General features: G+C 45.2%; 1 protein-coding gene across 1 annotated transcript; it reads right to left on the bottom strand.

Annotated features, from left to right (window-relative positions):
• Positions 1–5,924: 5,924 nt before the first annotated feature.
• LOC115088575 (keratin, type II cytoskeletal 5-like) lies at positions 5,925–120,470 on the bottom strand. The gene is given in 20 exon segments (XM_029596832.1): positions 5,925–7,291; positions 7,399–7,433; positions 11,748–11,836; positions 11,838–11,969; positions 13,116–13,241; positions 17,019–17,183; positions 18,476–18,571; positions 19,199–19,259; positions 20,422–20,642; positions 22,793–23,007; positions 23,158–23,488; positions 104,946–105,367; positions 105,475–105,509; positions 108,943–109,163; positions 110,307–110,432; positions 113,836–114,000; positions 115,921–116,016; positions 116,834–116,894; positions 117,824–118,044; positions 120,214–120,470. Coding segments are annotated over 20 exon segments (3,351 nt in total). The 5' UTR covers positions 120,400–120,470; the 3' UTR covers positions 5,925–6,944.
• Between the last annotated feature and the right edge of the window lie 23,709 nt (positions 120,471–144,179).

Below are 144,179 nucleotides of genomic sequence, written 5' to 3' on the forward strand. Positions count from 1 at the left end.
ACCAGCACTCACAGTACCAAGGACTGTAGGAGAGCATGGACTGGGCCTTTAGGCATTCAGTCAGCCTCCACAGCATATAGAAAGGCCCTCACTGCCAACAACCTCTGGTACTGAGGCGAGAGCATAGGCCTTTACTTGGGCCACGGGAAACCCTAGCTGCTGGGACAAAAACAGTAGAAGATAACTACTCCCTGGCCCTGCAATCTGCATAACCAAGTTGCACCACTAGAAAGACCCCAATCTCTGCATCACACGCCACTGCCCACACTTATAGGCCTCCCCACTGTGAGCATTCCAGAGCCCAAGTCAGGCACTTGTGTAGGCGCAGCCTGAATCCCCAAAGTCTGCAACATGCGCATGGTGCAGAGAAGCACAAACAAGACCATCCTGGGAACACCAAAAACATGGGGGATGTGGGTGGGCTTGAATTCTAGAAGTCAGGGCTGCAAGAAAAGACCCAGCCTGCTCTTCAACATCTCAAACCCCTAGCTCTGCATCAACAATGTCCCCGATCGGGAAGCCCTCGCTGATGTAGCAAAAAAAATTAGCACCAGCCTGGAAGCCCTGGTGAGCAGCAGACTCACCCAACTCAAGTTGACTTCAGCCCCGTTCATCCCAGCCTGGGCCGTACAGGCCCCCAGCAGAAGAGCTCCACTAGAAATAAGAACCATGAGCATTAACAAGGAAGGGGGCCGATGGACCAGAGATCAACAGAGAGGTAAGCTCTGTAACAACATAGGATGAAGCCAACACCCAGGGAGGTGAGGTAGTAGCCAAGCACTCGAGATCTTATCCAGGAAAAAAGAGACTGATAGGTGCCCAGGCTCAAATTGAGCCCATCGGCCTTCCTGCCAGCCTCTGCCCTCTACTGAGATTGTAGCCTCCTCCTTTATCTGGATTTAGGAACTGGCTCCTAAATATGCAGGTATGTATAATTTCCTGGAGTGCCTTGTTCATCAGAAATTATCAACTGGTTAAGAAATAAAATAGTTTAGTTTGGGGTTCCCACAATTAGATATTTGCATGAGGACATTTGTGACTCCTTACAATCCCAACCAGGATGCAATGCTTGATCTGTGTAGACTCTCCCACTGTCAGCAAGTCCTTCAATGGCTAGTCAGCATGGAAAACTTCTGGCAGGCTTTAGGTTAAGTTCAGCCTGTGTGATTCAGCAAATCTTATCCTTGGACAACAAAAAAGATGATAAATAAAACAAGTGGATGAAGGTTATGATGATCTGAGTTCCAAGGTAGAAACCTCAAATTCTTTGCTACTTCTCCCCTTATGTGCCACCCAAAAACCATCACCAAAGGGATATCCCCTTAAAAATGTTTACATTCAGGCTCTGCTTTTCAGGAGTGATATGGAAGTAGCACTCATCATCCCCAGGAAGATTAGCTAAACCAAATATTGAAAGTATGAAGGGAACCAGACGGCAGCCATAAAAAAGCAACGGAATAACTAGTATATGATTCTGATGCATTGCATGCTATCTCATTCACAGGTCTACCTGTCCGACAGGAATCTGAAGGTGGAGGAAAATGAGAAAATATGATCACACTATGACTGATGAGAGCTGGTTGGGATGGACTAAGGAAGGAGACTTTCTAATGAGACAAACTCATTGTAATTGTCCTGTATCTTCTTCACTGCCCTGATAATGGAAAGGCTAGTCAAAGATGTATTGAGTTAGTCCAATGAAAGGGTCCCCTCATCCCCTTATGACTTGTTTATTGATGCTTACCTCTACAGTGAGAGATCAAAATAAACCCTTAACGCTATCGGATTTAAACAAATTGTATCAGGTACAACACACAAGGCTGGTCATACTCTGGATGTGATATTTACTAACTCTCTCATACAACCTGACCACCCCCAATGCACACCTATACCATGGTCAGACCACTACCGAGTAGACACGCACTGCTCCATTAACTGCAACCCCCAAGCAACACACGCAAAGAAAAGAACCATTGAATACAGAAAAAAATGCCAAATAGACGATATTATCGAAGCCATTACAGAAGATATCCATAAATTAGACCTCTCTGATGCCAATACTGCGTGCACCTCTTGGCATCAACTCACCAGCAGCATTTCTGATCGACTCTGTCCACTACTAACGAAAGAAATCAGCACAGATAAAAAAGATAAAAAACCATGGTACAACACAGACCTTAAAATGATGAAACGCGAACTACGTAAACTGGAAAAGAAATGGCGTAGAAATCAAGATCAAACACATCTACAGAAATTTAAATCCCTTCTCCATAAATATCATAAAACAACAGATGAAGCTAAGAAAAATTACTACACAACAAAAATTCATCAGTATCAGTTCAACCCGCGTGCTTTATTCCAATATGTTGCTAACATTATTACCCCACCTTCAAACAGCAATCCAGAAAATGACGATAAAAACAAATGTGAGAAGCTAGCTACCTACTTTTATGAAAAGGTCTCTAATATCATGGCACGCTTTACTGCACATGCCCCACCGGTATCCCTTCTACCCAGAAGCACCATTATCACCTCACCATCACTCACGAATTTTGAAATCACAACCACTTCAGAAATTGAAACCTTTCTAAAAAAGATAAAACCTGCATTGCACCCTATAGATATTATGCCTACTAAAACACTCCTCTCCATCCCCACGAGGATTGCCCCTCCCATCTCCAACATCATCAACAAATCTATTTCGACTGGTATTTTTCCTATGCAACTTAAGCATGCAATTATAAAGCCGACTCTCAAAAAACCAGACCTGGATCCATCTGAACCGGCCAATTATCGTCCTGTCTCGAACCTCCCTTTCTTGTCAAAAATCATGGAAAAAGTGATAAACAAACAACTCACGGACTATCTAGACGATAACCGATTATTATTTCTGTCACAATACGGTTTTCGTAAGTTCCATAGTACTGAAACGCTGCTAGTATCCCTCTCAGACTCTATTCTAAAAACACTAGATTCTGGTCATTCATACATTCTTGCCCTACTCGATATTTCTTCAGCATTTGACACGGTCAATCATAATATCCTTCTTGCCCTCCTCTCTCAAATCGGCATCACTGGCACTGCACTAAACTGGATCCAATCTTTTCTGACAGACAGGACATACAGTGTCAAGTTGGGATCCCAAATATCTAAACCAAGAAATCTGCTACAAGGTGTACCTCAAGGCTCCTCGCTATCATCAACTCTGTTTAACATTTACTTAGCACCTCTCTGTCGACTCCTAGCAAAACTAAAACTCCACCACTTCATATATGCCGATGACGTACAGATTCTTATCCCTATTAATGATTCCCTCACTAATGCTCTGAAAACCTGGGAATCAGCCCTGGCTGAAATAAAAAAGCTTCTCACAGAAAACTTCTTAGCTATAAACACTACCAAAACTGAACTCATCATCATCACGCCACACAATAACTTCCCCTCCAACACATCCCATCACTCTACTTCAGTTCTTCCCCTACTACAGCAAGTCCGCAGTCTTGGCGTCATTATTGACAACCATTTCACTTTAAAGAAATTCATCTCAGCTACAATAAAAAATGGATTTTTCAAACTTCACACACTAAAAAGAATTAAACCTCTTCTACATCCACAAGATTTCCGGACGGTATTGCAAGCTACCATACTACCAAAAATTGACTACTGTAACGCAATACTCTTGGGTATCCCTAAAAGCTCAATTCAACCTTTACAGATGTTACAGAATGCAGCAGCTCGATTAATCACCAATACCCATCTCCATGATCACATAACACCTGCTCTCATGTTCTTGCATTGGCTCCCAGTAGCTTCTAGAATTACCTTTAAAGTTCTCTCCCTCATACATAAGTCGATCTATAACCAAGAGATGCAATGGTTCTCAGAGCAGTTTGTGTTCCATACCTCCAAGAGACCCATAAGACATATCCATCAAGCTAAATTGGCAGCCCCCCCAACAAAAAACATCAAACACGTGACCACAAGAAACCGTTCTATCTCCATAGCGGGAATCAACTTATGGAACAAGATGCCCACTGACCTACGCCTGGAGCCCTGCCATAAGAAATTCAAACAAGGACTCAAAACGTGGTTATTTGAACTAGCATTCACACAATGATATCCATTTAACTGAAATGCCATTCTATTTTCTACCCTCTCTCCCTTGCTCCGTTTCCCACCCTAACTTCATCCCCTCCTCAATCTCCTTCTTCACCTTACCTGCCCACCCTTACCCTTCATGATATTAATTAGTTTTAAATAACAGAAATGTCTTCGGTGCAATATAGAAATTGTATCCACTCTCAGAACCGGTATTGTTTTAGATACTATTTAGTTTTTGTGTTGGTTTGTTAAGGTTTAATAGTTACATCAATATTTTAATTGTATGTTATACTTTATTGGATGGTCCACAGTCTGTTCAGCCTGTTTTCCATCAAAACTGTTATATGGAATTTAGTTTTATTTAATACCTATTAATAATGTCAATGTAAAGCCTGTTGCTAAGTTATTGTTAAATGTAAACCACGGTGATGTATATCTTTACGTACTGCGGTATATAAAAACCCTTAAATAAATAAATAAATAAATAAATAAATAAATAAATAAATACATTGAGGACTGGTGCTTATTATATTGTTACTAGTATTATAATGCAGATGTTGTCTCACATAAGAAACTTTAGCTTCTCATTAAACAGAAATGTGGATTAGTTCATCTTTGCTCAGCAGGTGGTAAAGTTCCAGTATCTGGATGGATTTTACCTTTGTATTGACTGAAGATGTTTTGTTCCTACTGAAGAGCAATGAACTGTTCCTTCTGCAGTCTGAGAAGCAGAGGATACCAAAATATGGATTCAATGTTTTTCTCCTCTCAGCTATCTTATCTATTTCTTGGTTATTTGGTGCCAGTCAAAATATTCTAGACATAAGGAGCCTGATATTCAAATGCTACTTAGCCTGGTAAATAGCACTCATCCGGCTAAGTGATGGCTGCTGAATATCTGGCTACGTTCAGCAGCCGCAAAATAGCTGGATAAGTGACCTATCTGACTACATAGACAGCTGTATAAATTGTGGATTAACATAGCCAGATAAGTAACAATATCCGTACTTTGCCGGTTATGTTAACTGGATAAGTTAGGCCTGCCTTAGTGCAAGTCTAACTTAGCTGGATATCACTTATCCAGCTAAGTGGCAGCAAACATGAGGATATTCAGCAACTTAGCCCTGAATATCCCATGTAAGTAAGGTGGATTAATCTTATCCGGCTAACTTACATAGACATTTTCTTTTTAATATTTGGTTCAAGATGAAGAGGCACAGAGACAAACAAAGGGAGTGAGTAGGACATTGGATAGAATTTTGTCTTTGCACCAGTTTCAAATGTGTATAGGGTCTTAATTTGTAAGACACTGCAATGTTTTCTTAAAAGCAGTGGGATACCACTATGTTTCCTACAGCAAAGTTCCCAGTAATTATATTATTGAGTAGAAGGTGCAAAATTAATTCATTTAAGGGTCTCTTTACTAAAGATTTAGTCCCATTTTATGAATAGAGAAAATGTTTAGTAAATAAGGTTATAACGTCCATCAGCTCAACACTTCTGTTCAGCCTGATTGTTCAACAGCTCATCAGCTCAACACTTCTGTTCAAAAGATTGAAATAAATTAGATACATGTAGGAATGATTCATCAATCAAAAGTTAATGAACACAGCAAACAGAGATGTCACCCCTCAGTTTACTGCATCCCTAAGCCATGACTGCTGGCAATTGGAAGGGTCTGACAGTAGATGGAGAACTCTACACATGCAATTTTTCTTACAGGGTGCTGAGAAAAGATGGATTTCTGACCTGAGCCCCTTAAGACTGTTATTATATTACACTGTACATCATCATGAAACATCTTAGTCAAAAATAACAGCATGTAAATTTTTTAAATTGCTGTTTATTAGAAATACCCCATAAAATCAAGATTTGTCAACCACAAGAACAAAGAACGAGCAACAGAATAGAGGTTCTATTCATCACATCTGAACAGCAGTGAACCCCTGCCCTCAGTACATTAGGAAAAAATACATGGCATACAGACCAATTCATGATCAGCATATGTTGTGCATACTTAGAGCAAAGACTTCACATTTTGTATTGTACAAACATGAATGTTTTTCAACACACAACTGAATATCTAGGGAAAAATGTGATTGTCAGCATTGAAGAGACAGAAATGCTTCTTCTAGAAGCTTTTCCCCTCATGGAAGTACTCAGCTCAATCTTTCTTGATGCTGTATACCTTTAAACTTCTTGGAGGTCAAAGAAAAAGCTTTTGATAAAAACACATCAATAGCGAAATTATATGATCACTTGTGAGGCCTACACAATGGAGTCAAGAGGGAAAAGAATGATACTTGGAGTCAGACTTGCTAAGGAGTTTGAGTCTGTGGGTAAAAACCCTTAGCAAATCAACCTCTTAAAGACTTCAGTAGCCTAGCTACTCCCTAGGATAGGATAAAAGTATAAATGGAAAAGCATAATGCTAAGGTCTGGATTTATCAAAGCGATTGCTCCCCTGTTGTGTTTGCAAGGTGCTAATAAAAACTTCAATAGTGTCGCTAATACTCATTGTAAAACTGCAGAAAAATGAAGGTACAACTATTTGGGTTTGAATGGGATGATTCAAAGCTTTAACAGAAAGGAACGTAGGTGAGATGTTTCACTGTTGTTCAGAAATTCATGAAATGCCCTAATTATCATTACCGATTAATGAAAAGGCTATCAAAACTCAAATTAAAAAGAGAAATCTGTCTAATAAGGGTTTTCATACAAAGAGCTAGCAATTAAGTGATTGTAAGAAATGAGGTTTAGGGAGGGAGAAGAGAATTGTTACTCCTGTCAATAGATAGCCAAACATTTCATGAAAACAAGACGTGAGGACTAAAACATTTAGTTTAATACATCTGCCGCTTGCTTGAAGAACTTGATGAGGTCGTTGATACGATTGCCACCCCAGAACTTCTACCTCCTCCCCCTCCTCTAGCTCCTCCACTTGAGGAACTGAAACTGCTTCCTCCAGAAACGAATCCACCTCCGCTTCTAGATCCGGCACCAAATCCACCACCACCACCGAATTGAGAACCGGCGCCATATCCACCGCCACCACCGGCACCGAATCCACCGCCACCACCGGCACCGAATCCACCTCCGCCACCACCGGCACCGAATCCACCTCCGCCACCACCGGCACCAAATCCACCTCCGCCACCAGCACCAAATGTAGTGCTGCCACTGACCACAGCTGAAAGACAAGATACATAGTAGGATTGACTCCAACACAAATACTCAGATTGACTCCAAAAGACTTCATCGTTTAAAGGGAACTGGTGAAATAATCAAAATACTTACAGATACTAACAGGATTGACAATCGCCCCAGACATTCTGTAAAGGAAAAGAAACAGTCTAAGTAAATCAGATCATGGGAATAGTTAGTGAGACATGAGATGTGGGGACTCAGGAATCTTTTCAACAGGAAGTAGCTGATTTTTAAAAATTGCCTTCTTGAAAAATTATCAAAGGGATAAATACATTTTTTAATTTGATTTTGCTATTTCTAATTTATTACATCAAGACAAAAGTTTGAAAAAAAGCAGTATGGATATTAAACATTTAAAAGGTAAATTAAAAAGCCATTTCTTTGGTAAAATAATGCTTTAACCCAAGGATTTTATTTTTTTTCAGTTGCTCTCCCAATTTGAAGATAAAAGTATGCACATAGGGCCTGATTTTGAAAAGCATTTAAATGCTTAAAATTGGGTTTTACATGTGTAAATGCACTTTCCTCGAGTAAGTAGGCTTTTGAAAATTGCTATGACAGTATGTTACATTTACACTTGTTTGTCATAGGAGCTCCTTCATGTTCTATGTCGCATGTTCCTGGTCTTTCATCAGTGCCTCATCGAAGTCTTCTGAATCTGCACCTCATCCTAGTCTTCAATCAGGTTCTTGATGTCCCTGTCTTCGTTCCAAGGTCAGCCTTCAAGATCATCTCTCATCCTTCCTCCAAGTGTGCCAGCATCCATGGTCCACAACCAGCGCATAGGGGGATGTGTACGACGCTTCCTGGCACAAACCCTGTCTCCAAGTCCATCTTCGCTGGATCAAGTCCTCAGAGTCCATGCTTGTTTTTAGAGTTCCAAGTTCCAAGTCAAGTTTCAAGTTCCAAATCATGTTCCTAGTTCCAGGTCAGTGGATCTCCTTGTGCCTCATTCCAAACCATGTTCCTCATGCCAAGCCATGTTCTTTGGACCAAGGGATATCCTGGCTCCCATCCTCATCTGAGTCTCAGAGCAGAGTCTGTTTCGCTCCCGGCATGGTCCGTGACCAACCTGTGGCAGGTTGTGTAGGGCGTGCAGCAGGACAGCGTGGTCTGCAACTAGCCCACGGTGGGCTGTGCAGGGCGTGCTGAGGTGAAGTGGATGTGGAAACTGAACTCTTACTTGGAACAAGATCCTTCATTCATGTTCCTCTTCTCCAGAGCCTTTGTCCTAGTTCCAAGTCTTTGTCCAAGTTCCAAGCCTTCAGTGTCTTCCTCAGCCTTCGTCTTTCCTGACGCACTTGCCGTTCCAAGTGGTAGATCCAAAAGGGCTATCGAGTGGCCGGAGGGCTAACCCAGAGACCATCATTGCATTGTTGGGTCTCACTCTGAGTGTGCAGGTTCAGCAGAAGCCTGAAAGCTATGTTCCAAGTCCAGTCCATGCCTGTATACGCTCGCCTTCCACAGTGTCTACTTTGGAGCCTTGCCCTGCGGTTGTGCCGTGATCCAAATGACCACACCCCATACTTGCAACACAATGTGGATAGTTTTCCCTTTGAAAATTATCTAGCATGAAGTTTGTGCGCTAAAAGCATCCATGTAGTCTGCACCTATTAGTGGGAGTGGCAGAAGTGGGAACAAATTACCTTGTGTACTTATGAAAATGTTAACTGTGCATCCCTTGAACCTATCAGGTCCAAAGGAACTCAGCTTTCTAATATGGCTAAAAGTGTGGCCACTGTGAACCCTAAGAAAAATCACTCTTGTGGATGAGGGTATAAAATTATGCACATACTTTTACATCTTCAAAAAATACTACTCCTAGACTACAAAAGGGGGATCCAATAAGAAATTCCAGAGCTAGGAAGACAAAAAGAAATGTCATGCTACTACAGTGTTTGGCTTTGGGGGAAACTAGAGAAATCAGAGCAGCCAACAAGATAGGACCAAGTCATGGCAATAATTTCTTTAAAGGGCAATTTACTTACCTCCGTGCATGCAAACTGATGCTCACAGGGAAACTCTCCAAGCAGTTTCTTTTGGAAAAGATGGGCCCGGCAGAGAAACATGGGTGCTTCTGAATCTTTGTCCCTTACACTTGCTTTGAAGTGAGTACAGAGTACGTGTGATGTAGTACATGCAGGGATTTCATAATGAAATTCCACACATGCTTTCACTTCCCCTGATCTAACCCTGTCCAACCTAATCTTGCAAAGATGGGGGCAATAGTCACTGCATTTTTACGTGGACAAATGTGATTGCTTGCATAAAAAAAACTTTTGATTATTGTTCCTTAATTGCTATAACCAAGATTTTTTAGTGGTGGTAAATGCCTTAGAACCAGTTCGGTGGTTCCAGACTCTAGTTCTTATGTCCCCTTTTCCCTCAAACAGTTCTGGTTTTCAGGATAACCAAACTATTAAATTAGCCTGGTTCTTAGACACAATAAGGTACATTTCAAAGGGACGTTTGTGGGTAAAACAGTATTTAATGCACAGAAATGATCTTTTAGGGGCAAAAAAAGGGGTGGGGCAGGAGCGGGGCATCGGGTGGACATGGGTGGTCCATGTCTGTAACATGAAATGTATGCATAATTATTTACATGCACAAGCACGCGCCGGGGGTCCCTTACTGCGTAACTTCTGCTATGGATGGCGAGTAAGGAAACAAAAAAATGAGGCTAGTTAGCGAGGTTTTAAAGGTAAGGGCTGAAAGGGAGGCATATTATCGGGGGGCGGGGGTTAGGAAGTCCTATCTTTTTCCTGGGCAGACTGGGATCGGAGTGGATAAAATGGTAATTGCATCGGCACGCGTATCTAATAAGTTCTCCCCATTTACATGGTAGAGCCGGCATTTACGCACACATGTGCACGTCCATACTAAATTGTGCGCACATATTCACGCATACAGCGGATTTAATATCGTGCGCATATATGTGCATGTTATAAAATGGCCGTGTTCGTTAGCGCATGGCGACATACGCACGTACATATACGCCTGCAAGTCTTTTTAAACGTTACCGTCTATGTGGCTAAGCCTAAGCATTCATCTCATATTCGCACGTAAGTTTACCCAGACTAAGGGGAGGTGTTTCCGGGGGCAGAGATGGGGAGGGGTTTAGACTTAGGCACATAGTTTTGGATATTAAAAATATGTGCAAACATTCTCAGGGAAGATTTAATGTGGAATCGTGGATATTTTAGCAGGTGTAGCTTGTGTGAGTAGATTTAGTGGTATACTTTTCAAAGTGGACTGATGTGTGTGTAAGCCCGATTTGAAAACTGGTGCAACTTATGCCAAAATTTTATGCAATATGTTACAAAATTATCCCTAAATCGTTGGGGACTGCCAGAACAGCTGAGAACCAGTGGTAGGAAGCAGGGGCTCAGAATATGAGGGCACTAAGCTCTGAATTTTCTCTGCCCTTCAGTGTTTAATTTTACTATCTCAGTTTCATCTCATCCACTGTTCCAATAGGAAGATAGAAAGAAATTGCTACTTGTGATGTCTTGTTTCCTAAAAATAGCTGAAGCCCAGTTATTGTGATCACTTGCTTACCTCTAGCAGCAGCAAACTAAGGCCTGGATTTATCAAAATGCAGTAAGTACTGCATGCGATACCAAAGGGGTGTGTTTTATGCCAATATAGTATCTATTGCAATAATTACCTGTGCAAAGAGCTACCATTTCAGATTCTGTGATAAGTGGAGAGAGAGAGAGAGAGAGAGAGAGAGAGAGAGAGAGAGAGAGAGAGAGAGAGAGAGAGAGAGAGAGAGAGAGACTGGCCATAATATCATGGCCCATAGGCAGGTATTTGTATCCCTAGGGTAGACCCACCTAGTAACTCGAGGTGGGGATTAGGTAAGTGTGTAGGGGGTTAGGGGCCACTTTGACATGCTACGTGACAAAGCTAGGTTGAGAGAACATTGCCCAAATCTCATCTTGGAGTGAGTTTCCTCACTCCGAAGGCCAGCTAATCTTCACAAGAGACCACTGTTCTGTTCGTAGGTGTCACGTAGCATGTCAAAGTGGCCCCTAACCCCCTACACACTTACCTAATCCCCACCTTGAGTTACTAGGTGGGCCTACCCTAGGGATACAAATACCTGCCTATGGGCCATGATATTATGGCCAGTGTCTCTCTCTCTCTCTCTCTCTCTCTCTCTCTCTCTCTCTCTCTCTCTCAAATAAGCCTTACAGGACACATCACAAATGGTGATAAAACCTTACATCATGGCTGCTAACGCACAGCTGTGTGATAGCTCGCACCATGCAGTAAACACATTTTTGCATGCAAAAACGCCTTACCGCATTTTAAAAAATGACCCCCTAAGAGATCTTTCTGATCTTGCTGATTTCACAGGACCACTAGAGAAGTTGCAGGAATTTGTTATCAGAATTTTTGGTATTACATATCCCATCATGCACAGTTGTACCAACCTGCATTCCTCCCCTACAAGAATAGTCTGGTAGGTTGCAATCTCAATGTCCAGAGCCAACTTGGCAGTCATCATTTCCTGGAATTCCTTCGACAGGACGTGCCAGTTCCTCCTTGGCTTTGTGCAGGGCATCCTCCATCTCTTTCAGTTTTGCTTTGGCATCCTTCAGTGCAAGCTCACCACGCTCTTCAGCCTCAGCAATAGCTGCCTGTAGTTTCTCAATCTACAAAACAAATATAAAAAATTGATTTTCTAAATGTATAGCTGGAGCACTGAAGAGACTTTCTTTTCTAACTGCTTCTGTTTTCTTCTTGTTTACTTGTTAATATTTATGCTAAATAATCCAGTTTATAGTTAGCGGTTTTCCAAACTCCATCCTTGAGGTCCTAAACCAGGTCTTGTTTTCAAAATAACCAATACAAGGAAATTAACCTGGTTCATAAATTAATGAATGAATTTTCCAGGGGGTTTCATGTGTAAAACTACCATATGCAAGCCTAAGTAGTACGTAAGCATGCATTTTCGGTTTCACTGTAAATTTTACAGAGGAAAAAAGGCACAGTTCAGGGCATTCTGGAGCAGGTTTGGAAGTATGCAGGGTAGTTGCTATTTCTTAGAGATATACACACATTCATTACTGGAATGGTTTGTATACTTTTGTACCTGCTAATGGGCTCATGTAAGTAAAATCAATCTTATCTCTTATCTGCTGTTTTTCAATGGGAGCTCTGGGTGAAATGGTGGGGGGATTCAGGGTGACGTGCTTAAGGGTCTAGTTAAACTAGAAATGGACTGGGTATATTGGTGATTTCAAATATGTGCACAAGTACGTATTTTCAGAATGGCATCAGCCGGCGCTTTGCCCCTATCATGTGAAAGGGGCTGCCCAATGGCACCGGTAGCCCCTGTTACAGGGTAGGGACAAAGGTTGGCCATTGCCATTTTGAATAAGGGCAGTCACTTGGCTAGGAGCAGGAGTTTGGCCTTCAGCCCCTACTACACCACCAGGGCAATTTTGATGAATCCTGTGGTGGTCAGGAGGGTGGGGAAGGGGGTGTCTGTTGGTGTGGGAGGGCTCAATATTTTAATAAATGGGAAGGGATGGGACAGGTTCTTTTTATTAGGTTCTTATTATATTGTTTTTTTGTCTCCCCCCCCCCAAAAAAAAACAAACCAATAGGAAAAACAACATGAAATTTTGCTTTTTCTTCCTATTGGATTTTGTTTTTTCAATTTTGAAATGAAGCAAAATAGGAAATGTCTTCGGTATTTCTTATACAGCTCCCTCTGCACAATTATACTAGTATGAATGCCTGCAGGCCATCTTACAAATAGGCTCTGTGTTCACAGTGCGGCATTGCGTCCATACCTGCTTCTTTATACTGTCAATTTCAGCCTTCTTCCTCTGGATCATGCGGTTCAGGTCTGAAATCTCACTCTTAGTGTTCTTCAAGCTATCCCCATGTTGGCCAGCAGCCTGCTGGAGCTGTTGGTACTGTAACAATCACAAATAATTGGCTAGGATGAAAGAAGACTAAAAGGCCATCAAACAAGATATTGTTAATTACCTAACAGCTCTGTATGTGGTAATCTAGGAGGAGATGAAAAAATATGATTTGGTAACAAAGGTCTGTAAAAATGAAAAATAAATCCTTTCCTGTCCCCAAATATGAGGATCAAATAAATGTCACCTGCTCACCACTTTGCCCTAGCTACATCACCCTACCACCCATATCTTCACTGTCTAAACTTGTTTCCAATTTACTTTGGAAAGTAGCTATTAATAAAAAGGATCACATGTGAACACTTTTAGAAATGATTATCCTTTGTGCAGAACCGAACAACTTAAGGAGACAGTAAGCTGAAATGCCATTTTTCTCGTACATGCTCACATCTTCTAGCTTGCAGCATTCTTTGTTGGAATTACAAGGTTTCTATTCATGTCCCAATGGTATCTTCTACTAAATATCCTTAACCCTTGTTCTGGGATAGGAGCAAGGAGGGCAGAGGCACCCGGGTTGGGGGGGGGGGGGCTTCCAGGGCCATTTTCCAAGTCTCTCTCCCACTCTCACACAGTGCAGCAGCTGGGGGTGAGGGTGGGGAAGGAGTCAATTGTTGGGAATCCCAGCTGCGCCGGGCTTCCTTACCTCAGCCGGCAAGCGTCAGCTTCCGCTTCGCTCCCCAGCGGCGCGGGGCAGGCCGCTCCCAAGCCCTACTGCTGTGCACCTCCCACATGGTTTGAGATGCTACCAACTTCCTCCTCGCGTCTGCCTTCCTAGTTGCGCGCACACGCGGGGCATCTGCCGCTTCTTAAAGGGGCTGCGGCGGGAAATCTCGGCCTGGCCCCCGAAGATGAGGTTATCATTCAGGGCTATTAAAATCTAGCTCCCTGCTCTGTTCCTTACCTTGGCAACAGGTTAGCTCATCCAGAGTAGCTAGTTACTTGTTCCTACGTTCCAGCCTCCTTTTCTGTATTCCTGCATGTTCCAGTTCCGTTCCTGTGATCCTGCTTGTTCCAGTTCCAGTTCCTGTTCCAGTTCCTGTGATCCTGCTCCCGTGGTTCCACTCCTTCTCCTGTTTCCTGCCTTCGGTTGTCTCCTCGGTTCTGACTTCAGCCTGGTATCCTGATTTTTCTGTCTTCTGCCCATCCTGACCTTTAGTGTATTCTCAGGCTCCTGCTTGTCTTCTGCCTGTGCCGACTTCTGGCCTGGTTCATCGTGCTGCACCGCTGCTGCCTGCCTTGACTCCTGGACCGTCTTCATTCTCCTGGACTTCCACCAGCCCCGACTCAGACTGCCTACTGGACTTCCCTCCGCCAGGAGACCTCCGCCTAATCCTGCCAGCCCCGTCACCCAAGGGCTCAACCTGAGGGGAACGAGGGCTGGTATAGGTGAAGCTCCTGATAGATCTTCTGGTCTTGCACCACCTCCCGGCTACTAGAACCACCAGAGAACATCCCTTCAGTGGATTCACCAGCTCTCAAGCTGGCTCAAGGATCCACAGGTCTAACATCAAGGCCCTCATGTTTCTGAGGTGACTCTCAAGCGGTGACTTTCAATTCTTTGCCCTGGGGAGGTATCAGTTCACTTTCAGCTTTCAGGGATATGAATGCCAACAAAATAGTCTGGAGGCTCGAGTTGAGTATCCCAATATCATCTTGGAGGAGGTGGAGCCAAGATGGCGGCAGGCTGTTAGCGGCGGAACAGAGCTGTCCATTTGGTTCTCTTTGGAATTGTTGCTATTGCTTCTCGGCATTTGGAATACCTCCGAAAAGGCAGAGTAAGGGTATATACCTCCATGCCCCAAACACTGCCCGGACAACGTACAATCCCGGAAATGAACGCAATTTACTCTGTAGGAGACGTAAAGGCCCCCGCAGATGGAACGTTGATGGGAGCATCGATTTCATTGGGGGAAACATCTTTAAGCCCCCCCAACTTGAGGAACCCGGTAGCGCCAGGGCTACAGAATGTCCCTATGCTGACGCCAGCGAACACGGAGCCGAAGAGCCCGGTGACCACGGAGGAGGGAGAAGCAATGGAGAGGGAATGCCCTGTTCCAGCAATAGCGTTTGGAAACTCAGACTCCCCAGGAACTGGAACTATAACATCTCAGAACTTTGAATGAGGTGGTGAGTTACCTCCATTGAAAGAAACTGGGAGAGTGAATATGGAGGAAGAACAAGGCGAGTTGCAGAGAGAACTGATGGTAAAAGAGTTTCCTAAACCGGTATCTCTGGTCTCCTTTTGGGAGTTGGTTGCTTCATTTGGCCCTGCTCTTCAGGGGTGTATTATGCAGATGAATTTAATATCAGGAAAATTGGACAAACTAACTCAAGAACATAATTGCCAACTTCAAGAGCATTCAAATAAGATATCAGCTTTAGAAGAGAAAGTGAAATCTACACAGAACGTTTGTTCAACATTAATCCAAGAAAAACAGATAGGGGCAGATTTCGAAAGGTGTGCATGCTGCCCTGCATGCACAAATGTACACCCGATTTTACAACATATGCGCACAGCCGCGCGCATGTTATAAAATCAGGGGTCAGTGTGCACAAAGGGGTGCACAATTGTGCACCTTGCGAGCGCCGAGCTGCGCTGCCTTCCTCCTTTCCCTCCCATGCTGCTCCGTAATCAGAGCGGCCTCGGAGGAAAATTCCCTACCCTCCATCCCACCTTCCCATCCCTTCCCCTAACTCTCCCGCCCCCAGCCCTAAGCTAAACCTCCTTAAAAAAATTAACTTACTCAGTTACGCCTGCCCTGGGCAGGTGCAAGTTGTGCGTGCCGGCCAATGGCCGGCCCGCGATCCCGAGCACAGCAGCAAATGGCCGCTGTGCCTGGAGGCTCTGGCCCCACCTATGCACCGCACCAGGACCACTGCGCCCTGTCCACGCCCATGCCCCACCCTTTTTTTCAAGGCCCGGGACTTACTCGCGTCCCGGGGCTTTACGCGCGCTGCCGGGCCTTTTGAAAAGAAATCCTCCTGGATTTACGCTCGTAGGACTTTGAAACTCTGCCCCATACTGAATAGAAAAGTGGAAATTATTGAAAATAGACTGAGGAGATTAAACCTGAGAATTTTAAATTTCCCAAAAATCATAGGGGAATTACCACGAATAACTTTAAAAAGGTATATGTTAGAAGTGTTAAAAATTCCAAATGATAGTTTTCCATCTTTTCATAAAGCCTATTTCTTACCATTTGATAGAACGAGAGAGGTTAATCAACCACAATTTGATAATCTAACAGATTTCTTGGAGACCTCAGTAGAGATATGTGAGAGGGCGACACTACTCCTTTCCTTAATTATAGAATCTGATGTAAGTTTGATAATGCGATATTGCTTTCAACATATGGGGGAGAATTTCATGGAACAACGCGTCCAAATTTCTCCTGATTTGTCTAGAACACCGGAGAGGAGGAAAGCCTTTCTTTCAATGAGACCAGAATCTATTACAATAGGGCAAAAGTTTCCTTAGATATCCATGGAAATGCATGGTAACTTATAATAAAGATACGTTTATATTTTTTGCTCCTACTTGTGTTGTCTTCCAGTCCCTCACTAAACACACCACCAGTACTGCTTAACTTTGATCCAACTGAAAATACAAGAATTATGGAATCCCACAAGTGCCTTGAGCTGGATTAAGTGAGACAATTTTCAGACAGCAAATATAAGCAGATAAATCACTATTTACCAGCTTAAATGGCTTGGAAGATTGTCCCTGTTGAGCGCTTAGATCTTTCATACTGCTTAATCATTGCTCACCTGGTTTTCATAATGAGTCTGGGCTTCAGCTTGGCTCCTCTTGGCGATGTCGTCATACTGAGCTTTGATTTCACCAATGATACTGCTCAAATCCAGGCTTCGGTTATTGTCCATAGACAGGATGACAGAGGTGTCTGAGAGCTGTCCTTGCATCTGAGTTATCTCCTGCAAATCATGCAATGCATCAGTTGACACTGCTCTATGAACAAGACTCTCTTTGCAGGCTCATAGTTCCACATTCAAATTTTCTGATGCATTTAGTAGAAATGATGTGCTAGTTTTATTAAAATTACTTAGAAATTAAAAAAAATCAAGTAAAAAATAAGAAGTGGTGGCATCTGCATGAAAGATGTTGCTAAGATATATAAAGTTTTCTAAGAGGGCTATATTTAAAAGCTTTCCCCGGCCATTGCATATTTATCCAGGAACGTTATTACATGGATAACACTTACCCAGATAAATCAGAGGCATTCGGGGGTGTTCCAGGTTGGGACTAACTTACAGAGATTATAATACCAATATTCAGCAGTCCTAAAGCAATCTGGATTACTTGGACTTTATCTAAGAATATTCAGCAGAACACATAACTGGCTGAGCTCTGCTGAGTATCCAATTAAGTTTTCATGGCAATTTTCCTTGGATAACTTACCTGCTTGCCAGTTCTCTGAATATGGAACTAAAAATGTCAAACTGAAATACTGTGAGGACCTAATTCATTTGGTACAGATGCTTTTCATTAAACAGAATTTTTACCTGATAAAGACTCATTTGATCTCTGCACATTTTCTCTACATACTGCAATGTTGGTCTTCAGCTTTACCCTCACTTCTCCAATTCTAAGAATCCTCTAGGGTTGTTCCATGTCTTCTTGCCTCCCCATCTCCTCTGAGAGGTTGTTCTATGCACCCACCATCCTTGTGGTGAGGAAATGCATTCTTACGTTACGCTAGATCCTATATGCCTCCAATTTCCTGTCATGATCCCGCGGTCTAAAACTTCCTTTCCACTGAAAAAATGCTTGCCTATTGCACATTATTAATAGCCTTTAGATATTAGAATGTCTTACATCCATGGAAATGTAGATCCAGAAATTAGTTCACTATTAAACCAAATTAAACTAAACCGCTTGGTTTAGTCGGTATTGGATATCTACAGCAGAAATGTACTGCACCCAAGGTTCTCTTTACTAGCTATGTAAGTGCCATAGCAGTTATACCGCTGGTCCAGATTTAGGTGCCTTACAAGCACCATGTGGGAGAATAAACAGATTCTCAGCATGCTCCAACTCATGCCATGACTTTATCTGTATACTCTCAGTTCTAAAATTCAACAAATTTTTAAAAGTTAAAACAGATCAAGCAAATTTTCTGTATTTAGAATTCTTCAAACTTCTATTCCTTCTTTTAAAAGGATAAGGTGAATTCCCAGTGGAATCACACAGTATAAATGACCATTACCTTATCATAAAGGGCTCTCAAGAAGTTGATCTCATCCTCCAAAGTGTCCTTCCTCGCCTCCAGCTTCACTTTATCCATGTAGGCAGCATCCACATCCTAAAAAATGGCAATAGCAGAATGAAAAGTTTAATCTAACTCAGGATACTACACACAACTATAAGAAAAGGGAATAGGCACTGCTATTAATTGCATCAGTAGCCTGGGATCTTCTTGGAGTTTGGGACATTGCCAGGTTCTTGTGGCCTGGTTTGGCCTTTGTTGGAAACAGGATGCTGGGCTTGACGAACCTTTGGTCTGACCCAGCATGGCAATTTCTTATGTTCTTATGCTTATGTACCAAAATATTAAAGGCTCTATTTCTTTATCTTAATAATGTTCATTGGGTTATACCTCAGTCTTATTAAGCAAACAATTCCTGCATTACTATAACCAACAGCCTTCTTCCTGGTATAAATGATGTCTCACTCAAGTACAGAAAAACATATTTTGACAAATTTAGATCTTTACAGGAGTGACTGACTGCAGGAGCCCTCTGCACGTTCAGTGACCCTTCCAAACATTTGGAGTCCGGATGAGGTTATAGATGCCAATCGGTAAGAAAAAATAAGCGGGGGCAGTAGATGCTTCCTAAAGTTTTGAGATTTTAAAAATACACTTATTGTTAGTTGATTTCTGTTCCTTTAATGTTTTCACTTCCGTGATCTTGTGGCCTGTGCTACTCACCTTTTTCAGCATTACAAATTCATTTTCTGCAGCAGTGCGCCTGTTGATTTCTTCTTCATAGCTGATGAGTTAAAGGAAAGAGAATAATTACTGCTTGTCATCCTAAGTTAGTGGTATGTTATTAAGGACTAGGATTTAGATACACTAGGACATTTATTTATTTATTTATTTATTTATTTATTTTTGGCTTTTCTATACCGGAAGTTCCTGTATAATATACATATCACTCCGGTTTACAAGGAACTGACTAACTATCGCCTGGATGGCAGTTTACATAGAACATATAGAACAATTAAAAACCATTAGAAAAAACAAAATAAAACAATTGATAATTACATTATTGCTGTAAACAGAACAACAGCATGAAGTCGCAAAGAGGGCGTTCATCAATATTCTGTGGGTTTGTGCAGGTTAATTTTTGAGTTAGTCAATAAAACCTAAGTTTTGAATATTTGTCTCTGCTGACTGGCTAAATGTGTCTTGATGACTCATTACTGGCCCAAAATGTATCCAAATATAGAGGCAGCAATGAAGGGTCTGGGGATAAATTTTAGCCAGTGAGAGCTGATATTCAGTGCTAAAGTTAGCCAAGGACGTCTGGTTGAAAATGGAGCCATCCTAAAGTTATCCGAGTAACTTAAGAGGGGTGTACTCAGTGAACCACTTATCTAACTATGGGGGTCATTTACTAAGCATTTTTCCCATAGACACATAATGGTATAAAACCTTTAGTAAATACACCCTATGTTCCTTGAAATTCTGGGTAACTTTCCTACCACTGGCCTACTTCTATTCACCTCTGTGTTGCACATTTGTATGCTAACTACTGCTATCATGCTTGCATTGTCAGCTCCATTATATTCAAACTGAATTATTGCAGTACAGTGCAGTAAATATATCTGTAGACTTCCATGAAAATATTTGTCTTTATCTAATCCTTTTCCTTTCCTTCTAGTGTAGATCGAATTAGCTGAACATATAAAGAAAACACTTCATTATGCATGAGTAGATTTCTTGCTACCGCTGTGTGAAATTATAAGCTGCTTTTCCTACACGTGAAATGTTTCCAGGGACCTAAAAGTGTCCAATATGTACAGTAAAACTGAAAATCGCTCTGATTTACTAAATTGTTACCCAAATACCAAACATCTTATGGTTGCACTGGAGTGCAGCTTTCGTTTACTCAGTTGAGTTCTTAGAGGAGGCTTTAGGATTCCGCATACTTTTTCTTAAAATCCTCCACGAGATCTTGCAAGTTCTTCAGTTCTGCATCCATTTTTCCTTTATTGTTCTTTAGGGCTTCCAACTTCTTTTTAAGGAAGTTGATGAAAGACTCAAAGAAAGGTGTAAGGTCGTCCCTTTTGGAACCAGAATGTTGAGTGTGCTCCTGCAAGAAGCTCCACTTTGTCTCCAGTACCTTGTTCTGTTGCTCTAGGAATCGGACCTGATACCCAGGAGGCAAAAATGATGTCATTGTTTACATTTTTTAAATTTTCACTGAAACATCAAATACAGCAATGTAAATGATCTTCACTAAAACACAAAGTTTATAACATAAGATTGTTTATTACATTGGCAACAAAACAACAGAATCTACAGTGTTTATTCTACCAAAGTTATCAAAGCTACTAGTTTTTTCACTTCCTAACGGCCAGATTTTCAAAACCATTTACATGCTTAAAACTGGATTATACATGTGCAATTGCACTTTATCCGTGTAAGTGAGCTTTTGAAAATTGCTACAATTGTCAATAGGTTTTACCTGCATGCGCCTAACAGAATTTAAATTTTTTGTAGTATCTTACATTTAAAGGCATTACCACTGTGAAAATTCTCCTGGTAGTATTTTATTTTAAAAATATATATATGTAAATTAACCCAAACATGTTATGTCCTATAAACAACAGGTGCATCTTTTAGGGAGTTATTCTCTGCGCATACCACGCCAATTATCTGTGAATTTTTAAAATAAACTTATGTGTATCAGTTTGCATTGAAAATTCAGGGTAAAGTCTGTGCAGAAAAGGTATGTGTAGACTTTACCCAAACATGCACAGCTATAAAAAGAGTATTGTTCAAAGGCATTTCCAGGGATAAAATGGTTCTTTACTGACAGAAATGACTTATAAAATTGCCTGCCTGTATGTCCTGTTTGTGCATAAGTTTATCAGACAGCTTGGAGGTATAACTGGGGTGAAAGGAGGAAGTGGTTCAGATTTACACATCTGCTTTTGGATTTTCAAAGGTATGTGCGTAAATTTTCTCACCTGTTTCCTATGTACAAACTAGCTGTGTGCAAGAAGTTTTAATGGGATCATTTTCAAAGCAAATGTTCTTTAATTTGAAAATTGGTGCAACATATGCAAGTATTTGCCCTCTTTTTTATGTGGCCTGCTATAAAATAATCCCTAGTATAATTTATGACAAATGCTTCCAGATGTATTTAGAAATCCACACAGCTTGGTAAAACACGACAATTTCTCACAAATGAAACTAAAATGAGAGCTCCCACAGATCCCCAAATTTGCCATAATGGCTGAAAAATAATTAAATCACCTAAGAAACATGGAAAAGTGAAAACAGGAGGATTTTCCCCCCAGTTTCTCTCATACCTTTGACTCTCTAAGATAGCTACTTAGAAACAATGGTCATCAAACAAGTTGAGGGCAATGCCTTTTTATTAACCTAACTTAGTACACGGGTGACTCCCTTTTGAGAGATATCCTTACTTTATCAGGACAACACAAAATGAGCAAAGAATTATTTTCTCTAAATACATAAGTCAATCTTTGGTTGATTACAGCATCAACCCAATCCAGTCAATGATGCAGTTGCTTATTCAGCCAACAGCTTTTCTTGTTCATTCTCCAGATCCCTGATGAAGGGATCATATAAGTCCTCAAAACTGAATCACCAAGCATGAGGTCAGTCCAATAAAAGATATCAGCAGGCACTTTTTTGCTGACCCATTTTCTATGTATTTAAGTGGACCACCATCATGACTACATTCTTTAAATTAAGAGGATATTTAAGCGATGGTATTTTGGTCATAGAGAGGACAATTTCCAAAGCCATTTAGGCAAGTAAAAATGAAATCAGCCGTTTGTAAATTGTCCTCCCACAAAATGGCTAAACACATGTGAGGAGTCCCACAGCATGCAGCCACCTTACAACGAGGCACTCCCAGGGACATGTTTAAGTCAAGGGAGGAAAATTATGAACTGGGATTGTATTTGCAGATCTACACGTGTTATTTTTTAATCTCCATAAGAAAGCACCTGCCCAAAAAGCAGAAGCCCACAGCCTCTGCCGATTCTTTCCCTTTTGAGAAATGATGTAAAGGTCACAGGTACAAAAGTAGCCATAGACTTTTCCCAGTGCAGGCACTTTGAAAATTGCCACCTTTAGTGAAATAAGATTTTGTCATTCTTGGACACTTGGCTATAAGAGAGTCAAAGCTAAATCTGAACTTACAATCATAAGGATTTACGTGCATGGTCATGAAGTACTTTCACGGAAGCAGAAAGGTCTCTCAGTCTATGTTTTTATTCTGAGTTACTGAACAAGCAACAGCAATTAACACCAAAGACTTACCTTGTCAATGAATGAGGCAAATTTATTGTTGAGGGTCTTGATCTGTTCCCTCTCCTGTGTCCGCACTTTCTGGATTTCTGGATCAATTTCCAAGTGTAATGGTGACAGGAGACTTTGATTGATGCTCACTGGTTGGATTCCACCAGGAGGGCAAACAGGAAATCCAGGGCCACCTGCCATACCCATACCACCTGCTCCACCACCAAATCCTCCACCTCCTGCTCCACCACCAAAACCTCCACCTCCTGCTCCACCACCAAAACCTCCACCACCAAATCCTCCACCTCCTGCTCCACCACCAAATCCTCCACCTCCTACTCCACCACCAAAACCTCCACCACCAAATCCTCCACCTCCTGCTCCACCACCAAATCCTCCACCTCCTGCTCCACCACCATAACTTCCACCCACTCCTCCATGAACACTGCCTGTGCTAATGGAAAGATATTTGGTTCCTCCTAAGTATAAACTTTGGCTACTAAATGATTTATTGGCCCTTCCACGACCTCCCCCACCTCTTCCACCGTGAGATACAGAGGCCGAACTGAAGCTGGTTCTACACCCACCTCCACCGCCCCCTACTGAGGAACTGCTAAAGCCCTTGCTTCCTACCGCCCTTCCCCCAGATACGCTGAACGACTGCTGACTGTGCTGCTGCATCTTGAGGGGCTCAAATAAGAATGGGAATTTTAAATATTGTTAGCAAAGCAGAGGAGAGGATGGACAGGAATGATTCCCCTCTGAGAATTAGAGCCAGGTTTCTCCTTTTATCTGTTTCAAGAGATGGGCTTGGCTGTATGGGAGTAGGGAGACTAATTTAGTTTAATCATTGATTTGGCAACTGTGGCATGCCTGGCAGCAACTATTCCTTTCCAACTTGTTAAATGGAGTGTTAAATGAAACACACCTACTAAACTGAGTACAATTTTTAAAAATGATTTGCTTGCAGGCTTTAGTCTTATGAAACACTTTTATCCAGAGTCTATGTCTACAACAGAGTCTTAAAATATACCAGAAATGAGATTCAGGTATTTGCTTTAAGTAATGTTTCACATAAGCTCCCTGTCTTCCATCTAAAGATGCAAGATGCATATTCTATTCATGTGTTCCTCAATCCACAAATGAAAATATTGCATCTTCTTCACCTGATATATGTTGGGGTTTTTTTTAAAGTTATTTGCAGATCCAGGTTCCGAGGTTGCTGTCTTTGAAATTGGGTCTTACTGCCCAATTTCTCTGCTTAACTTTGAAACAAAGCTATTGGCAAAAATAATGGCTGATAGGCTAGCGAGTTGCATGCCCTGCTTTAGTGAAGATTCTCAAATGGGCTTCGTACAAGGGAGGACTTCGGTGCACAACATAAGATGGGTTGTGGCTTCCATAGAATATAGTGCACAGCATCGCTTACCCTCTCTGCTCTTGAGTTTTGACCGTGTCAATTGGCAATTTTGTGGGAAGTCCTTAAGGCTGTGGGTATTGAGGGCCATTTTCAGGCCATATTACAACTACTCCATAGTAGGCTGATGGCCTCCATTTTAGTTAATGGGGTCCCTTCTGAGTGTTTTGAACTTTTTTGGGGCACTCGGCAGGGATGCCCACTTTTACCTTTATTGTTCCTACTTTCCTTGGAACCTTTATTGATTTTCATCAGGAATAACGTGGTCATCACAGGAATATCCCTGAGAAGGGGAGCCACACATAGTTTTAAACTTTTGGCATTTGCCGATGATCTCTTGGTTCACTTCACGGATGTTTCTACTTCTTTACTGACCTTCTTGGAAGAGTTCCCGATCTCTGGGGCCCTATCCGGGTTTAAACTCAATTTAGATAAGACTGAAGCTTTACTGATGCTGAATAAGGTGAAACAACTCTGTGGGTCTCAGTTTCCTTTTAGGTGTGTACCGGATTCTTTTAAATATTTGGAGATCATCTTACATAGGGGCTTGTCTAAGATACAGTGAATTTTCATACTTTGCTTCACCACACTACCTTCCTGCTGACTCTTTGGATGGATTTGCCTATGTCTTTACTTGGGCGAGTAAATCTTTATCAAATGTCAATACGTCCAAAGTGGCTATATCTATTACAAACCTTGCCTTGTTGGCTGACAAAGGGGGAGGTGGCTGGAATAGAGAAGCAAATGCGTTAGTTTGTGTAGTGAGAAATTCCACTGTGGATACATCTGCCCTAGCTATCAAAGGTATGAAAGCAAGGGGGTTTAGGGTTGGCCAATACACAGTATTATAACGCAGTATGTAAATTTGCAGCAAGTAGGGGATTGGTTAATGGGGACATCTTTCTTTACCCCTCTGTCCACTGAACAGTTATTGGTGGCTTCTCAGGAGCTGCTCTTCATTTTGCATAGATAACATTTAGCATTCTCATAGTATCCATAATTAAAATGTGGCACTGGTATTGCAAACTCATTAAAGTTCATTATCGCATAGCCCATTTCCCTCCCTTCCACAGCAACGTGGATTTTGGGCTGGCCTCCTATACTTGACCATTTAGGGAATGGGCACAAAAAGACTTATGTTTAGTCAAACATGTTCTCACAGATGAGTGTTCCATTTTGCCCTTTGCTGAGCTGTGTACCAACTTTGGCAATCCGTCCTGACACGGGTTCGCATATTTTCAATTGTACCATTATCTTAGTTCCTTGGATCTGGCTGCCCTCCAAGGGAATCAGCGGGAAATCCAGTTGGATTTGCTTAATGAAGATGATCCGGAGCAGCATTCCATATCCTTTTGATATAAATTCTTGTGGGGCTATAACAGAGAGCTGGGTTATGAGCCAGTAGTAGGGATGTGCATTCGTTTTCAACGTATTGGCAATCTGCAACGTATATGTCCCTATTCGTTGTATTCATGGGCTCACGAAACATATGGTGAACCCCCACAAATACAAAGTATCATTAACGAATAAACCACCACCCTCCTGACCCCCCCAAGACTTGCCAAATGACCCTGGTGGTCCAGTGGGGGTCATGGAGCGATTTCCTGCACTCAGGCTATCGGCTGCAGTTATTCAAAATGGCGCCGATAGCCTTTGCCATCACTATGTCACAGGGGCTACCATTGGTTGGCCCCTGTCACATGGTAGGAGCACAAGATGGAGCCGGCCGTCCATTGCTCCTACCATGTGACGGGCCGACCAATGGCACCAGTAGCCCCTGTGACATAGTAAGGGCAAAGGCTATTGGCGCCATTTTGAATACCGGCAGCCGACAGCCCGAGTGCAGGAGATCGCTCCAGGACCCCCGCTGAACCACCAGGGACTTTTGGTAAGTCTTGGGGGGGTCAGGAGGGTGCGGGTTTATTCGTTAGTGATACTTTGTATTCGTGGGGGTTCGCCATACATTTCGTGACCCCACGAATACAATGAATAGGGACATATAAGTTGCGGATTGCCAATACGTCGAAAACAAATGCACTCCCCTACTACTGGCTCATAACCCAGTTCTCTGTTATAGCCCCACAAGAATGTTTACAAAAGTATATGGAATACTACTTCGGATCATCTTCATTAAGCAAATCCAACTGGATTTCCAGCTGATTCCGTTGGAGGACAATTCTCTAATTCATTTACGCCAGTAAAAAGTAGTTCCTGCCCATAATTTTGTTCTTTGCCTTTACTTAGAGTGGCCAAATGTCCACACATTACTTTTAGTCATAAGGAGGTGTCCCTGGAGAAATATTTATGTCCAGGGAAGAAACGTCTGCACATAAATTGCTTTTTAAAATCTACATTATTTACAATACAAAATGGCCCATACAAACAGGATACTTTGAACTTGGGGCACGTTTCCAAGTGAAAGGGAGAAGTCCGCTGGTTAAAAGTAGCCTCGGATTTTGTCCCAGTGCAAATGGATTTGAAAATTGCCCCCTAAAAACCTTAAGGACGCCATGCTTTGGGGTAGATTTTAAAAGAAGCGCGTGTGGCCTACAAGTGCGCGCTCTACCCTTCGGATTTACGCACGTAACCTTTTTAAAATCCGGCCCTTTATTTCTGGGCAAGATTTAAATTTCAGGCAACAGCAGGGCCAATAAGTTTCAGAAACTCTGCAAGTCAGGTTTGGTTTGCACAGTATTGAAACAGAGTACTGAATTTCCTGCAGCTGCTAGGAAGGAATAAAATGCTACAGGGGGAAAGAAAAAAAAAAACCTCATGCATGCAAAATGTTGTGTAGAACATTTGTATGATTCATAATAGTCCATAAGGACAAAAGTCCCACAGCATTTTCTACACAAGTTTTCACTTGCACAATTTATTCTGTGATTTTTTTTTACTCTTTCTGAAGTTGCAAGAAATTAAATCCCTGGGCAAAAGATGCCCTGTTTTAATATTGTGCAAACAGCCCAAAGCACTGGCTTTGGCTGTACTTTTTGGCCCCAAATTTTAATTGGTCCACAAGACTCCTTCCATTGGACTAGTAGACAAATAATTCTACTAGTCCAATGAAACTGTAATTGATGTGGCAAGTGAAACATAGAATATATGAAATTGCCTTTATTGTACTTATGATATTTGTAGCTGAATAGTTAGGCAAGTCAAGGCAGGTTTGAGTCAAGCTGAAGCCAAGGGTCCGGTAGCAGCTTGCTTGAGATACTCACAGATGAGTCAAGCAAAAGCTAAGTGGAGGAAAATTGTCCAGCTCTCTGAGAAGACGCCAAACAGGGTTACCGCCTCAACCCAGTTAAGAGGGGAGGCTGATTCAGTCCTGCTGTTTTCCCGCTGCATGCATGAATGTGTCGTTCTGACTTTCTTAAGAGAAAACCATGGGAAAAATCAGAACGACACATCCATGCATGCAGTGTGGCACAATCAGAACTGGGTCAGCCTGTGTTCTGTTGACCTAGGGGGTCAGGTGGCAACTCTAGCTCCATAACAGGTAAAGACAAAACTGTGATCTCTTGTGAAGAAAAGAGACAGCTAGAACTAATAGTGAGTGTAATCCTCAGGTCCTGGTAAGCCCAGCCCTGGCAGACAGATGAGAAGAGTGGAAAAGCAGGAGAGACAGGAAGATGAGAAGGAGCTAGGTAAGGAGAGACAGAATAAGCTTGGGAACAGAAGTAAGCAGTGAGATTGGGAAGGAGTTATAAAAAAGAAAAGACGGAAAGAAACTTGGAGGAATGGCAAAAAGAAAGGAAAGAAAGCTGGAAGGCATGAGAAAATGAAAGTTTGGGAAAGGTTGGAGAGAGAAAGGTGAAGAAATAATACTCAAATCAAAATCTCTCTTCTTTTTCGTCATCTCTAATTTATCCAGTCTTCTCTTCTTGGGCTCTATTCAAAAAGGAGTTCATTTTAAGGGGGTAATTTTCAAACTGTCCATTTTGGGATAAAGTTCATGGGTGCTTTACCTACAGAATTTATCCCAAGTTTCAAAAATAAAGCAAGTGAGTACTTTCACTTTGAAAATTGCCACAGGTACAAAATACCCTTGGACGTTTGCACTTAATTTTTCTATGCATAGATTTGGAAATACAATGTAGATGCATTGTTTTCCTTTCTAGACCAAAACACCCACCCAGGGGCATTGTCTTTGGGGAGAGCAACAGTTAAACCTTGTGGGGGACTGACAGGCAAGTGGATACTTTGCATTAGCATGCTTATAAGCTAATTTTCAAAAGGAAACTCCCTGTGGAGTTTCCTTTTGAAAATTCAGGTTAAGTGCCTGCTGTACATTCAAAGTACTTACGTAATATTTAATTATTTATGATTATTTATATACAGCTGTTGCACCCAGAGGTGATCAAAGCGGATTACGTGCATATTAAAATATTAACAGTAGCAACTACATTGGACAAGGTACAAAGTGTATGCCTGAAAGTATACACCAGGATTTCAATATGAAACCCCCGCATGTGCTTTCCTTTCCTCACTCCCCCTGCCCCACTCCAAGCACCACCCAATTTTGGAGCAACTTAAACTGAGTTTGCTGTCATCTAGCACTTACTTTTAACTGCAATCACAGAGGTAGCCACAATCAAACCCCATTTTATGCAGGCGGATACCCAGCTACACATATAAAAACTTTTGATTATTGCCTCCTTAATCTGCATATTGAGGGCCTCTTAACTGCAGTGAAGGAGGGCATTTTTCAGATGACTGATTTACATGGGTTAATCTTGTTTTACCTGTGCAAATGGCCTTGAAAGTGACGGTATCCATATCTTAACATTAATTTGTAATGCAATTTAGAAAATGTTGGTTTCTTTTATAATCCTATTGCAATCTCTTTATTGCTCCTCTACCCTTTTTTTCTATTAAGATCAATGACCTGTTTTGTCTCGGGCTTGACTGGGTAGAATGATGGAGGAAAGTTAGGACCACAGATCCTACCTGAGTGGAAAACACCTATGGGAGAATGACTCTTATGAGTTCACTTCCCTCAGGCACTTACAGTCTCAGCATATTCTTTGATTCTCTCAACCTATGTTTTCTTCACACATAAATCAGGCTATTGAATCATTCTGTTATCATGTTTCAGACATTGCTAAAACTTGTTATCCATTCTCCTTTGCTGCTGCTGCTACACCTCCTATTAATGCTGTCTTTAGTTCTCTGTTTGATTGCTCACCTTCTTTTCTTACTGGGTTTTCTGTTTCCTTCCTGAAGCATTTATGTGTGTATCATCCACATCTCAGCTGCTCGCAAAAAGGGTCAATTTTCAGTGAGTTGCACATGAGTGGAATGTCAAAAGAGAGTGTGCGTATGCATGTAATGCCCCGTTGACTGCTTACCTTGTGGGGCATTCCTGGGTCAGGGACCGATCTGGTGGGAGACCCCCCCCTAGAGCAGACTCCGTCGGTCCTCATGTTCCTGGTGCCCGGTGCCTCCACCTGGGGAAGAAGGTGTTAGTGGGTGGGATTTCCCTCCCCTCACCCCAGGAAAACAAATGAAAGTATGAACAAGGCTGGCAGTATGTACAAATATATACAGGTTTGTTATACAATATAGATATGTACATTTCTAAATGACTATGTACATCGCTAATAGGATGTCAAACAGCACACTTATCTACTTGTGGTAAAAGTCTCAGGCCACACAAGTACATATATTTCTACACAGTAGTAGGAACATTTAATATTTGGCAATTTGGGGTTGTTGGCCCCCACAGTATACCACCATATGGAATAGAAGGGACCTCTTGAGTTCTGCTTAATCAAGTGTTGTTATTATCCTCCCCCCTGTATCCCAAGTTTCACCCATGTGAAAAGATGCAACTGGGCTGTTGGGCAGTGTTGGCCTGGGGGGGTCCATTGTGTCTAAACTGCAGTCATCTCCTCAGTGCTGCTTCCAGTCTGCTGAAAGGTCCATGACAACACTGGGGTCCACGCCATCTTGGGGACCCAACTACACCTCCTGGAATGCTGCTGGGGTCCCCGCCCTCCTGCAGAGTCCAACTGTGCCTCTTGACCTGCTGTGGGGTCCCCTTCTTCCTGGGGGACTGTTCAATCTGCTGCTGGGGTCCACAACCTCCTGAGGGTCTGCTTGCTCAAGAGTGACCCAGGGTCACCTGCCGATATGCTGTTGGGGCCCCCTCCTCCTCGGGATCACTCAATCTGCCACTGGGGTCCACACCCTCCTGCAGTACCACTCAGCCTCCTGGTTGCAGCTAAGGTGCACAACCTCCTAGGGAACCCAACCGCTTCTCTAGACCTGCTGCTGGGGTCTCCTTCCTGGGGGACTGCTCGATCTGCCGCTGGGGTCCACACCCTCTTTGGGGACCGCTCAATCTGCTGCTGGAGTCTACACCCTCCTGGGGGACCACTTGATCTACCACTGGGGTCCATACATTCCTTTGGGATTGCTCAATTTGCCACTGCAGTCCATGCCCTCCTTGGGGACCCCTCAATCTGCCACTGGGGTCTCCTTGCTCAAGGGGGACCCAGGGTCACCTCCCAATATACCGCTGAGGTCCTCTTCCTCCTGGGGGACCACTCCACTGGGCTCATGGTCTGGTTAGCATTTAGTGATTCAGGCCCTCCGCAGCTCATTTTTCAGTGATTTTAGCTCTGCTAAGCTCAAGGCCAGTCATTCACTGCTACCCAGCGTGGATGGGTCATCTTTCTCTCAGCAAAAAGGCCAAGATCCAGGCAAGATCATGGAAAGAGAATGTGTGCACACCTTTCCATCTTGAATGGCCTTTTTTTCTCTGTTGTCTGAGAATTAGGTACCCAAGGGTCTGATGCCCTTTGTTAATCAGGGTGAGAATCTGTTTTTTTTTTTCAGTACATTTTTCTCATAAATCCCTTTCTCATTCATAATTATCCAATGTAGGTCTTTTCCAGTCATAGGGCCTCATTTTCCAAGCAGTTTACCGCGTGCGATAAATTCGCAAATCACGTTAACAGCTGTTAACGCGAATGCAAATTAGTAATTTGGTATTCAGGGGGCGGAGTATATGTAAAGCAGGAACCAGTTTATCGTGTGCGGCAAAACGGCCGCAGTGTTAGCGCGGCTGCTAACTACAACCCTCAAATTTGCGTTACGGACTAGTAAAGGGTTATCGCAGGCCACGATAGTTCCGGACAGCCTGTTTCGGGGGGAGAGGGAGGGAGAGAGAGAGAGAGAGAGAGAGAGAGAGAGAGAGAGAGAGAGAGAGAGAGAGAGAGAGAGAGAGAGAGAGAGAGAGAGAGAGAGAGAGAGAGTTACTATAGTGCTTATGCCCTAGACAGGTATTTTAATCCCTATGGGAGGGCCACCTACTAACTCGGGGTGGGGATTAGGTATGAGCGTCGGGGGTTGGGGGCCACTTTCGCATTCCACATGAGACCTACGGAAAGAACAGTGGTCTCTAGTGAAGATTTGCTGGCCGTCGGAGTGAGGAAACTCACTCCAAGAGGAGATTTGGGCAACGTTCTCTCCACCTAGCTTGCTGGACACTCTACCTGGGCAACAACAAGCTAGGTGGAGAGAATGTAGCCCAAATCTCCTCTTGGAGTGAGTTTCCTCACTCCGACGGCCAGCAAATCTTCACTAGAGACCACTGTTCTTTCCGTAGGTCTCATGTGGAATGCGAAAGTGGCCCCCAACCCCCGACGCTCATACCTAATCCCCACCCCGAGTTAGTAGGTGGCCCTCCCATAGGGATTAAAATACCTGTCTAGGGCATAGGCACTATAGTAAGTCTCTGTCTGTCTCTCTCTCTCTCTCTCTCTCTCTCTCTCTCTCTCTCTCAAAACAGGCTGTCTGGAACTATCGTGGCCTGTGATGAAACACCCAAAGAATCATTGTACACTGGGACAACATCGTGAATTGCACTAATGTTTTTGCAAATGGCAAAAACATCGCCGCACGCGATGTTTCCCCACTGCACGAAAGAAGCCTCATTTGCATTGGTAACGTCCCCTAATGCGTTACCAATGCGATATTGGAAAATGAGGCCCATAGTTCTGTAATTTAGGATTTTAAAGTGATATTTCACTGAAAGTTACCAACAGTAGTCCAGGCTGCTGTGACATGCAAATCTCCTACCTGAGCCCCTGACTCATTTATTCAATGCTCATTTAAGCACTTTCACAGTAAAGGGTCTGGCAACCTTTTCAATCTCATTCTGGGTTTCCTGGATGGGCGGCTCATGTTACATAGCTGCATTGTCCTCTTTTTTTTCTCTGCTGAAGTTCACTCAAATGGTAGCTTGCTCTTTAAACTCCATTTCCCTTAGGAGATGGGTTTCACTCTCCCCCACTTAAATTTCTTGTTGTCCTCAACAAGACACCACTCTCTTGCAGGTATATCCTCTTTAGACCAAAGCCTCAAGGAATTATTTCATTACTTTTGGGTAATATGCAGTCAACTATTTGTGTGCTACTGTCAGGGGGACATCCACTAGGTTTCCAGGGCTATCATAAGTGAACCTTATTTTAGGCTTCAGAGTCCTACTTGTCCTTCTGGGCTCTCAGGGTAGCAGTGAAACCAATTCCTCAGCCTCTATAGTTAATGATTTTATTGGGGGGTAAATCTCATCTGTGGTACCTCTTTCCCTTTCTTGTTCAATGCTGTCCATCTCTCTTGCCATCTGTACCACACTCGTTCTTGTGGGCTTCTTGGATGTCCCTGTCTTGGGTTTCCATCCCTGGGAATCTTCTTACTATGTCTCCATCTTGAGCCTTTTGGTTTACGGTATGGTCTCTCCAATGTGGCTCCAAGGTGAACCTCATATGTCCCCCACCTAACTCTCCTTCTGAATCTTCACTATCATATCTACTATGTCTGTCTTCCAGTGGACCGATACAACAGGAGGGTAGGCTATCTAAGAAAGCCGTGAGGGCAACAAAATAGGTTAGACGCCAAGGAGTTGTCCATTGAAAACTTTAATTGAATGGAGACGTATTCTTTATATATTGTGCCCGACTCAGGCCGAGTTTCGCCCACACACAGGGCTGCCTCAGGGGCTAAAATATAAATAACAAATATAACTCACAATACAGGACATATAAGAACAGACTATCCAGCTTTGCTGTTGCTGCATCTTGGCTGAACTTTCTACCTTTCTATCGGCGATGACATACGGAGGCCCACCCAAGCTCAGCCGGCCCCGGCACCCCAAGGTTCAACCGGAGGGGATCGAGGGCTGGTATTGGTAAGCGCCAGCCGACCTCCATCCATCAGCCCACTCAGCCTGCTGATGGTGGGGACCCATAGGATCCTTCCTACATGTAGCATCAATCCCACCTCGGCCAAGGGTCCACCTCCAGCGCAACAGGCCCTATGGACTTGGTGTGTATAGACTTCTTGACTTTAGAAATAGACTCCCAGTGTAAAGAGAACATTCTGGTTGTGACAGACCATTTCACCAGGTATGCACAAGCATACCCATCAAGGACCAGAGAGCAAAGACTATTGCCCGAGTATTATGGGAGAAATTAGTTGTGTACTATGGACTCCCAACCCGGATACTCTCTGACCAGGGGAGGGATTTTGAAAGCAGACTCATTAAAGAGATGTTGCAGGTGGTTTGGTTAGGATGTCACACACCTCGTCCTATCATCCCCCAGCCCTAGAGGTTTAACAGGACACTTCTAAACAAGTTAGGGATATTGAAGCCAGCTCAAAAGAGGAACTAGAGCCAGTATGTGAGCTATTTGGTGCATGCTTACAACTGCACATATAATAATGCCTCAGGTTTTTCACTGTATTTTCTAATGTTTGGGTGAGAGGCCTGGTTGCCAATTGATCTGTGTTTTGGGGTTTCAGTAGATGGATCATTGCCTCTGACTTTTCAAAGCTATGTGAAGAGGCTAAGAGAACATTTGGGAGCAGCCTACAGGTTGACTGCGGACTCTGCCTACAAACTGAGCCAGAGAAACAAGCACTGATATGACCAAAAGGTGAGGCAGAATGACTTTGTGGCCGGGAACAGAGTACTCAAAGAACTGGGAGCTGACTGGTAGTCACAAAATTGCAAATAGGTAAAGGTCTACCCCTTATATTGTTGAGGAAAAACTGAACAACCTGCCTGTTTACTGGATAAGATCAAAATGAGGTGAAAGACTTGTAAAAACAATACACAGAAACCGACTCCTGCTCATTAGACAGTTGGTATTTTCCCTAGAAGAACCCCAAGCTATAGCTGAACCCATGCTACCATGACCAAGAAAAAGGAGAACTGTAAGTCCTGAGATCCAACCTCATTGTGACTTTGACAGGAATCCCTATCAGAAACTGGTAGGGACCCCTGAGTATCCACTGGAAGACAAAATAGGTTAGACACCAAGGAGTTGTCCATTTGAAAACTTTAATTGAATGGAGACGTATTCTTTATATATTGTGCCTGACTCAGGCCGAGTTTCGCCAACACACAGGGCTGCCTCAGGGGCTAAAATATAAATAACAAATATAACTCAGAATATAGGACATACAAGAACATAATTTAAAATTGTAATTAATTATATATACATACATATATAATGGTAACATATACAGTGAGACAACTTCTTTGAATCACATACATCTGCAACATGTAGTGGAAAAGCATAAATCAAAGAGCAAAGAGGTGGCATGATGTAGGATTTTACCTGTATGCAGTATAGTTTATAATGTGTATGAGTTTGATCTCATACCAAACTTGTCTGCTGGTCTGTAAAAGTGTGCATGTAAAAAATAGAAAACAGTATGCAAAAATCAAAATATTGCTAATGACAAAATAATAAGTAAAAGCAATTAAAAAGAAAATGAAAAGTAAAGGGTGCATATTGGTGTGGTACCACTTATATTAATACTGCTAAAAAATTGTTTTGGATTTTGAACTTAATGTAATTCACACGGCAATGGCATGGCATAAAATAAGGAAGCACTAACATTGGCACTTAAATCTTAGTGTTACTTGTGCAAAGAAAAAGGAAACCCTTACTCTAGGTGGTATAAAATGTGAATATATGAATATGAATATATCACAATTGTACTAAATCTAAAAGGCACAGACCACAGTGAGCAAAGCAACTGACACGATTAACTGACTGTTCTACTCTATAAAAACTAAAGGATAACACGAAGTAAAACCTAGTTTCAATTAAAAATAGAAAAAACAATGCGCTGTTAACTCATGTTCTACTTACTTTGAATTGCTCAAATTGAGAATGTAGCAGTCTCTACTCTAATCGCAAAAAGAGCTAAAATGGCTACTGAATAACCGCCAAAATTCATGTCAATCAAAGGTGGGGGTGTGGCCATGAAATGCCAGTATGTGACAGCTCCGAAACAGCATAGAACACCGTGGTAGTCAAGTTGAAAGGCCATAGTAAAAATAAATCGGACTGCGATAATGAGTAATGATAAGAAATGAAATAAAAGGTACAAAAGATGGGCCACATACCAAACAATAAAAAATATGTAAAAGTATGAGTAACCAGTGTGGAACACCATGGTAGTCAGCTTAAAAATCCTTATTAAAAATCTTAATAAAAATAAATCAGACTGTGATTAAAAAATGGAACAATGAGTAATAATAATACTAAAACATGGAAAGTAAAAAAGGTAAAAATCCATAATGAGAACATACATACAATGGTAAAATAAATTGGAGCAAAATTAAAAAATTAAGTAAAACCAAAATTAAAAAATGTGCAAAAAAATGAAAGTTATAATAAAATAAATTGATAAAAGTAGTAAAAACCTGAAATGCAATTAAAAAATAAATTGAACCAAAATTAAAAAATGTACAGTAAAATGAATGTCATAACAAATAAATTGGAGATACAATGACCATTAATAAAAGTAGTAGAAATATAAAATATAATAAAACAAGCTCTATTGAACAAATGTGAATGTATCTGTGTTACAGCCCATATTTAATGATAAATATTAAAAATAATACAAGGAAACAGATCAATAAAAGTATAAAACATAAGCAATAAAATAATGTATATTAAAAAATAAACGGAATTAAAATGAAACAAAGCCTTTGACACACCTCATAAAAATAATGATAAATAGTTAAAAATGATAAAAGGATAATAATGAATGAACCAAAACTTTAGAACCATAGTAAAAAAAACCAAAAAAAAAACTGGACTGTGGGTAAAAAATGGAATATTCATTTGAAGATGATCAAATAAATAAATGAAAAAATAGACACTCAATGAATTGATACACTTTTGTAACAAATGTAATTGTAGCTATGTACCAGCTAAAAAAGCAAAATTAGGATTAAAAAGAGAAAATTCAGTAGAAAAATGAAAGAAAAAAAAAAACAGCTGTGGCTTCCCTCGGGGAAAATGTTAAAAAATTAAAATATAAAAAATTAAAATATAAAAAAATTAAAAAAATAACCTTGGATTATGATTTCAAAAAGCAATACAACAAATTGTTGTATGCGTGATTACATGCAGACCACAGGAAAAATGAAACAAGGTAAAATCATAAACCATCATGAGGATTACAAAAAAACAGAGTAATCAATTTCTAAATTAAGACCTTTAGGGGTAGATTTTAAAAGGGTTACGCCCATAACATGCGTGTAACCCTTTAAAACCTCCCCTGTGCGCACCAAGCCTATTTAGCATAGGCTCGGCGGTGCGCGCAAGCCTCGGGACGTGCGTAAGTCCCGGGGCTTTCCGGGGGGCGTGTCGGGGGCATGTCGGGGCCGACGCGACATTCGGGGTATTCCGGGGGCGTGTCAGGGGCGTGGTGCCGGCCCGGGGGTGTTTCGGGGGCATGGCCGAGGCCTCCGAAACGGGTCCCGGGCCGGGGAATCGCGCACAGGTAGGGGGGGTTTAGATAGGGCCGGGGAGGTGGGTTAGGTAGGGGAAGGTGCGGGGGGGGGGGGGGGGGGGTGGAGCGAACGGGCAGCGCGCAGGGCTCGGCACATGCAAGTCGCACAAATGTGCACCCCCTTGCACATGCTGACCCTGGATTTTATAAGATACGCGCGTATCTTATAAAATCCGGTGTACTTTTGTTTGCGCCTGGTGCGCACTTTTAGAAAATCTACCCCTAAAGGTTTTACTTCTATTTTTCTTTTTATACTACTTTTATGTTCTATAATACGTTTATTGAATTGTCTTACAGTTTTACTGACATATATTTTGTTGCAAGGACAAAGTACCAAATAGACTTTTACAGTTGGTAAATGATCTTAATTTAAATTCTTTATTTAAACCTGGAATTTGTAAACTAGTGACCTTCATGTTTACAGAACAGACGGAACAACTCCCGCAAGGGCGGTGTCCTAGAGGTCTTTTAACAATGGGTTTGCTTACTGGTAATGCGGATAGGGAAACCAATTCTTTGATGTTTTTTTCTCTCTTATTGGCTATCATAAGGTCTTTTTCTTTAAAACAAGGTAGTAGCTGTAAAACTGACCAGTGTTTTTTGAGAATATTTGTGATCCAGAAAGACATGTGTGTATATGTGATAGGACACACAATCTGTTCCGTCTGTTCTGTAAACATGAAGGTCACTACTTTACAAATTCCAGGTTTAAATAAAGAATTTAAATTATTTATTTAATTTTTATTTATTTAGAGGCTTTTATATACCGATGAACATTGGGAACATCTCATCAGTTCACATGTAACATAACTTAGCAACTGAGGCTTTACAGTATAATAAGGAACTAAAGAATAAAAGGTATAGGTAAAGGCAGATTATTAGTTGATAAATAACAGATATAAGGATAAACAACAACTAACTGGTTATATGGGGGGGCATGTATAAAAGGAAGCCTGGTTGAGCATAATTTTACAGTGAGCAGAGAAAAGAGGGAGGAAGTACAGTGAGGGACAAATCAAGAACATTATATATAAATAACAAATCAAGAACATTATATACAAATAAGTCGTTTGTTGTCCCGCATTACGCTAGTCGAACTGAGAGGGTTGGGGAGGGGAGGGTGTCATGGAAGAGAGGGATGTTGTTCAGAGAATGCTTGTTTGAATAAGCAAGTTTTCAGGTCATGTTTGAATTTTTTTGGGCATGCTTCTTGTCGCAGCGAGGGGGGAAGTTTGTTCCACAGGATGGGGACAGCTAAAGATAGTTCTCGGGCTTTGGTGGAGGTTAGTTTAAAGTCTTTGGGTGAAGGGATTTGTAGAGTTGCTTGGTGTTGCTGTCTAGTAGGTCTGGTGGCATTGTGGAATGAAAGTTGTTCATTAAACCAGTGCATATCTTGGTTGTGTAGGGCTTTGTGGTCTAGAGTGAGGGTTTTGTAGGTTATCTTTGCAGTGACTGGAAGCCAGTGAAGGTGTTGTAGTACAGGGGTGATGTTGTCGAGCTTGTGGGTGTTGGTTAAGATCCGGGCAGCGGCATTTTGGAGAAGTTGGAGTGGTTGCAGCGCATTCTTGGTTAGTCCTAGAAGGAGGGTGTTGCAGTAGTCAATTTTGGATAGAATGAAGGCCTGTAGAATAGTGCGAAAATCATTGAGGTGTAGTAGGGGTTTCAGTTTTTTAAGTAAATTAAGCTTGAAGTAACAGGCTTTGATCGTATTATTGATGAATTTTTTGAGGGTGAAATGGTTATCAATGGTGATACTGAGGCTGCGTACCTGTTGGTTGGAAGCTGTGGAGAATGAGGGGGTGTTCGATAGGAGGGGTGGGGGAATGTTTTGTGGTACAATGTGGAGAAGCTCTGTTTTGGCAGTGTTGAGAGCAAGGAAATTGTTTGTCAAGAGAGTGTTAATGAAATGGAAAGGTGGAGTTCCAGGTTTCAGTGGCCTTGAGGAGTGTGTCATGCACAGGTATGAGGATCTGCACATCATCGGCATAGATGAAGTGCGGAAGGCCGAGCTTGGATAGGAGGTGACATAGGGGAAGGAGGTAGATGTTGAACAATGTGGAAGAGAAAGAAGAGCCTTGTGGAACACCTTGGGTTAAGGGAATAGGTTTGGATGGGTTAAGGGAATAGGTTTGGATGGGCTGTATTGTCTGTCCTGTAGGTAAGACTGGAACCATTGGAGAGCTGTGTCTGTGATGCCAGTGTCCGTAAGGCGTTCTAATAGTATTTTGTGGTTGACCGTATCAAATGTGGAGGAAATGTCGAGGAGTATAAGGATGTGTGAAAGACCTTTGTCAAGGCTTTAAAGGATGTAGTCAGATAGTGATACAAGTAGGGTCTCCGTGCTGTGATGTCTACGGAAGCCATATTGTGATTGTGATAGTATGTTGTTTTCATCGAGGAATTCGGTAAGTTGCCGATTGACTGACTTTTCTAATATTTTGGTTAGGAGGGGAAGGTTTGAGATGGGACGATAGTTGGCAAGATCTGAGGGATCAAGTGTGGGTTTTTTCAAAGTCGGTTTGATGATGGCATGTTTGAGATTTTTGGGAACGGTGCCAAGTGTGATAGATCTGTTGATGATATTGGAGATCGGTTTGGCAATAATGTCGGGGATAGAGAGGAGGGATTTTGTTGGGAGGGTGTCAAATGGGTGTGAGCATGGTCTCAATTTCTTTATGATTGAGTTAACTTCCAGTGAGGAGGTGGTATCGAGGGAGGGGAGCCTTGCGTTAGTAAAGTTGAGGATGTTATTGGTGGATGCCTGTGTAGTGGGGAAGTAGGACATGATGTTGTCAATCTTCCTGTGGAAGTAGGTGGCCAAGTTATCGCATTTGTCTTGGTTGTCTGTGTCTGAGGGGGAGAAATTGGGGGAGGATTTTATTAGACTGTTTACTAATTCAAAAAGTGCCCGAGGGTTGAATTGGAGGTTGTGGATTCTGCGTGAGTAGAAGTCTCTTTTGGTGTTTTCAACAGCTGTTTTGTATGTGTGGAGGGAGGATCTGAAGGTGTTGAGTTGCGTTGGGGAAGGGGTTTTTTTGTCATTTTCTTTCTAATTTTTTGAGGTTTTGCTTCATAGATTTCAGTTCAGATGTGTACCATGGTTGTTTTTTGGTTTCCACAGGGTCAATCACACAAGATTTGATGGGGCAGAGCTTAGTGGCTATGGTGTCAGTACAGTTGCTCCCGGAGTTGAGAGCAGTTTCAGCATTAGTTAAGTCAATATTGTTAAGTTCGGTGGTGAGGGCTGCTATAAGATCTTCTTGGTTGCAGTTACGCCTAAATTGGATTTTTTTTTTATTATTAGATTGTAAGGGTGAGGAGGTGTTATTAATAGTGCAGGTGATGTCAGTGCAGTAGTAATCGGACCAGGGAATGGGGGAGATTGTAGGTAAGTTGGATTGGATTCTGGTGTTGGTGAAAATGAGGTCAAGGGTGTGACCTGCTCGGTGGGTGGGATTGGATATAAGTTGCTTGAAACCTAGAGCATCTAGGGCAGTTAATATGGCATCACAGGAGGGAGAGATGGGGGTGGCATCAACGTGGATATTGAAGTCTCCTAGGATGATAGCGGGGGAGTGAGAATTTATGTGTTTGGTGATGTATTCGATGAGGAGGGAGGGTTTTTTTTCACGGAGCCCTGGGGGGGCGTATGCTAGGCAGACTTGTAGGTTAGGAGCAGTGAATAAGCTGATTTCTAGCTTGTGAGGTGGGGGGATAGGTTTGTGTGAGAGTTTTATGGTCTTTTTAGCTGCAAGGAGGAGACCACCTCCTTTGTTTTGGGCCTGGGGATGGAAAATATATCATATGTATCAACTGGCATTTGATTGATGAGGGCAGTATCTGTGTCCTTCAGCCATGTTTCGGTGATGGCTAGGATGTCCGGGTTGTCATCTGTAAGTATGTCATAGATTATGGATGTTTTTTTGGAAATAGATTGGGCGTTTAGGAGGATGATTAAGAAGGTGGAGAGGCCGATCATTTGTGTAAGAGGAGAGGTCATAATGGGAAGGAGGTTTCTATGAAGTTTTGCTGGGAATTTGGGGAAGGGGTGTTGGTAAGCCAAAGGATAGTGTTTGATGGTGGGGATGACGAAAGTGCGCATAGTGATTGCATGGGGTGAGTTGGATGGGGTGTAGAGGAGAGGAAAGGGAATGAGGCGAGGGGAGGAGAGAAGGGAGGTAGAGGGGTATTAAGCTGTACTACTTTTAGGGGGGGGAGTAACTCCCGGTGGGAGTTTTGGTGGGACAGGGGAGGGGTAGGAGAGGAACAGGTGCTCAGTGAGTTCGGGATAATGTGTAGGTAGTCCCAAGAGAGGAAATGGGCAGAGGATGGTAGTGGTAGGAGGAGTCAGGAACAGTTGGATGAAGAAGGAGTGTGGGAGGAGATACAGTTACATTGGAGGATTTGCTATCGATGTGCAAGAGTCCAGATAGGGACGCACAAAGGGGCGCACTAAGGGGCAGGCCCCTTAGGTCACGCTCCTTCGTGCGCGTGACGCCCGGCACACGGCGCCACAGAGGTAAGCCCGGATTTAAAGGGCAGTCGGGGCCGGCCTCCCAGGCGTCAGCAGAACGCAGCTCTCAAGCCTGATTGGAGGCTTGGGGGCGCAGGGAGGGTTGGAGAGCAGCCCTGAAGGTGGCGAGGTCCTTACTTGTGAGGTTTTGCTTCTCTCACTTCCTGTTTCTGTGGCTTCGGGGTAAGCTGGTTTTCTGTGGTTCTCTCAGCGGGGTTTTTCTTGTGGTTGTAGTTTCCTTCTCTCTCTTTTGCCGCGATTCACGTTGTGCTCCCTTCCGGTGGAGTCTCATTGTTTACCGGAGTGGCAAAGGTAGGACCGGGTCGGGGCTGGAGCGCGTGGAGAGAGGGGGAGGGCCGCGGGTGGCGGGTCGGTCTGCTTCGGATCCAGCGAGATGGCGGCGCAGAAAGGACGAGGTGAAGAGGTAAGCCCACCTTAATTTACAGTTGGTAAATTAAGATCATTTACCAACTGTAAAAGTAAAGGGGTAGTCTATTTGGTACTTTGTCCTTGCAACAAAGTATATGTCGGTAAAACTATAAGAAAATTCAATAAACGTATTATAGAACATAAAAGTAGTATAAAAAGAAAAATAGAGTCAAAACCTTTAGTCTCACATACAATAGGTGTACCAATTATTATTTACCAATTTCGCATGGTTAACGCATGGGTATCGCATGCGTTAGTAAAAGGGGCATTCCCATGCAAATGTGTCACTTTCCGCATAGCTGCAAATTTTTTGCGCTTTGCGATTTTTTTCGCGAATTGCGAATACGATTTCGCGATTCGCGCTGAAATCGCACTTTGGGGAATGAAAACAGCACGCTGGGCGATCTTTTCGTGGTCAGCGGAAAAAAATTGTTACCGTGTACCTCGATAATGTGACATGTATAAAAGGTCACTTCCTGCCCCTCCTCCTTTGAGGGTTTGGAAGGAGCTTTGTAGGTGGTTGGAGTTGGAGTTGGAGCTATCACTATTTGAAATATTTGTGACTTGACTTTAAATAATGAAATAGGCCTGTATCAAGTTAATTGCTTTTATCTCTCCAGCTTTGTTATTGAATTGGAATATGCATTTGTTCTTTATAGTTAAAGGAGTTATATTAGGCACTCTGGAGTTCTGTTATTTATGTTAAGCCTGTTGCTGTCATCTGTTTACTTCCTGTAAAGCCTGTTGTATGTAAAGCCTGTTGCTAATTTATTGTTTACTGTAAACCGAGGTGATGTATATTTTTACGTGCCGCGGTATATAAGAATCACCAAATAAATAAATAAATAAAATAAATATTGATTACTGAATGCGGTATCTTGTTTTCCTCTGTGTTTTCATCTGTTTCCCTTAACCTGTGTCTTTTGACATATCTGTTGGAGTGAAAGCTGGTCTGTTACTTGTTTGTCATCTGTGAGGAGGAGGAGTGTGGTGGTGGTGAGGAGGAGGAGGAGTGTGGTAGTGGTGGTGGTGGTGGTGAGGAGTGTGGTGGTGAGGAGGAGTGCGGAGGAGGATGGAGCGTGACAGGAGTGGGAGGAGAGGACAGAAGAGGGGAGTTGAGAGTAGAGGGAGGAGGGAGAGGAGGAGGGAGGAAGAGGAACCTAGTGGTAGGGGTATGAGGAGTAGGAGCAGGGACAGGGGTAGTGGGAGAGATAGGCAGGAGGAAAGTGATAGGAGGGTGGGGGTGGGGGAAAGGGTGAGGCAGGAAAGAATGGTGGAAGGAGGTAGGGCTAGGCAGCCAGGCCAGAGGGGAAGGGAGCTGGAAGCACAGGGCCAGGTGAAGGGGGGGGGGGGGAAGGGAGTGGGGAATCAGGTGGGTCGGAGAGTGGCACTCCAATCAGGCAGCCAGGCAAGGGTAAGGCAGCGTGCTATCCGCTTCAGCCAGGAGGACAATGATCGGCTCATTGAAGGTGTCCTCCGCCATTATGCCCATCTGTTTGACAACCTGGCAGTGAAGACCTCCAAGGCAGCCAAGTCACAGCTATGGGCCAGCATAGCAGCGGACATCAGGCGTCAGAGTGGGATACCTCGCACCGGGGAGCAAGTGGCCCACCGTTATAGGGACATCAAGGCCCAGTTGAAGGTCAAGATAGCAGAGAGGAATGAGTACCTGCGTGAGACGGGAGGAAGGGCCCCTTGCCCAATCCGCTTCTCTGACATGGAGAGGCGTCTAATGCAGCGGCTGGGACCAGACGTGTTTGAGGGGTTGGAGCCACGTCTTGATACATCCCACCTCGAAGATGGTAAGTTGGCCTGTACCCCCCACCAAGTTCTTTGCTGTCCTGTTCAAGGTTCATACACAATGCTTAGAACTGTTTTGTGTTTAAGTTCCCCATGTGCTCTCCTGACCAGTCTTGACCTTCCCCCCCATCCCCCAGGCCACAGACAGAGACTAGCAGTGTGAGGTGTTACTGAAATGCTTAGAACTGTTTACTTTTTCACTTCCCCCATGTGCTCTCCTGACCAGTCTTGACCCATCCCCCAGGCCACAGCCAGAGACTAGCAGTCAGGTCTATCCTGTAAAGTGCGGCTGCGTTTACCCTGCTCCTAAGCCGCGTTTTACTCACTTTCCGGCCGCGTTATCCCTTCCTGCGATCCCAAATCCACTTTAACCTACTCCTACCGCGTCCTAAAATCCCCGGCCAACCCCTTCCGCACGCGGCATGGATATTGCATGCAAACGAGCAAATTAGCTATTCCCTAGCATCCCGTAACCCGCGCCCCGACTATCGCTATCTTTCCCTGCCATTTTGTCGCGCGTTTATCCTGCTAACTTACCGCCTACCCTGACCCCTGCGGTAGAGGCAGGGGTAAGGGTAGGTGGCAAGCTTTCCCCCAGCCCCCGCTCACCTGCCCCGGCTGCGATCATGGGTGCCGGTCTCCAGGGCAGCCCCAGTCCTTTCCCTCCTCCCGAAGCAAAAAAAGGCGAAAAAACCAAAAGCAAAAAGTAAGTCGCTTCGCCGCTGTCACTTCTCCCCTCCTCCCGGAGCAGGGCGCGAAAAGCAGCCTTGCTCCGGGAGGAGGGGAGAACTGACAGCGGCGAAGCACAAAAAAAAAAAGCGAAAAAAACCAAAAGCAAAAGCAAAAAGTAAGTCGCTTCGCCGCTGTCACTTCTCCCCTCCTCCCGGAGCAGGGCGCGAAAAGCAGCCTTGCTCCGGGAGGAGGGGAGAATTGACAGCGGCGAAGCACAAAAAAAAAGCGAAAAAAACCAAAAGCAAAAGCAAAAAGTAAGTCGCTTTGCTTCTTCCCTCCTCCCGGAGCAAGGCTGCTTTTCGCGCCCTGCTCCGGGAGGAGGGGAGAAGCGGCGAAGCAACTTACTTTTGCATCTCCGATCGGACTTCTCCTGCCTAAACTTACTTTTTTTGCAGCCGTCCGGTCCATCTGAAGAAGGTATCTTCCCCTCCCCGGGGAAGATGGATGCCAGCACGGGGGAAAGCGGCCCCTGTGCATTCAATTGGCTGCTGAAGACGTGACGTCACGACGTTTGGCGTCACTGCATGTGACGTCACGTCTTGAGCAGCCAATTGAATGCACAGGGGCCGCTTTCCCCCGTGCTGGCATCCATCTTCCCCCGGGAGGCAGGGGAGCCACGATACCTTCTTCAGATGGCCGGACGGCTGCAAAAAAAGTAAGTCCGATCGGGGATGCAAAAGTAAGTTGCTTCGCCGTTTCTCCCCTCCTCCCGTAGCAGGGCGCGAAAAGCAGCCTTGCTCCGGGAGGAGGGAAGAAGCGAAGCGATTTACTTTTTGCTTTTGGTTTTGGTTTTTCGCTTCTTTTTTTTTTTTTTGCTTCGCCGCTGTCAGGTTCTCCCCTCCTCCCGGAGCAAGGCTGCTTTTCGCGCCCTGCTTCGGGAGGAGGGGAGGGGGGATTGGCAGTCCCGACTTCCTGGTATCTGTCATTTCAAATGACATTTGAAATGACAGATACCAGTGTGGCGTGAAGCGTTAGGCCCGCGCACCCAGGATACTGTATAGGCGCTCTATCCAGTAAAATGGGTTGCGCGGGCCTAAGGCTTCACGGGCCCTTCTTAGACGCGGTTTACATTTACATAAAATTAGTGTTCAGGATCGAGCAGTAGGTGAGCTGCACTGTGCGTGCGGCAACCGCGGGTGCCGCAGGCACTAACGCAGCTCTTCCTACCGCTCGGTACTGGATAGACCTGAGTGTGAGGTGTAACTGAAATGCATAGAACTGTTTACTTTTTCACTTCCCCCATGTGCTCTCCAGAGCCCAGTTTTGGGCCTCCCCACCATCCCCCAGCCCACAGGCCATTAGGTACAGAGAAACAACATTACTTTATGAGCAGCCTGACATGTTGGTCAATGAAAATGTGTCCCTGTTTCATGCTACTGTCATGCAACAAAACACTGTGGTACTGATACTGTCTATCCTTTTGTCCCCCATTTTCTACAGAGCACTCTGGCAGCAGAGTACAGATGCCAGCTGGGAAGGCCCAGGCACCAGCCTTGATCCACCTGGGACAATGCGGCCATCAATGATCACCAGGCCCTTCCAGATGGATGCCATGATGCAGTGGTCAGATGAGGAGGAGGAGGAAGAGTTGGGCCCCATAACAGCAGCCGAAGGCAGCCCCCTCAACCTGACAGCTGCCCTTGGCGGTCTGGAGTGGGAGGGCTCCCCCACCGCTCTGCATGCAAGCAGCCCACTCACATTGGAAATGAGTCCTCCCATTCAGCCTACCCCTGTCATGTCACCATACAGCCCTGCACCAATACCACATTCACCAGCACCAGAAGCCCCACCACCAGCACCACAACCAGCTACAACAGCCCCACCCTTCCTACCACCCCAGGACCCTATCACAGGCACATAGGTATAACAATTACGGACGGAAGTGCATGGCCTAAGGAGATCCGTAACACATCTAACCCGCCACTTCCAGCTCCACACGGCAACATCCACCCAGGCATCCACCAGCATGACTGCATCGATTGGCACACTTAACACCATAATGCTACAAATCCTGCAACAGATGCCGGACCAGCAGACGTCATCCTCCACAACATCTACACCCCAAGCCAGTCCCTCGGGGTCCCAAGGCCGCAGGGGATGTCCCCCCAAGAAGATGCCACCTCCCACAGGACCAGCACGATGTGGCAAAGGGCCCTGAGGGGACAACAAGACACCCAAAACTGGATAGGTCAGAATCTTCCAACCACCACTGGGATGGCAATCCCGCAGAGTTGCAGTGCCGTCGAGATGGAAGCAACAGCATCATTGCCTGCTCCACGCAGAGTTGCCGTGCTGTTGAGATGGAAGAGGATGCATCATCCAAAGCAGATGAGGCGCCACTTCCCACCCTCCTGGTCAGCCGGCCCATCTTCATCCACTGCGCCACTCTGCTGCGTGCCATCTTCATCCGCTGCACCACTCTGCTGTGTGCCATCTTCATCCACTGCACCACTCTGCTGCGTGCCATCTTCATCCGCTGCGCCACTCTGCTGTGTGCCATCTTCATCCGCTGCGCCACTCTGCTGTGTGCCATCTGCATCTGCTGCGCCACTCTGCTGCGTGCCATCTTCATCCGCTGCACCACTCTGCTGTGTGCCATCTTCATCCGCTGCGCCACTCTGCTGTGTGCCATCTTCATCCGCTGCACCACTCTGCTGTGTGCCATCTGCTGCGCCACTCTGCTGCGTGCCATCTTCATCCGCTGCGCCACTCTGCTGTGTGCCATCTGCATCCACTGCGCCACTCTGCTGCGTGCCATCTTCATCCGCTGCGCCACTCTGCTGTGTGCCATCTTCATCCGCTGCACCACTCTGCTGTGTGCCATCTTCATCCGCTGCACCACTCTGCTGTGTGCCATCTTCATCCGCTGCGCCACTCTGCTGTGTGCTTTCTGTTCTCAAGGGCTGCACATTCTGCCTGTGTGCTGTGGGATGCCTTGTGTGCTCAAGGGCTGCTAATGCTGGTTGTGGGGTGCGTTCTGTGCCTCATGGCTCCAAATGCCACTTGGATGTCTTGTCCTGGGCCTCCTCCTTCTGCCACGCCGCTGCTGCTTCGTCCTGGGCCTTCACTGCTGTTGCCACACCCTTGATGTGTTCCCCTGCTGCCTACATGCTGAACTGTGAGATACCTTGTCTGCTGCCTGGACTTTCACTCTGCCGGCTGGCCTCTCAGGCACTCCCCTTTCAGTGCACTCTTTCAACATGGACCGCCTGGGCCCTATGCCTGTCTACACATTGTATACTGTCCAGCAATAATCTATGTATTGCAGTATCTGAGCTATTGGGGTGCCAGTTCCTGTTTCTCTGTTCCTAGCTAATCATGCTTTGCCAGTACAGATAACAACCACTACCTGCATATGTGTGTGCAGTATACTCCTTATGTTGGAGTGATGTAGCACGGATTTAGACCATTTGGGAGCAACTAGCTATCTAGTACTTGCAGATAATGACTACCTAGGAACATCTAATGTATGGTTAAACCGCTGATCTAATAATTCACTACACCCTGCACAATGTTGTCAGGAATAAATATCCGGTTTAACCTGCCACCTTTTGTGTCCTCTTTATGTTCCTAATGTGCCCTTGGTTTACACCCACCACACCTAGCGTGCTGCATTACACGTTGGATCAATGCAGAGCTTCCTAAATGCCCCCTGTCTGAGATTCAGTATAGCAACATCTGCACCTGCCGTTGACATACCTCACAGTTAGGATCATGTACTAGGAGGGTGCTAAGGGGGACCCTGCAGAGTAAATATTATGGAAGTACATGACATGTCCCTCACAGTAGAAAAGGTACTGTCCCTCAGTACAATCAATGCACAATAAGGGAGCGTTCTGATGTATGCATGCTCTTATGACCTGTGAGGAAAGGGGAAGGGGTAAGCAGCAGTCTATTCAAATTGCAGTGCTCATTTCAGCCACTGTTGGTGATGATGACTCAAAACACATATTTCTTAGCAGTGTTCAGTATTATAGCTATCTCACCCTGACAAACGCCACGTATGTGAGCCAAACCGATGCTAGGGTACAAACCGAGTTTGCTTCCTATATTGGTCTCTCACATGTGCTGGTAAACGGAAGATGCTTTCCACCAACTCTGGGTGACTGACAGGCAGGTTGCCAATTTCTGATGCCATGCAGGACATCTATTATAGTGGTGGATCATGCATATGCTAAATGTCTACGTGCTATTGGCATACAATAGTGTGTAGCCATTCTCATCTGCACATGCTAAGCATGTACCCTGTGCATACTGATATATCAGTGTACATACACCACATGGCAGCTTGTACATGGATTCCTTGTGTGGCAGGGAAGGATTCCTACAGTTACTGTCTTAGCCTTAAGGTTGTAGGCCACTGAAAGGTGATGCATGGGAAGGGTTATGTAGCTATCTGCATGCCGTGTATTAACACAGTTGCACAGACTGTCAGCGGACAGGTTACTAGGCTGTTGCTAGTCGTAAGGAGAGGTTAATATATTAATGCTAATGTGTCATACCCGTTTACATGGTACAACCTGTGTAAGGAATGTTCAATAGGCCTTAAGTGTGTCTATATGGTGTCCATGTGCACACAGAAGTGGTGACTGCTGGTGTGCAGTCAGTGTTAACTACCAGTATATTAATTGGATGGGCAGAAAAGGCCAAAAGTTGCAAGATGTGGTCACCATCCATTGTGACACGCATCCCTCTGGTGCCGTCTCCCAGCAGTGGTGTGTGCATGCACCCTTTATAATGTTGGCCACGTCCAACATGTGAACACTATCTGACGGGCAACACTGTGTAGTACACAGTCCTACAGTCTCTTCACAAATATTACATCGCCAGACACTGATATACGAGCCACTCTCCAATGTTTACAGACATTGTTGATAGTGCATGTTGTTTGGAAAACCAGTACAGTCCACTGACAAGTATCTGTCAGTGTTGTAAAATATTAGGTATACATTAATGACTATTAACACAACAACAAACAGTTGTGGACTTTCCTCCCTACAGGTGTGCTGTTCAAAAGGTTACAGATAATGAATGTTGCTCACACATCAGTATCAGCAGAATATTAGTGTTTGCACATACTGTATGACCTGTGACACCATCACATAATATACCCACCTCACCCCTGTTCTTCTACATACTCCATCTTGAAGCTCCTGTACCTGCAAGCCTTTCTTGAGGGACATCATGTGAATGGGATGCATACCCTCCCAACGGAGCGATATGGGTGCATCTAGCTCAATTGAAGGGACATGTAGGGTCATATCTGGCCCATATTCCCTCTATTGTTGCACACAGCTCAGTTAGCACTGACTGGGATAACCACTGTCCGGCAGCTCCTGTGGAATGCATAGTTGGGCAGCGAGCTAAAGGGGTCTTGTCCACATATAGGCTGTCATGCATTGCCATAGTCCCAACATGTGAAGCTATATGTATCACCGTGTGGTCCACACTTCTGTACTCCTTTATGAGTAGGTTTGTGCGGCCGTGGAGGACACAATCCTTGACAGATAGTCTGCCACTGTAAGTGGACATCCGGAATCTCAGAGCCTTCTACCTCTTGCCATACATGCTGTAAGGTGTTGCCTAGATATCCAGCCCACTGTGTGGCCTGTGTATGTAGTACTTCACAGTCCAGGTGCAACACTGAACACTGCAATGCTGTTTGTCAGCGCCCTTAGGCACAGCTTGCTTTCCTGACACATTCCACCTCATGAAGGACAGGTTGCCATGTCCAAGAATACAGCATGTATCGTTCTGCCTGTTTTAATGTATGCGCATCCAGCTAATGGAGCTCCTGGACCACGTAACTGTGGCGCTGCATGGAGCACAATTGCTAAGGATGCACATGTGCTTGGCCAAGCGGCAGGTATTACCACACTGTAGCCTAGAATGCCAGAGGCTCATGGCTAGTTTGGCCCTCCTGATGTCCCCTTGTGGAGGACATCTCCGGGTACAGGCATGTGGCCTGCTGCCAGAAGGGTGCACCCTTATATGGTACAGTACATGAAAGCTCTATGTGTAAATCGGCATGGTATCATGGTTGAGGGGCAAACTTGAGAGCTGTTGGTGCAGAGGAAGGGTGTGTTACACAGAGGCTAGGTACCACCTGTACCCGGATATGCCATCTTGGTATTGGCTGGTGCTGTGGCCAGCAACATCGTTGTCATAATGGCAGAGACACACACCGACCTGTGGCATTTACAGAAGCTGGGTGGGATTGCTGTTACGAGTGCGTCCTCCATGCCGCTGGCGACCCGAGGGCTTGGAGGCCTTTCGGATTCTGTTGCGGGCGCGAGGAGCGCGGTCGCCTCTAGAGCAGGTGTAGTGAGCCCTTGGGCTACGACGAGACTCAGGGAGGAGCCCCAAGCCACACCGTGGGAGGTGAGCTGATGCGAGTATGGAGAGCCAGGCAGGTACTGAAGCAAAATAGAGAACAGAGTCTGACCCTCAGCTGGACCTGCACACCCATGGCAACCAACAACGCAATGTTGATTGATGAACGGTCCTCCGACTGTTCCAAGCCCTTTCGGACCTGCTGCTGGGTAACTGCATTGGGCAGCAGGCCGGACAAAGGACGAGGGTAGACAGAGTCCTTAGAACACTGAAGACATCACAGACGAGGGCTGAAGCGAAGACATCACAGATGGGAGCTGGGAAGGAAGACATTGGTACTGTCTCTCAGAGCGCCCTACGCAGCCAGCACGGCTGGACTGGTCACAGACCACCCTGTCCTACAGCCGCAGGAGCGGGACGAGCACAGGGAAGAGGAGGGTTACTGCACTCCTGGCAGTCTAAGGCAGGTTGCTGCACTCCTGGCAGCCTAAAGCAGGTTGCTGCACTCCTGGCAGCCTAAAGCAAGCAGGAACATCAGGAACTGGAACAGGAACAAACATCAGGAATAGAGATGTGAATCGTGTGATCGATCGTCTTAACGATCGATTTCGGCTGGGGGGGGGGGGGAGGGAATCAGATCGTCGCGGTTTTGTTTTTTTAAATATCGTGTAAATCGTAAATCGGGGGAGGGCGGGAAAACCGGCACACTAAAACATCCCTAAAACCCACCCCGACCCTTTAAAATAAATCCTCCACCCTCCCGAACCCCCCCAAAATGCCTTAAATTACCTGGGGTTCAGAGGGGGCCTCCGGTGCGTTGTAGAAATGGTGCCGGCGCTACCTTTGCCCTGTATGGCTGGCGCCATTTTGTACGGCAAAACGATTCGAGTCCAGGAGGTCGTTCCCGGACCCCCGCTGGACTTTTGGCAAGTCTTGTGGGGGTCAGGAGGCCCCCCCAAGCTGGCCAAAAGTCCCTGGGGGTCCAGCGGGGGTCCGGGAGCGATCTCCTACGCTCCTGACGTCGGGGGACAAAAAACAAAATGGCGCCGGCACTACCTTTGCCCTGTCATATGACAGGGCAAAGGTAGCGCCGGCGCCATTTCTACAACGCACCGGAGGCCCGAGAGTAAAAGATCACACCGGGACACCCCCCCCCCCACTGGACCCCAGGTAATTTAAGGCATTTGGGTGGGGGATTTATTTTAAAGGGTCAGGGTGGGTTTTAGGGATGTTTTAGTGTGCAGGTTTTCCCGCCCTCCCCCTGATTTACGATTTTTGACGATAAATCGGGGGAATTCCTATTAAATATCGCCTCTAACAATTTTTGACGATTTAAAATATATCAGACGATATTTTAAATCATCAAAAAACGATTCACATCCCTAATCAGGAACATCCGGAACAAACATCAAGGCAACAGGCAGAGACACAGGACAGGGATCCGTCAAGACAAGCGAGACCACGGAGGGCCTAGACCAAGGAAGAAGCACAGACGACTGTGAAGCTCAATCCAAAGGCAAACAGGAATTGAAGAGAAAGTCCTTTTATACTGCTGCATGCAGGCAACTCCCTGGGAGGAGTTCACATGGACTGCCCCTCACTGGCCCTATAACTGAGGTGGAGAGCTGGGGGCCGGCCCCTAGGGAGAAGGGCGTGGCCGAACCAGGAAGTCCAAACAGAGTCAAGCAAGCCACAGGCAGGCCCCAAGGACAGCGAGGCCTCCCAGGCCCTGGAGCAAGTCCTGGATAGAGCGCAGGCGAGGCCCTGGCCTCGGAGCGGCCTCCGGAAGAGAAGGTAAGATGCCTCCTGTGGCGCAGCACAGGAGGGATCGCAACAATGGCCTTCGATATATTGTGGGCGGACTGGGTGGAGATAGGGGTCTGGTCAGAGTGCAGACCTAACATCATCCCAACTGTTCACCTTCCAGGCCAGCGTACCATTGTACTGTACAGTATGAGGGTGACAGTGCAGTTAATCCAACGTACCTTATCACCCACAAATGGTTCCAATATTGTGATTGTGCAAGACATTAGTTTGGCACCCTGTCTGAACCCCTGTCATCCTCATCACTGCAAGTAGCAAGCATGGAAGCAGCTGTTGCTGTACAGTTATGTGTGTCAGCTAGTGGATTGTCACTGACACCCATCCACGTGCAGGTGTTCCAAAGAGCTCTGGAATATGTTGTCCATATGTTGTGTGCTGAAAGGCTGGTACCCTCTAACCAAACACATTCATTGTTCCCGCTCATTGATCACCTATTCTTCCTATACCACCTCTTGTTTGGTGCCGCACAAGAGTACTACACATTTTAGGAAAGGGGAGTGGGCTGTACACCAATGTATCTCTTCACCTGCATAGCTGTATATCTGGCCCCTTTCATCCATACATTCCACCTGTGCAGGCTCCTCTTGTGTTCTGCCACCTCCATATGGACGACACATGGGTAATGCGGGATCAGTGAAAGGCTTATGCTCCAGGGACACATATGGGTATGAAGTCCTTTATTTGGACGTCAGGACCTGTGCTGGAAGGCTGTGTGATCATCTGTCATTAGTGATGGATTACCCGTGGACATTAGTTTGTCATCATATTCTGCAGTAAGGCAGCTATGATGATGGCGTTGGTAGAGCCAACACGGTTATGATGGGCTCTGTTTGGAGGAGCGTGAATGACTGTGTGTCGGCTCACCAGAAGTGTGCTGTAGGGGTACAAATGCCTGGTCGGAGGTGCTTCCACAGTACACAGCATGCTTTCTGTGCTATTGAGCCAACCGCAGTGGGCAACGAGGCACCAGCCACACCCAGATCTGTGCCTTGTGGCACTCTGACCCATTTGTGAGCGGTTGTGCAGGCCATTTGCTGAGGGCCTGGGTGAAGAGGCACTCTGTTACAGTCCTGACAGCATCATTGGCAATGTGCACAGATCTCCATGTTTGTCTAGATTGCAGGCTGCTACTTTGTGCACCTTATAGACATTTGAAGGGCACCTGACACCACATTGATGGGGACTGCATCACTGTCATATCCACCTGTCAGTCCACTTGTGAGGGCTCACTCCTCAGTAATGGCCATCTATCACTCAATACAGCACTGTACACATGCATGCATCCTCCCTTTGGCAGCCTGGCCGATCAGTTGTGCTGCTGGTGAAAGCCTTTCTGCGAGGTGGCTGCCAACAGCCAGCCCATCACCTTTTGGGCGGAAAAAGTTACATGTGGGTGTGTACTCCCATGAGGCAGCTCCATGCAGACAGCACTGCTGATAGTTTCTACAAGTGACATGTGATGACAGGAGCGTTTAAGGCCTCCATGAAATGGTGGCTGGGTGTCCCAACAGGGGACATCTATATCATGAAGAGTCAGACGGCCTATGTGTGTGCTTGTACCATGAGCATGCATGGCCAGGTGGCTATTTCCTTGCTTCACATGCACACTGTGTTGTTCACTATCTCTATCAGATAATGTGTCCCATATCTGGCATGAAACAGGTGTCTGGTACGCTTTACATGCAAGGTGTGAAGTAGACACCAAGGCTGAGCTCTGCTGCCGTTCCATCAGTAGTTGTACTGTCACTAAACAGTCCGTACTGTTAGTGGGGACATGATGGCCAAGGCGTAACATACTGTACTAATATTCACATACCATAGACATGTACCATATCCCAATGTGCACATGTGCACCTCAGGATTGACATTCATACACAAGATAAATGGTGGCTGCAGCCTTTGAAGCCCCAACTGCCCTGTTGTGACAGCTATGCCAGGCTGCCCATTGACCTCCACATCACTGGTTTCACAGTCACAGCCAACTACATGATGTGAGCAGCGATTATAGTCAAGTGGTAATGCATGGATATGTAGGCCTGAACACATGTACATGCATATTCGGTTAGAGGGAGGTCAGTGAAGGGTGTGTGTGAAACGCAACCACTGACTCATGGGAGCAGGTACTGTACAAACTGTGACCGATGTTTCATGTCTGTACTACATGTGGTTATGGAGGCTGATACACAGTATTATTGTCCCCATGACAGCACAGTGAGCTGCATACTGCCATAGCAGTGTGGGAGAGCTAACTGTACATGCATCTCCTTTCCTTCACAATGATTCCTTTTAGCAGCATACAGCCGGCACGACCATGTGCATGCAACCACATAGATGGCTCTCCTTTCGGCCAGCTGCAATGACCCCAGAGGTGTGTGGATGTGGGATGCTACAGTGATAAGGAACCTTCAGATACGTCTGTGCAGCGCCAGATGCTTTTGTTTCTCATGCACTCATTCATGAGGCATCAGGATGTTGTAGGGCTGATATGTGTTCCCTGCTGTGTATTGAGGCTGTGCTGCCTAGGCCCTCACTGATACCACTTGCAGACTGAAGGGTCGTTAGTGTTGCTGCAAGACGCACATGACAATAATATTGAGGGTTCGCAAATAAGGAAAAAGTGACGTATGTAGGGTTCATTAGTCCTAATGGCCGTAAATGAAGCACCTATATGCATGTCACAGTGATGGCATTAGGGACTGACAGAGGTAAGGGCCATTACAGGTACAATTGTAAGATGTTAGCAAATCTGGTGAGGCCTGTGAGTGTGTTGTGTCTCATGAGGACAAGTGTGTACAGTACTTTCATCCTTGGTGGCACGTCAGTATGTAGCTAGTGCTTAATCCAATGCCACTGAATAAGTAACACACATAGAGCACCTCAGCAGTGCCTCGAGCCAGCCCTTAGGCACCCTGTTATTGGCTATACCCTCAGAAGTAGAGCACCACCCCCAAACAGTTGTTGGGTTGTCAGACTTAGCAAGTCAGGCAAGTAGCAGACTAAAAAATAGGTCTGCACATTAAAATATGTCCTAACCCATCATTGTCCGAACTGCCCTGCTAGGGCATGGTTCGGTCCCATGCCTTCCTTAAAAGTGTGTCTGTATAAGGTGTTGGCAAAGCTGGCTGCCACTGACTGTGTTCTCATGCCGTCGTGCACGCACACATGGGGGATCAGGTCTGAGATCAGGATCTTTAGCCATAGGTATTCCATGCTGAAGAGCCACATTATGGAAAACACAGCAAAGCAGGAGTATCCTGTCAACCTTGGGAGCATACAGTAACGCTCCCCCAGTCTTGTCCAAACATCGGAAGCGGCTCTTCAGAAGGCCAAAGGTACGTTCGATGACTGAGTATGTAGCACGTAAGGCCTCATTATAGGCCATCTGTTGCGCTGTGGCAGGCCGGAGGATTGGGGTCATAAGCCAGGGCCTGCATCCATACCCTGAGTCTCCTGTAGCAATGAAATAGGCAAGCCATTACAAATTATGATGTTTGTGTCACATGGGTGTATGTGCTCAATACATGCAGTAGAACCGGATGGGACGAGGCAGGCCATTCTTGTTTCCTAACACCCTATTTGTGGGGTTCCATGCTTACTTTGTCCCACAGCAGGTGTGCTGCTATTAGGAAGTATAGCATGTGAAGGGCCCCTAAACAGTGACATTTATGTCAGCAGTGTGTATGTGGTAGGTCCGTAACCTCACGGTCCTTAAAGATTATATCCCTGTGTTCGGATCGTATGCATCATGCACTCTAGTCATTGTGTACGGACATATCTGCTCAACCTGAGCTGTTATGTTGGTACGCATTCCCAATAACAGACATGGTGTAATCTGCCTGCCCCTGAATGTGCACAACTGACTAGAAGTGATCATGAGAAGTATCATGAACGTCAGGACCTCAGGAACACATGTGGAAGTGAGTTGCCCTTACATCACAGTTGTAGAATCACCTTTGACAATGCCATTATCCATGGCTATACCTAATGGGGCGGATTTTAAGAGCCCTGCTCGCCTAAATCCGCCCAAATCCGGGCGGATTTAGGCGAGCAGGGCCCTGTGCGCCGCTGAGCCTATTTTACATAGGCCTACCGGCACGCGCAGAGCCCCGGGACTCGCGTAAGTCCCGGGGTTTTCTGAGGGGGCGTGTCGGGGGCGGGCCCGAACCGCGTGGCGTTTTCGGGGCGTGTCGGGAGCGTTCCGGGGGCGGGCCTGGGGGTGTGGCTACGGCCCGGGGCGGTCCGGGGGCGTGGCCGCTCCCTCCGGACCCACCCCCAGGTCGCGTCCCGGCGCGCTTGCGGCCCGCTGGCGCGTGGGGATTTACGTCTCCCTCTGGGAGGCGTAAATCCCCCGACAAAGGTAAGGGGGGGTTTAGACAGGGCCGGGCGGGTGGGTTAGGTAGGGGAAGGGAGGGGAAGGTGAGGGGAGGGCAAAAGAAAGTTCCCTCCGAGGCCGCTCCGATTTCGGAGCGGCCTCGGAGGGAACGGGGGTAGGCTGCGCAGCTCGGCGCGCGCCGGCTATACAGAATTGATAGCCTTGCGCGCGCCGATCCAGGATTTTAGCGGCTACGCGCGTATCTACTAAAATCCCGCGTACTTTTGCTTGCGCCTGATGCGCCAGCAAAAGTACGCCAAATCACGCGGTTTGAAAATCTACCCCAATATGTGTAGGCTGTCCACTAGTGAAGTGAAGTGAGCAAGCCATGCCACATACAGGCCATACTGGGGCTGCTGTATACCTCGTGCTTGGCAGCCCATAGCAACTGGTTGGGTGCATGAGCCATTCCACCACTTAAGCTTACACTATGAGCCACTGAGGCCTGTTGTGAATGGGACATATCACTCCATCCGGACAGGTGTATACATCACATTTGTATGCCATTACAGAGATAAACATTGCAAATATGGGCGATGTATGGAAACGTGTTTCTTACCTACAAGCCACGAGTTTCTTACCTACAGGCCAGCTTTGAATTTGCGACACAGAGATGATTGCCTGAGTATGAAGGAATCGTGCGCTGATCCCGGAAAGCTGGACATTTATTTATTTATTTATTTAAATTTCTTATATACCGGCATTCGCGATGGGAGTCGCATCATGCCGGTTTACAAATAACAAGGTGTGACAACAGAATAAATACTTAATAACTTAAAAACATTAGCATGTGATAGAAGAATAAGGTAGCAGTTACAATAAAACAGGGATAAAATGCAACTTGGAATGAAGAGAAGGCAAAAGAGAGATTAACACTGAGATAACAAAAGAATCACTGAGAGGATCCGCATTCCAGCATCACACACCACTTGCACGTTGAGGGAGTGGAACTGCTCTCTGTTGCGGTATGCTGCCTCCATCTGACGGGGTGGAATGATGGCCACATGAATGCAGTCAATAGCTCCAATGACATTCAGAAAGTGGGCAATGGCATAGAAACCACGCTTGAGGTCCATCAGGTCCTGTCTGTTGCGCGGAAAAGCTATGTATCGAGGCATGTGGGCTATAACTGCTTTAATGACCTGGTCCAGACACCGTGAAAAGGTGCTCTGTGACATCCCACCCACAACAGCTACTGTGGATTGGAAGGAGCCACTTGCTAAGAAGTGCAGGGCGGTCAAGAGTTTGGTGAGGCCGGGGACAGCACGGCTCTTTCGGGTTCGAGGCTCAAGGGCACCTCATATGTCTTCATATATTTGCAGGATGGCACAAGAGCTGAGGCGATACCTGGTGATCATGACATCCTCTGGCATACCCAGCAATGAGGTTCGTGGAAGATAGATCCACTGCCTGTACCTGCAGCGACGTCGACCAATGTCCTAGCATCTGCATTGAGCCTGCCCCATACACTGGGAATGTGTAGATGGTGTTGGGAACATAGACCTACTAAGAACAAGCCTTTTTATTGGGAAGCAATAGCTTTGTAGGTGTGTGGGGATTGGTTTTATTCATTTTCGCTCACCGCGATAACATCGCGGTACGCGATACATGCAGCGATACATTCTATCGCAATTGAAAGAGGTGTAGTTATTGGCCGCGTTAGGAGCCGCGCTAACAGTGCAGCTGTTTTGCGGTTTGCAGTACATCCTCCCTACTTTACATTTGTCCCACCCCAACTCCGCCCCTGAATACTAAATTTAAAATTTGCATTCGCAAACCGCGATAACAGCTCTTAGCGCAGTTTGCGATCTTATCGCGCGTGATACGGCCGTATCGCGTGCGTTAAGTCCTTGGAAAATAAGGCCCTATAAGTTTTGTGTATTGCATCAACTTGTTCCAAATTGGCGAGGTGGAGATTTAGATAACTCACTGTTACAATTAGAACAGAAATATATTTTTGAGTTTAATACCACGGAACCGAAAGATCTTAATTTAGAAATTGATTACTCTGTTTTTTTGTAATCCTCGTGATGGTTTATGATTTTACCTTGTTTCATTTTTCCTGTGGTCTGCATGTAATCACGCATACAACCATTTGTTGTATTGCTTTTTGAAATCATAATCCAAGGTTATTTTTTAATATTTTAATATTTAATATTTTAATTTTTTTAATTTTCCCCGAGGGAAGCCACAGCCGGTTTTTTTTTTTTTCATTTTTATACTGAATTTTTCCTTTTTAATCCTAATTTTGCTTTTTTTAGCTGGTACATAGCTACAATTACATTTGTTACAAAAGTGTATCAATTCATTGAGTGTCTATTTTTTCATTTATTTATTTGATCATCTTCAAATGAATATTCCATTTTTTACCCACAGTCAGTTTTTTTTTTTGTTTTGTTTTTTTTACTATGGTTCTAAAGCTTTGGTTCATTCATTTATTATCCTTTTATCCTTTTTTACTTTTTATCATTATTATTTTTATGAGGTGTGTCACAGCCTTTGTTTCATTTTAATACCATTTATTTTTTCATACACATTATTTTATTGCTTATGTTTTATACTTTTATTGATCTGTTTCCTTGTATTATTTTTAATATTTATCATTAAATATGGGCTGTAACACAGATACATTCACATTTGTTCAATAGAATTTGTGTAATTATATTTTAGATTTCTACTACTTTTATTAATGGTCATCCTATCATCAATTTATTTTGTTATGACATTCATTTTACTATACATTTTTTAATTTTGGTTCAATTTATTTTTTAATTGTGTTATGAACCCTCCTGTAGAGGTGCTACGGGAGGCTCCTTACCTCTTCCTGGAGGCTGCTCCGAAGCCGGGGTCTCGACTACTAACTATCCAGGATTTGCTCCAGGGCCTGGGAGGCCTCAATGTTCATGGGGCCTGCCTTAGGCTTGCTTGTGTCTACATGGACTTCTTGGTTTGAGCCACGCCCTTCTCCCTAGGGGCCGGCCCACAGCACTCCTCCTTAGTTATAGAGCCAGCGAGGTGTGGGCCATCCAAACTCCTCCCAGGGAATCGCTGGTCTGCAGCCCTATAAAAGGACTTCAACTTCCAGTCAGCCTTGTCTTGCATCGGAGTTACTTCGTCTCTGGAAGCGCCTGCTGTCCAGCGCTCCGACAGGCCTTTGTCTTCTTCGTGGAGCTCCTCGTCTCATCTGTGTCTTGAATCATGTCTTCATTGCCTGAGGTCCCCGTCCAGGTATCCTGGTGTTTCAGCTCCTGATGTCTCGCTTCCTGATGTCCTAGCCCTCCTTGGTGTTCGTCCTTGCTCCGGAGCCTTCTGTTTTGCCGGCCGTGGATCTCCAGGTGCCGCAGCTTCGTCATGGGAGATGCCGGCTGTGGACTGATGTCCTGTGCTCCTGAGCCATCTTGTCCTGCCAGCCCTTGTGGAGCTCCGGATGACTTCTGGCTCCGTCGTTGGAGTCCCACTTTGACTGGATTCTTCCCTGCGCTTGTCCCGTTCTCAGCGTGGTCCGCGACCAGCCTCCTCGGGCTGTGTAAGGCGTGCTGTTGGACAGGGTGGTCCACGACCAGTCCTGCGGGTGGACTGTGTAGGGCGCCCTGAGAGACAGTACCAATGTCTTCCTTCCCAGTTTCTCGTCTCGTCTGGACTTCGTCAAGTTCCTCATCTCTGATGCCATTGCATCTGCTCTGGTGTCATGTCTTTGCTTCAACCCTCATCTGTGATGCCATCGCATCAAACTTGGTGTCATGTCTTCGTGTCAAGGCCTCCGTCTGCTCTCATCCTCAGGCTGGCCTGCTGCTCCATGCCGATTCAAGCTGTAGGTCTGAAAGGGCTCGGAACAGTCGGAGGACCATCCCCCTACCAACATCATCTGTTGTTGGCTCTGGGAGCTTGCAGGCCTGGCAGAGGGTAAGACCGTGTTCTACTAGAGATGTGCTTCATTTTTTTTCTACCGGGTCATTTTTTGACTCGGATGCTTCGTGGTAAAATTCGGGTTTTATCGTTTAGTTTTTTTGAAAAACGAAAAAAAACGAAACGAGGAAAACCGAAACTGGCCCAAAAAAGGAAGCGGGAAAACGAAGCTAAAAAAAACGCCACCCCAAGCATTTAAATTCATTTTAATACATTACATACAACCCCCCCACCACCACCACCATCCCGATCCCTCCCCAAGACTTACTAACATACCTGGGGGTCCAGCGGGGTCCCGGGTTCCATTTGTCCCTCTGTGCCCAGTGTGCCACTGCAAGCCGTGCTCAAAATTCTGAGAACGGGACAAGCGCAGGGAAGAATCCAGTCGAAGTGGGACTCCAACGACGGAGCCAGAAGTCATGTCTATGTAACCGCATTCTTACATGCCTGTTAATGTTAAAATGTAAACCGAATTGATTTGTAGCTTTCCTACAAGAATTTCGGTATATAAAAATGCTAAATAAATAAATAAATAAATAAATAAAATGGTGCCGAATAGCCTCTGAAATACTATGTCACAGGGGCTACCGGCACCATTGGTCAGCCCCTGTCACATGGCCATCGGCGCCATCTTGTGCTCATACCATGTGACAGGGGCTGACCAATGGCGCTGGTAGCCCCTGTGACATAGTATGGGCAAAGGCTATCGACGCCATTTTGATTACTGGCAGCCGACAATGAAATCGCTCCCTCCTTGGCAAGCCTTGGGGGGGTCAGGAGGCCCCCCCAAGCTGGCCAAAAGTCCCTGGGGGTCCAGTGGGGGTCCGGGAGCGATTTCCTGCACTCGTGCCGTCGGATGCCGTAAAAAATTGTAAATCGGGGGAGGGCGGGAAAACCAGCACACCAAAACAACCCTAAAACCCACCCCGACCCTTTAAAACAAATTCCCCACCCTCCCGAACCCCCCCAAAATGTTTTAAATTACCTGGGGTCCAGTGGGGGGGTCCCAGCGCGATCTCCCACTCTCGGGCCATGGCTGCGTTAATAGAAATGGCGCCGGTGGCCCTTTGCCCTTACCATATAACAGGGCAAAGGTAGTGCTGGCGCCATTTTGGTTGCTGTCACCCGACGTCACGAGTGCAGGAGATCGCTCCCGGACCCCCGCTGGACCCCAGGGACTTTTGGCCAGCTTGGGGGGGCCTCCTGACCCCCACAAGACTTGCCAAAAGTCCAGCGGGGGTCCGGGAGCGACCTCCTGCACTCGGGCCATATTGCCAATATTCAAAATGGCGCCGGCGCTACTTTTGCCCTCACTATGTCATACGGCACGGGTCGATTTACGATTTTTGACGATAAATCGGGGGAATTGCTATTGTATCGCAGCTCTAACGATTTTTGACGATTTAAAATATATCTGACGATTGTTTTAAATCGTCAAAAAACGATTCACATCCCTAATTATTATTACTCATTGTTCCATTTTTTAATCACAGTCCGATGTATTTTAAGCTGACTATCATGGTGTTCCACACCGGTTACTCCTACTTTTACATATTTTTTTATTGTTTGGTATGTGGCCCCTCTATTGTACCTTTTATTTCATTTCTTATCATTACTCATTATTAGGGATGTGAATCGTTTTTTGACGATTACAAAAATCGTCAGATAATTTTTAAATCATCAAAAATCGTTAGAGTCGCGATACAATAGAAATTCCCCCGATTTATTGTGAAAAATTGTAAATCGGGGGAGGGGGGAGGGCGGGAAAACCGGCATACCAAAACAACCCCTAAACCCACCCCGACCCTTTAAAACAAATCCCCCACCCTCCCGAACCCCCCCAAAATGTTTTAAATTACCTGGTGGTCCAGTGGGGGGGTCCCGGCGCGATCTCCCGCTCTCGGGCCATCGGCGCCATTTTGGCTGCCACTGATATAAATGGCGCCGATGGCCCAATAAAAAAAACTCCACCCGACCCTTTAAAATTACCCCCTTAGCCTCCCCCACTCTCCCGACCCCCCCCCAAACTTTTTACACATACCTGGTGGTCCAGGGGGGGCGCGGGCAGCGATCTCCCGTTCCCAGGCCATCAGCTGCGCTAAAAATAATGGCACCGATGACCCTTTGCCCTTACCAACTGACTAACTGTAACCTATACCACTTACTTTATGCATTATCGTGCCTTGCTGTAAACTGTTGTGATGGTTATCTAACTTAACGACGGTCTAGAAGAGCTTTTAAATAAATAAATAAATAAATAAATAAGTAAATAAATAAATAAATAAATACCATGTGACAGGGCAAAGGTAGCGCCGGCACCATTTTGAATATTGGCAGTGCAGGAGATCGCTTCCGGACCCCAGCTGGACCCCCAGGGACTTTTGGCCAGCTTGGGGGGGCCTCCTGACCGGTCGGCCCCTGTGACATTGTGAGGGCAAAGGTAGCGCCAGCGCCATTTTGAATACTGGCAATACGGCCCGAGTGCAGGAGGTCGCTCCCGGACCCCCGCTGGATTTTTGGCAAGTGTTGTGGGGGTCAGGAGGCCCCCCCAAGCTGGCCAAATGTCCCTGGGGGTCCAGCGGGGGTACGGAAGCGATCTCCTGCACTCGGGCCGTATTGCCAATATTCAAAATGGCGCCGGCGCTACCTTTGCCCTGTCACATGGTAAGGGCAAAGGGCCATCGGCGCCATTTTTTTTAGCGCAGCTGATGGCCGCCGGGCCGCCGAGCCCCAGCACACCCAACTCCGATGCGCCGGCAAAAAACTCGGACTTGGTGGGGGAAGTCTCTCACACTGTGGTACTGGCTGTGGAACCCAGATTTTGTGACCTGCTTCAAAAAATTAACTCGGGAAACGAGACGCTGCAAGAAATAAAAATTCAAGTAGCAGACTCGCAGCAAAGGATTGCAGATGTGGAGTCAGAAACGCAGCATTTACTTCAGAAACAGGAAATCTTACTGAAACAAGTCACTGCACTGAAAAATAAAGTAGAAGATCTGGACAACAGATCCAGGAGGAACAATATAAGGTTCGTGGGCCTCCCAGAAACTGTACCTCATAGAGAATTGGCCAAATAGCTAGAAACATGGCTACTTTAAGAGCTTGGATTGTCAGCTTTAGCAGGTAAAGTTGTTGTTGAGAGAGCACACAGATTGGGGATCAAGAAACCAGAAGCCAAGAGTGGTAATAGCCAGATTTCTTAATTTTTGTCATAAAACAGATGTGCTGCAAGTTTACCGGAGCTGCACTGGTTTGCAGTATGAAGGGCACAAAGTAATGATTTTTCAGGACTACTCTGCGGCGGTGTCTACTAAGCGTCAAGAATTCTCTCCTATATGTGCTGATCTCTTTAACAGGAAAATCAAATTTACTTTGCAATATCCTGCCAAGCTTCGGCTGGAGCATAAAGGGTCTTGGCGGTGGAAGCGGCCAAACAGTTTATCACAGACACTGTGGACACTCATTGATTTTTTTTTTTTTTCTGTTTTCTTTCTGTCTGGAAAATTCCTGCAGCCCATTGAACTGAATTGGTATGCTATTCTATCCTTGTAGCCTTACTGATTTTATGGTGGGTGATTTGGTTTACTAATGTTTGCACTCTTTTACCTACTGGCGGGGGAACCGGACAGGTACTTGAAGTGGACTCCTGCCTCCATTCTATGGAGGAGCTTAGGGATTATGATGAGTATGAAGGGGGGAAATGGGCTAGGGATGGGGGTGGGGATGGGACACTGTTTAGCACTAAGGTTGGTTTGACTAAGCCTGTTGTTGCGGGTGGCATGATTCTCATACTGCTTGTCAGGGAATTATCCGTTAGCAGGGGCACTGCCATGGCTTCTAAGGTTTAACCCCTAGGCTGGGAGAGGTGTACCGCCTCTATTGATTACAGGGAGGTTGATTGTCTTTTCCTAATTCCTCCCCTGAAAGGGTATGGCTGAAAAAGTGCGATGCATCTCCTGGAATGTGGCAGGTCTTGGTTCGCCAGTAAAAAGGGCAAAGATTTTGCAATCATTACGCAGGCACAAGGCCCAGATTGCATTTTTACAGGAAACACATCTCTCAGCTGCTGAGAGTAAAAAATTATCTAGGGATTGGGTACGCACAGTATTCTTTTCACCAGCTGTGCATAAGAAAGCGGGAGTGGCTATTCTGATCGGGAAGAATGTGGTCTTTGAAAATACCAAAGTACTCGCGGATCCGGAAGGGCACTACATTATAGTGACGGGAAGCTTGTTCGGACAAGTAGTCACATTCTGCTGTGTCTATGCCCCTAACGTATATCAACATAGTTTTTTCACTAACCTGATACAAATTATTTTATCAAACCAGCAAGGATTCTTATTTCTCTCTGGAGTTTCAACCAGGTGATGGACCCTGGGCTAGATCGGTCCAAGTCAGGGTCAGGTGCACGGGCTTCCCCTCATAAAGGTTTGCCATATTTATGTCATCAGCTTCAGTTACTAGATCCCTGGAGGATTCTACATCCCAAAGTTAAAGATTATACTCATGTTGCACGTGCACACCTATCTATGTCACGCATAGATTATATTTTGATGTCCGTACACTGTTTTAATAAAGTTGGGTCAGCGGAGTTAGGACCAGTAGAATGTTCTGACCATGCGATGATCTGAGTGGATGTTGGTTTAGGAGGTCCCAAGCGCACCGGCTCTAGATGGCGCTTTCCAGTACATCTCTCGGAAGATAAGAATTTCCAAATTTATCTCTGCCAGAAGTGGCAAGAATATCTCCAAAACAATAAACAACATCAGGAGACTCCGTCTCTCTTTTGGGAGGCTGGTAAGGCCACAATGAGGGGGGAAATTATAGCTTATGTAATAAGGCAGAGGAAGTACAAAAAGTAGCCAGAAGCTAGAAATAAGCTAGGAGCAGTATATTCCAAAGTAAAAAAGTTGAATAGTTCAGCTCAGTTACTCACCTTAAAGGTGTTGAGGTAGTGTGATTGGGTTTGAATAGAGAACAACATTTGTTAATCAAGGGAGCAGTGAATCACTCAGGCTGACTAACTAAGTGTGAAGGTTGTGTGTTTATGAATAGGTACATCAACAAAAACTTTATTGAGAATTCGATCAGACCCCGGTAGGCCACTACCAGACACATAGTGAATCCACTAATACATTTAAAGGAAGTTAGACACATTCCTACTCCCATAGCAACCTAAAACTTAACTAGGAACTGATCAAAATTGAGATGAAAGCAGCAGTCCAGCAGCAAGAGGGGAGCTTCCCAGTCTTTTGCGTCGAGTGTCACATGTATGATTTTTTACCCACCGGTGAGAAGTTGTACATGTGCATGCGATGCAAAGAGCTCCTGGCTCTCAGAGAACGAGTCCGACCTCTGGAGGCTAGAGTGGCAGACCTGGAGGAGCTGAGGCAGACAGAGAGGTATATAGATGAGACCTTCAGGGACATAGTAGTCAAGTCCCAACTTCAGACTGGCAGCCCTGGTGCTGCCTTGGAGGAAGAAGGTCTCATGATGGGAGAGCACCAACCAGGTGTAGCGGGAAAGGATCCTGTAGCAAGGACCTGCTCTCTAGGTGATGCATTGTCCTTTCGCACTGAGGATATCTCCCCAAGGCCTACTGCCCAGGAGGGAAGGGTTAGGTCGGCCGTCATAGTTGGTGATTCGATTATTAGGAATGTAGATAGCTGGGTGGCTGGTGGGCATGAGGATCGCCTGGTAACATGCCTACCTGGTGCGAAGGTGGCGGACCTCACGCGTCACCTAGATAGGATTTTAGACAGTGCTGGGGAGGAGCCGGCTGTCGTGGTACATGTGGGCACCAACGACATAGGAAAATGTGGGAGGGAGGTTCTGGAAACCAAATTTAGGCTCTTAGGTAGAAAGATTAAATCCAGAACCTCCAGGGTAGCATTCTCTGAAATGCTCCCTGTTCCAAGCGCAGTTCACCAGAGGCAGGCAGAGCTCCGGAGTCTCAATGCGTGGATGAGACGATGGTGCAAGGAAGAGGGATTCAGTTTTGTTAGGAACTGGGGAACCTTTTGGGGAAGGGGGAGTCTCTTCCGAAGGGATGGGCTCCACCTTAACCAGGGTGGAACCAGACTGCTGGCGCTAACCTTTAAAAAGGAGATAGAGCAGCTTTTAAACTAGAACAAAGGGGAAAGCCGACAGTCGCTCAGCAGCGCATGGTTCGGAGAGAGGTATCTTTAAAGGATACTAATGATGCATTAGAATTAGGGCATCCCGACAGTGAGGTTCCAATAATTAGAAAAGTAGTCCAAGTGCCTGTAACTAAAAACTCACCTGAGCTAAAAAATTCTAACTTATCCCTATCAATTAAAAAACAGAATGAAAATACAAACAAAAAACAAACTTTGAAATGTTTGTATGCTAATGCCAGAAGTCTAAGAAGTAAGATGGGAGAATTAGAATGTATAGCAGTAAATGATGACATAGACTTAATTGGCATCTCAGAGACATGGTAGAAAGAGGATAACCAATGGGACAGTGCTATACCGGGGTACAAATTATATCGCAATGACAGAGAGGAGCACTCGGGAGGAGGTGTGGCGCTTTATGTCCGGGATGGCATAGAGTCCAACAGGATAAACATCCTGCATGAGACTAAATACAAAATTGAATCTTTATGGGTAGAAATCCCTTGTGTGTCAGGGAAGACTACAGTGATAGGGGTATACTACCGTCCACCTGGTCAAGATGGTGAGATGGACAGTGAAATGCTAAGAGAAATTAGGGAAGCTAACCAAATTGGTAGTGCAGTAATAATGGGAGACTTCAATTACCCCAATATAGACTGGGTAAATGTATGATCGGGTCACGCTAGAGAGATAACGTTCCTGGATGAAATAAATGATAGCTTTATGGAACAATTGGTTCAGGAACCGACGAGAAAGGGAGCAATTTTAGATCTAATTCTCAGTGGAGCACAGGACTTGGTGAGAGAGGTAACGGTGGTGGGGCCGCTTGGCAATAGTGATCATAATATGATCAAATTTGATTTAATGACTGGAAAAGGAACAGTGTGCAAATCCAAGGCTCTCGTGCTAAACTTTCATAAGGGAAACTTTGATAAAATGAGAAACATTGTTAGAAAAAAACTGAAAGGAGCAGCTACAAAAGTAAAAAATGTCCAAGAGGCGTGGTCATTGTTAAAAAATACCATTCTAGAAGCACAGTCCAGATGTATTCCACACATTAAGAAAGGTGGAAAGAAGGCAAAACGATTACCGGCATGGTTAAAAGGGGAGGTGAAAGAAGCTATTTTAGCCAAAAGATCTTCATTCAAAAATTGGAAGAAGGATCCAACAGAAGAAAATAGGATAAAGCATAAACGTTGGCAAGTTAAATGTAAGACATTGATAAGACAGGCTAAGAGAGAATTTGAAAAGAAGTTGGCTGTAGAGGCAAAAACTTACAGTAAAAACTTTTTTAAATATATCCGAAGCAGAAAGCCTGTGAGGGAGTCAGTTGGACTGTTAGATGATCGAGGGGTTAAAGGGGCACTTAGAGAAGATAAGGCCATCGCGGAAAGATTAAATGATTTCTTTGCTTCGGTGTTTACTGAAGAGGATGTTGGGGAGGTACCCGTAATGGAGAAGGTTTTCATGGGTAATGATTCAGATGGACTGAATCAAATCACGGTGAACCTAGAAGATGTGGTAGGCCTGATTGACAAACTGAAGAGTAGTAAATCACCTGGACCGGATGGTATACACCCCAGAGTTCTGAAGGAACTAAAAAATGAAATTTCAGACCTATTAGTAAAAATTTGTAACTTATCATTAAAATCATCCATTGTACCTGAAGACTGGAGGATAGCAAATGTAACCCCAATATTTAAAAAGGGCTCCAGGGGCAATCCAGGAAACTACAGACTGGTTAGCCTGACTTCGGTGCCAGGAAAAATAGTGGAAAGTGTTCTAACCATCAAAATCACAGAACATATAGAAAGACATGGTTTAATGGAACAAAGTCAGCATGGCTTTACCCAGGGCAAGTCTTGCCTCACAAATCTGCTTCACTTTTTTGAAGGAGTTAATAAACATATGGATAAAGGTGAACCGGTAGATATAGTATACTTGGATTTTCAGAAGGTGTTTGACAAAGTTCCTCATGAGAGGCTTCTAGGAAAAGTAAAAAGTCATGGGATAGGTGGCGATGTCCTTTCATGGATTGCAAACTGGCTAAAAGACAAGAAACAGAGAGTAGGATTAAATGGGCAATTTTCTCAGTGGAAGGGAGTGGACAGTGGAGTGCCTCAGGGATCTGTATTGGGACCCTTACTTTTCAATATATTTATAAATGATCTGGAAAGAAATACGACGAGTGAGATAATCAAATTTGCAGATGACACAAAATTGTTCAGAGTAGTTAAATCACAAGCAGATTGTGATAAATTGCAGGAAGACCTTGTGAGACTGGAAAATTGGGCATCCAAATGGCTGATGAAATTTAATGTGGATAAGTGCAAGGTGATGCATATAGGGAAAAATAACCCATGCTATAATTACACAATGTTGGGTTCCATATTAGGTGCTACAACCCAAGAAAGAGATCTAGGTGTCATAGTGGATAACACATTGAAATCGACGGTGCAGTGTGCTGCGGCAGTCAAAAAAGCAAACAGAATGTTGGGAATTATTAGAAAAGGAATGGTGAATAAAACGGAAAATGTCATAATGCCTCTGTATCGTTCCATGGTGAGACCGCACCTTGAATACTGTGTACAATTCTGGTCACCGCATCTCAAAAAAGATATAATTGCTATGGAGAAGGTACAGAGAAGGGCTACCAAAATGATAAGGGGAATGGAACAACTCCCCTATGAGGAAAGACTAAAGAGGTTAGGACTTTTCAGCTTGGAGAAGAGACGACTGAGGGGGGATATGATAGAGGTGTTTAAAATCATGAGAGGTCTAGAACGGGTAGATGTGAATCGGTTATTTACTCTTTCGGATAGTAGAAAGACTAGGGGGCACTCCATTAAGTTAGCATGGGGCACATTTAAAACTAATCTGAGAAAGTTCTTTTTTACTCAACGCACAATTAAACTCTGGAATTTGTTGCCAGAGAATGTGGTTAGTGCAGTTAGTATAGCTGTGTTTAAAAAAGGATTGGAGGAGGTCACGTGAGGGAATGAGCTGAAGCAGACGTGCCTAGCTTCGGTTCCCTGCTCCACGGCACGAAATCACTGGCGATTATCCCTTAGCACGGCGAAAATCTTAATTTTCAACCGAGGTCAGGCGGCACATGTCGATTGTCAATTTTATGAACCGATCGCCGGGAGTAATGACGAGCAAAAGCACCAGAAAAGAAAAAGAAAAGGTGAAACCGGCTGCTGAGAACAAGATGGCCGCCGCCACATGAGAGGCCGGGCAAACGCAGCAAGGATATTTCACAGCGGAGGCCTTAAAGGACATAATCGCATCCACTTTGGATGAAAAATTAGCCGGGATATCAGAGAAGCTATCGGAGGTAAGGGAAGCCCTCACGGAATTAGGTCCCCGAATTGATCACGCAGAGGGACGCATCTCCCTGCTTGAAGACGATATGACGGCGCAAACGGGGAAACTGAGTAAGCAGGAGGAGTCCATTAAAGAATTACAAAGCAAACTGGACGATTTAGAAAATCGGGCGAGGAGGGCAAACCTTAGATTTTTAGGACTCCCGGAGACGGTAGATGAAAGACAGCTTGAGGCTTTCCTGGAAGATTGGCTACCGGAGGCAGCCAAGGGCAAGCTACATATTGAGAGGGCGCACAGGGTGGGCCCACGCAAAGAGTCTGATAACCGCCCCAGGATAGCAATAGCAAAAATTTTAAGTTTTGCCCATAAACAAAAATTATGGCTGGCATACAGGAAGAAGGGAGACATTGACTACAAGGGACATAAGATTAGAATTACCCAGGATTTTTCAACCAAAGTCTCCCAACTGAGAAGAGCATTCTCCCCTACATGTTCTACACTGGTAGAGAAGCAGATAAAATTTGCTATGCAATACCCGGCCACCCTAAAGATATGGCACGGAGGGAAAGGCCATACGTTTGAATCCCCGGAGGCAGCGCAAAAATTTCTGACATCGCTAAAATTATGAGGCCACTCCTATATTCTGTAGCAAGTCGTCATTTTAGTCAATAATGTCTGTTTGCATTTACAAATTGTGTCGTGGAGCAGGGTCACTTCAGGAACGTGATCTCCAGAGCCTCTGGGAAGAGGTATCTCTATTTCAGTAATCCCTGACAGGGGATTTTGGGTTGGGAATGGGTAAAGGGAGGGGAGGGGATAGGGACTATAAGTTTGGATTAGGGCTTGAGGGTAATTGCAGCTGTGATGAACTGAGTCTGGACACTGGCATCATTCTATTGGAACTGCAAATGGGGACGCAAGGGAGAGTTAGGATATCTGAGGAATACTACTCGGCACTTCTTGAGAAAGTAGAGGGTCAGGTTAGGCTGGGAGCCTGGACCTCTTATGTAACAGTCTTTCTGATTGTCAAACAGATTGAACTCCCTGTCCATGAGTAAGTTCCGGATAATATCGTGGAATGTGGATGGGCTAGGTTCCCCAATAAAGAGGAAGACAGTATTTCAGCATCTCAAAAGGTTAAAAGTCAATATTGCATGCCTACAAGAAACTCATTTGCCGGACAAAGAAAATAAAAAACTACGCAGGGAATGGGTCTCTGAATGTTATTATTCTACAGCTAAAGGAAAAAAAGGGGGAGTAGCCATTTTAGTTAATAAAAACACTCCTTTCACTTTAAGTAAAGAAATAGCGGATCCAGAAGGTCGGTACTTGATACTAACAGGCACCTTAGCAGGGAAACCCATAACATTATGTAACATTTATGGGCCGAACACGCCAGATCATTGTTTTTTCAGTACCATTATTAATCTATTGCTGGTTCATGCGCATGGGGATATTATGGTGGCAGGGGATATGAACTGTGTCATGGATGCCACGCTGGACAAATCTCAACTCCCCAAAGGATATCGCCAAAAGCAAAAGACGGGAGTGCAGCAGCTATGTAAACAGCTCCGCTTAATAGATCCATGGCGAATATTAAATCCAACATCAAGGGATTACACTCACGTGTCGAGAGCTCACGGAACGATGTCTCGAATAGACTATCTTTTAGTGGCGAATAATATGTTTACAAAAGTGGAATCGGCAGATATAGGCGTCATGGGGATTGCAGACCATGCACCAATTTGGATAGATCTGTGGTCATCTTCGAACAGGAAATCACATAAGTCGTGGAGATTACCTGGCCATCTCCTTCAGGATAAGGAATTTCATCAATACTTACGGTCTCAATGGGACCTTTTCTATGAACACAACAGCCAACATAAGGAAGACATCACCCTATTCTGGGAAACAAGCAAAGTAGTGTTGAGAGGTGCAATAATTGCTTATACCGTAAAAAAGAATAAACAATTGAACAATACAATTCTGGCTTTGGAAACGCAATTGCAAACAGCGAAGGCTAAATTAGCAGTGGATCCTTCTCAATCTAACAAAGCCTCGTTCTGGGCGTGCTTACAATCTCTGAACGCGCACTTACATTTACGATCAACAAAATCTATTAACTCATCGGATCACTTCTTTTTCCGGCAGGGAAATAAATCCAGCAAATTGCTGGCCCGAATGGTAGCCACCCAAAGGAAAAAATCATACATTACCAGATTAAAAACTACCTCGGGACTTTATACAACGTCTACAGAGGGTGTCCTGGATGTCCTATGGCAATTTTACGAACATTTGTACCGAGAGGATCGGGAGGGAACACAGCTGGATGAAGATGCCTTTTTCTGGGACATCGACATGCCATCTCTTACAGACTTACAAAAAGATTTTCTCACCAGACCGATCACAGCGGGGGAAGTGCTGGGAGTGATTAAGATAGGTAAGAGTCATAAGTCACCAGGCCCTGATGGCTTCCCGGCTGAATACTATAAGGTCCTAAGCGAACAGCTTAAAGAAGTACTAGCCTCATTTTATAATAAAGCTTGGAAGGAGACTGGTTTTCCACCAACATTCAACAACGCTTTTATTACAGTCTTACCTAAACCCGGGAAAAATCCGGACCAGGCTGCCTCCTACAGACCAATCTCACTCCTGAATTATGATTTAAAACTTTATGCTCGGCTCCTTGCCATTCGGATGGGAGCCATTATGCCCCATATTATTTCTTCTCATCAAGCAGGCTTCGTGAAAGGAAGGAATGCGGGAGCGCCTGTACTCCGGTTGGTGGCGGCAATGGAGACCTCACATCACCTTCAGACCAGGGCTATGGCCGTAAGTTTTGACTCCGAGAAAGCTTTCGACCGAGTGTCGTGGTCTTACATGTTCTCCGTATTGAGGAGATTTGGCTTTCCGGACACAATAATTAAGGCGATTTCTATCCTATATGATAATCCAAAGTCGTATATTGTGGCCAACGATTCCATCTCTGCAGAAATCCCGATCCGGAGAGGCGTAAGGCAGGGATGCCCTTTATTGCCGATTTTGTACATCCTTGCCCTGGACCCTCTCCTTAGGAAACTGGCGCACTCTTCGGAAATCCAAGGACAACAAATTGGGAGGGACAGTTTTACCATCACAGCATTTGCAGATGACATGCTGGTTTATATGACGAATCCCACGTTGGCTCTGCCGCATGTCCTACAGCTGCAATCAGACTTCGGTAAGTTTGCTGGCTTAAAAATAAATGTAGATAAGTGCGAAGCCTTGGATGTTACTGGGGGCCTGCAAAATAGTTGGCCGGGTACTTTTCCATTAAAGTGGGTTTCCACTTCTCTGAAGTACCTGGGCGTCCAAATCCCGGCACAACCCAAGGATATATATGCGCTGAATGTACTCCCCCGGAAGCAAAAGCTTATCAGTAACTTGCAAGCCTGGCAAACATTACCACTATCCCTCTCTGGAAAAATTTTACTCCTTAAAATGAAAGAAATCTCTAAATGGCTATACTTATTTAGCATGCTCCCCATATGGTTGAAGAAAAAGGATGTGAAGGACATGAATACAGAGTTACGTAAATATTTATGGAATGGAAAGCGGGCGAGAGTACCCTTAACAACACTCATGAGATCAAAAAGTGAGGGGGGCCTGAACTGTCCCAGTTTGAGAGTGTATAACTGTGCATGCCTGGCGAGACATATAAAGGACTGGCTATTTACAACAGAAGGATGTTCCCCCACACAATTTATTACGCAATGGGTGGCACCTTTTCATCCCGGCGCACTACTACAATGCCCAATCAAGATGCTCCCACAGCACTTTAAATCGAGTGTGATCATACAACCGCTAAGAGGGGCATGGAAACATATCTGCTTTTTATTACATCTTAGACCGGAGAACACTGTTTGTCAGTCGATCACGGGGAACCCAAGGTTTACACCGGGGATCTTTCAAGGTCTGTTTCAGCGCTGGCGACAGCAAGGACTATCGACGATCATACACCTGTTCAACTGGTCGGCAGACCCAGTTCAACTGCACAGCTTTCAAGAGTTACAGGACAGGTACGGCATACCGAAGGAAGATTTTTATGGATACCTACAAATCAGAAGTTACGTCCAGGAGCATCTTCAAACCATCTCGTCCTTCGTGCTCTCTTACCGTTTAATACACATCTTACAAGGTCCAGATGGAAAACGGGAACGATGTGCCGATTACTATCGGGCGCTCATGACGTTATCGCATCCAAAAAATTTCACTGCCTTAACAGAAAAATGGAATCGATGGTTGCCTAGTCCTATCTCAGAGACGGACCTGGAGGAATGTTTCAGTAGAATCCCTAAGACCTGCGAGAATGTGGCATTACGGGATAAATTATATAAATTTTACTATCAAGCCTTTTATACGCAATACATCGCTTTCCAAATGTGCCTCATTACCGAAAAAGCATGTATTCGATGCCAGGCAGATAAACCAGATTATTACCACAGTTTCTGGTTATGCCCGGTAGTGGAGAGATTTTGGCGTTCATTACAAAGGATTCTGCTTAAGCTGTGGGACATTTCAATACCAATGGACCCCATATTGTGGCTATTTGGAGTGGGAGTAGAAGATGAGTTCTTTGTGGACACATATCGATTCCAATTCTTTAGCAAACTTACTATGACCGCTTTGGATGCTATACTAGCCCAATGGCTTATACCGAAGCCTCAATATCAGACGGTTTGGAAAACTAAATTCCATCAACTACTTCAACGAGAACAATTAACAGCTTCTCAAAAATCTGTTAACTACCAAGATATTTCGACAAATATTTGGAGAGATTATTTGACTCTAATGCCACAGGAAGCCGTACCATACATGCAGTAGGGACAGATGGATTCTGACTAGGAGTTCCTTCTAACTCCGCAAGGAGCTCTCCTAATTATGCAGAAAGGGTTTTATATGGTACATTAGATAACCGTTGAGGCATGCTTATCTGTATATCTGTATAATTGTCTGAATATTAATTAATGCAAAAAGCAGATTCCAGCACCTATGACATGATGCCCTAAGACATATTTGCCTAGGCCGAGTGACTTTCCAATAGAGTTAGGGGGACTTGAACCTGGCAATAGAAGATACTTATCTTAGAGAGTGGATGCCTGTTCTAGATACCCTTGCAGGAGAGGTTATAACAGACTCAGTTTCTTCTTGTTTATACGGTGCCCTACAGGGAGGGGGGAGGGGAACAGGGGGGGGGGAGGAAGGGGGGAGGGGACAACCTTGCCTGGATTAACGGACCCTGTTTAAGCTGGGTTCTTAACAGGGAGGGGTCTAGGGACTCAGCAATGGACGGCCATGGAAATGGGAGAAATAGAAAAATTCAAACAGTGGAGAGGTATATTCAGACAGGGGGTTATACTGGGAAATCATAAACAGGGAGACACGGCGGATGTTTAGAAGCTGAGCAAGTGGACAGCGTGTATTATATTACATTATAAATAGTTATCTGTCCCGAATTCTAAGGATCCCAGTCAAGACTGTATGTTGGTTAAGTGAACTATCCAGCTGGACTGCTTTGCCCTGCCCGTGGTACAGGACTGGGGAATGTGGAGGTTATATATATACCAAGTGGTATAAATGGGGAGTAACCAAGGCTAGGAGTGCGAACTGCTCAGTCTGGCCCTCGTTCTGTAGTGTTGGGTAACGTTCTTTGGGACACTTTACAGTAATCATTGTGCTTAATGTACCCTATTGTTCAATTATGGCTTGTACTGTTGCTCAAATGTTATCCTCTCTAACGTTTCTAACGCTCATTTTTAACGTTTCTTACTTTCTTACTGTTTTACTTCTGAGCTGTACTTTTGAGTCTGGCAAATGTTGAGTTATGTGCTAACCGGTTACCTGTTGAAATTTGCAAATATTTTGTCAAACTGCAATCTTGTACAAGAATTCTCTGCTGTTAATAAACATACTTAAACAAAAAAGGATTGGATAAGTTCTTGGAGGAGAAGACCATTACCTGCTATTAAGTTCACTTAGAGAATAGCCACTGCCATTAGCAATGGTTACATGGAATAGACTTAGTTTTTGGGTACTTGCCAGGCCATAAGAATATGGCCTGGATTGGCCACTGTTGGAAACAGGATGCTGGGCTTGATGGACCCTTGGTCTGACCCAGTATGGCATTTTCTTATGTTCTTAAGCAGGCGAGCAAACAACTTATTGACATGGGGAATGCAGTTCAAAATCAAAGCGTAAAATGATAGCTCACCCAACTCCTCAAGCCAAGAAAGACTATAGGGACCTGTTATTTACCCTAAACAGCTACATACATCGTAGGACACAACAGGATATACTGTACTATTCTCATAGGCTTTACAGATTTGGGAATAAAATGGGGAAATTGATGGCCAACCAGGTTCGAGCACAAAGGGATGTTTCATTTATTGCAGCCCTTAAGGATAAACAGGGCATGAGACATACTGCAGGGGATAAAATTTGTGAGCTATTTCGAGAATTTTATATCCAATTATATACTGCAGAAACTTGGCCCCAAGTGAAGGCAGTGGAAACCTCTTTCTTTCAAGATGTTGCCCTGCCCACCCTGACTATGGCGCAGTTGGATTTCTTAAATGCCCCGATCTCTACTCAGGAAATACTGGATGGTATTGGGTCCAGCAAATCACATAAGGCACCTGGTCCGGATGGCCTTAATGCAGACTATTATAAATTATTGGGGGGTACCATTGGTGAGTCTCTGAGGGCGTATTTCTCGGGGATTTCTCAGGAGGGCTTTACCAAAGATGCTACCATGGCATGTATCACAGTGCTCCCGAAAAGTGGTAAGGACCCGTTAAACCCTGCTTGATACCACCCTATCTCCCTGCTTAATTATGATGTTAAGTTATTTGCCAGAATACTGGCTACTAGATTGAGCGGGATTCTGCCTTCCCTAATATCAGATAGCCAAGTAGGGTTCGTCCAAGGCAGGAAAGCCAGCAGACATCTTTTAAGTTTATGGGCGGCAATGACCCATTGTAAATCCAACAATATCCCAGCGTTGGCAGTAGGCTTTGATGCGGAAAAAGCCTTCGACCGGGTAGCCTGGACTTATCTATTTTCAGTATTGCAAAGATTTGGCTTTAAGGGTCTCATATTGCAGAATATTATGCAGCTTTACCAACATCCCCAATCCATTATAGTGGCTAATGACCTTTTGTCTGCTCCATTTGAAATATCCCAGGGGATTAGACAGGGATGTCCTCTCTCCCTATTGCTTTACAAACTCTCCCTGGATCCTTTGTTAAGAGCGATAAATGCTCACCCAGACATAGAAGGGTTAAGTTTAGGACCTGCGAAGTTTAAAGTGGCAGCTTTTGCCAATGATGTCCTCATTTTTGTGGTCAACCCAATTACGTCCTTGCATGGAGTGATGAGTCTCCAAGATCGATTTGGGGTATACAAGCTACTGCACAGAATGTACATTGCTCCTAATGTAGCTCTTAAGTGGAAATTAACAGCCTAAGCCTCATGTTTCAAATGTGCAGTGGACACTGCTACATTTTTCCATAATTTTTGGGACTGTGCGGTGATTCAAAACTTTTGGATTAAAATATTAGGATATCTGGGACATCTGCTGGACCATGACATACCCTTAGATCCGAAACTTTGCCTCTTACACCAGGTTAAGGACATGATAACATGGGTCAGTAAATATGAGCAGACTTGTTTTCTCAACAAAGCTTTATTACTTGCCAAGGAAACGATATTAACGCACTGGATGAGCAAAGACCCACCAACATTATTACAGTGGAGACTGCAGTTACATAAATTGGTGGTATACGAACACATGTCGGCAAAAAACTCGTCAACGGCGAAGAAGTATTCAGAGTTCCTGGCGGTATGGAACCCATATCTACTCACTCTAAACTCTCGCGCTAGAAACATGATTCTCGACCCAATGGCGTAGAGGTGCCTCTTATTTCATCAATAGATGTTTCTTGAAGACTCAGCATGCCAGATGTGTGGCAATATCGATATGATTGGTTTCGATTTCCCTGCCAAGTGCGTCCTGTTTCTTGTTTTTTGGTTTCTTGTTTATTATTCATTGTTTATTGTACATTGTCCGTTGGATCATTGAACATTGAACATTGTCCTCTAGCATGTGCCCTAGTGCTACAGCAACATCAGTATTGTAAGGATATTGTCATTGATGTTACTTATACATCTACTTACCAACCTTTATTGTGCCTAGACAGCGGTATGATCAGTAGGAGGGGGGAGGGTAGGGGGTAGATTGGGGGGAAGAGGGGAGAGGGAACAGATTGTTTATTTGTTTATTTGATCATTTTTCGCAACTGTTTCCTTATTGTTACTCCAGGTTCTTTTTCTGTATTTATATACACTTCTGTTATATGTTTGTTTTGAACAGCTGCACTTTTCAATCCAGTGTTAGGTATAATGCTGTATGTGGAGTTAAAAAATTAATAAAAATATGTTAAAAAAAAAAAAAAGGATTGGATAAGTTCTTGGAGGAGAAGTCCATTATCTGCTATTAAGTTCACTTAGAGAATAGCCACTGCAATTAGCAATGGTAACATGGAATAGACTTAGTTTTTGGGTACTTGCCAGGTTCTTATGGCCTGGATTGGCCACTGTTGGAAACAGGATGCTGGGCTTGATGGACCCTTGGTCTGACCCAGTATGGCATTTTCTTATGTTCTTATGTTCTTATACCTGATTCCACACAAATAGACTATCCCACTCTCTGATTAGCAACCTAGAGTCTGGGTGGCTCTGATGGACTGCTTGTGCCCAGAGATTTCTCTCCTTGACCCTGAGTCCATCACCAATTAAGGGATCAGTCTGTTATGCCTGTCGAATGTCCTGCAAAGTTAATCTTGGCATGTTAGTAGAGACCAGAGGTACAACATCACAGTAGGCACTGGCAGGGGGAATGCTTTTGGGGGGGGATTCCCAAACTGTCTGCAGCACGAGATAAGTTCACAGTATCATCTTCACTCTGATCCCCCGCCTGATTGCACACTGCTGCCACACACCAGTCTCTGATTAACTGTACCAATTCCGCTGGCTAGTGTCACTCCTGTGGGGCCGCTGGGACAGTGCATCCGTGTCCCTGTTTGCATTTCCAGGTCAGTACTGCAAACTGAATTTCTAAAGGGATAATGCTGCCAAGTACCGGTGCCCAGTTGCATCCAATTTTGCAGTTGTTAAAACATAAGGCAGTGAATTATTGTCTGTTTTCACCTTAAACTCAACTCCATATAGCTAATCCCTGAATTTGACCACAACTGCACACTTAAGAACTAAGATCTCCGGTTTATGTTACGATCCTGCCTGCGAGGAGCGCGGGCAGGCCCTTACCCCCACGCGGCCAGCCGGGCCGCTGACGACGACGCCGCGGCGGCGGTCCCTCTGTGGTGTCCGGGCTCCTCCCCGGTTGCCTTCTGCTTCATGCAGCGGGGCCGACCCGCCGCGAGCTCTCCCTCGCGGTCAGGACCCCCGCTGCTGCTTCTGTGTTCCCCAGCGTGTTGCCGACGATCCCGGGGTCCTCAGCCGGCAGGGAGGGCGTCCCTGCCGGTGCCTGCAGCTCCCTGCAGCCAGCCTTACCTTTCCTGCTCCCCTGCTTCAGTCGTCACGGCCGGGAGCCGTTCCAGCAGCCTGCCATCTCTCCAGCTTCAGGGCAGGTCTGCCCCAATGTTCGTCTGCTTCTCCTGGGGCTTCCACGTGGCTGAGGACGCCACCAGCTCTCCAGCTTCCTTAGGCGCGGGCGCGCGCCTCTCTGCTCCTCTTCAAGGGTCAGCCAGGTGTGGCCCCCTGCTGACCCCTCCCTGGGCGTTGTCCACCTCAGTGCTACTAAAGGGCTCAGCGTTCAGTCTGTCTTTGCCTTCGCAAGGAGTTGGTCACTCCTGAGATCCTCGTTCAGGAGCTGCCTGTGTTCCAGCCTTCTGCAAGGTCCCGTGTTCCATGTTCTCTGTCAGAGCTCCTTGTCCAGTTGTTCCAGTCCTGATGTTTCCAGTTGTTCCAGTCCTGATGTTTGCTTGTTCCTGTTCCTGCCTTGAGGTCTGTTACTAATCCGGTGTCCACGTTCCAACCCAGATGATGCAAGCCTTGTACTCTGTTCCTGAAACTCGCCTGAAAGCTAAGTACCTTGCTCTTGAATCTCTTGAAAGCTAGCACCTTGATCCTGTGTCTTCCAATGTCCTGGTACCTCGCAGCAAGCCACGTCGTGGTCCGTGACCAGCCCTCGGGGCGGGCTGAGTAGGACCCTCCGCGATGCAAGCCATGTACCTCGTTTCTAAGTCTCTGAGAAGTCCTTGTTCCTGACCCTGTTACCTGCCTTGGCTGCCAGTGTGCAGCAATCCTACCTCGGCTGCCAGTGTGCAGCAACCTGCTTCTTCCCTGTTGCCTTGATGGCGGTGCCTGATCCAGTTCCTAATCCAGTCCCAGATGTTCTGCCCTTTGTCTTCGTCTGGCTCCTGAGCCTTCTGGCCTGTTGGACCCTGGAGTGGCCAACAGGTGGGATTCGTCCCTCTGCTTTGGAGCTTCCCTTCCTGCCAGCCGACGGGGCTTCGGACGTCAGTATCCCAGCATCGGAGTTCTCCTCGCCTGGATCTTTCCTGCATTCTCCTGTTCTCAGCGTGGTCCGTGACCTGCCCTCCAAGGCAGTGTTGGGGGCGGGTGGGACAGGGTGGTCCTTGACCCAATCCCGCGGGTGGTCTGAGCGGGGCTCCCTGAGGGACAGTGCCCATGTCTTTCTTCAGCCCTTGTTCCTGAGTCTACCTCTGCACCTTCAGTACCTCGCTTCTGAATCTACCTCTGCACTTCCAGTACCTTGCTTCTGAGTCTACGTCTGCACTCCCAGTACCTTGCTTCTGAGTCTACGTCTGCACTCCCAGTACCCTGCTTCTGAGTCTACGTCTGCACTCCCAGTACCCTGCTTCTGAGTCTACGTCTGCACTCCCAGTACCCTGCTTCTGAGTCTCATCTGAATCTATGTTCCAGTCTTCGCTGTCCTGGCCTCCATCCGGCCTGCCGCTTCGTGCTGTACCCTGCGGCAGGTCCGAAAGGGCTGGGAACGGTCGGAGGACTGTTCACAAGACCAACATTGCGTTGTTGGGTCTTCCGAAGCGTGCAGGTCCGGAGGATGGCCTGTCGCCTGGTCATCACTCCAGTCTTGCTTCCGTCCAACCCATGCTCGGGCATGCCACACCTCCCGCGGCCCTCTTCGGAATCCTCTGGGGTCGAGCCGCGGCCCAAGGACACTCATCTCTCAGGAAGTGGGATCGCTCCCCGAGCGCTCCGCAACAGCTTGCGAAGGCAATGTGTTCGGCGCCCATGTCCTTGTGATTGGCCTGTGCCAAGTTCTGGATTTTCTCTGCTAAAGAAATTTTTTTAAAAAAAAAGGAAAAAACTTCAGTCCCAGTTTTTTCGCTGTATTTACCGACCTGCAGGAGGCGCCAGCTTGCTTGAACTCTTGGTTTCTCCCACACCGCTAGAGGCCTAGCTCCTGTTTCACTAACTGCCTGCTTGAGACTTTTTGCTTAGCCTGGGTACACTTGCTGTACGACCTAAAGGAGGCGCCTGCACCCAGGTTCACCACCATCTTCCACGCAGCAGCATCTGGTTCCTGTGCTGCACAACTATCTTGTCCAGAATTTTTTATTTTTTCCCACCGAGAATGCTTGTTCACCTGCCAGCGGTACCTGCTCCGTAGAGCTTACTCTACTGAAATTCCTGCATATCTCACTCTCTGAGTTCACCATCCTACAAGAGATGCCTATTACTCGCCACCTAGTGGTACACCTCTCCATACCACCTGCAGGAGGCGCCTGCACCCCATCTGTGGTCTTCTATCCAATGGGGCCTGGAATATCTGTCATCTCTTCCAGCTGAACCAGCAGATGTCTTCGCTCTTCCCGCTCAGCCTTTACAATACTGCTGTTAGCACATGCTTGCCTCGCTCTCCACCCTGAGCGTGAGTCCTGCAGCCTCTTCGGGAATCTGCTGCAAGCTTCACCATCCAAGCAAAGGTACTGGTCCAAGTATGCCTTTCCAAGTAACCTACTGCCAGCTTGCTCTTAAGCCGTCCTGAAGATGTCCATTTCTTCTATCAGCCTAGGACCACTCGAGTGTGAGTGTCAGTTAACCAAGCAACACCAAGATTCTACCCAGTCTTAGGGCTCACTCCTGATGGGAGTTACTGAACTTTTGTGCCTTTGGTCCTCTGCACCGCTCTGATCCTGATTCTTACCACCAGTTACTTGAGCGACCAGTTCTACTCACCTGTGCATCAGCAGCATGTCTTCACTAAGGACTCTGTTACCAATCAAAGAACTTCTGCTTATTTCCCTTGCCAAACTCAATTCCAGCCATGACTAGCGTCCACCTGCCATCCTGAACTATGCATACCAGAATTTCACACCTGTTCGTACTATACCTAGAGACTGGTACACCCTCTGCTCACCAACCAGAGGTCTTCACCCAATGACCCTTGTCAGGTGTGATGCCGTCCATGACCCTCGAACTACCTTGGGATGCCTGTCACCGTGTTGACTCTTCTACACCCCTACTCACCACTGCTACCTTGACTCTTTGCATCCACTGTGAGTCACTGAACTTCTAAGTCCTGGAACCATCAACTCAAGAGTTAATTCTCACCTAGTAATCCAGCCTGCACTACAGCGTCAGCCTTAAGAAGCGTTAAGGCCGTCTGTTCAAAGTTAAGCCTTAAAAGGACTCCAGCCTCTACCACTTGATCCAAGAACCAAGATGCTGTCCAGCAGTTCTGCATTCTGTATCCTGCCTGATCTTCATCTTCTGCAGCCCATGTTCTGTGTTCGTCTTGCTTGGACCTTGACCACTTCTGCCTTGTCTCCTGCTCCAGCATTCTTCTCGCTACAGTTTCCCGCCAAGAAGTACCAGCTCGTTCTTAGACCCTCGCTTGCCCTCGAGGGGTATGGAATATCGCCTTCCTCTCAAGCTTGACCAGTGGCTTGAGGGGGGTCTTGAGGAGGGGGTACTGTTACGATCCTGCCTGCGAGGAGCGCGGGCAGGCCCTTACCCCCACACGGCCAGCCGGGCCACTGACGACGACGCCGCGGCGGCGGTCCCTCTGTGGTGTCCGGGCTCCTCCCCGGTTGCCTTCTGCTTCATGCAGCGGGGCCGACCCGCCGCGAGCTCTCCCTCGTGGTCAGGACCCCCGCTGCTGCTCCTGTGTTCCCCAGCGTGTTGCCGACGATCCCGGGGTCCTCAGCCGGCAGGGAGGGCGTCCCTGCCGGTGCCTGCAGCTCCCTGCAGCCAGCCTTACCTTTCCTGCTCCCCTGCTTCAGTCGTCATGGCCGGGAGCCGTTCCAGCAGCCTGCCATCTCTCCAGCTTCAGGGCAGGTCTGCCCCAATGTTCGTCTGCTTCTCCTGGGGCTTCCACGTGGCTGAGGACGCCACCAGCTCTCTAGCTTCCTTAGGCGCGGGCACGCGCCTCTCTGCTCCTCTTCAAGGGTCAGCCAGGTGTGGCCCCCTGCTGACCCCTCCCTGGGCGTTGTCCACCTCAGTGCTACTAAAGGGCTCAGCGTTCAGTCTGTCTTTGCCTTCGCAAGGAGTTGGTCACTCCTGAGATCCTCGTTCCAGGAGCTGCCTGTGTTCCAGCCTTCTGCAAGGTCCAGTGTTCCATGTTCTCTGTCAGAGCTCCTTGTCCAGTTGTTCCAGTCCTGATGTTTCCAGTTGTTCCAGTCCTGATGTTTCCAGTTGTTCCAGTCCTGATGTTTGCTTGTTCCTGTTCCTGCCTTGAGGTCTGTTACTAATCCGGTGTCCACGTTCCAACCCAGATGATGCAAGCCTTGTACTCTGTTCCTGAAACTCGCCTGAAAGCTAAGTACCTTGCTCTTGAATCTCTTGAAAGCTAGCACCTTGATCCTGTGTCTTCCAATGTCCTGGTACCTCGCAGCAAGCCACGTTGTGGTCCGTGACCAGCCCTCGGGGCGGGCTGAGTAGGGCCCTCCGTGATGCAAGCCATGTACCTCGTTTCTAAGTCTCTGAGAAGTCCTTGTTCCTGACCCTGTTACCTGCCTTGGCTGCCGGTGTGCAGCAATCCTGCCTTGGCTGCAGGTGTGCAGCAACCTGCTTCTTCCCTGTTGCCTTGATGGCGGTGCCTGATCCAGTTCCTAATCCAGTCCCAGATGTTCTGCCCTTTGTCTTCGTCTGGCTCCTGAGCCTTCTGGCCTGTTGGGCCCTGGAGTGGCCAACAGGTGGGATTCGTCCCTGTGCTTTGGAGCTTCCCTTCCTGCCAGCTGACGGGGCTTCGGACGTCAGTATCCCAGCATCGGAGTTCTCCTCGCCTGGATCTTTCCTGCATTCTCCTGTTCTCAGCGTGGTCCGTGACCTGTCCTCCAAGGCAGTGTTGGGGGCGCGTGGGACAGGGTGGTCCTTGACTCAGTCCCACGGGTGGTCTGAGCGGGGCACCCTGAGGGACAGTGCCCATGTCTTCCTTCAGCCCTTGTTCCTGAGTCTACCTCTGCATCTTCAGTACCTCGCTTCTGAATCTACCTCTGCACCTTCAGTACCTCGCTTCTGAATCTACCTCTGCACCTTCAGTACCTCGCTTCTGAGTCTACCTCTGCACTTCCAGTACCTTGCTTCTGAGTCTACGTCAGCACGCCCAGTACCTTTTCTCTGAGTCTTCGTCTGCACTTCCAGTACCTTGCTTCTGAGTCTACGTCAGCACATCCAGTACCTTGCTTCTGAGTCTACGTCTGCACTCCCAGTACCCTGCTTCTGAGTCTACGTCTGCACTCCCAGTACCCTGCTTCTGAGTCTACGTCTGCACTTCCAGTACCCTGCTTCTGAGTCTCGTCTGAATCTATGTTCCAGTCTTCGCTGTCCTGGCCTCCATCCGGCCTGCTGCTTCGTGCCGTACCCTGCGGCAGGTCCGAAAGGGCTGGGAACGGTTGGAGGACTGTTCACAAGACCAACATTGCATTGTTGGGTCTTCCGAAGCGTGCAGGTCCGGAGGAGGGCCTGTCGCCTGGTCATCACTCCAGTCTTGCTTCCGTCCAACTCATGCTCGGGCATGCCACGCCTCCCGCGGCCCTCTTCGGAATCTTCTGGGGTCGAGCCGCAGCCCAAGGACACACATCTCTCAGGAAGTGGGATCGCTCCCCGAGCGCTCCGCAACAGTTTATGAATAGGGTAATTTCTCTCAGTTTTACTCAGACTGCGACTTGCATAGGCCACAGGTCTTAGCCCTTCTGGATGTGGCTGATATAAAACTTCCCCTAAGCCCTTCAGTCAAGCATCTATATGTGGTTCACAGGGTTTGCCTGGGTCAGCAAAAGCAAGTACTAGTGCATTACACAGACACTGTATGGTCCTTCTAAAAGCAACCTCACATTCTTGAGTCCATCTTACACCAAAGGACTCTGATACCTTGTAATATTCCCTCTTGTCAGACACCCTATGCTTCTGTGTTTAAAATCATGAGAGGTCTAGAACAGGTAGATGTGAATCGGTTATTTACTCTTTCGGATAATAGAAAGACTAGGGGGCACTCCATGAAGTTAGCATGTGGCACATTTAAAACTAATTGGAGAAAGTTCTTTTTTACTCAACACACAATTAAACTCTGGAATTTGTTGCCAGAGGATGTGGTTAGTGCATTTAGTGTAGCTGTGTTTAAAAAAGGATTGGATAAATTCTTGGAGAAGTCCATTACCTGCTATTAATTAAGTTGATTTAGAAAATAGCCACTGCTATTACTAGCAACGGTAACATGGAATAGACTTAGTTTTTGGGTACTTGCCAGGTTCTTATGGCCTGGATTGGCCACTGTTGGAAACAGGATGCTGGGCTTGATGGACCCTTGGTCTGACCCAGTATTTATTTTTTATTTATTTAAAAACTTTTATATACCGGTATTAGTATGCATACATCATACCGGTTTACAATGTAACTTAAAAGGCAGAAATTACAATGAACAGGGAGGGCGAACAAGGAGGAGTATACAAAGAGCAGGAGGTGGAGGAATTAAAGCAATAAATAAAACTGCAACGGACTATTTACAGGAATATACAAGGCGTAGGCAAGATACTTGTGGAAGTCAGTGTATTTAATCAGGGTAGGCTTGTCGGAAGAGCCATGTTTTAAGTTTTTTTCTGAACTTGGCGTAACATGGCTCTAGCCTGAGAGTGGTAGGGAGGGCGTTCCATTGTTTAGGGCCTGCAATGGATAGTGCACGGTCCCTAGTAGAGGAGAGGTGGACTTTTTTCAAAGGGGGAATGGAGAGGGTGCCTTTGTTGACAGTGCGAGTGGGTCGTTCAGTGCGTGTAGGACGAAAGGGTTCATCCAACCAATTGGAATTGTGCGAGTGGATGGACTTGTGCACTATGGTTAGAATTTTGAAGAGAATTCGGGATGCGATGGGGAGCCAGTGGAGTTCTTTGAGTATAGGGGTAATGTGATCAGCTTTCCTTGAGTTGGTGATGACCCTGGCGATGGCATTCTGGAGCATTTGTAAGGGCTTGGTGGTGGAGGAGGGTAGGCCGAGGAAGAGGGCATTACAGTAGTCCAGCTTTGAGGAAAGGGTGGCTTGGACGACGGTGCGGAAGTCATGATAGTGGAGGAGGGGTCTGAGTTTCTTCAGGATGTGAAGCTTGAAGAAACCTTCTTTGAGGATGGAGTTGATCTGTTTTTTGAGATTGAGTTGTTGATCTATGATAACCCCAAGGTCTCTTACTGTGGGTTGGGGTGTTATGACGTTGAAAGCTGGATCATTGGAGATCGGTGGTTTGGGAGGGAGGTGAGGAGAGATAAGGAGCAGCTCTGTTTTGGAGGAGTTTAGAGCGAGGTGGATGTTGGTGAGGAAGTCATTTATGTTGGCAAGACATGTGTTCCAGAAGGCAAGGGCATCTGAGAGAGAGTTGTGAATGGGAATGACGATTTGAACGTCATCTGCATAGAGGTAGAATTTGAGGCCGAGGTCTGTGAGGAGCTGACATAGAGGTGTGAGATAAATGTTGAAAAGGGTGGAGGAGAGGGAGGAGCCTTGTGGGACACCTTGAGACAAGGGGTAGAGTGTGGAGTTGGCGTTTCCTATCTTGACGGAGAACTTTCTGTTAGATAAATAGGATTTAAACCATAGTAGGGCTAGGCCTGAGATGCCTATTTCAGATAGCCGGTTGATGAGGAGGTTGTGGTTGATGGTATCAAAGGCAGCTGAGATGTCGAGTAGGGCGAGGAGGTAACAGTTGCCTCGGTCCATGCCTATGAGTAAGTGGTCCGTGAGGGAGAGCAGGAGGGTTTCTGTATTGAGGTATTTACGGAAGCCGTATTGGGCTGGATGCAGAATGTTGTTGCTTTCTAGATATTCTGTAAGTTGGATGTTTACAATCTTTTCCATAATTTTGGATAGGAAGGGCAGGTTAGAGATAGGGCGGAAGTTAGCGGGGTCTTTAGGGTCTAGTGTTGGTTTTTTTAGGAGGGGCTTGACAATAGCTTGTTTGAGAGCATCTGGGACAGAGCCTGAAGAGAGGGAGGAGTTTATGATGTCTGCGATGGGTTTGGATATAGTATTCGGGATGGAGAGGAGGGATTTTGTGGGAATGGTGTCTGAAGGGTGGGAAGCTGGTTTGAGTTTTCTGAGAATAGATTCCACTTCTTTAGCGGAAGTCAGGTCAAGGGTTTGGAGGGTGGGTGAAGTGGGGGAAGGTTGGAGGGAGGGGGAAGGGGAGGTAGATGGAGAAGGGTGTTGAAATCTGCGGAGGATGTTGGTGATTTTTGTGAGGAAATACTGGGCGATTTCTTCGCTCTTAGTGGAGGCATCATTCTCAGGGATAGTGGGCTGAGAGGATTTGGTGAGGTTGGCAACATAATTGAAAAGGGCTTTCGGGTTGTACATGTATTGGTGGATCTTAGCTGAAAAGTAGTCTCTTTTTGTTTTGAGGGTGGTTATTCTATATTGGTGAAGGGTAGTTTTGAAACTTGAGACGAGTTGAGGTGAGGGGGCTTTACGCCAGCTTCTCTCTCGCTGCCTGAGGGTATTTTTTAGGGATCTTAGTTCAGTCGTGTACCAGGGTTGATGATTTTTTGTGGGTTGGGTAATGTTACGTCTGGAGATGGGGCATAGTTTGTCAGCAATTTCATGCTGAGCCAGGATTTGATGGCAGTCTCTGGACTAGAGCAGTCAAGGCTGGTGGAGGTGTTGGAAATGGCAAGAGCCAGTTCATCTCCGGAGCAGGGTTTCCTGAAGGTGAAGGTGGTGTTGTTTGAGGGAGTGGGTGTAGTGGGGAAGTTAAGGGGGAGGAGGGCTTTTATGAGGAAGTGGTCGGACCAAGGTACAGGGGAGCAGGTGGGGGGGTGGGATGGTAGGAAGCAGTGGTTGATGAATATGAGGTCAAGGGAGTGACCAGCTTGGTGGGTGGGGGAGGCAACAATTTGTCTAAGGCCTAGAGCTTGGAGTGCAGTAAGGAATGCCTCACAAGAAGGGGTAAGGGGGGTGGCATCGACATGGAGGTTGAAGTCTCCTAGTATGATGGAAGGGATTTCAATGTTTATGTTGGCAGATAAGAATTCAATTAGGGGGGAGGGGTCCCGTTCGATGGATCCAGGGGGGGCATAAATGAGACAAATTTGCAGTGAGGGGGCTTTGAAGAGGCCAATTTCTAGCTTGGAGGGTGATGTGGTGTGGGAGAGTTTGAGATTAAGGTGTTTCTTGAAGGCTAGGAGGATGCCACCTCCTCTTTTCTTGGGTCTTGGAATGGATAGGAATTCGTAGGATTGTGTAGGTAGCTGGTTCAGGAGGACAATGTCTGTTTCTTTGAGCCAGGTTTCCGTGATCGCACAGATGTCTGGCTTGGTGTCAGTGAGGAGGTCATTTAAGATGGGGGTTTTTTTGGAGAGTGATTGGGCGTTGAACAGAATGATGGAGAGGGTAGTGAGTCCAAGGAATTGGTTGAGGGGGGTAGTGAGGATAGGGAGGAGGGATTTGTAGGGGGGGGGGGGTGGGACGGGGGGGATGGGAATGGGGGCGTCTGTTGTGGGGGAGGTGGATGCGGTTGATGTGTTGTGTGGTCATGTTGGGTGAGGAGGCAAAAGGAGGAGGGAGGGAGAGGGGGTAGGTAAAAATGAAACTGAGAGGATATAGGGTAGTACAAAGGAGGGGATTAAGGTATCAAGGAGTTGAAAACTAAGGGAAGGGCACAAAGCTGATTAGGTAGAGTAAGAGGTGTAAGTAGTGTACCATGCAGGTCAGACAATGCAGGTTATACAGCTTAGATAACATGTATGGCATGTTCTTATGTTCTTATGCTTCTTATTCACGTGTGGATAACCATGCATCAACCTTAACAATGGACTAACAATCTTTGAATAATCTTTTACAAACCTTCAGTAATAACCACTAAATTCAAGAAAGGAACGTAACTCTTTGAGGTTGGCTAGATGGGACCAGGTGGTGAGGGTAGCTATTTTATCAGGGTCTGTGACCACTCCCTCCTTACAAACAATATACAATATACCTAACATATTTATTTATTGTTATTTATTTATTTATTTAGTGGCATTTCTATACCGACGTACGTTGGGAACATCTCGTCGGTTTACAAAGAACAAAACTAGCAACAGGCTTTACATGGAACAAGTAACAATAAGAAAGATTTAACCTTAGCTTGACAAAATTTGCATTTGTCCAAGGATAATTTTAGGCCATACTGTGCCAACCAATCAAGTACCTTGAGTCACCTTTCTTCTTGCTCTTCTAGGGTTTTCCCAAAGACTATCAGGTAATCCAAGTATACTAGGGATGTGAATCATTTTTTGACGATTTAAAATATCGTCCGATATTTTTTAAATCGTCATTAATTGTTAAAGAGTGCAATACAATAGAAATTCCACCGATTTATCGTGAAAAAATCATTAATCGGGTTAGTGCACACTAACGGGAGTTAGGACTCAACCTAAAAACCCACCCTGACCCTTTAAAACCACTCCCTTAGCCTCCACCATCCTCCCAATCCCCCCAAAAACGTTTTAAAATTACCTGGTGGTCCAGCGGGGGTCCCAGGAGCGTTCACTCGTGCTCGGGCTGTTGGCCGATAAACAAAAAACCCACCCCGACCCTTTAAAACTGCTCCCTTAGCCTCCACCACCCTCCCGACCTCCCCCCCCAAAAAAATGTTTTAAAATTACCTGGTAGTCCAGTGGGCCCCGGGAGTGATCTCCCGCTCTTGGGCCATTGGCTGCCACTAATAAAAATGGCACCGATGGCCCTTTGCCCTTACCATGTGACAGGGTAACCGTGCCATTGGCCGGCCCCTGTCACATGGTAGGAGCACTGGACGTCCGGCACCATTTTTAAAGATGGCACCGGCTGTCCACTGGATGGCCCACACCATTTATAAAGATGGCGCCGGCTGTCCAGTGCTCCTACCATGTGTCCTTGCTGAAAACTGGATACCCTGAAGGGCAAGGTTGAATGTGGCAAGGCCCCCGTGGAGCAGGTACTTGAGTCACCTTAGGCAGAAGTGTAGAGTGAAGACATCTGGAAAGAGCGAAATCCACAAGAAGGAAATCCCTGGAGAATTGGAATTAGGAAGAGAGTCCTTGCTAACTCACCAGAGGGACATCTGGAGGGTTGGCCCAGGGTTTTCTGCTCTGGCCCTTTAGGAGCATCAGGGGGCAGGGCCTAATCAGCGGTGGCATACCAGCTGCGAGAGAAGGCCTTGCGAGTACGGGGCAGGCTGCTCGGTGCCCTGACGTGTTGCTGAACTTGGCATCGGGAGGCTTAGGAGTGGAGGACCAGCCTTCAGGGAGGTGAGTATGGGTAATCACGGCTTCCGTGGTCGGCCGGCGCAACAGTACCCCCTCTTCAAGGGCCCCCTCAGAAGCATCGTTGTAGTCCGAAATCCAGTCGTCTTCTGAATCTTGTGAATCCAAGGTAGAGATGTCCGAGGAGGGTCGAGAGGAAGTTCTCCCGGACATGTCTGGCAAGCATGCCCCGGGTTCTTTGATGACAGAAGGAGATACAAAAGAATTCCATCTTGCGTTCTTCTGCTGCATGAGGGCGTGAAGATTTTGGATCTCCTGTTCCTTGTAGGCTAGTATGGAGAGAAGTCCTTGGGTAGCTAATTCATGAGATTTTGTAAGGTCTTCATTCTTTGAGATTTTAGGTGTCCGTGGTTCCTCTACCTGGGTGGACACTGCTGACGAGACAGCTTCCCGGGGAGAATCAACCTGGGTTAGTGCCCTCTCGGATGTCTTGCAAGGAGGGCAAGGTACCAACATGGCTGTAGCGACCGTTAGTGACTGAAGTGATCCTGGGGATCCCAGGCAAGTCTCTGAGCATCGGGTCCCCCATTGGATCTAGTCAGGAGAGGACCAGTTGAATTGAGGCTGCATCTGTAGCCCCAGAATTATAGGACTCACGGCCTCTGGAAGAATAAAGAAGAAAAGACGTTTGATATGGTCTGTTCCAACTCTCAAAGTTAGTGATTGAGTAACCCGTGTGATCTCCCCGAAGAGACGACTTCCATGTACGGATGAAAGAACCAGGGGAGGATTCACAGGCACTGTGGGAAGTCTGTGTCGATCTACGAGGTCCTGTCGAATAAAGTTTGGCCCTGCGCCTGAATCTACCAAGGCTTGTGTGGAGATGCTAGTATTCAGTAATTCCAGTGAGGTGGATAAAAGGAATAAAGGTGAAGCAAACATAACACCGAGGGTTACCACCTCCACCGTCTCTTGACATAATGGTATTTCTCTCTCGACCGAACACTGGGGAGTGATGGATCCGATGTTACTATGAGGTCCTGGTTGCGAGGTGCGGCCATGGCTGCCAAGATACGTGTCCGTCCCAACTGCATTGGTTACTTTGTAGGGAGAGAAGACTCCTCTGGCAGGAAGAGAGAGCCAGAAAGGCGTCCACGGTGTCTCATATGGTTCTCTTGAGCTCGTTCCTGGAGTCTCCGATCGATTTTGCCTGTGAAATCGATGAGCCCCTCAAGGGAGGTTGGGAGCTCCCGTGCCGCTAGTTCGTCCTTGATCTGTGGTGTTAATCCCTCCAGGAATATGGCGTTTAAGCTGTACCCTTACCAATTTAGCTCCGTAGCCATGGTGCGGAATTCTATGGCATATTCGCTTAAAGGCCGGGAACCTTGTCGAAGGCGAAGAAGGTCTGAGCCCATAGCTGATAGTCTGCCAGGTTCCTCAAACTTGTTTAAAGATGGAAACAAAATGTGGCAGATTAGATAGCAAGGGATCGGAGTGTTCCCATAATGGCGAAGCCCAAGCCAGGGCCTTTCCACCCAGAAGTGAAAGGATGAATACCATTTTGACCACGTCATTTGGGAACAATGCGGGTTGAAGAGCAAAACGCATATGGCATTGATTTAAGAACCTCCGATAGCGCTTTGGGTCTCGGAGTAACGAGGCGGGATGGGTAATGAAATCACCACACGAGTGGCGCCGGAGGTAATCGGGGAAGCAGCTGACAGAGGAGGAGGCACGTCAAGCTTCTTCAGGAGATCCTGAAGGAGAGTCAGGCAGTGAACATCCGCCATCACCAGCTCCAACGTGGTCTGGAGACTCTGAACCTTCTGGAGGAGACCGGGAATAGGCTGGAGTACTTTCAAATCCTCTGCTTGCGAATCCAGTCGGGTGTTCTCACGGTCAATAGAAGTTGATAGTGCCTCCTGGAACCTTTGCTGTTCTTGGCTTCTCTGAGCCAGGCCCAGAATGGCCTGGGGTACTGAAGTCTGAACTGGGTCCATGGAGTTAGCAATCTGTTGTATTTTCTGTTGTATTTGAGACGTGCTTGTGAACTCTTCATCGTTGTAGCAATGACTCCTCCCACGGGGAGAGGCCCCGTGGGGAACCACAGTGATAGGCTGACTCCAGAAATATCAGACACAAGGTATAGCTTCTTTATTATACAGCAAATTGAAGAAGTAGCCCAGGAATACTCACTTGAAGGTTTAAAGACTGAGGAAAGGAGGAACCTTCGTAGGGTGGAGGTCCGGGATGAGGCAAAGCCCCCGAGGAGCGGGTACCTAAGAGTCCTTGCTGAAAACTGGATACTCCGAAGGACAAGGTTGAAAGTGACAAAGCCCCCATGGAGCGGGTACCTGAGTCGTCCTAGGCAGAAGTGTAGAGTGAAGATTTCTGGAAAGAGTGAAATCCTGGAGAATTGGAATTAGGAAGAGAGTCCTTGCTAACTCACCGGAGGACTGAAGAGAAGGTTCTTAAATACCCCTGCAGGGGCGAGGGACATCCGGAGGGTTGGCCCAGGGTTTTTTCCGCTCTGGCCCTTTAAATTAAAGGGCTTTGCCAGCAAGTGCATCTTAGGAGCGTCAGGGGGCGGGGCCTAATCGGCCGGCAGCCCAGCAGCGAGGGAAGGCCTTGCGAGCGCGGGGCAGGCCACCCGATGCTCCGACGTGTTGCTGAGCTCGGCGTCGGAGGAACAGGAGTGGACGACCAGCCGTCAGGGAGGTGAGTATGGCCGGCGCAACACCCAGTAAGTGGAAAAAACAAAATTAACCAAGAGTTTCTCTATTTTCAATCTGGGCCTCAATAGATGTTTCCAAAAGATCAGACCCATTCTCAGGTGCTAAAAGATTTACAATCGATCATGGCGAAACAGGAGTAGGAGCCGGGATTTCTCCCTGCTGCTTACTATTTAGAAGAAAATAAACCTTTGACATAGATGGTATCATATCCAGTGAGAAATGTAATGTCTCTTGCAAATACTTTCTGAATTGCTCTCTAGAAGAAATTAATTTGCATTTTGGGAAGTTTAGTATTCTCAGATTCAAATATCTGGTTGAATTTTCCAAATTCTCCACTCGTTTCGAAATTACAGATTCTCCATGTATTAAGGCACTCTGAGTATTTTGAATTTGAGGCACTTTAGATTACAACTCTTCTATTTTAGATGAACGTGTTATAACAGCAGGTTTCAAAGAGCTAAATTGGTTTTGAGAATCTTTCAAAGCTGTTGTTAAAGAAATAATATAACTTTCTAACATTGATATAGCCTTCCATAAAGAATCCAAAGTCACAACAGGTGTTTTGACCAAAAATGGTTTATAAGAAAACGTTACCATAGAAGTATGTTGAGGATTTCCATCACTGTTCTGGGAGTCTTCCAAGAACTCTCTCCCTTCTAAGGCAGGCATCTTAACGGAAAGTCCAGTTTGCTCTGCCTCTAAGCTTGTAGTTGTTCCTGCTGGCAGTGGTGTAGATGTCCACATACCATCGCTGATATCACGTGACGCCGATTTGTCTAGGGGGCCTGCCTCGATGGCGGCTGCTTCTTCAGATGCCTTCTATCCCGTCGGCCCACCTGGTCTCCCAGCATGGTTGTGTGTAGGTGGTGAGAGAGTCACCAGAGCTCCGTGGCTTAATGATATTTTGTCTAATGGCGCAAGAGTTTGCTCTACTCCTACGCTTACAGCAGAGCTACCATCTGGAGCAAATCCTGCAGCGGAGCAAAATCCCTCTATCCTTGTCTGTATCATAGCTGGCTGAGGGGGAGTCGAGGCTACAGCCCTCAACCGGCCTTTTTTTTTTGTGTGTGGCATAACTGAAGAAGAAACAAGTATAAAGATGAGGTAGATTCAGAGCTTAAGCTAGCGTATCCGCTCCTCACGGCGCCATTTTGATTCTCCCGTATACTAGTACAATAGATTCATGTCCCCCACAGTCTTCTCCATTAACCTTTGAAATGTAGCAGGGGCACTTGAGACCCCTGGGGGAGGCAGTTAAATTGGTAAAACACTAGTGGATATATTCATGCGGTTTTCTCCTTGTCAACCTCGCTCATAGGTATTTGGTAATAGCCATTGCTTAGGTCCAGGACAGAAAACCATTGACTTCCAGTCAGAGAGTCAAGGGCATCCTCAACTCATGGTGTAGTATACTGGTCAGGTGTGATCCTGGAATTTAGGGTACGATAATCAATACACAGTTGTACCATCCCATCCTTTTTCCTAACAACTACAAAGGGGGAGGCATAAGTACTATGCAATTCAGCAATAATCTCTGCCTGTCTGAGCTCCTTCAGATGTCTTCTCACATCAGCTAAGATACCTAGGGCTATTCCCTTTGATCTTTTGCGGAATGGGGTGTCATCTGTAAGATGTATGTGGTGTTCTACACCTTTTGCACAACTCACATCCCGCCGCACTCCACCATGTTTCCCAGCAGCCTAAGGGTGCACGCGCGGCGTGGCCCTGACTCAAGTACCAGCAGTGGCGCGAACCTCAGGGGCGTCCCCCTGAGGTGACATCATCTCCACCGGATATTTAAGGTCTCTGAAATCGCTAACTAATCGAGTTAACAAGGAGTTGGTATGGAGTTGGATTGGATTACAAGGGAAAGGTTTCCTTACGCTCCTAGTTACTCTGCCTCCTCGGACTTACCAGGGGTACCCACTCCTCAGGGGCCTCGTTTCTCTTTGCCTTTCAGGTCGCAGTCTGGAACCGGTACTCGCTCCTCGAGGGCCCCACGTACCCGGACTTGCTACTGAATATCACTTCTGCCAGGAAGTCATTGCTGCCTACAACACCAGTGAGTTACCATCTCTCTCTCAGAGCGTTCCCTGGAACCAGGTACTCGCTCCTCGAGGGCCTACTTCTTTCCAGCTCCTGGGCTGCTTCTAAGAGACTATTGTGTGAGAGTTTCCATCAAGGTTCTGTTCCTGAACTCTGCATACCCTGCCTACTCACTATATTCAGTTTCTCTACAGCTCAGTTATCCAGGATCACTGTTCCAGTATCTGAGGGACTACAGCCCAGCCAGGCATTCCAGCTCACTACTGCCACCTCTGGTGGTTCCATATACTGTCTAATAAAAGAACTAGTTTGTGTCTGTCTCCATACTCTGAGCCTGACCGGTGGTCCCTCTCGGGATCTTCCCCCGAGGGCGTTGTCATCTGCCACCGGCCCAAGGATCCACCACAACTCCCTCAAACACCAACAGATACTCTGGAGCATTGACAATACAGAGGCAAGACTCGTAGGGCTGATAACTTCAGGCTTCTGTAGACCAGCAGTCTGACCCCGAAGGGTGGAAGGGAACAAGGCAAGGTTGCTGAGGAGCGGGTACCCTGGTAGTCCCAGCGACGTCCTTCTCTTAGAAGAGTGGAAGTGTGGTGAGGCCCTCGAGGAGCGAGTGCCAAAGTCGTCCAGAGAAAGACCAGAGCGGTGTCTGGCAGTGAGTCAGAGAAGCAGGAGAAATCCTTGCTAACTCGTATTGTGGCTGGTGATACGAGTTTAAGTATTACTGCTTCATGACGTCATGCGGAGGGGACGCCCCCGAGGTTCCCGCCATGACATTTGTAAAAGGGCGGAGTCACGCGCGCACACGCTCCTAGGAGGATCCTTGGCAAGATGGCGAACGCAATCGTCAATGCTGGGCTGAAGACGCTGAGGGCATCAGTGAGATGAAGTAATGGCAGCCATTCTCTCAATATGCGTAGAAGAAGGCAAAAGAAAGGTGAGCAGTAGTGGGCGCAGCCGTCTGCGACCGACGGACGCAGCACCCTGCAGCCAGGGACTCAACCTAAGGGAAATGAGGGCTGGTATTGGTGAAGTTCCTGTTGGGCCTCTGCTCCAGCCAGATCCACCTGACAACATTTGGACCCATAGGGCTCCTCCCTGTGGGTTTCACAAACCTCACCTCAGTCCAAGGTTCAACTGCCACAATAGAAATTTGGCACAGATACAAGTATTTGACATCTGTGCGTATTTCCATCACTTAAAATATTTTGAAGGGGCAATATGGCTGGTAAATTGCTAGCAAATCAGATACATAAATGGATAGTATAGAATAATGTGGTTAAAATCAAAGATGCTAATGGGAACATGCTAACAGATATTAAAGACGTTAGACAGAGATTTTCACAGTTTTATGCAGCCCTATATGGAGCAGACCCTAATATTAGGCCAGAAGGTATAAATAATTACTTAGATTAGTTACCATTGCCAATGCTGATGGAATCGCAGAGGGAATTTCTTGATAAAGAGATCACGGAGACTGAAGTAGCAATTGCTATAAAATCATTAAAACTGGGAAAATCACCTGGTTTAGATGGATTTACATGGTATTTTTATCAAAAATTTAGTAGTGTTTTGATTCCTCCTCTTACAAGCATGTTTAATTCTTTACACATCCAGAGTACCCTGCTGCCTTATTCGAACATTGCGAGAATAATTGTCTTGGCTAAACCGGGGTCTGCAGTTCTTATCGATCTATCTCCATATTGAATCTGGACTTGAAATTATTAGTGAAGATTTTAGCCTCCCGGTTAAATTGCTTTATTGCCAACCTTATTCATCCTTACCAGGCAGGTGGGACGATTGGCAGCCGATAACATCCGTAAAATTATAGACAACATGTGGTTAGTGAAATCTCGGAAAATCCCATCACTTTTTCTCTCATTGGATGCAGAAAAGGCCTTCTATTTAGTTCATTGGCCTTTTCTCTTTCAAGTGTTGGACAAGTTGAAGTTTGGGGGCTTTTTCAAATAATGGTTCAAACAATTATATTCTACACTTAAAGCCTGTATAAAAGTTAATGGAGGCTATTCAGGCATTGAATAGTATCCCAGAGAAGGGCTAGAAAAATAATTCTCCTTCCTGCTGGGTCTCCTGAAAGGAAAAGGGCTTGGAACCCACCCAGTCCGTCCCTCAGGGTAGAAGGGGAAGGCCGAATTCAGCAATAGTAATTGTTGCACGAGCTGGCCGCATGGCTGTTTGACCGGCCCCGCTTACCGATAGGGCGGGTTCCTCCACTAGCTCCCTCGCTGAGGCAGGGAATCCCTGCTGCTGTGTCCCCCCCATCCCGCCCCCCTCAGGTCCGTAGCAGCTCGCGTGCCAGCATAGACGCTGTCCGGTGCATGTGTCTCGGCAGGCCCCCTAGGCATGCGCGCGCACGCTCCCCCACCTCTTAAAGGGCCAGTGGCAAGGAAGTGGCAGCAGCCCGAAGAGATGACATCAGGATCAGGCCTCTATTTTACCTGAGGCCTGGCAGTCTGGGATAACCTTTGCATTGGGTCCTACTCCTGGAGAGTTGCTGGTTGCTGAGTTCCTGTTCCTGATCCTGTGCTCCTGATCCTGAGTTCCTGTCTCCTTGCCCTGGTCCCTGCATCCTGATTCCCACCTTGGATTGTCTTCTGGCTCCTGACCTCAGTTCGTCTCCTGGATTCTGCTTGTCTGCCGCCTGTCCTGACCTCGGGATGCCTCTCGACGTCTGCTTGCCTGTCACCACCCCTAACCCCGGAACGCCTCTCGATTTCTATTTGTCTGCCATCCGTCCTGACTCTGGCCTGTCTGACCTCGCCTTCACCTTGCACCATGGGATCTTCTTCACCAGGAAACCCCACCTAAGTCCTGCCGGCCCCGGCACCCAAGGGCTCAACCTGTGGGGAATGAGGGCTGGTATAGGTGAAGGTCCCGTTAGGGTTCCTGCTACGACCAGTTCTGCCTGCCGACTGCGGGGACCTGCGTGGGCATCCACTACAGGTAGTGACAACTTCACCTCAGCTAAGGGTCCACACCCCAGCTGGCAACAGCTAACAGTAATTGTTGCTATATGTCTCTGTATTTCTTTCCTTATTATGTCTCTTTTCTTTTTCTCTATTTCTTTTTTATCTGTCTCATTATATGTAAGTCGTCTGTTGCAGTACCTTATCTTGCTAGACATTTTCTTTCTGTGTCTCACTGAGCGTGCACACTTACCTCTTATCAGATAGTAGCGTGGTCGTTTCTCTGCCTGGTGCAGATGGCTAGCATTCGTGACTAGTGTGTTTGACCCTCTCTCTCAGATCTTCTGGTCTCCTGAAATCTTTGAGGGCACTATCTTTATCAGAGATGATCTTCTCTTGAAAAAAGACTCACTATTCTTTAAATAAGACAATAATGTATATCTGCCTAGACTGCACCCTCAATTCCGAACATGTGCTAATATCTTGCTCAGTGTATTCTCCGCCGGCTAGTTGAACTTTTCTTCCCTTTGTGAAAAAAATAAAGATTACTATGGTAATATCTGGCTAAAATTTCACAGAGGGATCAGCACAGGCTGGATACAGTGATGATTTGATATAAATTTAAAATCTTTTGTTTCTTTCTCTCGTTCTCTCTCTATGTTTGGCGAAGTTATATTCTTGCAAATATAAATGAATGTTTTTCTTTCCAAGATAAACTTAAACACAATTTCATGCCAAGATCCCATGGTATAAGTATGCATGTCATCACATAAATCTTTTGCTGCCGCATTGCTCTCTTCTGAAATAATAAAGTTTCTTTTCTTCAAAGCGCTGAGTTTCTTTTCATTGTTATGTTCAAAATACGCAAATCAATTTGAGTCCAACTCGATTGTAGGCTCTTATTATTCACAGAAACTTCCAAAATCTTATAGTTGCCTCACAGCATTGAAATGATCTAATCCTGAATTTGAGGTTACTCCAACAGGTTTAATACAGTAATTGCAAGTAAATGCTCAAATTTAACTTTAGCTTCATTGTGAGTAGAGCTGCTGTCAGTTTACTCAAACTCGGTGCAGGATCTGGTACCATTCATTAGTTTTCTAGGGGGAGAGAAGCATGGGGCCGTCACTTGCTCACCCCAATCCGGAGGGATCTGTACCATCCCCAGAGTAGTGGTATGTGCATGAGTGTGGGAAAGAGCTGCAGCAGGGAATGACAAGAGTGCTTCACACCTTGTGGCCATCCAGATGCATGATGTAGCTGGGAAAGTCAGACTGAGGTTTGCAATCTTATGCACTCATGGGCAAACCATTCTATCCAACACGCCCCCAATGCGACCCCAGTAACCCAATGCATTTGAATGCAACAGGGAAAACCATAAATAATTGCCTGTTACCCTCCTCCATCAGGAATTTTTAGAGGCCACAGGATCCAAACACAGTGTGCATGACTCCTCAGCTACCCAGATGTTGCTTTCTAACATGCCCTCCTCTCTGTTTTTTTTCTTTAAATAGGCCCAGAAGAGCAGTGTTATTCCCCCCAGAGGGCTGCATCCATGGCAGAAGATGGGGAAGGGGCTGCAGCTGAAGAAATATGGAGCTCTGCTCCCCACATGGCCACCCTCCTGCCTCTTGCCGGCATGCCTGTGCCAAAGTCCAGCCAGGGCCCACCTCAAGCCCCAGCAAACCTCCTGTATGCAAGCATGGAATCCACAACCACTCAACTCCACTCCCTCCTCACAGCGCATCTTGCCTGGGATAATGAATCATTCTTGGAGTCAAGCTGCACAGCAGCATCATCTGAGAATGCCCAGTATACCTCCAGTGGAAAGCCTAGCACTTTTCTCTCTCTTTTCTTTTTTTTTTTAAACAAGTATCCACTGTGGTGCTGATGTTGCTGGGGGTTGCAGTGTCTCACACCAGGAGGCAAGGGTAGTATGGCTCAGAAGTGATGGTGTGCCCCAGCTCTTCCACCGGCTTGGGGCAGCAGCAGCAGCCCTGCTGGTGGCCACCCCTCACCCCGCCAGCACTACACGGTACTGAGGACAGTGAGGGAGCAGGCACTGGGCCTACAGGCATCTGGCCAGCCTCCGCCAGTACATGGGAAGGCCCGTACCGCCAGCAGCCTCTGGAACTGGGGAACAGAACAACAGTGCTGATTCAAGCACCTCCGCTGACACACAGGCCTTTACTCATGCCATGGGAAACCCTAACTGCTGGGACAAAAATACTAGAGGATGCCTTATTTTATGAGGGGGGCTGGCAGGCCACAAGCTGACTCCCCAGACCTGCCCCCTGCATACCCAAGCTGTGCCACTAGAAAGACCCTAATCCCAGAATCAAACACCGTTGCCAACCATTGGAGACTACCCACACTCACAGGCCTCCCCAACCATGAGCACTCCATAGCACACATCATGCACTGGTGCAGGCGCATGCTTGAAGCCCCAAAGTCTGCACCATATGCATGGTGCAGACAAGCACAAACAAGTCCATCCAGGAAAGAAGAGGCTGGTGGATGCCCAAGCTTAAATTGAGCCAATCAGCCCTCCTGCTGGCCTCCGCCCTCTTCCAATATTCAGAGGTAGATCACCTCCATGGCTGTAGCCTCCCCCTTACATGGAGTTAGGAATTATGCCCTTCAACAGTGCTCACTGTCACCTGTATACCCCAACCAGTACATTCCAACCTTACCTACCAATTATTTGTAGCTAATCTTATCATTTATTCATGTTATTTGACGAATTATTGTTGTCTATTTTATATTTAATATTTAATGATTTACGTTCTTTTGTTCAAAACTCTGTTTAATGTAACGCCTTACCCGCGACAGTTTTGTTCTATGGAAACCGACCTGATTTGATATTTATATCGAGAATGTCGGTATATAAAAACCCTAAATAAATAAATAAATAAATAAATAAATAAATAAATCTCCTAAATATTCAGGTATGTATAATTTCCTGGAGTGTCTTGTTCATTAGAAATTATTGACTGGTAAAGAAATAAAATAAATTAGTTTAGGACTCCCCCAATTAGATATTTGCATGAGGACATTTATGACTCCTTTCAACCCCAACCAGGATGCAACGCTTGATCTGTGTAGACTCTCCCACTTTCAGCAAGTCCTTCAATGGCTATTCAGCATGGAAAACTTCTGGCAGGCTTTAGGTTAAGTTCAGCCTGTGTGATTCAGCAAATCTTATCCTTGGACAACAAAAAAGATGATCAATAAAACAAGTGGATGAAGGAGGTTATGAAGATCTGAGTTCCAAGGTAGAAACCTCAAATTCTTTGCTACTTCTCCCCTTATGTGCCACCCAAAAACCATCACCAAAGGGGATATACACTTTAAAATGTTTACATTCAGGCTCTGCTTTTCAGGAGTGATATGGAAGTAGCACTCATCACCGCCAGGAAGATTAGCTAAACCAAATATTGAAAGTATGAAGGGAACCCAGATGGCATCCATAAAAAAGCACCGGTATAAATAGTGTATGATTCTGATGCATTGCATGCTATCTCATTCACAGGTCTACCTGTCCGACAGGAATCTGAAGGTGGAGGAAAATGAGAAAATATGATCACACTATGACTGATGAGAGCTGGTTGGGATGGACTAAGAAAGGAGACTTTCCTCTGAGACATAAACTCATTGTAATTGTCCTGTATCTTCACTGCCCTGATAATGGAAGGCTAGTCAAAGATGTATTGAGTTAGTCCAATAAAAGGGTCCCCTCATCCCCTTATGACTTGTTTATTGATGCTTACCTCTACAGTGAGAGATCAAAATAAACTAATAAACATTAGTTAAAAACCGGCACCATATCCACCTCCAGCACCTGCTCCCCTCTATCACCACATAGATGACTGGGGCTTATTATATTGTTACTAGTATTATAACGCAGAGGTTGTCTCACACAAGAAACTTTAGCTTGTTATTAAACAGAAATGGGAATTAATTTGTCTTTGCTCAGCAGGTGGCAAAGTTCCAGTATCTGGATGGATTTTACCTTTCTATTGACTGCAGGTGTCTCCTCTCAGCTACAGCTATCTATTTCTTGGTTATTTGGTGCCAGTCATAATATTCTAGACATAAGGAGCCTGATATTCAAATGCTACTTAGCCATTTTAAATAGCACTCATCCAGCTAATTGACAGCTGCTGAATATCTGGCTACTTTCAGCAGCTGCAACTTAGCTGGATAAGTCACCTATCTGACCACTTAGCTGTATAAATTGTGGGTTAACATAGCCAAATAAGTAACAATATTCGTACTTTGCCGGTTATTTTAACTGGATAAGTTAGGCCGGCCTTAGAGCAAGTCTAACTTAGCTGGATATCACTTATCCAGCTAAGTGGCAGCAAACATGGGGATATTCAGCAATGTAGCCCTGAATATCCCATGTAAGTAAGGTGGATAAATCTTATCCGGCTAACTTATTTAGACGTTTTCTTTTTAATATTTGGTTCAAGATGAAGAGGCACAGAGACTAATAAAGGGAGTGAGTAGGACATTGGATAGAATTTTGTCTTTGCACCAGTTTCAAATGTGTATAGGGCCTTAATTTGTAAGACACTGCAATGTTTTCTTAAAAGCAGTGGGATACCACTATGTTTCCTACAGCAAAGGTCACAGTAATTATATTATTGAGTAGAAGGTGCAAAATTAACTCATTTAGGGGTGTCTTTACTAAAGATTTAGTCCCATTTTATGAATAGAGAAAATGTTTAGTAAATAAGGTTATAACGTCCATCAGCTCAACACTTCTGTTCATAACATAATACAACAGATTGAAATAAATTAGATACATGTAGGAATGATTCATCAAACAAAAGTTAATGAACACAGCAAACAGAGATGTCACCCCTCAGTTTACTGCATCCCTAAGCCATGACTGTTGGCAATTGGAAGGGTCTGACAGTAGATGGAGAACTCTACACATGCAATTTTTCTTACAGGGTGCTGAGAAAAGATGGATTTCTGACCTTAGCCCCTTAAGACTGTTATTATATTACACTGTACATCATCATAAAATATCTTAGTCAAAAATAACAGCATGCAATATGGAGTACATTTTTTAAATTGCTGTTTATTAGAAATACCCCATAAGCTCAAGATTTGTCAACCACAAGAACAAAGAACGAGCAACAGAATAGAGGTTCTATTCATCATATCTGAACAGCAGAGAACCCCTGCCCTCAGTACATTAGGAAAACATACATGGCATACAGACCAATTCATGATCAGCTTATGTTGCACATACTTAGAGCAAAGACTTCACATTTTGTATTGTACAAACATGAATGTTTTTCAACACACAACTGAATATCTAGGGGAAAATGTGATTGTCGGCATAGAAGAGACAGAACTGCTTCTTCTAGAAGATTTTCCCTCATGGAAGTACTCAGCTCATTCTTTCTTGATGCTTTATACCTTTAAACTTCTTGGAGGTCAAAGAAAAAGCTTTTGATAAAAACACATCAATAGCGAAATTATATGATCACATGTGAGGCCTACACAATGGAGTTAAGAGGGAAAAGAATGATACTTGGAGTCAGACTTCCTAAGGAGTTTGAGTCTGTGGGTAAAAACCCTTAGCAAATCAGCCTCTTAAAGACTTCAGTAGCCTAGCTACTCCCTAGGATAGGATAAAAGTATAAATGGAAAAGCATAATGCTAAGGTCTGGATTTATCAAAGGGATAGCTCCCCTGTTGTGTTTGCAAGGCGCTAATAAAAACTTCTATAGTGTCGCTAATACTCATTGTAAAACTGCAGAAAAATGAAGGTACAACTATTTGGGTTTGAATGGGATGATTCAAAGCTTTAACAGAAAGGAACGTAGGTGAGATGTTTCACTGTTGTTCAGAAATTCATGAAATGCCCTAATTATCATTACTGATTAATGAAAAGGCCATCAAAACTCAAATTGAAAAGAGACATCTGTCCGATAAGGGTTTTTATACAAAGAGCTAGCAATTAAGTGATTGTAAGAAATGAGTTTTAGGGAGGGAGAAGAGAATTGTTACTCCTGTCAATAGATAGCGAAACATTTCAAGAAAACAAGACGTGAGGACTAAAACATTTAGTTTAATACATCTGCCGCTTGCTTGAAGAACTTGATGAGGTCGTTGATACGATTGCCACCCCAGAACTTCTACCTCCTCCCCCTCCTCTAGCTCCTCCACTTGAGGAACTGAAACTGCTTCCTCCAGAAACGAATCCACCTCCACTTCTAGATCCGGCACCAAATCCACCACCACCACCGAATTGAGAACCGGCGCCATATCCACCGCCGCCACCGGCACCGAATCCACCGCCACCACCGGCACCGAATCCACCTCCGCCACCACTGGCACCGAATCCACCTCCGCCACCACCGGCACCGAATCCACCGCCACCACCGGCACCGAATCCACCTCCGCCACCACCGGCACCGAATCCACCTCCGCCACCACCGGCACCGAATCCACCTCCGCCACCAGCACCAAATGTAGTGCTGCCACTGACCACAGCTGAAAGACAAGATACATAGTAGGATTGACTCCAACACAAATACTCAGATTGACTCCAAAAGACTTCATCGTTTAAAGGGAACTGATGAAATAATCAAAATACTTACAGATATTAACAGGATGGACAATCTCCCCAGACATTCTGTAAAGGAAAAGAAACAGTCTAAGTAAATCAGAACATGGGTATAGTTAGTGAGACAGGAGATGTGGGGACTCAGAAAACCTTTCAACAGCAAGTAGCTGATTTTTAAAAATTGCCTTCTTGAAAAATTATCAAAGGGATAAATACATTATTTAATTTGATTTTGCTATTTCTAATTTATTACATCAAGACAAAAGTTTGAAAAAAAGCAGTACGGATATTAAACATTTAAAAGGTAAATTAAAAAGCCATTTCTTTGGTAAAATAATGCTTTACCCAAGGATTTTATTTTTTTTTCAGTTGCTCACCCAATTTGAAGATAAAAGTATGCACATACGGCCTGATTTTGAAAAGCATGTAAATGCTTAAAATTGGGTTTTACATGTGTAAATGCACTTTCCTCAAGTAAGTAGGCTTTTGAAAATTGCTATGACAGTATGTTACATTTACCCTTGTTCATAGGAGCTCCTTCATGTTCTATGTCCCATGTTCCTGGTCTTTCATCATTACCTCGTCGAAGTCTTCTGAATCTTCACCTCGTCCTAGTCTTCAATCAAGTTCTTGATGTCCCTGTTTTCATTCCAAGGTCAGCCTTCAAGATCATCTCTCATCCTTCCTCCAAGCGTGCCAGCATCCATGGTCCACAACCAGCGCATGGGGGGATGTGTGGGATGCTTCCTGGCACAAGCCCTGTCTCCAAGTCCATCTTTGCTGGATCAAGTCCTCGGAGTCCGTCCTTGTTTTTAGAGTTCCAAGTTCCAAGTCAAGTTTCAAATTCCTAGTCATGTTCCTAGTTCCAAGTCAGTGGATCTCTTGTGCTTAATTCCAAGCCATGTTCCTCATACCAAGCCATGTTCTTTGGACCAAGGGATATCCTGGCTCCCGCCTCATCTGAATCTCAGACCAGAGCCTGTCTCGCTCTCAGCATGGTCCGTGATCAACCTGTGGCAGGTTGTGTGGGGCATGCAGCAGGACAGCATGGTCTGCAACTAGCCCATGGCGGGCTGTGTAGGGCGTGCTGAGGTGAAGTGGTCATGGAAACTGAACTCTTACCTGAACAGGATCCTTCATTCATGTTCCTCTTCTCCAGAGCCTTTGTCCTAGTTCCACGTCTTTGTCCAAGTTCCAAGCCTTCAGTGTCTTCCTCAGCCTTTGTCTTTCCTGACGCACTCACCGTTCCAAGTAGTAGGTCCAAAAGGGCTATCGAGTGGCCAGAGGGCTACCCCAGAGACCATCATTGCATTGTTGGGTCTAACTCTGTGCGTGCAGGTTCAGCAGAAGCCTGAAAGCTATGTTCCAAGTCCAGCCCATGCCTGGATACGCTCTCCTTCCACGGTGTCTACCTTGGAGCCTTGCCCTGCAGTTGTGCCGTGATCCAAATGACCACACCCCTTACTTGCAACACAATGTGGATAGTTTTCCCTTTGAAAATTATCTAGCATGAAGTTTGTGCGCTAAAAGAATGCGTGTAGTCTGCACCTATTAGTGGGAGTGGCAGAAGTGGGAACAAATTACTTGGTGTAATTATGAAAATTTTAACTATGCATCCCTTGAACTGACCAGGTCATTGTGAACCCTAAGAACTGTGAACCCTAAGAAAAATCACTCTCTTGGATGGGGGTATGAAATAATGCACATACTTTTACATCTTCAAAAAATGCTACTCCTAGACTACAAAAGGGAGATCCAATAAGAAATCCCAGAGATAGGAAGACAAAAAGAAATGTCATGCTACTACAGTGTTTGGCTTTGGGGGAAACTAGAGAAAGCAAAGCAGCCAACCAAATAGGACCAAGTCGTGGCAATAAATTCTTTAAAGGGCAATTTTCTTACTGCCGTGCCTGCAAGCTGATGCTCACAGGGAAACTCTCCAAGCAGTTTCTTTTGGAAAAGATGGGCCCGGCAGAGAAACATGGGTGCTTCTGAATCTTTGTCCCTTACACTTGCTTTGAAGTGAGTACAGAGTACGTGTGATGTAGTACATGCAGGGATTTCATAATGAAATTCCACACATGCTTTCACTTCCCCTGATCTAACCCTGTCCAACTTTAACCTTGCAAAGAGGGAGGCAATAGTCTAACTGCATTTTTACGTGGACAAATGTGATTGCTGCATAAAAAAAACTTTTGATTATAGTTCCTGAATTCCTATAACCAAGATTTTTTAGTGGTGGTAAATGCCTTAGAACCAGTTCGGTGGTTCCAGACTCTAGTTCTTATGTCCCCTTTTCCCTCAAACAGTTCTGGTTTTCAGGATAACCAAACTATTAAATTAGCCTGGTTCTTAGACACAATAAGGTACATTTCAAAGGGACGTTTGTGGGTAAAACAGTATTTAATGCACAGAAATGATCTTTTAGGGGCAAAAAAAGGGGTGGGGCAGGAGCGGGGCATGGGGTGGACATGGGTGGTCCATGTCTGTAACATGAAATGTATGCATAATTATTTACATGCACAAGCACGCGCCGGGGGTCCCTTACTGCGTAACTTCTGCTATGGATGGCGAGTAAGGAAACAAAAAATTGAGGCTAGTTAGCGAGGTTTTAAAGGTAGGGGCTGAAAGGGAGGCTTATTATCGGGGGGCGGGGGTTAGGAAGTCCTATCCTTTTCCTGGGCAGACTGGGATCGGAGTGGATAAACTGGTAATTGCATCGGCACGCGTATCTAATAAGTTCTCCCCATTTACACGGTAGAGCCGGCATTTACGCACACATGCGCACGTCCATACTAAATTGTGCGCACATATTCACGCATACAGCGGATTTAATATCGTCACTCTGTGCGTCTATGTGGCTAAGCCTAAGCATTCATCTCATATTCGCACGTAAGTTTACCCAGACTAAGGGGAGGTGTTCCCGGGGGCAGAGATGGGGAGGGGTTTAGACTTAGGCACATAGTTTTGGATATTAAAAATATGCGCAAACATTCTCAGGGAAGATTTAATGTGGAATCGTGGATATTTTAGCAGGTGTAGCTTGTGTGAGTAGATTTAGTGGTATACTTTTCAAAGTGGACTGATGTGTGTGTAAGCCCGATTTGAAAACTGGTGCAACTTATGCCAACATTTACAAAATTATCCCTAAATGGTTGGGGACTGCCAGAACAGCTGAGAACCAGTGGTAGGAAGCAGGGGCTCAGAATATGAGGGCACTAAACTCTGAATTTTCTCTGCCCTTCAGTGTTTAATTTTACTTTCTCAGTTTCATCTCATCCACTGTTCCAATAGGAAGATAGAAAGAAATTACTACTTGTGATGTCTTGTTTCCTAAAAATAGCTGAAGCCCAGTTATTGTGATCACTTGCTTACCTCTAGCAGCAGCAAACTAAGAGATCTTTCTGATCTTGCTGATTTCACAGGACCACTAGAGAAGTTGCAGGAATTTGTTATCAGAATTTTTGGTATTACATATCCCATCATGCATAGTTGTACCAACCTGCATTCCTCCCCTACAAGAATAGTCCGGTAGGTTGCAATCTCAATGTCCAGAGCCAACTTGGTATTCATCACATCCTGGAGTTCCTTCATCTGGCGAGCCAGTTCCTCCTTGGCTTTGTGCAGGGCATCCTCCATCTCTTTCAGTTTTGCTTTGGCATCCTTCAGTGCAAGCTCCCCACGCTCTTCAGCCTCAGCAATAGCTGCCTGTAGTTTCTCAATCTACAAAACAAATATAAAAAATTGATTTTCTAAATGTATAGCTGGAGCACTGAAGAGACTTTCTTTTCTAACTGCTTCTGTTTTCTTCTTGTTTACTTGTTAATATTTATGCTAAATAATCCAGTTTATAGTTAGCGGTTTTCCAAACTCCGTCCTTGAGGTCCTAAACCAAGCCTTGTTTTCAAAATAACCAATACAAGGAAATTAACCTGGTTCATAAATTAATGAATGAATTTTCCAGGGGGTTTCATGTGTAAAACTGCCGTATGCAAGCCTAAGTAACATGTAAGCATGCATTTTCGGTTTCACTGTAAATTTTACAGAGGAAAAAAGGCGCAGTTCAGGGCATTCTGGAGCAGGTTTGGAAGTATGCAGGGTAGTTGCTATTTCTTAGAGATATACACACATTCATTACTGGAATGGTTTGTATACTTTTCTACCTGCTAATGGGCTCATGTAAGTAAAATCAATCTTATCTCTTATCTGCTGTTTTTCAATGGGAGCTCTGGGTGAAATGGTGGGGGGATTCAGGGTGACGTGCTTAAGGGTCTAGTTAAACTAGAAATGGACTGGGTATATTGGTGATTTCAAATATGTGCACAAGTACGTATTTTCAGAATGGCATCAGCCGGCGCTTTGCCCCTATCATGTGAAAGGGGCTGCCCAATGGCACCGGTAGCCCCTGTTACAGGGTAGGGACAAAGGTTGGCCATTGCCATTTTGAATAATGGCAGTCACTTGGCTAGGAGCAGGAGTTTGGCCTTCAGCCCCTACTACACCACCAGGGCAATTTTGATGAATCCTGTGGTGGTCAGGAGGGTGGGGAAGGGGTGTCTGTTGGTGTGGGAGGGCTCAATATTTTAATAAATGGGAAGGGATGGGACAGGTTCTTTTTATTAGGTTTTTATTATATTGTTTTTTGTCTCCCCCCCCCCCAAAAAAAAAAACAATAGGAAAAACAACATGAAATTTTGCTTTTTCTTCCTATTGGGTTTTTTTTTTTCCAATTTTGAAATGAAGCAAAATAGGAAATGTCCTCAGTATTTCTTATACAGCTCCCTCTGCACAATTATACTAGTATGAATGCCCGCAGGTCATCTTACAAATAGGCTCTGTGTTCACAGTGCGGCATTGCGTCCATACCTGCTTCTTTATACTGTCAATTTCAGCCTTCTTCCTCTGGATCATGCGGTTCAGGTCTGAAATCTCACTCTTAGTGTTCTTCAAGCTATCCCCATGTTGGCCAGCAGCCTGCTGGAGCTGTTGGTACTGTAACAATCACAAATAATTGGCTAGGATGAAAGAAGACTAAAAGGCCATCAAACAAGATATTGTTAATTACCTAACAGCTCTGTATGTGGTAATCTAGGAGGAGATGAAAAAATATGATTTGGTAACAAAGGTCTGTAAAAATGAAAAATAAATCCTTTCCTGTCCCCAAATATGAGGATCAAATAAATGTCACCGGCTCACCACTTTGCCCTAGAACCTAGCTACATCACCCTACCACCCATATCTTCACTGTCTAAGCTTGTTTCCAATTTACTTTGGAAAGTAGCTATTAATAAAAAGGATCACATGTGAACACTTTTAGAAATGATTATCCTTTGTGCAGAACCGAACAACTTAAGGAGACAGTAAGCTGAAATGCCATTTTTCTCGTACATGCTCACATCTTCTAGCTTGCAGCATTCTTTGTTGGAATTACAAGGTTTCTATTCATGTACCATTGGTATCTTCTACTAAATATCCTTAACCCTTGTTCTGGGATAGGAGCAAGGAGAGCAGAGGCACCCGGGGGGGGGGGGGGGGGGAGCAGGCTTCCAGGCCCATTTTCCAAGTCTCTCTCCCACTCTCACACAGTACAGCAGCTGGGGGTGAGGGTGGGGAAGGAGTCAATTGTTGGGAATCTCAGCCAGCAGGCGTCAGCTTCCGCTTCGCTCCCCGGAAGCACAGGTCAGGCTGCTCCCAAACCCTACTGCTGCACAACTCCCACATGGCTTCAGACGCCGCCAACTTCCTCCTCGCGTCTGCCTCCCTAGGCACGCGCGCGTGGGGCATCTGCCGCTTCTTAAAGGGGCCGTGGCGGGAAACCTCGCCCTGGTCCCCAAAGATGAAGTCATCATTCAGGGCTATTAAAATCTAGCTCCCTGCTCTGTTCCTTGCCTTGGCAACAGGTCAGCTCATCCAGAGTAGCTAGTTACTTGTTCCTACGTTCCAGCCTCCGTTCCTGTGTTCCTGCTTGCTCCAGTTCCAGTTCCTGAGTTCCTGTTCCAGTTCCTCTATTCCTGTGATCCTGCTCCCATGGTTCCACTCCTTCTCCTTTTTCCTGCCTTCGGTTGTCTCGTCGGTTCTGACTTCAGCCTGGTATCCTGATTCTTCTGTCTTCTGCCTGTCCTGAGCTTTGGTGTATTCTCAGGCTCCTGCTTGTCTTCTGCCTGCGCCAACTTCTGGCCTGGTTTATCGTGCTGCACTGCTGCCGCCTGCCTCGACTCCTGGACCGTCTTCGTTCTCCTGGACTTCCACCAGCCCTAACTCAGACTGCCTATTGGACTTCCCTCCGACAGGAGACCTCCGCCTAAATCCTGCCGGCCCCGGCGCCCAAGGGCTCAACCTGAGGGGAACGAGGGCTGGTATAGGTGAAGCTCCTGATAGATCTTCTGGTCTTGCATCACCTCCCGGCTACGAGAACCACCAGAGAGCCTCCCTTCAGTGCATCCTCCAGCTCTCAAGCTCGATCAAGGATCCACAGGTCTAACATCAGTCCTCCAAGGCCCTCATGTTTCTGGGGTGACTCTCAAGAGGTGACTTTCAATTCTTTGCCCTGGGGAGGTATCAGTTCACTTTCAGCTTTCAGGGATATGAAAGCCAACAAAATACTCTGGAGGCTCGAGTTGAGTATCCCAATTACACATTTACTGGAAAAGTTCTTAGATGGCAAAAATGACGTCAGATCTTGACATATATGGTGTTAGATCACAGACCTCCAAATTTATCTGTAAAAGTGTCTCTCAGTAATGGGCCAGGTAAACTCTTACCCTCCAAGGCTTGGCAAAGTAAAATTTCCCAGGTGGGCAAAGTTATCCTAAATGAGAGGAAAAAAAATCATCTTCCAACTTACTGGCAAAAAAATATGTCTAAACCATCGCAAAGTCTCCCATGTAATATTTCTTCTTCCCAGGGTGAAGACTCCAGGTGTATCTGGATCTTCAGAGGTATCAATAAGGTTTTACTCACAGTTCTCCTCTTCAAATATCAAAAACAGGGTAATTATTAGGAAAGATCCAGCTATCAGGGACACAGCAGCTTTCTCAGATGTCCCCTCTTCAGGGAAGGAAAAGTGGCCACAAATTTCCTTCCTTCTAACTCAAGGCAAAAATCTTCACAATAATGTGAAAATCCAAATTCATTCTACAGCGAGTTACCCCTGATCCAACCCATGTTTGGGTATGGAAAGCAGAGGAATCTTCCCTACCTCCTGGTCTAACCTATTGGACTCCCCAAAGTCCTCTAGTGAGGGGTACCTGGGCTCTCACAGGAATTCAAAAATATAACTAAAAACTTCCTTAGACAAATCACTGGGACCTGTTCCAGGAGGTACTGGTCCCTTCCTACAATAGGTAGTGTGCACAAAGATCAGGGGAGCAAAACTCGAACTCAGGAAAACCCTCCTGCTCTTCTGTCTTCTAACTCAAAATGCTACACTGTGAAATGTTGCAGACTGCATTTATGAACAGCAGGGAGCTGGCCATTCCAGCACCCTCAGTGGAGGAGCTGTTCCTGAATGGTGCATCCATCCCTGTGCTACCTAACTCTATCCTAGCTCAAAAGGAGTTAGAACTAGACTCAATTTATAGTGGATCCAAAAGGGTCATTACACATGCTTTTGGCATTTGGTTGCAATTCAGATAATCTTTACCTCAAATATTCTTAAATTTTGCTTTAAGAGGATATCACCAGAATTTGGATTTTGGGAGATTTCAGAAGAGTTTTGCCATTTGCTGCATCAGTACAATTCATACTTGCTATTTCTGCAGTGGGAATCCACTGGAAATTCTGACACTGAGAGATGAAATGATCTAGTAAATTAATTTATGTATTTATTGAGAAATTTGTAATTCACAGTTTCTTTGCTCCTGATAAGCATTGAAGAATGTTTATGTGTAGTGGTAAAGCCCCTTACCATAGAATACATAATTGAGTTTAATTTTTGAACAGCCTGCCTAGATGGAGGTAAGCAATTCTTACCAACAACAACAGAGACACACAAAAGCCTAAGGGACAATTGTAAGTAGCCTGCCTAGTTGCATGTGACTCTGTACCATATTTTCCCTATGAAAAATTGTCCATGGCTATAAAGGGCTCATGGACAATGTGTCTTCTTTTCAGTGAGCAGATGTTTGCAGGAAAACAATGTACATAGATTTGTCAAACCAATCTACTTGTGTTGTCTTCCAGTCCCTCACTAAACACACCACCAGTACTGCTTAACTTTGATCCAACTAAAAGTACAAGAATTATGGAACCCCACAAGTGCCTTGAGCTGGATTAAGTGAGACAATTTTCAGACAGCAAATATAAGCAGATAAATCACTATTTACCAGCTTAAATGGCTTGTAAAATTGTCCCTGTTGAGCGCTTGGATCTTTCATACTGCTTAATCATTGCTCACCTGGTTGTCATAATGAGTCTGGGCTTCAGCTTGGCTCCTCTTGGCGATGTCTTCATACTGAGCTTTGATTTCACCAATGATACTGCTCAAATCCAGGCTTCGGTTATTGTCCATAGACAGGATGACAGAGGTGTCTGAGAGCTGTCCTTGCATCTGAGTCATCTCCTGCAAATCATGCAATGCATCAGTTGACACTGCTCTATGAACAAGACTCTCTTTGCAGGCTCATAGTTCCACATTCAAATTTCCTGATGCATTTAGTAGAAATGATGTGCTAGTTTTATTAAAATTACTTAGAAATTAAAAATAATCAATTAAAAAATAAGAAGTGGTGGCATCTGCATGAAAGATGTTGCTAAGATGTATAAAGTTTTCTAAGAGAGCTATATTTAAAAGCTTTCCCCAGCCATTGCATATTTATCCAGGAACGTTATTACATGGATAAAACGTACTTAGATAAATCAGAGGCATTCTGGGGTGTTCCAGGTTGGGACTAACTTACAGAGATAATAATACCAATATTCAGCAGTCCTAAAGCAATCTGGATAAACTGGACTTTATCTGAGAATATTCAGCAGAACACATAAGTGGCTGAGCTCTGCTGAGTATCCAGTTAAGTTTTCAGGGCAATTTTCCTTGGATAACTTACCTGCTTGCCAGTTCTCTGAATATGGAACTAAAAATGTCAAACTGAAATACTGTGAGGATATAATTCATTTGGTACAGATGCTTTTCATGAAACAGAATTTTTACCTGATAAAGACTCATTTGATCTCTGCCCATTTTCCCTACATACTGCAATGTTGGTCTTCAGCTTTACCCTCACTTCTCCAATCCTAAGAATCCTCTAGGGTTGTTCCATGTCTTCTTGCCTCCCCATCTCCTCTGGGAGGTTGTTCTATGCACCCACCATCCTTGTGGTGAGGAAATGCATTCTTACGTTATGCTAGATCCTATATGCCTCCAATTTCCTGTCATGATCCCGTGGTCTAAAACTTCCTTTCCATTGAAAAAATGCTTGCCTATTGCACATTATTAATAGCCTTTAGATATTAGAATGTCTTACATCCATGGAAATGTAGATCCAGATATTAGTTCACTGTTAAACCAAATGGGGCAGATCTTTAAACCTGCGTGCGGGCGTAGATTTGTTCGCGCAACCCGGCATTAACAAATCTACGCCTGATTTTATAACATGCGTGCGCTGCCACGCACATGTTATAAAATCCAGGGTCGGCGCGCGCAAGGGGGTGCACAGTTGTGCAACTTGCGCGCGCCGAGCCGTGCAGCCTTCCTCCGTTCCCTCCGAGGCCGCTCTGAAATCGGAGTGGCTTTGGAGGGAACTTTCCTTCTGCCCCCCCACTGCACCTTCCCCTCCCTTCCCCTATCTAACCCACCCCTACCTAAAACCCCCTCCTGACCTTTATCAGGAAAGTTACGCCTGCCTCTGGCAGGCATAACTTGCGTGCGCCAGCCGGCTGCCGACGCACCATCCCCCGGCACGGTGGCTGTTCAGAGGCCTCGGTCCTGCCCCCAGAACGCCCCCGGGCCAGTGCCCCGCCCCGGCCCTGCCCCCGGAACACCCCTTTTTCGAAGCCCTGGGACATACGCGCATCCCCGGGCTTGTGCGCGCCGCCGAGCCTATGCAAGATAGGCTCGGCGCGTGCAGAGGCAGCTTGGGGCAGCTTTTCGGGGGTTACGCGCATATGTTATGCGTGTAAACCCTTTGAAAATCTGCCCCAATGTGTTTATTGCTCTTGGTTTAGTCACTATTGGATATCTACAGCAGAAATGTACTGCACCCAAGGTTCTCTTTACTAGCTATGTGAGTGCCGTAGCAGTCATACCGCTGGTCCAGATTTAGGTGCCTTACAAGCACCGTGTGGGTGAATAAACAGATACTCCGCATGCTCCAACTCATGCCATGACTTTATCTGTATACTCAGTTCTAAAATTCAACATATTTTTAAAAGTTAAAACAAATCAAGCACATTTTCTGTATTTAGAATTCTTCAAACTTCTATTCCTTCTTTAAAAGGATAAGGTGAATTCCCAGTGGAATCACACTGTATAAATGACCATTACCTTATCATACAGGGCTCTCCGGAAGTTGAGCTCATCCTCCACAGCGTCCTTCCTCGCCTCCAGCTTCACTTTATCCATGTAGGCGGCATCCACATCCTAAAAAATGGCAATAGCAGAATGAAAAGTTTAATCTATCTCAGGATATTACACGCAACAGTATAAGAAAAGGGAATAGCCACTGCTATTAATTGCATCAGTAGCATGGGATCTTCTTAGTGTTTGGGTAATTGCCAGGTTCTTGTGGCCTGGTTTGACCTCTGTTGGAAACAGGATGCTGGGCTTGATGGACCCTTGGTCTGATCCAGCATGGCAATTTCTTATGTACCAGAATATTAAAGGCTCTATTTCTTTATCTTAAATGTAAACCTGAGTGTTCATATTAACTACTTAAAGAAGAGGGTAGGCCGAAGGAATTCTTAATAATGTTCATTGGGTTATACCTCATTAAGCAAACAATTCCTGCATTACTATAACCAACAGCCTTCTTCCTGGTACAGAAAAACATATTTTGACAAATTTAGATCTTTACTAGATCTTTTCAGGCAGTGGCGTAGCTACGGGTGGGCCTGGGTGGGCCGCATAAGTCCTGATTATCCAGCTAAATGGCACTGAACATGCTTTGAATATTGGACCCCCCATGATTACTGATCTTGACAATACAGGGGAACATTCACCAACAGGAGTATTTTACTAACTGTTCCCTTCAAACAGAGAGTGACTGACTGCAGGAGCCCTCTGCACGTTCAATGACCCTTCCAAACATTTGGAGTCCGGATGATAGATGCCAATCGGTAAGAAACAATAAGAGGGTGCAGTAGATGCTTCCTAAAGTTTTGAGATTTTTAAAATACACTTATTGTTAGATTCTTTCTGTTCTTTTCACTTCCGTGATCTTGTGGCCTGTGTTACTCACCTTTTTCAGCATTACAAATTCATTTTCTGCAGCAGTGCGCCTGTTGATTTCGTCTTCATATCTGATGAGTTAAAGGAAAGAGAATAATTTACTGCTTGTCATCCTAAGTTAGTGGTATGTTATTAATGACTGGGATTTAGATACACTAGGACGTCAATATTCTGTGGGATTGTACAGGTTAATTTTTGAGTTAGTCAATAAAACCCAGGTTTTGAATATTTGTCTCTGCTGACTGGCTAAATGTGTCTTGATGACTCATTACTGGCCCAAAATGTATCCAAATATAGAGGCAGCAATGAAGGGTCTGGGGATAAAGTTTAGCCAGTGAGAGCTGATATTCAGTGCTAAATTTAGCCAAGGACGTCTGGTTGAAAATGAAGCCATCCTAAAGTTATCCGAGTAACTTAAGTGGGGTGTACTCAGTGAACCACTTATCTAACTATGGGGGTCATTTACTAAGCATTTTTCCCATAGACACATAATGGTATAAAACCTTTAGTAAATACACCCTATGTTCCTTGAAATTCTGGGTAACTTTCCTACCACTGGCCTACTTCTATTCACCTCTGTGTTGCACATTTGTATGCTAACTACTGCTATCATGCTTGCATTGTCAGCTCCATTATATTCAAACTGAATTATTGCAGTACAGTGCAGTAAATATATCTGTAGACTTCCATGAAAATATTTGTATTTATCTAATCCTTTTCCTTTCCTTCTAGTGTAGATCGAATTAGCTGAACATATAAAGAAAACACTTCATTATGCATGAGTAGATTTCTTGCTACCGCTGTGTGAAATTATAAGCTGCTTTTCCTACACGTGAAATGTTTCCAGGGACCTAAAAGTGTCCAATATGTACAGTAAAACTGAAAATCGCTCTGATTTACTAAATTGTTACCCAAATACCAAACATCTTATGGTTGCACTGGAGTGCAGCTTTCGTTTACTCAGTTGAGTTCTTAGAGGAGGCTTTAGGATTCCGCATACTTTTTCTTAAAATCCTCCACGAGATCTTGCATGTTCCTCAGTTCTGCATCCATTTTTCCTTTATCGTTCTTTAGGGCTTCCAACTTCTTTTTAAGGAACTTGATGAAAGACTCAAAGAAAGGTGTAAGGTCGTCCCTTTTGGAACCAGAATGTTGAGTGTGCTCCTGCAAGAAGCTCCACTTTGTCTCCAGTACCTTGTTCTGTTGCTCTAGGAATCGGACCTGATACCCAGGAGGCAAAAATGATGTCATTGTTTACATTTTTTAAATTTTCACTGAAACATCAAATACAGCAATGTAAATGATCTTCACTAAAACACAAAGTTTATAACATAAGATTGTTTATTACATTGGCAACAAAACAACAGAATCTACAGTGTTTATTCTACCAAAGTTATCAAAGCTACTAGTTTTTTCACTTCCTAACGGCCAGATTTTCAAAACCATTTACATGCTTAAAACTGGATTATACATGTGCAATTGCACTTTATCCGTGTATGTGAGCTTTTGAAAATTGCTACAATTGTCAATAGGTTTTACCTGCATGCGCCTAACGCAATTTAAAGTTTTTCAAAATTGCTGTGATAGTATCTTACATTTAAAGGCATAACCGCTTTGAAAATTCACCTGGTAGTATTTTATTTAAAAAATATATATATGTAAATTAACCCACACATGTTATGTCCTATAAACAACAGGTGCATCTTTTAGGGAGTTATTCTCTGCGCATACCACGCCAATTATCTGTGAATTTTTAAAATAAACTTATGTGTATCAGTTTGCATTGAAAATTCAGAGTAAAGTCTGTGCAGAAAAGGAATGTGTAGACTTTACCCAAACATGCACAGCTATAAAAAGAGTATTGTTCAAAGGCATTTCCAGGGATAAAATGGTTCTTTACTGACAGAAATTACTTCTTATAAAATTGCCTGCCTGTATGTCCTGTTTGTGCATAAGTTTATCAGACAGCTTGGAGGTATAACTGGGGTGAAAGGAGGGTGTGGTTCAGATTTACACATCTGCTTTTGGATTTTCAAAAGTATGTGCGTAAAATTTCTCACCTATTTCCTATGTACAAACTAGCTGTGTGCAAGAAGTTTTAATGGGATCATTTTCAAAGCAAATGTTCTTTAAGTTCACTTTGAAAATTAGTGCAACATATGCAAGTATTTGCCCTCTTTTTTATGTGGCCTGCTATAAAATAATCCCTAGTATAATTTATGACAAATGCTTCAGATGTATTTAGAAATCCACACAGCTTGGTAAAACACGACAATTTCTCACAAATGAAACTAAAAGGAGAGCTCCCACAGATCCCCAAATTTGCCATAATGGCTGAAAAATAATTAAATCACCTAAGAAACATGGAAAAGTGAAAACAGGAGGATTTTCCCCCCAGTTTCTCTCATATATTTGACTCTCTGTTAGCTACTTAGAAACAATGGTCATCAAACAAGTTGAGGGCAATGCCTTTTTATTAACCTAACTTAGTACACGGGTGACTCACTTTTGAGAGATATCCTTACTTTATCAGGACAACACAAAATGAGCAAAGATTTATGTTCCCTAAATACATAAGTCAATCTTTGGTTGATTACAGCATCAACCCAATCCAGTCAATGATGCAGTTGCTTATTCAGCCAACAGCTTTTCTTGCTCATTCTCCAGATCCCTGATGAAGGGATCATATAAGTCCTCAAAACTGAATCACCAAGCATGAGGTCAGTCCAATAAAAGATATCAGCTGGTACATTTTTGCTGACCCATTTTCTATGTATTTAAGTGGACCACCATCATGACTACAATCTTTAAATTAAGAGGATATTTAAGCGATGGTATTTTGGTCATAGAGAGGACAATTTTCAAAGCCATTTAGGCAAGTAAAAATGAAATCAGCCGTTTGTAAATTGTCCTCCCACAAAATGGCTAAACACATGTGAGGCGTCCCACAGCATGCAGCCACCTTACAACGAGGCACTCCCAGGGACATGTTTAAGTCAAGGGAGGAAAATTATGAACTGGGATTGTATTTGCAGATCTACACGTGTTATTTTTTAATCTCCATAAGAAAGCACCTGCCCAAAAAGCAGAAGCCCACAGCCTCTACTGATTCTTTCCCTTTTGAGAAATGATGTAAAGGTCACAGGTACAAAAGTAGCCATAGACTTTTCCCAATGCAGGCACTTTGAAAATTGCCACCTTTAGTGAAATAAGATTTTGTCATTCTTGGACACTTGGCTATAAGAGAGTCAAAGCTAAATCTGAACTTACAATCATAAGGATTTACATGCATGGTCATGAAGTACTTTCACGGAAGCAGAAAGGTCTCTCAGTCTATGTTTTTATTCTGAGTTACTGAACAAGCAACAGCAATTAACACCAAAGACTTACCTTGTCAATGAATGAGGCAAATTTATTGTTGAGGGTCTTGATCTGTTCCCTCTCCTGTGTCCGCACTTTCTGGATTTCTGGATCAATTTCCAAGTGTAATGGTGACAGGAGACTTTGATTGATGCTCACTGGTTGGATTCCACCAGGAGGGCAAACAGGAAATCCAGGGCCACCTGCCATACCCATACCACCTGCTCCACCACCAAATCCTCCACCACCAAATCCTCCACCTCCTGCTCCACCACCAAAACCTCCACCTCCTGCTCCACCACCAAAACCTCCACCACCAAATCCTCCACCTCCTGCTCCACCACCAAATCCTCCACCTCCTACTCCACCACCAAAACCTCCACCACCAAATCCTCCACCTCCTGCTCCACCACCAAATCCTCCACCTCCTGCTCCACCACCATAACTTCCACCCACTCCTCCATGAACACTGCCTGTGCTAATGGAAAGATATTTGGTTCCTCCTAAGTATAAACTTTGGCTGCTAAATGATTTATTGGCCCTTCCACGACCTCCCCCACCTCTTCCACCGTGAGATACGGAGGCCGAACTGAAGCTGCTTCTACCCCCACCTCCACCGCCCCCTACTGAGGAACTGCTAAAGGCCTTGCCTCCTACCGCCCTTCCCCCAGATACGCTGAACGACTGCTGACTGTGCCGCTGCATCTTGAGGGGCTCAAATAAGAATGGGAATTTTAAATATTGTTAGCAAAGCAGAGGAGAGGATGGACAGGAATGATTCCCCTCTGAGAATTAGAGCCAGGTTTCTCCTTTTATCTGTTTCAAGAGATGGGCTTGGCTCTATGGGAGTAGGGAGACTAATTTAGTTTAATCATTGATTTGGCAACTGTGGCATGCCTGGCAGCAACCATTCCTTTCCAACTTGTTAAATGGAGTGTTAAATGAAACACACCTACTAAACTGAGTACAATTTTTAAAAATGATTTGCTTGCAGGCTTTAGTCTTATGAAACACTTTTATCCAGAGTCTATGTCTACAACAGAGTCTTAAAATATACCAGTAATGAGATTCAGGTATTTGCTTTAAGTAATGTTTCATGTAAGCTCCCTGTCTTCCATCTAAAGATGCAAGATGCATATTCTATCCATGCGTTCCTCAATCCACAAATGAAAATATTGCATCTTCTTCACCTGATATATGTTGGGTTTTTTTTAAGTTATTTGCAGATCCAGGTTCCGAGGTTGCTATCTTTTAAAGGGGCAGATGCTATTACCTGGGTCTTACTGCCCAATTTCTCTGCTTAACATTGAAACGAAGCTATTGGTGAAAATAATGGCCGATAGGCTAGTGAGTTGCATGCCCTGCTTTAGTGAGGATTCTCAAATGGGCTTCATATAAGGGAGGACTTCAGTACACAACATAAGATGGGTTGTGGCTTCCATAGAATATAGTGCACAGCATCGCTTACCCTCTCTGCTCTTGAGTTTTGACACCAAGAGGGTCTTTGACCGTGTCAATTGGCAATTTTGTGGGAAGTCCTTAAGGCTGTGGGTATTGAGGGCCATTTTCAGGCCATATTACAACTACTCCATAGTAGGCTGTTGGCCTCCATTTTAGTTAATGGGGTCCCTTCTGAGTATTTTGAACTTTTTTGGGGCACTCGGCAGGGATGCCCACTTTTACCTTTATTGTTCCTACTTTCCTTGGAACCTTTATTGATTTTCATCAGGAATAATGTGGTCATCACAGGAATATCCCTGAGAAGAGGAGCCACACATAGTTTTAAACTTTTGGCATTTGCCGATGATCTCTTGGTTCACTTCACGGATGTTTCTACTTCTTTACTGACCTTCTTGGAAGAGTTCCAGATTTCTGGGGCCCTATCCAGTTTTAAACTCAATTTAGATAACACTGAAGCTTTACCGATGCTGAATAAGGTGAAACAACTCTGTGGGTCTCAGTTTCCTTTTAGGTGGGTACCAGATTCTTTTAAATATTTGGAGATCATCTTACACAGGGGCTTGTCTAAGATACAAACAGTGAATTTTCATACTTTGCTTCACCATATTTCCTCCCTGCTACTCTTTGGATGGATTTGCCGATGTCTTTACTTGGGCGGGACCCAGGAAACAAATCAGAAGCCAATCCAGTTGGCTGTATAGCAGTAAAGATAACGAGAATTGGATAATGGAAAAAGGCCTTTATTGATAAGCCCGACTCTGGCCGAGTTTCACTCTTTAGTCGAAGCTGCCTCAGGGGCAATCAATGTTAGCAGGACTTAATGTGCGCCTGCAGGGCCGTAGCCACAGTATATGTACATCCACTGTTTGGTCATGAATCTCTACTTTGAACCATGCCATGTAGCGCCAATTATGAGGATCACTTCATTCAGTGCACAAAAGGAAATATGTAACTTCAGAGTGTGTCATCAATTGCGGCTGAATCTTGATGACACACTCTGAAGTTACATATTTCCTTTTTGTGCACTGAATGGAGATTCTTTATGACAAGAGACTGGAAACCATTGAAAACTCATTGAAATATTTAAATCTCAGAGTATTACATTTTCCCAGACATCCATTAATAACATCTCAAGATATGTTTAAAGAATACCTGAGTCAAGTATTGAAAATGCCGCAACAAGCTATGCCTGCTTTCTCTAAGATACATTATATCACAGCCAAAGGAGCCACACCAGATGGCAAACCAGGAGATACCTCATTAAATTTAACAGCTATAATTGAGGCCACTTCTGAGACCAATATTTCTACTAGAGCTACATTACGTTTCTTTCGTTTTCGCTTCAGATAGAGATGCAGTTTTCGCCTCTACATGCGAAATAGAACTGAACTTTTTCATGGGGGAAAAAATTTGGATATACCCTGACTTCTCTAGAGTTACACAAGTGAGGAGGAGGAAATTTCTAGCGGTAAAGCAAGAAGTGAAAAGTAAGGGGGGTAAAATGATCCTAAAATTCCCATGTAGATGTGAATTACTGCATCAAAATCAGAAATATGTTTTCTATGAAATATCACAGTTACCATCCTTTCTCAATTCCCAAGCCCATTTGTCTTTAGATATAGGATCAGAGCCAAAGTAGAGATAAACTATGTGTTCTCCTATTTTTCAATTGTTAGAAGGGTATTTCCATCAATTTACCTTTAATCCACTATAAATGTACTTTTCTTTCCTGGGGATTGCCTTTAATAATGCAGATCTGAATTTAGTGATTTCATGTTTAAACACAGTCAAGGTATACAATTATAGATGTATCTGTATTTCAATAATATTGTTTTCTTTGCTTGTATATTTGAAATGGCATAAATAAAAAGTAAAAAATAAATTAAAAAAAAGTCAATACTTCCAAAGTGGCTATATCTGTTGCAAACCTTGCCTTGTTGGCTGACAAAGGGGGAAGTGGCTGGAATAGAGCGGTAAATGTGTTAGTTTGTGTAGCATAAAATTTGTTTGTGGATGCGTCTGCCCTAGCTATCAAAGGTGTGAAAGCAAGGGGGTTTAGGATTGGCCAATACACAGTATTATAACGCAGTGTGTAAATTTGCGGCAAGTAGGGGATTGGTTAATGGGGACATCTTTCTTTACCCCTCTGTCCACTGAACAGTTATTGGTGGCTTCTCAGGAGCTGCTCTTCATTTTGCATAGATATCATTTAGCGTTCTCATAGTATCCATAATTAAAATGTGGCACTGGTATTGCAAACTCATTAAAGTTCACTATCGCATAGCCCATTTCCTTCCCTTCCACAGCAACGTGGATTTTGGGCTGGCCTCCTATACTTGACCATTTAGGGAATGGGCACAAAAAGACATATGTTTAGTCAAACATGTTCTCACAGATGAGTGTTCCATTTTGCCCTTTGCTGAGCTGTGTACCAACTTTGGCAATCCATCCTGACACGGGTTCGCATATTTTCAATTGCACCATTATCTTCTTTCCTTGGATTTGGCTGCCCTCCAAGGGAATCAGCGGGAAATCCAGTTGGATTTGCTTAATGAAGATGATCCGGAGCATCTTGTGGGGCTATAACAGAGAGCTGGGTTATGAGCCAGTAGCCCTGCACTGGAACTGAGAGTTGGGTACAGCTTTGATGGGGGAGTTTTTATTCCACCTTCTTTCCAGGGCATAGAAGATTACTATTACTGTGGGAGACCCAGTTCAAATTTTTACTCTGCGCTTTTTGTTGTCAGCATCAGGTGTTCAAATATGGCCTAGTACTCTCAGATCAATGCTTGAAGTGTCAGCAGGCACCTGGGACATTGGGACATAGTTTCTGGAGTGGTCTCCATATTCAAACATATTGGAGGGAAGTGTGGGTATTCAAGTTGGGCGTAACGAAAGTGCCACTAGTTTGGGATGTTAAATTGTTTCTTTTTCACGATCTAGGTTCTTCCGCTTTCCATAATAGTTATATTAAATTGTGGTGCTGGAAGGTATTTTTACTAGCTAAGAAATGTATATTGCAAAAAATGGACAGTTAATGACCTGCCTACTATTGAACAGCTGAAGATTGTACTTTTTCATAATTGCCAATTGGAAAAATATGCTGAGCAATTGGAGTTTCATAGCTGATATTGTCTCTTCTTCAGAATCTGGGACTTACGAGTATCTGCAATATTTGTCTCCCTGAGCAAGAAGTTTAATCTTAAATGATTTAACCACCTATGTCCAGTAGAGTGGAGTTTGTTTTCCTTGTATAGGTTGCTTTTAATTTTTATCTACCTCTCATGAGCACTTTCATATGGGATGTGAGGGGAAGGGGTGATGGAGTGGGGGGGATTTCAATCTGTTTGTATTGTCATAGTCATGAGGCTGGGGTGTTGCAGACCCTACGCCCTGGCGATTGCATGTTCTTTAAAAATTTTGCAATAAAAAGATTAAACATAAAGGGGCTGATACATGCCTGGGGTTCCCCCACAGCCTAAGTAATAAAATAGGTAGAGGTCTATACAGACACTTTCTCCAACCCCTTTCCTCTTGCCACCACCCCCTGAGGTGGCCAAACAAATCAAAAAAAATTTTCGTAGGCCCTCCATTTCCAAACCCTTTCCCTTTGTCCAAAATTCTCCATTCCTCCAGTATAGATGCCCCCCAGATATACACATTTTAATACTTGGATTGGGGAGCTCTGGATACCCACTGGATGCTTAAAACCACACGGGCCGATTCAGTATGGTGCGCTCAGCCGAGCGCACCTTTAGCCCCAGTTTGGCCATGCGTTTTCGACGCGCTATTTTACCCCTTATACAGTAAGGGGTAATAGTGCATCAAAAAGGCGCGGCCAACACCCTGAAACTATTCCTGTATTCCTGCGTGATACAGAAAGTAAAATGTGCAGTGAATCCGCACATTTTACTTTCAGAAATTAACGCCTACCCAAAAGCAGAAGTTAATTTCGGCCGGCACAGGGAAAGTTGGAGGCCCCAAAATTAAAAAAAATTTTTAAATAAAAATTTTTTTAAAAAATCTGCCCGCAGCCCGCGGGTTGGAAGATGGACGCTCAGTTTAGCCGGCGTCCGTTTTCCAAACCCGTGGCTGTCAGTGGGTTCGAGAACCGATGCTGGTAAAATTGCGCGTCGGCTGTCAAACCCGCTGACAGCCGCCGCTTCTGTCAAAAAGGAGGCGCTAGTGTCCCTAGCGCCTCCTTTTACCGTGGACCCTCATTTAAATACTCGATTGCGCGCCCAGCAGAGTGGCCTGGACGCGCGTCGGGAAAGCGGGCGCTCGCCTCGGAGCGCCGGCTCTCCCGCGGTTTTTACTGTATTGGCCCGACAGTCTGGGAGCATCGGTCGATGTGCTATAACAACCCAGTGCTCCCTGGGAAAGTAAGCTATAGCTTTATAATGACCTTTACTGAAAATAACGTGGCTTGTGAATTTTCAGGGTAGTCACATTATTTTATTTACATTGGATTGCCTGGCATTAAGCTGATTTGCAGCTCATCTGAGCCGTAGCCAGGCAATTTGGCACCTTAGTCAGGTGAAAAAGTGTGCCCTCACCCTGTACATAACACACATCACCAGGAGCTGGGAGACTCTTAAATGTTTTAAAATAAGCAAAAATCCTGTAATTCAATAGAAACAGAAAGAAAATCCTCCTTGAGACCAATACCACCTCTAATGACTATCAGGAGCACTTGGCTTACAATTTAATAATTTCTTGCTAACGAGATGAAAGATTTAATAAATGTAATAAATAAATTCACTAAATTGCCATGGTGTAAAGAAGAGGCTACCATGACAATACTGGCACCCTAATCTTAATTTACCTTAGGAAGCCTTGGTGGGCAAAATCCTGGTCTAGGTTAATTGAGTAAAGTTTTATTGTCAAAACAGCAGAAGAATTTGCCCCATCAGTCGTGAAGTGTGGGGAAATGGCTACACATTTTTTAAAGTTTGCAGTTATCAAAATTGGCAGCAAATATTTTGGATAAGTAATTTCTGAAAGTTACAATAACATTTGCTTTTAAAGGATATTTTAAGAGGTGGCCACTTCAAAAGTCAGTTGAAGAAGTGTTTTGCAGGTGATGATTAAGTTGTAAGTCAGGCCTTCCTTATAGCCTGTATCAGTGGTGGTTCTGGTTGCCATGCGTTTGCCTTTTCACTTCTATTTAATATAATTTAAAAAAAAAAATCTTATAATTCAATTAATTAAGTTCTAGATTTTATTACCTGCAAAGCAGGACTCCAGGCACTTTATCATGCATCACAATACCCAGCCAAAAACATATTTAGAACCTTAATAGCAAAACTGCCATCAAGTAGCACTTACAGACAGGACTCACTCAGTAACCCCCCCTCCGCCCCATGAAATATAGTAATGGGCCCTAGAACACCAATAGTCTGCCCATCCACACCAACTCTTCAACTTTACAATCCCTACCACTCCCTCAAGGGACCAAGGTGTTGGTGTAGATGGGCAGACTAGATGGGCTGTATGGTCTCCTTCTAATACACCTACTGGGAAACCAGAACAAGCTGAACTGCTTAAGATTCCTACAGAAAAACTAAACTCTAGTAAAAAAAAACAACAAAACCTTCACCTCTGCGCATATACAAAGACAGAAATTTCCCTCTCTTATCAAATACAGAGTAAATTACTACAAATCTGAAATAGAAACCTGCAGGCATAAACTGAACTGGAAGCCTCAAGAAGCATACCTGAGGCTTTCTGAGTTCATCCTCATACTTCTTTAGATTAGTGAAGGGAAAGACGTAGCATTCTGCCCTGTCCCAAGCACCCCAAGGATAGACGTAAGACCTTTCATTCTTCTCAGCCAAGCTTCCTCAGGATGGACCCCAGCACTTTGCTCTTTTTCACCCCATCTTTTCCTGAAAAGAACCCAGTACCCTCTGCCATCCCACCCCTACCCCACCCTACCCCTCACTACTTTCTCCAGGCTGAAAATCAGCACTTCCTCCTCCCCCGAAGGCTGAACCCCACCACTCTCCCCCCCTTTCATCTCACCTGACCCCCAAAGGCTAGAGTTCAGCACTCTCCCTCTTTGTCTCTCCCCTCCTCCCACCAAGGCTGATGCCCAGCGCTCTCCCCCTTTTCCCCCTCTCCCTTGGCTAGAACCCAGCAGCACTCTCATCTTTCTCACCCTCCTCATGCTGATCCCCAGTACTCTTCCCCCTTTCCCCTTCCTGCTTACCTAAATTTGGACCCAACATTCTTCCCTCCCACACCAAAGTTGGACACCAGTGCTCTTCCCTTTTCCCCTCCACCAGACCAGACCCCACCGGCATCTAATAGGCTTCCCACCTGCAAGAAAGAATTGTCCTCCTTAAGCCTGCATGGACCAAGGTAATATCATTCTCCTGCCTCTGGCTGCACCACAGATGAAAGACTCACTCCATCAGTGCCTGATGACCGGCACAGATTTCTTCATTCAGCGTAGGGGAGCTAACAAAAGACCCACCCCTGTCTCAGTCTGCCAACCTGCACAGTCTGTGCCAGTGGATACTGTCTCATCTCCCAACTGATGGCCTGACCTTTGTGTATTGAAGCACAAGGCCCAGGCCACGTTGGCTATAGGGTTGCTACAGCTAATTGCTTTTCCCATGTTGAACGGAGCTTTTTGACCCACTAAGCTTGTACCTAAGACAATGAGGGGTGAAATGGCTTGCCCACGGTCAAAAGGAGAACCGGTGTGATTTGAGCCCTGGCTTTCCTTGATCACAGCCCGCTGCACTAACTACCTGGCAATGGGGATGGAGTGGAAGGAAGGGAGGACAGGGGAATTACCTTATTAGAGGAGCAGCAGATGCTTAAGAAATTCTATTTCCAGCTCAAAGTGCATTCAGCTGTAGTTCAGGTACCAAGGGGTGTGCTATGAGGCTTAGGACCCCCCCGGAGACTGCTCCTTAGGGTAGCTGCAATAGTGAAGCAAAAGGATCCCGTTTTATTGGTTTTTGAGTGTGAAAAATAGAAGGAACAGATTCATCTTTAAGTACATGTATTAATTAATTTATTAATGTATTTATATTCATTAATCACATGATTTTGAAGACATTCTAGGTGCTGTACATGATAAAAATGTACTCTTTGCTAGACTGCCACCCTGAAGATGGTTTCTTTTAGTAAAGATTTAAGCTGGAACACCATCTTACAGTATGGAGATTATTTTATTATAGTCCAAGTTTGCAAACATCAAGGGCCTAGAAATGAACCTTTCTCCACTGCTTGAGAATGGAACTGGGGAGGGAGGGGCTAGAGGAAAAGGTTAAAATTATTTGAAGACTGGATGTCTTTTGTCACTATTTAGCACAACGTTAATCTATACCAAAAGAGGTTTATCTTCCCTAGCACATCTCCAAAATGCTATAGCCTAACTCCTCTTTTTTATGTGGCCAACTTTATGTTCTTACTTGCGTATGATTTAGGCAGATGAAAAGCCACTTAAATGGAAAAAAAATGACTGAACCCATAACTCCTTACTTTTTCATGCGTGCGGTGACGCGTTCATGTTATAAAATTGGTGCACATGCACCGGTCTTAAAATCAACCCCTAAGTGCATAAATTCACATTGAAAATGCTGGCTGCAGTCTGAGTATAGCAGTTACACACAGACTTCAGCCATGCCCGCAGAGTTATAAAAGTCCCCTCACAGAAGACAATTCTCTAATTCATTTACGCCAGTAAAAAGTAGTTCCTGCCCATAATTTTGCTCTCTGCCTTTACTTAGAATGGCCAAATGTCCACAAGTTACTTTTAGTCACTTTTAGAGGAGGAGTCCCTGGAGAAATATTTATGTCCAGGGAGGACATAAATTGCTTTTTAAAATCTACATTATTTCCAATAAAAAAAAAATGGCCCATGCAAACAGGATACTTTGAACCTGGGGCACGTTTCCAAGTGAAAGGGAGAAGTCTGCTGGTTAAAAGTAGCCACAGATTTTGTCCCAGTGCAAATGGATTTGAAAATTGCCCCCTATAATCCTAAAGGTTTGCTTTGGGGTAGATGCATGGGGTAGATCTACCCCATGCTTTGGGGTAGATTTTAAAAGAAGCGCGTAAACTTCGGATTTACGCACGCACGTAAACTTTTTAAAATCCGGCCCTTTATTTCTGGGCAAGATTTAAATTTCAGGCAACAGCAGGGCCAATAAGTTTCAGAAACTCTGCAAGTCAGGTTTGGTTTGCACAGTATTGAAACAGTAGATTTAATTTCCTGCAGCTGCTAGGAGGGAATAAAATGCTACAGGGGGAAAGAAAAAAACAACCTCATGCATGCAAAATGTTGTGTAGAACATTTGTATGATTCATAATAATCCATAAGGACAAAAGTCCCACAGCATTTTCTACACAAGTTTTCACTTGCACAATTTATTCTGTGATTTTTTTTTTACTCTTTCTGAAGCTGCAAGAAATTAATCCCTGGGCAAAAGATGCCATGTTTTAATATTGTGCAAACAGCTCAAAGCATTGGCTTTGGCTGTTTGTACTTTTTGGCCCAAATTTTAATTGGTCCACAAGACTCCTTCCATTGGACTAGTAGACAAATAATTCTACTAGTCCAATGAAACTGTAATTGATGTGGCAAGTGAAACATAGAATATATGAAATTGCCTTCATTGTACTTATGATATTTGTAGCTGAATAGTTAGGCAAGTCAAGGCAGGTTTGAGTCAAGCTGAAGCCAAGGGTCCGGTAGCAGCTTGCTTGAGATACTCACAGATGAGTCAAGCAAAAGCTAAGTGGAGGAAAATTGTCCAGCTCTCTGAGAAAACGCCAAACAGGGTTACCGCCTCAACCCAGTTAAGAGGGGAAGCTGATTCAGTCCTGCTGTTTTCCCGCTGCATGCATGAATGTGTCGTTCTGACTTTCTTAAGAGAAAACCATGGGAAAAATCAGAACGACACATCCATGCATGCAGTGTGGCACAATCAGAACTGGGTCAGCCTGTGTTCTGTTGACCTAGGGGGTCAGGTGGCAACTCTAGCTCCATAAGAGGAAAAGACAAAACTGTGATCTCTTGTGACCAGGAAGAAAAGAGACAGCTAGAACTAATAGTGAGTGTAATCCTCAGGTCCTGGTAAGCCCAGCCCTGGCAGACAGATGGAAGAGTGGAAAAGCAGGAGAGACAGGAAGACGAGAAGGAGCTAGGTAAGGAGAGACAGAATAAGCTTGGGAACAGAAGTAAGCAGTGAGATTGGGAAGGAAGAAAAAAAGAAGAAAAGATGGAAAGAAACTTGGAGGAATGGCAAAAAGAAAGGAAAGAAAGCTGGAGGGCATGAGAAAATGAAAGTTTGGGAAAGGCTGGAGAGAAAAAGGTGAAGAATTAATACTCACATCAAATTCTCTCTTCTTTATCGTCATCTCTACTGTATCCAATCTTCTCTTCTTGGGCTCTATTCAAAGAGGAGTTCATTTTTGGGATAAAGTCCATGGGTGCTTTATACCTACAGAATTTATCCCAAGTTTCAAAACTAAAGCAAGCGAGTACTTTCACTTTGAAATTTGCCACAGGTATAAAGTACCCTTGGATATTTGCACTTAATTTTTCTCAGGTAGATTTTAAAACCACTGGGGCGGATTTTCAGAGCCCTGCTCGCGTAAATCCGCCCAAAACCGGGCGGATTTACGCGAGCAGGGCCCTGCGCGCCGGGAAGCCTATTTTACATAGGCCTCCCGGCGCGCGCAGAACCCCGGGACTCGCGTAAGTCCCGGGGTTTTCGGAGTGGGCGTGTCGGGGGGCGTGTCGGGGGGCGGGGCCGGAGCGCGCGGCGTTGCGGGGGCGTGTCGGCAGCGTTTTGGGGGCGGGTACGGGGGCGTGGCTACGGCCCGGGGGCGTGGCCGCGCCCTCCGTACCCGCCCCCAGGTCGCGGCCCGGCGCGCAGGAGGCCCGCTGGCGCGCGGGGATTTACGCCTCCCTCTGGGAGGCGTAAATCCCCCGACAAAGGTAGGATGGGGGTTTAGACAGGGCCGGGCGGGTGGGTTAGGGAGGGGAAGGTGAGGGGAGGGCAAAGGAAAGTTCCCTTCTAGGCCGCTCCGATTTCGGAGCGGCCTAGGAGGGAACGGGGGTAGGCTGCGCGGCTCGGCGCGCGCAGGCTATACGAAATCGATAGCCTTGCGCGCGCCGATCCAGGATTTTAGTAGATACGCGCGACTACGCGCGTATCTACTAAAATCCAGCGTACTTTTGTTTGCGCCTGGAGCGCAAACAAAAGTAGGCTGTTCGCGCTCGTCTGAAAATCTACCCCACTGCGCGCAAAAAAAACCAGGAGTTAAGCATGTGCAGGGCCTTGCATTCACTGCACGCATTTTCAAAGGGGGCGGGCGGGTTTGGCCTTCAGAAAGCCATGAGTTAACTAAATTACAAAATAGTGAACCTTCCATTCCAAAACAGCACTAACTGCCAGCACTCAAACAGTAACAGCCCTAAATATGAAAAGGCAATACTGCAAAACCCCCAAACCCCAATACACCTCCTGTTAGGAAAATAGAATAAGCCAGGCTTCTAAAAATCCCTGCAAAGAAACTACACGCTAACAAAATATCTCACCTCAGTCACACATGCAGACTCATCAAATGCAGAATGAAGAGATCATAAAGAATAAAAAGAAATGTACAGACAAAATCTAAACTGGAAAATGCAACAAGCCGGATTCTATAGAAAACAATAGAAAACAATAGAAAACAATAGAAAAACAAACATTACTACTGCTCATAAAATACTGAACAATAAAAACTAAGATATAAAAACATAATAGTAAAACCAAATCAATAAATACTAATAAAATGAACAAATATTTCAAAACAGAAATTTAAAAAGAATTTTCCCAAACACCAATAAAATATTTCAAAAGAGTAGATTAATGAAATAACACCCAACAATTTTTTTATATCAGAAAAAAAATATCCTGCTTTCCATACCTGAGATTGTCATGGATTAGCAAAGGAAAAATGGTGCAAACACACAGACACAGACACAGACACACACACCCCTCACAAGCTGCCACTCACACATACACACTCACATATCCTGCCACTCACACACACAAGCAAGTTGCCTCTCTCACTTGGAGCCTCTTCTCATTCTTTGGCCCAGCAGGCCTGGCCTTCGGCAGTGGACCACAGCGTTACTCCACTCTTCAGCCGTGGATGGCCTTGCCACCGCCGACTGCCCACAGGGTCACTCCACTCTTCAGCTGCCGCCAGCCTGGACTCCAGTGGTGTCCTGGGCTCCAGTGACGGTGGTTTGCAGAATCTCTCCACTCTTCAGCCGCTGCTAACCTGGGCTCCAGCGGCAGCCCGTAGTACATTTTCCTTTAGTTGCTATCTCCTTTGGGCCTTTCTCTCTTCACATGCTGGTGTCAAATATCACATGACCAACTGCATCAGCCCACTGGGGGATGCCCGATCCCCCGATAGACCAAGTGATTTCACTTCCCTCAGGCACTTAGTGTCTCAGCATATTCTTTGATTCTCAACATATGTTTGCTCCACATATAAATCAGATTGTTGAATCATTCTGTTATCATGTTTCAGACATTCCTAAAACTTGCTATCTATTCTCCTTTGCTGCTGCTGCTGCTACACCTCCTATTAATGCTGTCTTCTCTGTTTGAAATATAGAAACATAGAAATGACGGCAGAAGAAGACCAAACGGCCCATCCAGTCTGCCCAGCAAGCTTTCACACTTTTTTTTTCCCTCATACTTATCTGTTACTCTTGGCCATCATCAGCAACTCCCTGGTTCCAGATTCCCACCACCCCCACCATCGATGTAGAGAGCAGTACTGGAGCTGTTATGGCCACCAGCCGCGGTGGTCTGCGACCGGAGCCGGTAACCAACCCGCGGCGTCGGGTTCGTCCAGGGATGCCCACAGGAGCCAGCAGCTGCTGCCTGAATGTTTCTTTGCGGCAGTGCCGCATCTAAGATGGCCACCGTCTGGATGACTCCGCCCCCGCCGGACCTCCTAGACCCGCGCGCATGGCTGAAGACTGGATTTAAAGGGGCCACGACAGGAAGTGTCGTGGCTCCCTCTTGAGATTCCTCCTTCTGGTCTAGGTATTGAGGCTTGTTCCTGGTTTCCTGTTCCTGCGTTCCTGGTCTCCTTTGTTTCTTCGTCCTGCTTCTGCTCCTCCTTCCTCGCTGGATTGACTCTTTCGGGTACCTGACCTTCGGACCGGCTGTGGTGAGTTCTCGGCGTTGACTTCGGATTGGCTTTGGACCCTTCTCCTGTGTTGTTCCTGGACTGGCTTCAGACCTCTCTCCCATCTGTTCTTGGACTGGCTTTGGACCGCTCTCTGGACTTCGACCTCTGGACTGGCTTTGGACCGCTCTCTGGACTTCGACCCCTGGACCGGCTTTGGATTCTTCTTCGACTTCCACTCTCGGACTACCTACAACTAGCTGGAGGCGCCAGCCGTCTGGAATCCACGACCTGCAGGTGGTGCCTGCGTCCAGACCTTCAGTAATCTTCAGGGAGTTCTGTAAGTCCCAGCGGCCAGATCCCTACAGGCTCCAGGGTGAAGTCCTCCTTCTACACTCATCTCACCAAGCCTTGCCCTCCAACGGTAGAGACTCAATGGGTCCTCTGTCTGGTTGGGTAGCACCAACTCTACCTCGGAACAGGGGTCCAACTTCTGAATTCGTAACAGAATACCAAGGCCATGGACCCGGCAGAGGCTTCCGCTCGTCAGGCCATTCCTGGACTAACCCAAAAGGTCATGGAGCAGCAACATATCCTTGAATCTATGGCATCTTCCCTGGAATGACTCAACGCCATAGAAGCAAAGGGCAAACTACTTACAGGGGTCAGAATATGACACCCTGTCATACCTGTAAGTTACTAGGACCCAGCCAGGAAGGATACAGGCTTAAGATAATTAGAAAAATGAACACATATGACTTAGAGTGAACACTTCTAAAACTCTTGAGCATTACTAGGGCATCCTCATAAAACAGGAATCCTACTTCTCAGTCTTATAGTATATCCAGAAATGGGGGAATATATATGCATTACTGAATGAAAATATGTACATATTTTGTGAGTACATTTATCCTCTATTTCATAAAAGTGCACATGTACAATTAAGACAGCAAATTGTTCCCCTTATATGCATATATTCGACAGGAAATTAGGAGAGGATGCAAGTATTTTACATCTTTGTACATTTCCACCACTTAGAATGCACACAATAGCTGCCAGGAGGGGTGCTTATGTACAGAAAAGGAATTCTCTAAATTCAGATAGTCTCTCAAGACATTCCTGTTTTCACAAGTATATATTAATTTAATTTTACCTCTACTCACCAATCCTGCTGATCATCTCTGTATTATCTACTTATTAGTTTTATTGTTTTAAATTATTTTTATGTAGTTGTGACATGTCACATGTCTATGTTACAAACAAAAACAGACCACATCACCCCTGTTCTAAAAGGACTACATTGGCTACCTGTAGAAAATGAATTGAATACAAAGCACTAATTATCTTTCACAATGCAATACACAACAATGAAAACGCCTGCCTAAACACCATAATACAAAAACACAATACTCTACATAACACTAGATCAACAAACAAAACCAAGCTAGCCATCCTATCAGTCACAACCGCTAAACTCACTACCGTAAGAAAAAGAGCAATATCAATAGCCGGACCACGCCTATGGAACACCCTACCGGAAAACCTAAGACAACAAAACAACACAAAAATATTTAGAAAACTACTCAAAACCTGGTTATTCAGTCAAGCCTACAAAGAAGGCATAGGGTAAACAATCACCCTGCCCTACCCAAGTAAAGTAATCACCGCTAAGCACTTTATTAGCTGCTAACTCTGGATCTTCAAGTTGTGCACAGTGAAACCGTTTGTTTTAAATTTAGAGATTGGCTTTCATATTAATTCTTTTATGAAAAAGGAGTAGTTGTTCATTTCTAATGATGATGATTGATTGATACATTCTCCTTTTTTAAGATGTGAATGTTTTTTCGATTTGTTTAAATATTTTTCTAGTTATGGCATTTTTGAATGATACATGATTTTATACACTATAAATCACATGCAATACATACTATTCGCTAGCAGAGCTAGCCCGAGGAGCGGGGGAAGCCAGGAGACCAAGTCTCCAGAGATGGTGCACATAGGCCCACGAGAAGCGGGTACCTGAACCAGGATCCAAAGTCCAAGAGGGGTCCGAAACGGTCACCACAGGTCTGAGGAGATAGGAGTCAGTAGAGTAGCGATGGAACTCATTGCCAAGTCGGCTAGTAGGGAGCAAAGGCGGTGCTTAAGAACCCTGAGCCAGTGATGTCATCAGTCAGGGACACCCCTGAGGTTCCCGCCGTAGCAACTTCAAAAGAGGGCCCGGTAGCGTGTGCGCGCGCCTAGGAAGGCCCGTAGTCGGCGTTGGTGGCAGCGGCGTCCCAGCCGCCACGAGGAACCAGGAGATATGTGGCAGTGGAGACTAGCCAGCACCGCAAGCAGACCTGGAGAGGGAAGTAGGACAGTACAAGATGTAAGTAGTCACAGCCGTCTGCGACCGGCAGTCATAACAAGTACAATTTGAATGTTTTTTTGCTGATGTGTCCATTAGGACATTGAAATTGTTCTTTGAAGATATATCTTTTAAGGACATGTAAATGTTTTCTTTAGTAATTTTGTAGCTCACATTTTCACTTAAAAGACAACAAAGAAAAATGTGGACTGGGACACATGATGATGGTCAAGACCAAGATTCAAAAGTATAAATTTAACTTTTGTCTGTCCATATGATGCCTTTTAATTCAATTAAAAAAAAGTTTTGCATGTGGCAGTTTTGCATTATAAATAAAATTTTTGTTTATTTTATATTGATATAAAACATTGTTTTGCTTCTACTGGGTGGATTGGATTATTTTTTGGTGGATATCATTTTCCCCTCTTTTGGTTTATATATCAGGTGATATAAAGCCAGCAAATGCCAGGATGGAGGCGAAGGAGGAAGAGCTTCCATTGTGAAGTATAAGTGCTTCATATTGGATGAAATACACCAATGCCACATCTTTATCCAGAAGAGAAGGAAGATGCCACCATCCTGGCAAGTCGAAAAGAGCCAGCCCAGCCTCCTGTAACAGCGCTAGAGGTGGTTTTCAATCCCTGTGAAGAGAGGATCATGCCTAGAATGGTTGTATTGCCAATCCCCTCAAGGGCATGCAGGGTGAGCTCCACGGCATTAAGGATGCACTGGAGCACATCCTGCAAAAGATGGGTTCAGAGCTCCCTTATGCATCTCCTTCCTCATCCCCATCTTCATCATCTCAGGCCTCTCCTCCTCTCCCCCCTTGTACTAAGGGCTCTCAAGAAGCCTTTCCCCTTCTGGCTCCATGTTCAAGCCTTCCCCCTTCCTACTGCTTCAGCTGACAGCACCCTCCAAGGGCAGTGTGAGTTATGATCGCTTTTCCCTTGAGGCAAATCTGTCTCGTGGTTTGACAAAGAGAGCAGTTGGCAACAGCAACCCACAGGCTGCCTGTGGAAATAAGTTAGGTGTTCAGATTAACAAATATATACCCCAGTTTCTGTGTGTATGTTAGGTTTGACGGCTCAAGGGATGGTCCCGCGAGCTGCCTCACTTGCCCCACAACATTGCCGAATCTGCCCTGCGACTAGGATGCCGACTCCTCCAATGAAAGCTGCCCAATGCAGCATGGAATGCTGCTGGACAGTGGTCCCCTTGTCCTCTGCTAGGCAGGCACACGCTAGACAGTCAGCTTCTTAAAGGCCTGCAGCGGGAACTCAGCCATGGCACCCTTTGATGACATCATCAGGACTCCTCCATTTAAAGCTCCTTCTGAGGAGCATCTGGCACCTTGGCAACAGGTCTCCTGATAGTTCTGCTCCTCAGTGCATGTTGCTTCTCCTTGCCTTGTCTATCCTTGTCCCATCTGCTTGTGTTCCTGTGTCCTTGTTGTGCTAGTATTCCTGTGCCTCTTGTTGTGCTTCTGTGTTGTAGTCCTTCTTCATTACCCAGTCCTCTTCCTCTGTGTTGTGATTTATCTCAGCCCCTTCTCTTGTCTGTTTCCCCAGGCTTGATCTGCTGGTTTGACCTCAGCTTGCTCTCTGACTCTCCTCATTGCCTCCTGGACTCAACCCTCTGCTTTGGACATGGATCTTCGGTGTCTGCTTCCTTCCCCAACCGTCGCCTGGACTTGGATTCTCACCTGGAAACTACCCCAGGGATCGTCCTAAGATGTGTCGGCCATTAGAACCCAAGGACTCAACCTGTGGGGCAGATGGTTGATATAGGTGAAGTTCCTGCCTGTCCCATTTGAGGTACAACCGCCAGCTGTCAGTGTGGGTCGGATGGGTTTGCTCATCTGGCTGCGCTAATCACACCACAGCGCAAGGGCCCACAACCCTAACAATACAGAGGATATGTCATATACACTGTAAATAAATACTTGCTCACCTTAAAAATGTGTCTGTATAACTATATTCCTTTGGTAGACAGTCTTGTCACGGTTATCTCTTCCAGGTCCCTTCTCTTCCTCTTCTTCCTCTTCATGGTCAGTGGACTATGGGGCTTCACCTTTAAGAAAAGGCGGGTCACAGGTTTTTGTCAGATAGGGACAGTAACTTTCAAATGGGTGCATGAGAGTGCGGGTGCACATGTACACATGTCTGTTGGCACATGCCCAGAGACGTGGAAATTCTATAACATACACATGCTTATGCGCGTACATTATAAAACAGACTGGGCGCACATATGTCTGTACCCGATTTTGCAAGTGGGCGTACACAGCCACGCAAAGTGAGGTTTGAGCTGTGCAAGTGAGGGAATTTTATAATAGGTGCGAGTCCACGCCATGACCAGTTTCACCAGTCCGTCTACCAGTTCGTCCAATCTAGAGCTCTCTGGTTCTTCAGCCTGCACACCCCCTAGTTATCCCAGACCCCTTAAACCCCTCAGGGATGCATGATTTTTTTTAATGTACATCTCCTCCATAGCAGAAGTAAACTTATGCGGCACTGGAGGTGGGCACGTGCCCAGGCGCATAGGTACTTGCGAACACATCTCTTGGCCCTGCCCCAGAACATCCACACCCCACCCCTTTTTCATTCCAAATGAGATATTCACATATCGGGAGATGTGCGCGCATGTAGGGCGGCTTTTAAAATCAGGCGAACACGCGCATGCCCTACACGCATACAATCTCTGAATTTTGGCGCGCACCTAACTTTTAAAATTCACCTCTATGGATGTAGCCCCATTCCGGGTTTTCCCTATTTATCAAAGAGTCCATTGACCAAATTTATTTAATAGGTTCCAACGCTATATCATGCAGATGGTGAAGTGGACCTGAATAGAGACAGTAGGGGGTAGCTTACAAATCTTCAGTTGACTGGACAAGGAAGATGCCATCCTTCTACTCTCCATGAAATCTGGCCCCAGAAGTACCCTTAGTGCTAGCACAAATGAAGTATAAGCAGAGACACGTCACTCTCAAAGATTCAAACTGTTAACTTTATTTTCTTGTTCTGATACCAGGCACTAATAACAGGTATAGCATGGAGTAAGACTAATCATACTGAATAATCAGAATTCATGGGATACCACAATAAACTTTTTCATATACCCATAGTAAATGCAGATTTAAATAGACAGGATCTCAACCTTCACTCAGTGGCATATTTAAGCACAGACAAGTGCCTAGAGTGTCAAATCAACCGGAGACTCCAGAGAGAGAGAGAAACAGAGAATGACAAAAATTTGAGAAGTTTCCGTCACTCACAAGGACCCAAGTGAAAGGATAACTGCCCCAAAGAACTTACTTTTGTAGGAAGGAATCATTTGCACTATTTTGGACTTTTCTTGCTTTTGGTGCACCAGTTTAGGACATTATTTTCCTGCCATCAGCTTTATAGTGAAAGAACTTTATTTTTTAATAACAGCCTGTGAGTGCAGAATGATTTTTGTGTCACCTGCTTGGTATGCAGAAGAGCCCTTGTGTGAACTAAACCCTAAGGGCCTTGAAAAGAGTGAACTTTTCTCCCCTATGCAGGAACCCGAGGAGGCCATGGAGCTGGCATGACCTGAGGTCTTCCCTCTGTGCACCCATGCCCAAGAGCTGACCGGGACAGGGGTTGCATATATTCATGAGGTATTTACTAGGGAACAAGTCTTTTTGATTGCAGGCCCAACTGTGTGGAATTCCCTGCCTATGCAGTTTAGAATGGCTGAAACATATAATTCATTTACGAAGCCTCTAAAAAACTTTTTATTTAAGCTCCCTTATAGTCAGGAGTGACCTGAATCAACATCCTGATAAGACTCAGCTAGGTATGCATGATCTTAATTAAAATATCTTTCTTCATTTTGATCGTTAAAATACTTTATTATACTACATTTGTATTTATTTGGTTTTTACTTTGTAATTTTTCTTTTTTCTGTTTGTTTTATTTACTATGAACGTGATTTATTTTGTACTTTGCCTCAAACTGCTCTGTGCGATGAGTGCAAATAATAAATACTAATAAATGCTAAATGCTATTTGGCTGTCACATACAGAGCCTTCCTAGTACTACACAGGGAAGATAACTTTCAAACAACTCCATGTGGTGCTATATACGCGCATATGGCTGTGCAGAGATCTGTGATAGTATTTTATAACTCACACATATCATACATGTGTATGTTTGGTTATGCATGAATACATGCAATGCATTGAAAGTATTTCAATGCATTGATATTTTTGGACATTCCAGCAAGAGTTGGAGTGATTTGATTGTGAAGGCTAGGATTTGGTCTAGGGATTTTTCCACTTTTTCCCAGATTTTGTATATTGGAACTAGAAAAGAACTGTCCTACCCTCCAATGGGAAGGATTATTGGAGATGGATGCTGGTGCAGGGGAGAGAAGAACACCAAGGAGGAGTATCATGGACAAGAAGAACATTGTTCTGCTGTCATTGATTTTCCTGATGCTGTTTTTGATTTTCTCAATTCTTGCTTGGTGTTTGATTTTTGGACTAAAAACAATTTTTGTTGACACCATCTACTGGACTCTGAGACTCTCTTTGGACTGAGCAGTGGATGAGAATGGAGAGGGCTTTTTTTTTCATTGGCTTTTTATCCTGGCTCCTACTAAAAAATCTGCATAGTATCTGAGAGCAGGGGTTTGGAAGATATGCCAGTCTGGCACAGACATGACCCCCATCAAGGGCCTATGAGGGTATCGTAAGCCTCACCCCCCCCCCCAACACACTCACACTCCCACCAGATGAATGCCAGCATTGTAGCTCCCTGGGTGTAGCCCGACAGCCAAACGGAGCTCCTGCTACAGGAGCAATGAGTTTCTTGTCAGCTTTTCATGAATACTTAATATAATGTGATATAATATATTGTGATGTAATATTGTGATGCAATATAGTTACGTACAATCTACCCTTATCTCTTCTCTCTCTAGGTCTTCCTATCTCTCTTTCCTCATCCCCGTTCCTTTGAAACCCCTGTTAGATGTAACTTTTATTTTCCAGTCCTTTGCTTACGTTGTTACCCCAGTTGAATGTAAACCGATGTGATATTCATTTGAATGTAGGTATATAAAAGTTATAAATAAATAAATACTGCATTACTTCTGTATGTGTATAATAAAGAGCCTAATGACTTGTGCAGACTGTATTTGGTGGGAGTGGAATTCAATGAGGTATACCATTGGTGTGCTGCTATGAATATGGGAGAGTATGTGAGGTATGACAGATTAGCTGTCAATAAAGGGAAGGAAAACCCTACCTTTATTCCTCCAGGGTCACCTTCCCAGCCCTGGGGAGCTACTGTCCAGTCTTCCAAAGGTGGGGAAACAGCTGGGGACAAGATAACTTTCAGGGCAAAACTTGGCCAAGGATGCACACTAAAAGAAAACACTGTCCACACCAACTTGTATGCCAAAAGAAAAAAGAGTTTACTGTAGAAATTGTCAGACCAATATAAAAAAGATGACTAGGCTGTGTTGCAAATAAAACTTGTGAATCACACAGTCCAGCAACAAAACATCAATTATCAGAGTTCACTTATCCTATGGTTTCCTTCTACTTCTCTTAGCCCGAACTGGGTTTGGATTCAGGCCGCATAGCACCCAATCTCTGTTACGCTCCACAGCCACAAAAGGCTGCGGCCGCCATTGCTCACCTCTCTTTTCACAACCTTGGCCCCATTGGACGAATTCGCGGCTTTGGCCAGTTACCATCAGCCTTCTGGCCTCCATTCCCAGGCCTATCCGAGCAGCGTGGAAGCTTCTGACCACCATCTTACCCGAGAGGGTCCTTAGGTGCGCACATGTGCTTCCCGACCAGCTTTAACCATGTCATGGCAGGAACCTCGGGGGTGTCCCTAACAGATGACGTCACTCTGCTCTCATATTTAATCTGGCCTGCCCAGAAAGCCGCTGACTTGGCAACGAGTTCACTTACTGTTGTTCCAGCTTCTACTCTGCTTGTTCCGGTTTGTTTCCGTGGTGTGAGACTATTGGGTACCAGCTCCTCGGGGGCCCCCCTCGTCTCTTGGCTATCCGCTCCTCAGAGGGCCTTTCACCCGGCTTACAGCTTGCCTTCTCCTAAGGCTTCTATGGGACTTCTGCCTTCTTCTTGTCGCTGTGAGTACCACTGCTGGATCTGTGCCTTGATTGCTACATGGGAATCCAAGATCTGACAGGCTTCCTCGCTCTTTTTCGCTCTGTCTTTGATGACCCTGCTCGCAAGACCATCATGGCTCCATGTTGCTGTGCATTCACCAAGGCTCCAGACCCCTTTCTGAAAACGTCATCAAGTTTAGAACCCTTGCGTCTGAACTACACTGGGATTTAGGCTGCCTGCGTGCGATTTTTCTTGAAGGGCTGAGTCCGCATATCAAAGATGAGCTGGCAGCTCAAGAACTTCCAGATACCCTGGATGCCCTCATAGATCTCGCTGGATGTATTGACCGCCATCTTCATGAATGCTCACAAGAGATCTGAGCACCCAAGAGGGTGGCTGCGGGTATCCCCTGCTCACACCCTGCTCCTTCTACAAAGATCGCTACTCCACAAGAGGCCAATGAAGAGGAACCCATGCAGATGAGCCACAGCCACTTATCCTCGAAGGAAAAACGTCGCCGTCTACATTCAGGGCTATGTATGTACTGTGGTCAACCCGGACATGTGGTACCTGCCTGCCCACTCATTCCGGGAAACCTCCAGGCCTAGGTTCCACCGGAAGACTCATCCTAGGCCTGACATCACCCTCTCCTCCATTAACCTTACCTGTCTCTATCAACTCAGGAAATTTGGAATTTCACACTCTTAGCCTTAGTGGATTCCAAGGCTGGTGGTAATTTTATTCTATGGCAGCTGGTGGAGCACCTCCGGATCCCCACGGTCTGCACTCCCATGCCACTATTGCTCTTCTTGATCCATAGTGAGCCGTTACCTGGCGAAGTTACTTGCTCCACAGTTCCTATCCAACTGCGTACTGGATCTATGCACACATAGACCATTTCTCTTCTCGTACTAGACAAAGCTATTCATCCAGTGGTTCTTGGACTTCCATGGTTGAAACTCTATACCCCACAATTCGACTGGGACACCCTATAACTTTCCCGATAGGGCAACTCCTGTCAAAAAGTTGCTTGGAAGTCGTGTCACCACTGCCTTGTTTAACCACCATGATGTCTCTTCCTGGTCTCCCGCTGCAGTACTCCATGTATGCTGATGTGTTTTCAAAAAAGGCTGAAGACACATTACCACCGCACTGGTCCTTTGACTGTGTGATTAATTTTTTTCCAAACTTCGAGCCCCCTCGCGGAAGGGTGTACCCACTTTCGCTGACTGAAACCAAGGCTATGTCTAACTACATACAAGAGAACTTGGCTAAAGGGTTCATTCAACCTTCTAAGTCTCCCACTTGAGCGGGTTTTTTTTCATTGGGAAAAAGGACGGTTTCCTACGACTGTGTATAGATTACCGCAGTTTAAACAAAATTACCCAGAAGGACTGATACCCTTTGCCGCTAATCTCTGAATTGTTTGACAGGCTCCAAGGGGCCAAAATATTCTCCAAATTGGACCTGAGAGGGACTTACAATTTGGTTCAGAAACGTCAGGGAGACGAATGGAAGACCACTTTTAACACCCGTGACGACCACTTTGAATACCTGGTAATGCCTTTTGGCCTTTGTAATGCTCCAGTGGTGTTCCAGAACATGATGAATGAGGTATTCAGAGACATGCTCTATCAGTGCATAGTAGTCTACCTGGATGACATTCTAGTGTTCTCACAGGACCAGGGGCGGATTGTGGGAAAATAGTGGCCCGGGGGATTTTTCTCCATACTGGCCCATGGGTACCCAATTACACATACAATTTGGTGAGTCACCAAATACAGAATAAAGGGACCATAAAATATACACAGAAATGCACAGACAAACTAACCTGGAAATCACAAGTTAGACTATATGTAAGGCAGCAATGGAAAAACAGATAATACCATCATTCCTCATAAAACATCAAACAAT

This window comes from Rhinatrema bivittatum, chromosome 3 (genome assembly GCF_901001135.1).
Source record: "Rhinatrema bivittatum chromosome 3, aRhiBiv1.1, whole genome shotgun sequence".
Lineage (NCBI taxonomy): Eukaryota > Metazoa > Chordata > Amphibia > Gymnophiona > Rhinatrematidae > Rhinatrema > Rhinatrema bivittatum.